At 42.6% G+C, this 106,845-nt stretch overlaps 2 protein-coding genes across 5 annotated transcripts; both read right to left on the bottom strand.

The window, feature by feature from the left end:
* Positions 1-9,783: 9,783 nt before the first annotated feature.
* KDM2A (lysine demethylase 2A) lies at positions 9,784-73,515 on the bottom strand. 4 transcript variants are annotated; one of them, XM_054970571.1, is made up of 23 exons: positions 73,445-73,515; positions 72,595-72,622; positions 70,583-70,684; positions 55,061-55,135; positions 45,178-45,316; positions 42,469-42,547; positions 40,916-40,962; positions 40,285-40,463; positions 38,359-38,465; positions 37,826-37,919; positions 33,543-33,696; positions 33,016-33,131; positions 28,248-28,374; positions 27,338-27,735; positions 22,445-22,528; positions 21,716-21,982; positions 21,335-21,466; positions 21,156-21,245; positions 17,948-18,660; positions 15,250-15,413; positions 14,649-14,807; positions 14,261-14,476; positions 9,784-13,331 (listed from the first exon to the last, which is right to left on the bottom strand). In XM_054970571.1, exons 1-23 carry the CDS (start codon positions 73,462-73,464, stop codon positions 13,150-13,152), a joined length of 3,672 nt encoding a protein of 1,223 aa, XP_054826546.1. In that variant the 5' UTR covers positions 73,465-73,515; the 3' UTR covers positions 9,784-13,149. The 4 variants fall into 4 exon arrangements, with proteins under 4 accessions (XP_054826546.1, XP_054826547.1, XP_054826548.1 ...); XM_054970572.1 differs by having other exon boundaries at positions 70,583-70,681; XM_054970573.1 differs by lacking the exon at positions 55,061-55,135.
* A 6,410-nt stretch (positions 73,516-79,925) lies between these two features.
* RHOD (ras homolog family member D) lies at positions 79,926-89,682 on the bottom strand. The gene is made up of 5 exons (XM_054970077.1): positions 89,413-89,682; positions 88,009-88,096; positions 83,720-83,829; positions 80,611-80,745; positions 79,926-80,093 (listed from the first exon to the last, which is right to left on the bottom strand). The coding sequence occupies exons 1-5, from the start codon at positions 89,557-89,559 to the stop codon at positions 79,926-79,928; spliced, it is 648 nt and encodes a 215-aa protein (XP_054826052.1). The 5' UTR covers positions 89,560-89,682.
* Positions 89,683-106,845: the final 17,163 nt, after the last annotated feature.

Genomic DNA, 106,845 nt, shown 5'->3' with positions numbered 1-106,845 from the left:
TTTGAAAGTGACATCTGGTGACCTGCTTAGCCTCCTGGCAGTGGTGGCCATGTTGTGAAGGCATCTACAATATGCACAGCTCGGGGTGTTGCCATTTTGAGTGTGGCATTTGTGAAGCCTGATTTGCCTCCTGCTTACTGGCAGTAGCATCCATTACTGTGGGGCTTTTGCAGTTTACCCTGTTTGGGGATGGCCATTTTGAGAGTGGCACCCGGTGGTCTGCTTAGCCTCCTGGCAGTAGCAGCCATCTTGTGAAGGCATCTACAATATGCACGGCTATGGAGGTGGCCATTTTGAGTGTGGGCTTTGAGTGGCCTGATTTGCCTCCTGCTTACTGGCAGTAGTGGCCATTTTGGTGGGCTTTTGCAGCTTATTCTGTCTGGGAGTGGCCATTTTGAGTGTGTCACATGGTGGCCTGCTTAGCCTCCTGGCACTAGGGGCAATTTTATACAGGCCTCTGCAGCCTACACAGTGTTTGGGCTGCCGTTTGGGGGGTGCTATGTTCCTACTGGGCTTTGAAGCTTTAAAAGCAGTCATTTTACAGGACATTACATTACATTGCTGTACATTTCCATCATGCCACCTAAAAGGGTAGTAGCCCTGCTAAGGGCAAGACTAGGGTTGCCAGCCTCCAGGTAGTGGCTGGAGATCTCCCGGAATTACAACTGGTCTCCAGGCCACAGAGATCAGTTCACCTGGAGAAAATGGCTACTTTGGGGGGTGGACTCTATGGAATTATGCCATGCCAAGGTCCTTTCTCTCCCCAAACCCCACTTTCTCCAGGTTTCTCCAGATTTCACTCCCCAGATCTCCAGGAATTTCCCAACTTGGAGCTGGCAACCCTAGGCAAGACTCATCCTTTGAGGATGATGGCCAAAGGGAGGAGGGAAATACTGGGCTATCAGTGTCTGTCAGGAGGGCTGAAGCAGGGTTAGGCCCAACCCCTGCAGGCCTCCAGTCTATCTAGCTGCTCCTCCTACTGTTTTAACTTTATTTGGAGAGAGTACTTACAGCAGCAGCAGGAGCGGCCTGGCTGAGGCCAGGAGCGGGGGCTTCCAGTCATCTGAAGGGTGGATAGCTGTACACATTATTGCTACTGGCTTAGCAAGGATCTACAGTCCCAGGGTGATTGCTGGCCTTTTCCCTGCTCAATTTTGCAGACTTTGTGGTCCTAAAGAGCTGTTTTTAGGTTTTGTCACTCACACCACTTAATGGCATGCTGTGTTATTGCATCTGCTGAAACCTGCAAAGCTGTCATTCAGGGTACAGCAGTCTAAGATATGATCTGATCTTTCTACGAGATTGGCACAGTTGATGGACAGTAGCTGATTTGGCTAGGGTGCTGTAATCTGGTTCTGTTGAGGTGACAAGGGACCTGACTGACAAGGTAGATAAGTCCACTGGCCCCTAGGGCATGGCTATGGGGGCTCCAGGGGTCCGGCGACAGTCTCCAGGCTCCCATGATTGGACTCCTGGGTTATATTGTCTTGGGTCCTGCCTTTGGGTTTTGCAGTTTGGCCATTGGGTTATTACTTGACTCAGTCCACCAGGGACAAAGTCATAAAGGGAGTAGCAGGTCGGGGGTTAACCCTCCTCTTCAGGAAGTGGAAAAGAAGGATGAGGCAGATTTGAGGAGAGAGACTAGTAAGTGAGACTTAAGGTTTACCTGGGCCAGGCGGCTGCTAGCTGGCCTCCTTTATGGGAGCTACCTCAGCTGGAGGAGCACCGAGCCTCGTCTCCAGGGTGTTGGAGCCTAGAAGTGGAGTTTCCTTGGAGCTTCTGCTGTCTTGGGGCCCAATGGCTTCTGGGTTTAGTTTAGGGCACTGGAGGGCTGACTAGTCAGAAGAGGGGTCTTACTATAGAGCATATATGCTTGGAATTTTTCCAATCCTCGTAACAGTTGGATTGTGGGGGAAGGAACTAGATAACCCCTCAGCCCACTTATGTGGACGATTAGGCAGTGGTGCACATACCTAATCCTCTTTCATCCAAGTGGCATAGGATTTTGAGACGGTTCCTGGAGACTGGTGCTGGTATTTATGTTTCAAGGCAACGCCTGGTCTCGCCAGTGGATGGAATGGTGCAGCTTGTCCCTTGGACATTCTCTGACCTATGCTTGCAGGGAGGGCTGTGGTAGCTTGGCAACCGGCCGCCATTGCCCCCAGCACGCAGTGAACCTATGACCAACTGGCTAACAGTCACTAGGCTGGGGCGCAGGTTGGTCTGTAGGAATTATGGCTGAGCTGGTGGATCTCTCCTTCAGTTATGGGGGAATGGAATGTTAGCAGGCTTGTCTCATTCAGTGGCAGCCATGAGGTGGCTTAGGCACCTTTAGGTTTACCAGTAAACCTCCCAGTTTGATATCAGCCCAGGCGATTTCCGGGATCGCATGACATTAATAGTTGGCCTGGGAATTAGATCCTGTAGGGTTAGTGCAGCGATGGCCCAAGCCCTTAAGGAAGGGTCTGGAAACTCTGCACTTAGCCACTGGGCCGATGATGGCCAGGCTGCTACTACTGTTTGATGGGAGGAGGGTTCCTTTGCCTCACTCCTGGACCTTCACCTGGGGGTAATGAGCTGGGCTTCTCAAGGGCACAGCCCTTCCGTTACAGGCCCCACAGACTTGCATGCATAGGCAAAGTGGTGTGGTGCACTTGAGGGGAGGAGTGGTCTTCCACCTCATGTTCTGGTCATTCACCTTTGCAGTAATGACCTTGGCTGCGTGGCATATCCCTTCTGATATAGGCTCATGCAGACTTGCATGCATAGGCAAGGTAGCCTTGTGAACTGGAGGGGAAGAGCGGCCTCCGCCTCACGTTCAAGTCATTCACCTGGGTGGTATGACCTTGTTTCACAGGGCATGACCCTTTCCTTACAGGCTCACACAGCCTCAACCTCACATTCCGGTAATGACCATGGCTCACAGGGCATGGCCAACTGAGCAGTCAGCTCAGCCACGGATGCTCTGCTGGGAGTTTGCCGCATTGGGGGCCTGCTCCAGGGAGACTTGCAAGTTTCGCCACATGTGCTCAGTTTGTGCAGGCCCTCACACCTTCATGGCATGTAAGCATTCAGGACAGGGCAAAAGGCACGGTACAGATGGTGCTGGGGATGCCCAGCAACAGGCAGGCAAAGGGCCTTTGCCGCAGTGATGGAGTGGACTGTTATTGTTTAAGTTTTATGGCCTTGTTGTTTAAGGCAGTCACTGGTTGTGTTTTTTCTCTTTAGGTGCAGTTGTTGGGGCTGGCGATGACCCTTGACATGGGCTGAATAGCCTATCCAGCTCTCACCGGAGACTAATGAGATTTATTGGTTTACCATTGTTGCAGGATAGGACCTACGGATTATATGCAACATGTGCTTCAGAGGCTAAGTGGTCCTATGTATTTCCATGGTATTTGGTCCAATGCTTCCCCGCTGGGTGTGTGCAAAGAAGCTTGGAATTGTTTTGTTTTGGGCCCAAGGCTCTGTGCCACGGGTGTGCTGAAATCCAAGGCTTCCCCGCCAGGTGTGTACAAGAAGCTTGGAATCTGTTTTGTGTTGGGCCCAAGGCCTTGTGCCTGGGTGTGCAAGCAGGGCCCGTGCGTCCATTGAGATGGAGCTGGCAGCCACCTCGAGCGCAGCTCTCTAAAGGAGGCACTGTGGCCCATGCCGGCCCCCAATGACCCCCCTGCCCAACCCGGCCCAAGCGCCATGGGCCGCACAGTGCAGAAGCAACCAGGCTGTGCCTGTTGCTTTGTGCGCATGCGCCCTTGGATCAACCCAGTGGCAGCGCCGAGGGACACATGGCGCAGAAGCAGTCAGGCTGTACTTATTGCTTTGTGTGCTTGGTGGGTATTGGACATTGGGAAGGTCAGTTTGTAGCCCCTCAAAGTAGCTTCCAGCAGACACTCGTTTTTGCCACTGTGAAAATGACAGGAATGGGGGGGACCCATGGATCATGCCTTTCATGGGGTACAATTTCTCAGAAACTTGGGGAGTCTTTAGAGGACAGTGAGGACTACGTCCCCTGCAAATTTGGTGGGTATTGGACATTGGGAAGGTCAGTTTGTGATTCAAGTTTTGTGATTTTCATTTTTCCTACATTTCTTCTGTTTTTTAAAATTGGTTAGTGGGGGAGGGCACAAGTAGATAACTTGCCTCAGGCGCCAGAAACCCTGGCACCGGCCCTGTGCGCAAGTCTTCCTTGCCTGTGGAGCAGGAAGTTGGAATTTGAGGCAGGGCCCAAGGCTTCCTCACCGGGTGTGTGCAAGAAGCTTGGGAGCCCCACATGTACTCACTCCAAAGCTTCCCCACCAGGTGTGTGCAAGAAGCTTGGACATTTTGTTTTGGGCCCACAGTCTGTGTGCCTGGGTGCGCAAGACTTCTCTGCCTGTGGTTACGGGAAGGTGGAGCTTTTTGTTGGGCCCAAGGCTTCCCCACCGGGTGTGTGCAAGAAGCTTGGGCCTCAGTTTGCAACTTTTAGTTTAGAGCCCTATAGTATTGGGAAAGGGAGGTCCCCCCCCCCATCTGTCAATCAGGGCTGCATTTGCTAACCTCTAGTGAGGAGACGGAAGGAACAGCATTCTGAAGGAGATGCGGCAAGGGCCTGGGTGGCTTAATGCCATCTGTGGGGTGCAAAGGCCTAAGCAGAGGCTTGGCCTTAGAGATGGCAGGTTAGAAGTTGGAGAAAATCAGTGGGCCGGTGAGCCCCCTTGGCATACCCCCATTGGTGGGGAATTGGGGTCTGTCAGGAGTGGCTGGCTGCTTTACGGCCCAGTTGCAAGGACAGATACCCTGGTGGGAAACCCCTGGACAAGTCAGTCTTGCCCACAGCTTTACGGCCAGGTGGGGAAGCTTTAAGGGGAGGAACCACTTCACCTGGCTGGGCCGGTTCCCAGCCATGTGCATAGATGGCTCGCACCCAGGGCTCACCCAGGCAGGTCAAGGCGGATGTCCAGAAGTGACCCTACCTGTACCGGTAGTTAGGCCCTTGCCATGTTGAGAGTTATGTTGTAATTTAATAAAGCGGTCCTTTAGTTCCCAACTCTTGTGTCTGCCACTTCATTCCGAATGTGGGGGCAAATAGGCATTGCCAGCATAACCACTATTCTGTTTCATAATCCAAACTTTTTCAAAGGCTCATCATTCCTTGTGTAAAAGGACTTCAAGCATACAGTCTCATCATGTCACCAAATTGGCAACGCTTCAGACGGATGATCCTCAATGATGATCTTTAAGGACATTTTTCACCAATTGGATCTTTGGACTTTGTGCCAAATAGGAACAGCATACTCTTAAGTATTAAAATATGTATTGTTATGACAGGAAGGGTTCATATATTGTATATTTATTGTAATATTTATTCATATTTATGTATCAGTATAGCACTGTGCACTTTAAGAAAAAGAAAGCTACAAAGAAAAATTATAATACAATTAGAGAATTTATACTTGTGTTTCCTCTGGATAGGGGTTTTCCTTGCATTTATAGTGGTTACAGCTCCAGAGGAGCCCTTGCGTTTAGAGCAACAGGTTAGGCAGCAGCCTCTTAGGTCCAAGTCGGACTCTAGAGACATTAGCATTTGCTCTTAATTTAATTGAGCCGGTTGGAGCTGAGGAAGCTCCCCTGAGAAAGATGAAACTGGGATCTAGAGTAAGTTTCTCCTGAAATATCCACTCTGACTTCTTGCAGAAGAAAGCTCTGTCTCCTTGTTCTCCAGTCTGTGTGACGGAAACAATGCAAGTATTGGCTGAGCACCATGAGAGAAGGTATTTGGAAGCTTCCTCAACTTGCAGTATCTTAAATCAGGGATTCCCAATCTTTTGGGAATGTGCATTTTGAGAAGGGGTGATGAGTGCCACCTGAAAATGTCTTCCATATGAGGTGGAACCAAACAGAATACCTCCCTCCTCCCCCCATCTCCTGAGAAGGAAAGTCTGAAGGGGAATGGAACTACACATTGATTAAGGAATACCCAGTTGCTTACCACTCCATCTGGTCCTCCAGTGGAAAATTGTTTCACTAGAATAAGGACAGCCAATAGCAAGCCCTGCCTTACAGTAGCCCTGCCCACTTTTTTGAAAATTTGAGAGGGTGCCAAGAGAGGTACTGGTGGGCACTATGGCACCCACAGGCACCACAGTGAGGATCCCCGGGCTTTTCTACTCAGATAGGAGGACTGTAAATTAAGGAAGCAGTCTCAAAGAGTTGCATCAGTAAAGGGCTAGGGAGTGACTACAGACTTTACTACTACTGCTGTTAAATATAATTATAGACTTTACTACTATTGCTGCAAGTATGATCCTACAGAGAAGTTCTTGTGTTTAGTATATCAATCTTAGAATTGCTTATGCTCTGTTTCAACATTTCAACCATGTATTGGATTTCTGCTGGTTTAAATCTTTGCAAATTTGCATGTATATACCGTTACATGTTTATTGAAATGTCCTTGGAATTGACTGTACTGACTTATATTGTGTAATCCATCTTGAGTCTCAGTGAGAAAGGTGGAGTATAAATAATATAAGTAAACAAACTTTGAGCTTTTCACATTTTGCTCTGGCTTTTATTAATTTGTGAGGGTGACATTTGGCATTTCCAGTTGGAACACAGTGCTTTGAATGGAAATCCTATGTAGACTATCTCTACGGTTAATGCTTAAGAGCATTTAAAGAACAAGTGTCTTCTTTCCCTATGTTAATTACATGCTTAAGATCTAAGAGTGTAAAAAGTGAGCTAAGCATTTACTCAAACTAGGTCTGGTTTTCAAGCTTAGCTCCAATACAGGAACTAGGAAGCGACAGGCTTTAAAAGCGCTAGGCCACAACCATGTTTCTTTTAATAATACAATACCCATTTAAGACTGAATGAATATTTTCATAGGTTGTTGGAAGTCAGCTGCAGGGAGAGAAATCCAGTCCTATTGCCCCAAAGCTCAAGTATAAGAACTTTTATTTGCTGCAGACCAAAACCCACATCAGCCAAATTCTGCACTGATCGTGATCAGAATTACATGGGGTTTCATCTAATCACTGAAATTTAAGTTTTTAAAATCAAAACAGCATTCAGTCTCAGAAGCGGCAAACTTGCAATTATGTCCTCCATACTGGGTTAGGTACAAGATCCTATTGTGCGTGTATGCATGCACACAAACGAACACACACACAGCAATCTTCTGAGTTTCTGGTGAAAGGCATCAACAAAATCAGTCACTCAAATCTATGCCAGGGTGGTATTCCAAAACCACATTATATGTTAACCAATGAATGTAACAAAAAAGTGCTGTTTTAAAATCTATCAATAATTGGAAAAAATAAGTTTGAATTTAGCAAACTGAACTTTAAGGGGATGTTTCAAGACTACTGAATATGGAGATTATGAATAAACTCAGCAGATAGCACTTCCTCTCCAGAAAGGAGGAATCTAATATCACCCAGAAGTTAATGCTTTTAAGTCAAATAGTGACTAACTACATACAGTGCTAAGGCTTTAAGAGGAAGGTAGGGCAACAAAAAAATAGCTTAATTACAGTTAAAAAAAGGAAGTGGGGCTTAGCTGGAATAGGAAGAGACAGAAACAGAAGTGTGATACTGAAGGCAATTTTTATACCAGAGAAATGCAAGAATGACACAGCAACCATCCATCTGACACAAGAAACTGCTTTATACCTTCAGACTACTGGTCATCACTGTTCTGATCAGCAGCTGCTGTCCAGGGTCCCAAGCAGAAAAAAAGCTCCTTCCCTATTCATGCTGAGGTCCATTAGCTGGTTTTCTTTCCCTTCTAACTCCCCAGTACATTAAGAGGAAAAAATTTTCACCTTTCTCCTTTATGATTCCATCCATGGCTCTCTCTTTACATGGGCCAATTAAGACATCTCATAAATTGCTTTGTTTGATAGAACAGTCAATAACCCAACCATGGTGCTTTCCCCTTTACATCTTCCAAGCAGAACAACCCTTCTTTACCACCGCAATGAAAATCCTGGCTCATGGTCTGGTCAGCTTTTGACTTGAATTCTGCATCTTCCTCCTCTCTGGTCTTCCATCATCATTCATCAGCCCCTCACTTCTATCCCAGCACTTTGCCACTTTGTGCATCCAGCAAACTTCTTTTTCTTATCTTCATAGCCACACTTCCGTATACAAATACATTCCTGCCCTTGATCTTTGCTTTTCAATTCTGTCTCCCTTTCTGCCCCTTTTGCATGGAACCATCTCCCAGGTGATGGATGCCATCTCCCTCCTAAATCCCTGCCTTCTTTACTGCAAGCTTTGTCACAACCCCTTTGTTCTCCTCCCTTATGAAAACCAAACTGATGTAATCCGCCCTGGGCCTGCTTTGCGGGGAGGGTGGAATAAAAATCCAAAGTAAGCAAATAAATAAATAAAGCTTATGTGAATGGAATAAATGCATATTCTTGCTTTTTGCTCTGAAATAACACCTACATTTGAAATTATGATAAATGCAAATAACTGAACTCAGGACCAGATTCTTTTGAGATGCCAGGGACTGATCTGTGACCTTAAACATGCAGAGATGCTTCATCACAAAACCACACTTTCTCCTGAAAGAAACCACTTTAGAAACCTTTGAGGCAGAGCATGTATTTTTAAACAGAACACACATTACTTCTCTTTCATTGCAATATGCCCAGTATTACTCTCAGGGCTGCAGCCTCACAAGCCTGCTTTAATGAGCCATTTTACAGTATGTCACCTGCACATTGTATGGCCAGCAGCAGCTTTCTTAAAGTATACACCCTGTAAGAGAACTTTGTAAATGATACACTGATACATGTCTTCTGCAGCTCACTCTGTAAAGCAGCTCAGCTGGCTTTGATGTTCACACACAGAGGAAGAGAAATGTAACGTTTTTTTTTCACAAATCTGAAGAGAAGGGCTCACATACTTGTGTTTCCTTATTGGCCAGTATATTTCACGCTGCATTTCATACAGCCGGGAGCTATGTCAGGACATCTTGGAAGAATGTTGGGAAGCTTCTTGTGTGCTTCTTCAATAAACCATCCCGATTAGCTATTCTCCCCTTCACTTTGGACTTTGATCTTCAGAACCTGGATTTATGTCAGCAGCTTGTGTGTGTCTTTACCAGACTACTGCCCGCTTCTAGCAGAAGCCTTGTTGTCAACACAGAGATACTGATTTACACAGGAGAAAAAACAGCAGGTATCAAAGAACAAAGATTTTCTAGTTTTTAAAGCATACTTCATCTATTGTGACCCTTTGGGTTTCAGAATGTTTTGAAAATTAGGTCCAGCAATAATGTTTGACCAGAAACAGGAATTACACCGATTTAAAAATGCTTTCTGTGATATGCGAACTCCAAAAGATTGCATTAAAATCAAGATATAAACCTGATGACCAGAAGATGAACAGATTTGTAGTAAAGGGTATATATTAATGTATCCAGCCTTATCCCATTACAAACAGGGGCCTAAGATTCAAAGAGGCAACATGTGAAAGATTTGGTTGTGCTTTAATATCGAACTAATCCATGGCTTCCAGAACAGTAACATGTTGTGAGAAAAGCAGTAATAGACTGAAAAGGAAGGATCCTTATTTGACTGGTGGCTGTGCTCCAACTTGTGAAGTTCTGCAACTACTACTGCAAAAGAAGCAAGCAAGAAAATGTAATGAAAATTAAAGCAGTACCCTTCATCTTAAACAGCCTAGGGCCAGGATACTTTAAGGTGTCAGAAGTTTGTGTCACATGATTATTAAGGCTATTTCTATGCTCCTTGCTCCTCTTTTCAGCAAAAAAGAAAAGTCAGAAAACAAAAAATAAGGTCTGTTGGTTTTAAGGCAAGTTTATAATCTGTATGGATTCAAACATGTAAACCAGAAGGGAGACTGGGTGACTAGAATGATCTCTCTCCTGCAAACACGGAAGGTGGCAACTGAATAGCATGCATCCTTTTAGTTTCTTAGAAGCTTCTCAAGACAATAAACACAACTAGGTTTCAAACCAAATTGTTCAACAAAAACTCTTATCCAAGACCAAGCAAGCTTTACAAAAAGGGCCTATAACTATGCCCCGCCCCCCCATAAGATGCACCCTATGGTTCCTCCCTTAGTTTTGATGTAGGCAGAATAGCATATATGGTACAGTTCTAGAGAAGTGCAGGATGTGGCTTTAGGTATAGAATTAAGTTTGTAATCTCTGGTCTCTTTTTGAAACAAGTCCCTAGAACTTAATACTTTCAAATACATTTTCCTGGCTATGAGAAAGTCACAGGAGATTCTGAATAGGTTTCCAGGATTTTGGAGCCATGCTTCAAGTGCTATTTTAGCTCCTCTTACACAAAAGAAAAATACAAAACAGTAAAAACTACAAAATTATGCAAGTTATACAAATTTGCATACCATACTTGTTACACAGAATCTAGCTTTTCTTGGCACACAATTTAGATTGTGTGACTGCAGAAGTTTAATGGCATCCTATCTACAAAGGCTCTGACATAGGTGGGCAATCTCAAAGTATAATCCTACATTTGAGTACTGGTCTTGTCCCCCCCACACTATTTCAGGTTGGATTGGCCCTGGATTTAAGCTCATGTAACAATTAATATGCAGATCCACACATTTTTCTTGAAATTTTTATTCCAAAATCCACCCCATGAAACAAACTTTCCCTTCAGAGGCTGGTGTCTTTGCTTCTTTCATTTCTGTGATAATATGTTTGAGGAAAGATTCTCTAAAACCATTATTGGCAAATGATTAGAAAATGAAAAAACGCAACTAGCTCCCCTCCCTTTAGCCCCAAGTATCACCCAACCCTAAACATGTCAACCGAGAGAGCGCAAGACTTGAGTTTTTTTTTTACCCTTAATGCTTACATTTAATTTTAAAGCACAACATTGGAGATTGACTCTAAGTTAGCAACAAAATATATATTTACAATTTCTTCAAAAAAACACAAAAAAAAACAACCAAATCCTTTTAAACAATAATGACTTTCTTTAGGGAGTTTTATTTAGGGAGCAGGATTTTTTTTAAAATCACTAAGTGATTTTCATATATAATTTCTCTTTCCTTTATGTCACCATTTGCCCTCTGAGGTGGTGGCCAGTTTAGGCAATGACATTTCACAATTTGCTTCTGAGTCTCTTAAGCCACAGTCATTTGAGGACCACATTTGAGAAGGCTGTAGGACAGCAAAACCTAAACCCACAATTCTACCCTCCCCAGTCTTCTGCTTGTTTCATCCCCCTTGCTGCAGGACAAGATTCCTCCTAGACTAGCGCTCATGACATGCCAACTTGCTGTAGTTCAGCACTCCTCAGGTTGACCAATGCATATGGAGAGTTGTGAAGGTGCTCCCACTTTTGGAATACGAAAAAAATGGAAAATACCCAGAGCCTAGATATCTCCAAGGTGGGAGTTATCTGGGCAGATGCACTTGAATCTCCTATTTATGGCTATTCTTACCTTCCTCCTTTGAAACAAAACAAAATTTTAAAAAACCCAAGAGATTGATTCTATAGTATTTTTTCCACAGGAGCCAATACAACAAGGCAGAAAGTTTCCACTTCTAGGAGAAGATCAGTGGGCATTTTTGCAGAAAAATTCTATTTGCAGCAAAGCTCCTGTGTACTGAGGCACTCTGGAACTTATCACACTAGCACTGTCCTCTCAGTAAAGAAGCCTGCTCCTTATGTGGAAGCGAGGGGGAACCTCTGGGTTTCGGTAGATCTAAATATACATTCCCCCACCCCATCCCCAGTAGTGCAGGGGAAGGTGCTCTTCCCTGAGGCTCAGGTGCCATAGCGTTCAATGCAATCAGGCTGAGCAATTTGGAGAGCTATAGGGTGGATATTCCTCCCCCTCCCTTATTGCTTCAGAAGCAGCAAGGGTGCATTGGGCTTCTCTGATTCTAAAATGGCTCTCCTCCTTTCCCTTGCTGCGCAGACACTGGAGAGCTCTTTTCTCCTATGTGAGGCTCAGAGGGGGAGGCAGGGGTGAAGGGCAGTCTAATTTGTGCTATCACTATGGGGAAGAGAGCAGAGTGCAAAGTGTGCATTCAAACCCTGACAAGCTCAGACAGCTGGAAGGAGTGTCCAGTCACTCAGGCAGGGGGAAATAAAATAGGGATCCAAAATATTACCTTTCTTTCTAAAGTGCAAAAAGCTCTCTGCTGCCCAAGAGAGAAGTTCTTTGGACCGGCCATTCATTGCAAAGGAAGAGAGGCAGCTAATGGGGGCATTCACCCGTCTCCCAGCTCAAGAGCCAACAGCTAAGCACCCCAAGATGTAGGCATTTCTTCTCCAGTCAGCATCTCCAAGAGCTCTTGTTTTAGCAGACTGTAGAACATGGGACAAGCAGAGACCATTTCCGCTGGTACGAGATATCCCACTAGATGCCTCTCAAGCCTTCAAGCTCTGCTGCAGCTTTCCCTCTGCAAACACTGTCACCTTTTCAAAGTAGGAAAGATAGGACATGCCTGCTTGACCACCCTCTAGGGACAGTCTGGGATAAGACCATGGCTGCCTCCATATGGAATTTCAGCCATCCCCTCACTAGCCTGAAGTTGGAAGGTGCCTGCAGGCTAACCCAAGGCCACATGGAGATCCCCTCATGACATAAAGACACTGCTATTGTGGGCATTACAGCCTCTAAGTAATCAGCACAAAGCAGTAGCTGCCCTTTCACAGTTGCTGAAGGGCAAGAAAAGGAAGCTTAGCAGAGTGTGGCAAGGCAAGAGAAGTTACTCCCAGCCTAATGACTCTTAATCTTATATGAAATTATCAGAGGAACAGGGAACAAAAGTGCACCTGTTCTACACCATCCAGGTCTGATTTCCCCATAATCTGATGAGGAAGTGAAATCTGTTTTTTTGTGGAATTTATGGAGAGGTGCAGAGTAGAGAGGAAGCAGGACCTTCCCCCTGAAAAAGCTGCTACAAAACAGAGAACGTAGCTGCCGAGCAAGTACCTCAATGAGAGCACCCATACGGCAGTATCTTGTTGCCATTCTTCAAATGCTGACCTGCCTGGTGGGATTTCTGGTCTGCATGAGTCCCAAGTGCAGTCACAAACAGGCTGGCCTCTTCCCACGCTTGTGGAGATGGGGGAAATTGGGGGAGGGTATGCTCTCCAAGAGGGGTTTGTCTGGGATCTTTCCTTCTCTTCAGTCTGTTTGCGGTAAATCTCTAGCTGATTTTCTGGATAAGCTTTTCATCAGACAGGCAGTAGAGGCTGTTGATTGACAGGTCTGAGATGAAGTGCTCACAAGCCTTGCGGGTGATCTGCTTGCAGCCTCGCAGGTCTATCAGGGTGACATTTGAGATGCGCCGCAGATACAACAGGGACTGGTCTGTGAGCTTATTGCAGCCTATGGAGAGGAAGACATTTTGATTTACATACTTCCCATTCTTCACTTTCACAAAGACATGGAGAATGCACTACAAATACTGCAGATGACAGTCAAAGAGATGCAGTTATAAATGAAGGGTTCTGTAACTTCTTGTGGAAGTCAAAAGTAAGATTTTAAACAAGCAAACTTGTACCCATTAAAGTCTCCAAGAAAAAGTTCAGCACCAGTAACAGCCCAGTGCCAGAGTTAGTTACATAGCCAGTTAATCAATTTAATTCTTCATAAGGCCTCTTCAGCCTTTCAGCTTGTACTCTAAAATAAAGCGCCCTTCAAACTGATATGAGGGAAGGAAAGCTGGCAGCATTGACAGGCTGTTTTGGAACAGAGCATGTCTGACTTTTTGAATGAGCTACACACAGGAAGCCATGAATCAGGTAACCAAGGTAGAGATCCTTCATAGCCACTTCATTTAGAAAAAGTGAGATCAAACAGACTTTCTTCCTTAAGGCTGATTTTAATTTGTGGTCATCCCATATTGAATATGGGGTGATGAAACATTCTGAATGCTTTCACCACACATCTAATAGAAATTAGGAAGCCACGCGAAATTGCTTCTGAAAAAGACAACTTGGTAATGGTATACTGGAATTTGAAAAGACAATGAGGGATCAGGAAACTTTCACTGAATACAGAGAATGTGCAAAGGTTATGCAATGCTGCCAGAGATTCTCTCAACAGTTATTTAGCTATTAGTTTTAAATCTTTCACTTATCTTTAGGGACTGTGGTGAAAGTTCAGCTGTACCTTAGCTGCAATCCTCTCTTTTCACTGGTGACAGAAATCCCAGAAAAGTAAGAGGTCATATAGCCTTTGCACTATCAGCAGTCCTTACTACATCAGGGAAGAAGGGTCACACAAGCAGCTAGAAAGCATCCAACTGCACACACCTGCCATGTTGATTTCAGTGAGCGAGTTTCGTGTGGAAGACCCCACAGCTGTTAACAGGTTTGTTGACTGGTCTGTAAGGTGATTGCAGTGACTAAGATCAAGTCGTGATAGGAGAGGCATGTGACGGATGATAAGCCGGAGTGTGGCATCAGTAATGTCCAGCCCAGCCAACCGGAAGTCTATCATATTACGGAGTTTGCTGCGATTGTCTTGACCTGTACAAACAAATGCAATGATGTTGAGCAGAAGAGCATTCTCATTACCCTGTAATGAATACACAAAAGTAACATGCTATGGAGTGCAACCTATATTCCTCACATGCCAACTTTGCTGCCCTCCCCGTGCTCAGAAAACACATATTTGGATGCATCTAGAAGGCAGACATACTTGGTTTATCTGATGGAGGTGTGAGCAAGTCCCGGATCTGAGGATCCTTGATTCCTACTGCCCACCGAAGATCGAGAGTCCTGAGTAGTGGGCACGTGGAGGTACTAAGAGCAGAGACTGCCGACCAGGAGCAGCCTGCTAAGATGAGGTCTTTGAGGCCTGTCAGTGACAGATGGAAAGGGGGAGAATGTTAGAATTTTTAAAAGTTTAGAACCGTTCGTTTCCCACGCAACTTTCTTTGGTAAATTCATGCAGATTGAACAGTACAGTTCCCACCCTGTTTTCATTGCTGATCCACTGGGAAGCAAGCACAATATTGTATTTGAGCCCTTATTTCAGGCTACAAGGATGGGAAAGCAAAATACAAGGGAGTGTTGGTTTTTCATAAATTTTGTATTCATGTCTCAACACATTTCCTATCTATTCAGTACAGTCTGACAAAAGGTCACAGAAATCCATCCATTAGTTACCTCTGCAAAAGACCTAGGAATGCAATCTTATAGAATCCACAATCCTGTATATAAGTGAACGAAAGCATTGCAGATTTAGCTTTAGACACTTAAACTGACACAAAAGGTGGAAAGATAGGGGTCTTGCATACTTGGTAGTCTAACAATGAGCCAGGTGAGCTGTTTTCTCGAAATATTGGTCCAGCTGAGGTCAAGGCTGACCGGCTGCCTCCTGATGATGCCACCTAGAGCCAAGGGTGTGATGGACTTGTACCTACTCAAGTCAATCTTCGTCCACAATCTTCTGTCACCACACCTAACAGAGACACACTGAGTTATACAGGCAATGTACCATCATACCATCACCACTTTTATATACTTGGTAATGTCTGATAAATCTCTGTGACAAAGTCTGAATAAATTTGTGGAGCAGCAGCTTGATGAGCAACTCTTGAAATGGAGGTGTGGAAAAATAAAGAATCTCCCAATCTCTACTTTGGCTCTATCACACCTACCCCTGCCACAGTATTTACCTTTCATAGACAAATCTTAAATATCTTTTTGCCCATGGGAACAAGTTCAGAGCCACAGTTCTTGCAGGCATCTAAAAATAGCTGGAATAGCAACCTATGAAGTTTGTTGCAGTAATCTTTAATGCCATCCTTTGAATTTCTGAAATTCAACTTTGACTCTGCTGACCCTCTATTATATCCCACCATCCAGCTAGAAAAAAGTACACGTTGCCTTCCATTCTATGGTATCACAAGGGTTGTAAAGAACTCATTTGAATCTCAGAAGAGTCAGGCTCATGTGAAAAGACTGGCCTAAACAGTTCCAATTTGGAAGATGACAACCTGATTACAACCGGTTCAGTATTTACAGTCCGCAATTTAAAGATGTAAATCAGGGAAGATGGAGAAGTTCCCTCAGCAATCTGAAGAACAGAGCATAACTGTGAGATATCTCTCCCCACACAAAGGTGCAGAAGGGGGCAGGCTAGCTCAACCTCTTAGGAGTAGGAGGCAAACATAAGCTGGTGGCCCTACATCCTTGAAACTATTTTTCTTCTATAGGGATAAAGTGAAGAAAATCTTAGGAAAAAGCTTAAAAGGACTAGGTTAGAAATTAACTACTAAGAATGCATTGCTTGCCTTCTCAAAACTTTTTGGGAGAAGATATTTCTACTTTTGGGAGAAATTGGTGCAGTGATTAAGAGTGAGGGACTCTAATCTAGAGAGATGGGTTTGATTCCCCACTCCTCCACTTGAAGCCAGCTGGGAGACCTTGGGCTAGTCATGGCTCTCTGGAGCTCTCTCAGCCTCACCCACCTTACAGGGTGTTTTGTTGTGGGGATAATAATGACATACTTTGTAAACTGCTCTAAGTGGGCATTAAGTTGTCCTGAAGGGCAGTATATAAATCGAATGTTGTTGTTGCTGTTATTATTATTACTTCAAGCCACTGTACACATCTGGAATTCTTGGTCTCTAGGATCAAGCTTTATCCAGCCTCTTGTGGGGAAAGCATACTGCCCATACAGAGTAATGAACCAGCAGGAGTTATAAGGATATTCAACTGCTAGAAATATCTTAATTACACCTTTCTATATCATAGTCTGTGACCTCAGATATTAGGAAAACTATCATGTCAAACCGTCATGAGGCAGATGCTTTATTTGCCTTATACACCCTACAGATCGGGATGATGCCAGGCCATTGCTGAACAAGTACCAGATATCAGCATTATTCCATCAAGCTATGATGATCCAGAGTACTGTCACTGTAAGAACTAGACATTTAAAACCTCAACTTAACCTGTTAAATTTCAGGGCACAGTAATGTTGGCAATAGCATTTGAAAGCTACCTTGGGATAGCTTCAGCTAATCACCTACAACTGCAGCATGTCAACTTAATTCTTGCTAGTGAAACAAGGGTACAGCTAACAAACCAATAATCACACTTACTAGAAAGACTTCAACATATCTGTTTATCAATAGCTTTTCTATCAATATGTGTTTTTTTAATATATTGGCAGAATAGTCAGGGAAGGTCTGTTTTACAAATTCTTCGGTCATGACCTATAATGTACATTTTGGTATAGACATCAGAATCAATGTCAAAAGCATTTCATCCATAATTTGTTCTAGCAAATACCTGAATATTTTACTTTAACCCACATCAACAGGATGAACCGGGAAACCAGTCCTGTGCTGTTTGATGTAACACTAGAAAGTTAATTACCAAAGTAATAATCTTTTTTCTGTCATGGGTTAAAACAACTTTGCAGGGGACCAGCACAGAATCCTGTTAGACCATGACCAGCCATGAAGAAACTATTTTCATCATTCTAGATCAGATTAGGATCCATTATGCCAGCATTTGGCTTCCAACAGCGACCAGACAGGTGTCTTTCAGAACCCCCAAACTGGAACTGCATGCTAATAAACATTTCCCATTTGTTTCCCAAATCTGGTAGGTATATGCAGCTCCTGAAGATGGAAGTTCCATTTGTAGCTACTGTAAACCACTTTGGGGATTTATATATTCCAGAAGGTTGATATCAGTGCATTTATTTAACCCCCTTTCAAAGTCATCTATGCTAACAGTCATTGCCACAGCCTATGGCATTAATTCCAGAAGTTATTATGCATTGTTCAAAGAGGGTTTTTTGCCCTCTGCCTACATCTCCCTCTCTTTCATTTACTTACAAATATGTATGTGGGGGTGGGGATGTGTGTGAGGTGGGTGGGACCAATTTGACCCAGGTTAAATTGGGTCTGAGAGGCTGTGAATGATAGAAACACTACATGAAATTAATTTTAGCTCTGTTAGTAACAGCCATCCACTTACCATTTATACCAGGTTTTGCATACACGCATACATTCACAGAGCTCCTTGCGACTGAGATAGCGGAAGACAGACATCCACACCTCTTTCTGCATCCAGATCTCCTCACCATCGAGTGCCCTGCCACCTTGACCATTTAGTCTAGCTATCCCACCCTCCTCTGCATTCTCATCTTCTTCATCTGCACTTTCTTCCTCATCATCTTCCTCAGCTGGCTCTTCATCTCCACCTCGCTGGGGCGTTCTGGCTGAACTTTGGCGCATGACAACACGGGGTGAGTGCCGCAGATTGGCGGAGGAGGCAGTGATTGCCTGCAGTTTGGGCACAATGGAAGTGCCATGCATGTCTTTGGTAGGTCTCTGTAACGTGACTGTAAGAAAGGAGCCATGGAGCTTGGCTTTTTCTACCTCTGAAAGCTCTTTCTTGCCACTAGGGTTGTTTTCCTTTTCCCGCACCACTGTGCGCTCTGTGCCTTGCAATCGAAGTAGTTGACGTCGCTTGAACCGCTCATCCCGGCTGGCACCATGAAGATCACTAGGCCCTGCTCCTGGAGAGGATCGTGTCACCATACCACGAGGTGATGCAGGGTCATGGATTAACTGCAGCATTGGGGTGGGTGAGTGTGGTGGTGGAGTCAGAGGCTCCTCACAGCTTCGCAGGGGGCGCAGGACTTTGGCTTGGACTGTGTCATCATCACCATCATCCATTTTCCGCTTCTGCAAAACAAGCAGCAGCAAGTTACTGAAACACATGTGAGGGTTTTAGGCTTCAGAGAGATATGGCAGTATGGGTTAGGAAGTCAAATGAGCATGTATAGGTTGAAACTATAATGCCTACTCCCTTAAATTCATGGGTAGCTAAACTTCTCTCATTATTCTAGTCACAAGAATTGGTAGCAGTCTAGAAATTTTCTTTCCCATAATACTAAAGGGAATTAAGAGTTGCAGAAACAGCACAAGTTTACCTGAGGGCAGTCTTTTAACCTACTGCCTCCCACTAAAATTCATGCAGCGGCTAGTATGGATCCTATAGACCATTTGTTCAAATTACACTGCCCCCATTAATTCCCACTAATAGTCTTCACTGCTAGTGCTCAGCAGGAGACAAACAGCACTCACATCCAATGTGCTGTGTAGCTTGTGGAAGTTACACAAAATACAACAGCACACCAGACAATGACTTAGATCCAACAAAGTGTTTCCTTAGAAGGATTTCTGCCTGCAAATTGTGACTCTTGCTGCTGCAGAAAAGGTAACTTCTGTCTGGAGAATTGCTCTGCTGGATACAATCCAATTTGTTGCGTATCAGAGTTTGGAATGCAAAATACATCCATGTTATATTAATTCTACATTTCAGCTATTCAGCATATAGCCAAATATCTAGACTGGAGACTACAGGTCTGCGTGATAATATATAGACATAAGCATTTCTATGAAAAACTTGACGTGAAGTCCTTGGGGAGGCATGTTTTGATGCCTGCTCTATGGGTTGAATCCAGCCACCTGTGGTCACAAGGACTGTGGATCTTTCCTTCCCCCCCACCCCCACAGTCCTTTCTGAACCTAAGAAACCTTATTCCTTTGGTCAAAGGACCTGTGTAGTCTCATAACTATAATGGACTCAAGGCTGCACTTGGAAGGGTGCAAAATTACCCTCTTCTTTGGTTGTTGTGGATTTTCTGGGCTGTATCGCCGTGGTCTTGGCATTGTAGTTCCTGACGTTTCGCTAGCAGCTGTGACTGGCATCTTCAGAGGTGTGGCACCAAAAGACAGAGATCTCTCAGTGTCAAACTGTGGAGAAGATGTTAGCAGGTAATGCCAAGACCACGGTGATACAGCCCGGAAAATCCACATCAACCATCATTTTCCGGCCGTGAAAGCCTTCAACAATATACCCTCTTCTTTCTCAGCACAGCTGCACTGAAAACAGGAGAGTGGGTGATTTCATCTGCTCACCAGTGCAGCCTATGACACTTTGTCTATTAGATTATGGTCTTGGGATCCTGAGGTGGGAAAGGATTGTAGGGGGGGGGGGGCGGGGCATGCAGGAAAGGCCTGCTGACAGATCATGGAATCCGCCTCTATATATGAATTCCATTCTCTCCATGCAAACAGCCCTGCGCAAAGCTTTTAAAACAGCTCTCTGCAAGTGAACTTATTAAAAATCCAATTCTTCTTTCTTGGTCATCCACTTGGAGGATATTCTAAGGCCAACCCATGTGATAGTCTGTTTCATTACAGTACTGCCTTCTGGATCACCCTCAAGTTATGAAGATCTTATGATCTACCAAAGCTAATCAAAGCTCTATGTCTATTTATATCCAAGAACAATGCTGTAAAGCTGGAAAAGTACTTTCTTGCTCCCACCCCCGCAAATTTGCGGATAACAGTGGTGGAGAACCAACAGTTGTATCAGACTGAAATCATGCACAGTTTATCTTTAGCTATATCTTACTAGGTAGGATCAGACTAACCCCTTAAATTCTCAGGTAGGCGCTGAGAAAAGGATCGGAAACAATTTCATCACGTATCTGAGCTGTAGTTTATTATAGCAGAAGAGTCCCAATGAGGTAAAATCCAAGTGGGAGAAAGAGCAGAACCAGTGCTTTTGGGGAGGAAAGAAAACTTCCCCTGCTTTTAACTTCAATAATAATTAGATCTTCCTTGTCTGCTTGTTCCTCCACCTTTGCCTTCACTGAGATGCTCTTTGCTGGAGACACAGCTCTGTGCAGGATCTTGTAACCATAGTTCTGCTTGGGCAGTGGAATCAGTCTCTAACACTGATATGCTTGCTGTTTACTAGATGGAAGTGGAAAATGCTTCCCTCTCAGGAACTGTTCTTTCTGCAAGATGCCAGAATTTATTTGCTGATAGGCTCTCTGTAGATGCCAGTAGTAAAGCTGTAAATTAGCTTAATTATGAATAGTCACTGCGTCACCAGTGGCAATTTTCATGTGGTTATTTTATTCAATAATAAAACTCCCCAGTTGCTCACCTGACAGACACTTCTGAAGGTATGCAGAAACAAGACCTTAAGACATCAGAAAAAACTTAACCTAGCAAGAGCTTATGCGCAGGTAAGACAGATGTTGGCTTCTGTGTGTGTCTAACAGCAAGTTTCTTCCCTGCATTACCCAAGAACGGTACAATGCACATGAATGTTTTTGTAAAGTAAAAGAGAAAGTGTGGTCTACAGTCTGAAATCTTCTTACCTGGCCTTTCTCCGATTCATCTCCCTTGTAGCACTTTGGACACTCCCAGCAGTTAGGCAATTCATCATTCAGTATTCCTTCCCCATCCATCTGTACAGAAAAGAGTCATTTTCAGCAAGACATTTATTCCTGATGATACTGAAATGAACCAAGTAGTTGCCCCCAAGATCAGATCTTACCTGTAGACAGCCAGGGTGAACAATCTCATTGCAGATACAGCATTCCATTAATTTCTTCTCAAAGTCTTGTGAATCCTCATTCTTATCTACTTCCCCACAAAGTGCACATGTGACAGAATGAGGCAGCCGGGGCTACAAAGTAAACAATGAAACAGGAAGTCACATCACAACATTTTTTCTAAACTTTTTTTTGCCTTGCTCTGTGCTCCACACTGAAGGATTCCAGCGTTAACTCCTTTTCAGGCAGCCACCATGAACTTTTCATCTCAATCCCACTACTTTTAAGAAGCATAGCTGGCCATCTCCTTTCCCCAAAGCAGACTGAAACCAATAATTTCAGACACAGAGGTAGTTTCCCTATCAAATACCCACACTACTCACCGCCAAGCACTGTCGTAATACACAGGACTGCTTCATACGACCAGGCCCACCAAACTTCTTCATATCTCTGCAGTAGTGGCACATGCCACATTCACCCTGCAGACAGGCCTTGCATTTACGACATCGCACCCGCCTTCTGCGAGCACCAGACACTATAGGAGAGACTGTGGGCCTCACAGTTGCAGGCCGTGGAGCTGGTTTCATGGTGTGGGGCTTGGTGATGGGGATAGTAGGTAATCTTAACTTTGGCCGAACCTGAAGTTTGAGCTGAAAAAGTAAGATGGGGAGAAGTTTAGGTGGCTCACATCTTTCACACTGGAGGAAGCACGTGTCTGTTTCAAGAGGTATAAGATGGTAATATGTGGACGTTCAATCTCAGGGACTGGAAACACAAGACATGATACATGGAATGAGTTAGGACTTTGATCCCAGTGTCAGAAATGTTGAACAGGCCAATGTTTATCATTAACTAATTTTGGTTTGGGTAAAACTTGCTCCTAGCAAATGAGGCCATGATTATGACCTTTCTGGTTTATCTTGAATTTCCAATATTCTTTAATCTTAATATCTGCAGTTTATACAAACACCCACAGCTCCTTTAAAGATGCAACGAATGGGGCAGAGACCTTTTCTCAACTAGGAGGCTATTTCTTCCAACTGTCAAAAATTTCTTGTACCCCACCTCAAGCCTCTCATTATTTTAAGCTAAGTTACAGACACATCATTTACCTTATCCCTCTTTGGCCACTGGACAATAGGGATTCCAGTAAGTGCCAGCTTGGGGTCACTGCTTGCGTATTCCTCCAGCAATAGCTATAATAAACAAGAAAATTTAAAAACTCAGTATTTTGTATACAGTTTGTGTGTTTACAGCACTTCTTCACAGCTTTCTGGTAATCTTTATAACTCTGTAAGAAAAATCAGTGTTGTTTTTGTCCCCTTGTTGCTAATGAGGGGCCACAGACTTCTAGACTTACAGTTCATATACTATTACATTTACTCTAAGGAAAAAGTATCACAAATATCTTCCTTTCAGACTGTTTGGCCTTTTCCTCACTGCTGCAATGCCCTATTATAAACCAGATACACGCATAGATCAGTTCTGTTTTACCCAAATAGCAAGCATAAACCAAAGGCGGCCTTTTTAATGATGCTATTTTAGGTGGTATCTCTTTCACAAAGGAAGCTATGTACCTTCCAAGCCATGAGCATGTGGCTGGGCATTAGCAACAAGTGGTTGCAATATCTAGGTATTTGGGATCTCTTCCTTTAATCATGCTTCCCAATGCATCTGCTGTCCACCCCACCCATCCCTGACTGCCATTTCAGAACTGCTTTATTTACTTGAGGTTACTATGGTTACATTTTCAGGAGCCTCCTGCTGGCATCCCCATGTGCAGGAAGTGCAGTGTTTCTTGCTGCCAAGACAGAAAGAACACTGCATGGGCTGGGCTAATTCTCCCTTGCACTTACCAGAGCAAGGGGATTCATATTCCCATAGGAGGCTTGTACTGGGAAACTGCTTCCCAGCAGGGTGGATTAATTTACTCGCACACGCACACGGACTGAAAACCCCAATTTAACAAAACGTCTAGCTTTCTAATGCACATTTTTCTGAACAAGTATATTAACTGGTTGTACAGCAATTAAAATACATCTGATTTCCAAACAGACAGTCTTTACATTATGCAGGAGCATATTCCAAGAGCAACATCTCTTTGGTGCTACAGAATCTTTATCTGCTTAGGTAAAGCAATTGTGAAATTAAGGTTTTCAGCTTGATTCTTTACACACATGTAAGAATACTAAGCAAAATAATTTACTTCTCTCATATTTGGCCCCCGTTTTTTTTTTACATGTAATAGTAGATCTCTCTCAGTATGGATCTGCTTTTAAGAGATGAGTGCAGTGTTTACTATGTTTGTATTACTTTAACACATTTAAACAAAGTTATTTAAAGGGACATAATATAATTAGAATTTAAGATCACTCATCCAGTACCATTCTACTTCGCAGCTGTTCCTCCACCCTTCAAGGGAAGACTGTGGGTGGAAGGAAGTGGCTGCCTTAGCTAGCCCAGCAGAACGTTGAGTCTTCAAGCCCCACCCTCTTCCCTACAGCTTATACTTGAGGAAAGGTCGGCATTTGAGGGCATGAAGACACATGCTGTACAGGGCAGAAGAGGAAACGCTCCCTTCATCAGCCTGGGGCACTTCAGGGGTGGCTGCACAGGCACGCAAGCTCTAGGATGGAAACACCCAGTTCCGCTACCTCCCACAGGGGGTACTGGGTCAGCGGCCCCCCAAAAAAGTGCATGCGCTCATCTGTAAAATACCAACCACCCGCAAAGAGCCCTGTTCAACAGCCCGGGTAAGAGGGCGCTGCATTACTCTTTCACACAATGCCCCCACCCTCGCTAATCAAGCATCAGATAAACACCTCGCCCCTCAGTTTTGGGACAGGAAAATCCCGTAGGCAAACACAGCAGCAGCAATCCTGCGAGAATTCGGGAAGCAGCTCGCTGCCTCCTCAAGAACAATCTCGCTTCCAGTTCTGAGCTGTGCCCCAAAGCGCCGTACCTGTCTGACCTTGCGTAGTTCGTTCCACTGAAGGTGCCGACTCTTAGAGGAAGTTTCCGCGAGTCCCTTTGTTTTCTATTCGGCCAAGTTACAGAGCGTTGGCTTCGATGTTTTTAATCTAGTACACAATATCCCCACAATCCTCCTTCACAAGAGACGCCCCGAAGAGCTGATCATTCCGTAACTCTGCCAGCCCCAGCAACTGCCCAACCAGCAGCATGCTCCTTCCAGAACCCTTCAGCGGAAGCTTCCTGTGCCTGCAAACAATGCTGCTGCGTCACCCACATGCAGTTCCCAGCAATGCTTTGCAACGGAAGATGGCAGAAGAGGAAAAGAGGCCGAGAAAGCAAGCGAGGCAATGTTCAGGAGGGCAGAGCTGTTCTGCTGCAGAGTTGGGAGGGGGGGGGCTGGACTAAGCTGCTAGCTGGCTGCTGATTGGTCAAAATGGCAGCCCAGACAGACTCTTCTCCCCTCCCCCAACACTACTGCAATTGGAGAATCCAGGGCCACCCCCCACGCCCGAGCGTGGCAGACTTTTAGAGAACAGCACAGAAAGCTTAACCCGTTCTGTATGCTGCAGTTTCTCGCCGCCAACCCCCTTCCCATTTGCCCTTGTCTCACTATTTTCCTCAGAAGCACTTCCTGCTTATTAACAATGTCGCCTTCTGAACACCCACTATGACATTTCTTACTCTGGTCCCTTGCCCACATCTCCATGCCCTGGAACATCTGAGAGGTGGAAATAGATTCACTTCTGTTGTAACAGTAAGTCAATGTATTTGAAATGTTGATATAAATATACAGTTTCAGTAACCTAGGAAGCAAATGCTTAATCTAACTCATCTAAGTAAAAGCTTATCAGTGCTTCTGACTCTCACACAAATCAGTTTTGGAAGTTTAAAAATTCGGTACACTAACACGCTTGTGAAACCAAGTATCAGAAAGGGCAAGCAAGAAAATATACCAGCCAAACAAGTATTACTGGGTGATGTGTTGCATTACTGGTTTAGCTGAGAACTAACTATTCTGTTATAACCTTCTACAAAACAAGTAGATAAGCAAGCATCACACCTGTTTATTTGTAAAGATGCTACTACAATGGCACAACAAAAATGCTCAGTGTTGTAACAACCCCGGGGCCTTCAAAACATCAGCTTCTGATGCTGAGTAGCCCACGAAACAATTCTGAGGCTGGCTTACAGCTTGCTAGCAATCCAGTGAATTCATGTAAACATACTGCAGAGGCTTGAGACAAAGGAACAACTTGTAAATACTACAGCTTATAGCAAACAGTAGTTTGGCTATCTTTGCCAGCTCCTCCTCTTTTATTCACACAAGCCATAGTTTGCTTGCAAATCAGAATGAGAAACCATGTTTGCGAGCTTGTGAAGACCACAATTTTCATCCAACTATAGTTTGTGTGAACAAGGAAGCGAAGGACAGGGAAGTAAATGCCTGAACCATGATTTGCTTTGTGTGACTTATTTAAAACATTTTAACCCACGGATCACGCAAAAGTTTTGGGGGCAGTCTGTGAAAGACTAAGAACATAAACCAGATGAACAGAGCAAGATCAACCATAAAACATTTTAAAACAAATCTATAAAATCAAGTTAGTGCAACTGACTTATACTTTGCTCCAGATCTTGATATAAATATGCCACAGAATTCTAATGAATGCTTAGATCACACCTAAGCAGATATTCTATATTCAGCTCTTTCTTCAGACTTCGAGGCAGAGATTCATGCTCAAGTACTACTTTTGCATAAAGCCAGCCACAATGATGAGAGATTAAACAACTGTTGCCTTTTGAGCAGCAACACTAATATTTCCAGAACTTTTAAGACTCCTGGCTAGCTCAGACACTAACTTTTCAATGGAAAACTCAGAGTAAGTCAACTTTCCTCTCTAGCCGACATCAAACGACACCACATGTAGTAAAGCACAAAGTAAGCAAATGAGGATGTTCCACATTTACAGAGGTACGAGCAGTTTGCACTATTATCCATATTCCACTAAACTGTCATTTCCAGGAAGCTTACAAAACGAACAACCTTAAATTTTTCCTTATGAGTTGGTAATTTTTTTTCCTGTTAATCCATTTAGATGAATCCAGGACATTTCATATGATATCACATGTGGTAGAGAGGAACAATGGGAAACAAAGAGCCAAACACTGGCTGTATCCAGCATTAAATTACCAAAAGTTAATGAAGCTGTGGGTATGTTGGTGCCTTCAAGTCTGAATAAGCCATTACAGATAGTTACCTATTAATTTCCACATCTTCCCATGTAAGTTTCCAGCCAAACCAACCAAGGGAACCCCAAATCCAGGGAACCCTTCTAAAGCCAAGTACAAGCAGCCCATGACTAGTTAAGGACTCCTAAGAGAGCGGCAGTAGCCAAATGATGGCAAGGTAATTGTGTAGTTTCATACAGAAGGGTTGGATATGGATACATGCTTATTTTCCTTAGTATGGAAACTCTGCAGGCAGTACCAGACACACAGTAGTATTAAAACATGCAATAGTTTGACAACTATCTTCATATTCTAAGAATACGGCAGAGCCTAACATGTCCAAACACGCTTTATAAATATGGATGAACACAAAAATGCAAACCAGTGCCATGGGTAGCCATGTTAGTATGTTACAGAAAACATGAACAGGCTTGTAACACAGAACTTTGGTTGCTGCCCAACTCCTGGCTAGCTCAGACACTAACTTTTCAATGGAAAACTCAGAGTAAGTCAACTTTCCTCTCTAGCCGACATCAAACGACACCACATGTAGTAAAGCACAAAGTAAGCAAATGAGGATGTTCCACATTTACAGAGGTACGAGCAGTTTGCTCAACTGCTGCAAATGCTGCCCAAATGCTGTCGTCATTTAACCCCAATTGACGACAAGCCAAAACATGAAGACACAATCCTTAGGTTTGCACTGGTCTAGCTCACATAAAAAAATGTCTTTGGGCTAGATAAAATCTGAAATAGCAGGCACACTATAGAAAATTAAAGGCAGCTATGCCTTCTTCTCATACCTTAACATCAGCAATCAGGGCATCTTCATCCTCAATGCCTGTCGGTACACACTTCTTATGCAGAGGCAAAGATTCCAGCTTGTCTACAAGACAGCGCAGACCCTCAAGTTCAAATTGTGTCAGATGTATCTTCTTGCCCTTATGAGGGCTGTTGCTGTGAGAGTCCCAGACTTGGCCATTGTGAGAGCCTCGGCTGGACTCAGAGTCCATGGACATAGTTCTCTTAAGACTTGGTAAATTCCGACAGCTTCTACCTAGCTCATCATAGTCTAGGTTAGCACCATTTGCCACAGGGCTAGTGAGTATTGACCGCCTGGTGACTGGGCGCCTTGATTCCTTTCCTGCTTCTGCATCATCTTCATCCATATTTCCAGACTCTGAGCTACACAGCTCCATATCTGACAGTAAAGGGCAGAACAGTGAGATTAAATGGAATGTCGACCTGTGTGATAGTTGTCAAAGCAACTAACATATTTCAGCATTTGTATTATTCACCCAGTAGATACAGCTTAAATGTATGTACGTGTCACAGTGCCTCTGGTGTTTGTCTTGGAAAAACATTTGTGTTATAGCAGCTGTGGTCCATTTGCCATTCAGCTGCCAAATGGAACAGTTTCTGTTCAACCAAGACCACTGGAAACTACATAACTATATTATCTGTTTTCCTGTGCTATCCTGATGAGCAATTGCTTCTTCAAAATAAGAATTACTCAGTGAAGCATTTAGCTAGCACATCAAAGACATCAGTGAATTCTTGGGATAACCTTTTTACTAAAATGAGGTATTTTAAAGTAAAGCAAGAAGTGATTCTTCTTATTCTAATGCTAATTTTGAAGGCATTTCAGTAGAGGACGGAAAGAATTTTAGGATTTCATAGTAGCAAATAAAGGTGAAAAATAGAAGCTCTTACCCATGTTGAGCGATTCCTTTTGAAAGTCCTTAGTCAGGTGGGAATGGCTGGTGATGCAGTACACGTAGCGTTCTAGTACATACCAGCACATTTCATAATAAAAGGGATAGCGAAACTTATTTGGGACCTGTCAAAGGGCAAGGTAAGAGGAGACCAAGTCAAAGACAGACTGTTATATACTTTCACAAATACATCTCATTGAGAGATAACAAGGGCTTGGATCCCATAGTAAATCTCTGCTAACAGAAGACATTTTTCACAGTGGAACAGGACTTTTTTGCCTTACCCCTGTTGCTGCAGACTGAAATGCTGCCCGAGGAGTTGAAAGTCTACAGTGGGAAGTCAGAATCAGCAAAAATAGCTCCCTATTCAATTAACATAAATTTATTGTGGGATCTGGGCCACTGCAAGTACACAGAAAAGTTGTGGAGCAGTTTAATCAATGAATGCTTAAGTCTCTAATATTTTATTCTGCTGTATCCTTAATTAAAACTACTTATCACTAAAATCAATCACCTTATAGAGGATTAGAAAGTAGTCAGTTTAACATCATTTTTGAAAAAAAAAGGGTTCCAAGGAGTCCAGAGAAAGTCCAGATTTGTCAGCCTATCTTCTGTCTGAGATAAACTGGTATAAAGTATTAAGATTAGAATTATTCAATACATAGAAAAACAAAATCTCACAAAGCAGTGTTTTTGCAAAGGCAAATTTCATTAACCGTTTAAATTTCTCTAATTGCCAGGTATGTAGATAGGGACCAATCTAATATGAATTATATAGTTTTGAGTTATGAAAAGGTTTTGTCAAAGTCCCTTTTAAGAAAGTTCAGCAAATCTGGAATAAGATGACAGATCCTCTTATGGTTAGTAAAAAAAGAAGCAGAGTAAAAGGAGAAACATAGTGTTCACAGTAGAGAAGTATGGTCTTCCAATAATCCATACTGGGATCAGCAGTACTGTGTATAAATGATCTAGAGTTAGGAACAGGAAGGAATTAGGCAAAGTTTAAGATGATTCCAAAAGTTTCAGCACAGTGAAATCCCAAACCAGCTGAAAAGCTCCAAGAGGATCTGTGTTCTCTGGTAAGCAGGGAACATAAGCAACACATGAGATTCAGTGTAGATTCAGCTTGGTGCATTCCAGAAATGGAAAATGCAAACCCACGTTAGTCAATATTAGGCAAGGGACTGAAAAACAATATGGCAATTGTTATGTAGTTACAGAAAACTATGGCATAGCCATATTTAGAATATGGCATTACAGTCTCTCCATGATAGCTAAGGGGAGAATTCAGCGTTTTAAGGAGCACACTGTCCCTTCTTGAGATTGCTTTTGATAACTAGCAGAGGAAAGCTGTTTTATACTGGTCACCCATCCTCAGAATTAAACCTCAGATTTCTCCTGCAGCGGCACAAAGCAAATAGGAATCCAACCTAAAATTAAGGAATTAGCTGATAGTCATCAAGCACAAGGGTTTCATTAAATTTGAGATCTGTATACCATATGCATATAAATATCTAATTCTCAAAAAAGCCAGATCTGTAAATCTTAAATCTGGAGACTGGAGCCATGAACAAGCAAGACAGATGGTTCTACAAGCCTGAGAAAAACACCAGGTGTGCAGAAAAATAAAAAATCTCCCCCCCCCTCCAAAGCACTGGGCCGGGGGAGGGGGGTGTCAAAATTCCCCAAATAATAGAAGCAGAGCTGTAGCTTTGAGAAATAAATGCCCGCTGTGGTCACTAGGGGTGTGCAGGAGGGGGTTGATTCGGGTTTCCTGCATCGGGTTTACCCAAAGTGGGAAAAAATTTCAGAAATACCTTAATTCCGAAGTGGCAAGCCGCTTCGGAATTAAGGTACTTTACTTGCTTCGATAAGCTCCATAAATATTCGGAGCATACTGAAGCGAGGGGGGCAACTCACCCCCCTACCCCCACCCCCCCTGGGGAACCCCTCCACCCCTCATCCACTTACCTTACCTGGCTGGAGGATCAGCTATGCTGCAGGCTGCTGCCGCCATGCGGATGCTGCAGCGGTGGCGGCACGAGGCTGCTGCGACGGCCTGGAACCTCCAGGCTGTCGCAGCCTCATGCTGCCACCGCTGCCTGAGCCTCCAGGGCATTGAGGAAGGCCGGAGCTGCCTCCTCCGGCCCTTCCTGCCCCTCAAATGGCCGTGGTGCCGCAGTGGCCATTTGAGGGGCAGGAGGGGCCGGAGGAGGCAGCTCCAGCCCTTCCTGCCCCTCAAATGGCCGCTGCGGTCATTTGAGGGGTAGGAAGGGCCGGAGGAGGCAGCTCCGGTCTTCCCCAATGCCCCAGAGGCTCAGGCAGCGGCAGCTACCGCCAACAAGGTGGGTGTGTGGATGTGTGATGATATTTAAGTTTAATTTAATTTAATTTCTTCAATTTATAGTCCGCCCCCCCCCCCAAGCAGCGGCCTGGCACGTTAAACTCAGCCCTGAAGCTTTCCGAAAGCTTCAGAAAGCTTTGATTCGTGATTTCCAGATCGGGGCCAGAATCTTTCCAGATTGGGTCCGATTCGGGTAATTTACCCGAATTGGAAACCTGATGCGTACAGCCCTAGTGGTCACTGTTAGGCAACTACTACAGTATTGTCAGTTCAAACCTTGGTTTCTGTCAGTAGCAAGTCCACTGAGTGACTTGCTACCATGTGATCTGCATGACTCACTCAGGCTTGGTTGTTTGCTATTGCTCACCCCAGAAAAGCCAGTTTGGTGTAGTGGATAGAGTTTTAGACTATGATTTGCGAGACCCAGTTTCAAATCACCACTCTGCCATGGAAGCTCACTGGGTGACCTTGGGCCAGCCATACATATAGAACCTAACTTACCTCTCAGTGTTGTTGTGAAAATAAAATGGAGGAGAGAAGAATGGTATATGCTGCATTGGGTTCCCCATTGGGGAGAAAGGTAGGGTATAAATGAAGGCAGTTTCATATAAATGAAAAAATAACAAATATAGCTGAAGATGGGGGACAGTTAGGTTGGTTTGTGGGTGGGAAAGAGAGAAGCAAACAGGCAAAGGATATGAGGGCTGTCAAGTGGAGGAAAAGAGGAAATAGTGTGGGGAGGGGGATACAGGGGGAAAAAAGAGGTGCCCTATGGAGGTCTTTGTGGATTTTCTGCCAGTAATGCAGAATTCAGACAGACTTTTCCCAGGGATAGGCTACCAGGTTTGGGAAAGAGGGAAAACTAAAGATGGGGTGTCCCCAGCAAGTCCTTGTGAATCCCCCACTTATACACAATATATTATTGCCTTTTCTGGTGTGCTGCTACTGTGGCATAATGCTTAGTGTGGGCCAGGAATCTATAAGATCTGCTTTCAAATCTTCACTCTGCCATGAAGTTCACTGGCTGATCTCAGGCCAGTCATACTCTTCTTTACTTCACAGGCCTGTTGGGAGGATCTAATGAGGGAGAACCATGTACTGATTGAGCTCCTTGGAGGAAAGGTAGGAGAAAAATGTATTAAGACACCTTTGAGTTTTAACTTCTTGTGGCTTGAAGGCATTAGGTGTTACTAGTGCATACATGGCAGGCAGTAGTAGATTAAAAATTAAGAACCACCAGTGTAGATGCTGGAGGGATAAATAGGAAGTGACTGTTACCATCCTGGAAACTCTGAGTTTCCAAGGGTATTAGTAGTCACTGACTGAAACATAATGTTGGCTAGATGGACCTTTGATTTATTTTATTTTATTATGTTTATAACCACTCCCCAACCCCCACAAGCAGGCTCAGAGCAGGTAACATCAATCAATAAAATCACAATAAAATATGTTAATACATAAACACATGTAAATACATTAAAAACATGAAAATCAGTGCAAGAGGCAGCAATTTGTCACAACAGTCCATAACCAAACCCAGCCTAGTACATCCCATGGGATGGGTGATGGCATACATAATAGGGGGGTTGCAGACAATGGAGAGGCTACATTCCTCACTCAGCAGGAGACAGGCAAAAGGAGACGAGCCCTGACCTCAACCATATGCCTGGTGGAACATCTCTGTCTTGCAAGCCCAGCGGAAAGATAGTAAATCCTGCCAGGCCCTGGTTTCTGTGGACAGAGAGTTTCACCAGGTGGGTGCCAGGAGTGAAAATGTCCTGGCCCTGGTTGAGGCCAGGAAAGCATCCTTGGGGCCAGGGACCACCAGCAGTTGTTTATCAGCTGATCCGAGTACCCTCCGGGGAACCTATGGTGAGAGGTGGAACATATAGCGAGAAGTGGTCCCACAGATATGCAGAAAGGTGATTCTTATTGCTACAATGAAATACACGTTGATATTTGCAAAATTCCTTCAGTAATGAACAAAACTCCCTGGGTAATGTAACAAAAGTTAAGCATCAATACATCGTTCAAAATAATTCATCTTCACTCACCCAAGCTTATTTTTTTGCTATAGTTTGAAACTGTTGAATTTTGTGTTAAATAACTAGAAGCAACTCAACTGCCTATAAGTCCAAGTGTTCTAATCAACCTCGGTCAAGGATTGTGCACAGCCCGAGTATTAAAACAGTAAACAGCATCAGGAAGTCATTCAACTCATTTTCCAAATATGAACTAGTGCACACACTTATCCCCTTAAAGCAACATATTATATAATAGCATAGCTCCCCATGTAATTTTTTAACCTCCTGTTTCCTCAGTCTAAGCAGGCAGAGAAGATGAATAGGAAATTCTATAGAAGGCTATAGTATTGTTCTTGAAATTAATGAATTCTGATTAGAAAGGCTTTGAAAGTTCTTACCCGTGTGCGGTCTTCAATGCTGTAGATCCGCAACTGCATAGGGATGTTGAAGCTATGCAGAAAGTTACCACCAAAAACCAGAGTGTCCATAGGAGTGTATACTGCATGGATCCAACCTGAAGGGGGATCACTTACAGATTAGTTCCTTTCAGCAGGAGTATATTTAAGAGTCACATACTCTTAAAAGTTGAATTCTATCATTTCTGGCTTCATTTCTAGCTTCTGAACCCAAAGTCAGCCACGGGGCAGAAAAAGAGGTTTTCCCTTAATTGTAAGTCCTCCTGATGTTATTAAAGCACTGTGAGCTTCTGTGTAAGCACAGTATATGGTTTTATTCAACAGCCATGGGTTTTGTGGTTCTTGACCTCCCATATCCCTGAATTAACACCAACATAAATAAGATGCATATGTAGCAAATGTCCTTGCCAGGACTAAGTAGTAGGGCAGCTAAGGCCATACTGCCAATGTAAATCACCAGAAACAGTTTTGTAATAGAACATTTAGAAATTCTGTTTACATCCCCATACCTGAGGGTATGACAAAGGTATAGCCTTGCTTAAGCTCAATACGCTGACAATCTGACACCCTGTCACCAAGGAAAATGTCCCCTTGTTTTCCTGAGAGTAGCCAGTTTTCATATAACTCCAGGTTCTGAGGAGTGGGTGGGATTAACCAGAAGATCTGCAAGTAGAAAGAGAAAGATTAAAGATCCTATCTAAAAACTTGTGTGCATTTTGCCCATCCTCAAAATACCTTAGAGGAGCATTTTAACTACAGAACTGATTTAAGGATAGTAACTTCAGTGAGTTTTTTCCTTAGGCACATTAACAGAACCTCTATTGTCATCATCAGTCCTTTGTCTCTAGCCTCTCACCATCTCTTCTATTAATATAGTCACTACGCTATGGAGGCTAAATGCAGAAAGGGCGTGCCTATCCCCCCTTTTTCCAAGAGGTCACTTCTGTGTTATGAACAGTGTGGGGATTACTGTTCATGAGAAATACATAATGCCTTGACTGTGGTCAATAATAATGTACAAATTGGAACCCCACATTACAAAAGCAGCACAGGACTATTCCAGTTCAGAAAAAATAAGAGTCACTGCAGCAGTAAGGTATGCCAAGAGTAGGCAGAGCACAGAGCAGAAGAGTACAAAAAACCAAGCTATCATTAAACAGACAGTGAGTGGGTGAAAACTTTATGGTCTGAATTTTGTAGCAGTCTCGGGCTATATTATCTCATTATTCTATCCAGTATTAAGAAGCAGAGTATGGCAGCTCACATGTATACAGAAATATATACATCTACACAAATTTTTCTTCAACATGTGTTTGACACACTGCCTGTTACTTGCGTTTCAGAATTCAATTCAGCATTGCCCTGATAGTGTATTCATCCAGGAGTGAAACTACTGAAGGCAATATTTACGGCAGCCAAATAGGATTATTGAAAATAACACTAAAGTAGTACATAAGCAGTTTTGCAACAACCCTGTGAATGGCAATCTCAACAATTTAGTACTGCTCTAAAAATATCATAAAGTGAAATTATATGTAATTCAACACTAGTAAAACTCAAGAACATGGAAAAGTCTTTGAAAATCCTCTGACCCAGATCAAGAAAAACTCTGGTCCACAAATCCTTTCAATCTGGTTTAAGAAATAACAATTTGTTGTTAGGCAAGAACCAATGTGGCTCCTGACTAGGGTCCAGGAGACCCAGGTTCAAATCCCCAAACAGCCATGAAGATCTGAGTGACCTTGGGCTCTCAGCTTGGCCTGTTTATTTATTTATTTATTCAATTCTTATACCACTTCAATTAAGATCTTGAAGTGGTTTGCAACAAACAGTTAAAAACGAAAATAAAATACATTCAATAAAATCTCAACAAAACAGCGTAATACAAATAATTAAGAACCACTCTAGTCCCAGCCCCAGCCTATAAAATCCTGTGAATAACATAAAATTGCAGGTAGATAAAAATGCACAGCACAGTAGAACATCAGATACCAAAAGCATGCTGAAATAGTTCTGCCTTGCAGAGTTTCCTAAATATCAACAGGTCCCGCTGAGCATAAGTGCCTTCTGAAAGTGCATTCCAAAGGGAGGGCGTTTACACCTATCTTGTAAAGGCCATCTTCCTCGTGGAAAAAAGGTGTGCCACCCCAGGACCAGGACCCACCAGCAAGCCCTGCAAAGATGAACGAAGCACACGGGGCGGGGGGTGGGGTGCTTCATAATGGGGGAGGCAGACCCGAAGGGCTTTAAAGGTGAGGACCAACACCTTGAATTGGATCCAGAGACTAATTGGTAACTTGTGCAGCTGCTTCAAAATCAGTGTTATATGAGCTGACCATGGTGACTTGCTCAGCAACCTAGCAGCCTCATTCCGTACCACCTGAAGTCTTTGGAGCATCTTCAAGGGTTGCACCACATAGAGAGAGTTGCAGTTGTGAGGGCAACATGAGGATGGGGCAAGAGACATCACATATGTCACCCTGAACTCCTTAGAGGACAGGCAGAATAAAAGTATATAAATAGGAGTAATCTTCAACGATGCCTAAGGTTTCTGATGTGAAAAAGTTAAACTATTGATAATTTATGTCTATGACACAACTATAAAAAACCCCAAGAAAATACTGCTATTTCCCTTTTCTTTTGACACCACAGAAACAAGCACCTCTAGTATACAAGAAATAAGTGTGCAAAACTATATTTCTGAAATGAGGAAAATAGGGAGAGAAAAGACAACATGGACAGTCTAGAACTGTATGCTCAAACAGTTTCAGGTAGGTAACCGTGTTGGTCTGCAGTAGACCAACACTATTTGAGTCCAATGGCACCTTAGAACCAACAAGATTTTCAGAGCATAAGGTTTCAAGAGTCAAAACTCCCTTCTTCAAATAGAAGTAAAAGTGGAGTTCCCTGATCCTTTACATTCCAGTCAGAAGGTGGGAGGGGTGAGGTAGGGAAGGGAATCAGGATGACAATTTCTGCTCAAGTTAATCTGTATTGTAACACTTTACCACTACGTACTGACTCCCCTCCTTTGCCTTACCCCACATCCTGACTGGGACATAAAAGCTCAGGGAACTCCACAACAACTTGTACCTGAAGAAAGGAATTTTGACTCTTGAAAGCTTATACTCTGAAAATCTTGTTGGTCTCTAAGGTGCCACTGGACTCAAATCTTGCTATATAACAATTGTAATATTCTGACCTGTAATACACCTATCTATACAGACTATAATGGCAAATGACTTTACAAACATTTGTTATTTAATTCCACAGGCCACACTGTATAAAGTCCTGAGACCCCAATCCACAAAACAGCAGTAAGAATGCAAGAGTGACAAGACAGGGGATCTTGAAAGCTTACTTCAAGATATTATACCACAGCAGCCCAGAAGCCCCCTCTTTCTTCATCCCATGACAACAACTCAGACTTTTAAAGCAGATCACTAGGCATGTTGAACTCTTCCTTCCCCTTTCTGTCTCATTTTAAACCATGCCCTTGAATAACTACTCCTGTTGGGAGATGTGGAAGCAACAATGATTAAAAATATCTATTTCACTAATTACTCCTGTATTTCTTTTTTTAATTGATCATATTCTATGAATTATACACTATATATGGAATCCTGTTTGAAGAAGAAGATCTCATGGTTCTACAGCTGGATGGGCTAAAGGCCAGCTAATGAGTTGCATGCTGCTCCCTAGATAATCTGATGAAAAAAAGAGTAATGAAATAGCAACTCCTCAATAGGCAGTTTGCTAAGAGCACAACAGAACCTAGTCTATGCTGCCTTCTGCCCTTCCTTCTTCCACCTATATGCTCAGACTGAGGCAACTCTGAAGAAAGCAGAAGTAACCTTATGATTCACAGGGCTAAAAATTATATAATCACAATGAAGAGAACCAGAAAAAATTACTAGCTTGGTTAACTGAGAGAGTGAAACAATGAATTGCAGCCAAACTAGGATAAGTAGCCAGATCAAAGGCACAAACTTCTGGTGAGGAACAACAACAACAACAACAACAACATTCGATTTATATACCGCCCTTCAGGACAACTTAATGTCCACTCAGAGTGGTTTACAAAGTATGTTATTATTACCCCACAACAATCACCCTGTGAGGTGGGTGGGGCAGAAAGAGCTCCAGAGAACTGTGACTCGCCCAAGGTCACCCAGCTGGCTTCAAGTGGAGGAGCGGGGAATCAAACCCAACTCTCCAGATTAGAGTCCCGTGCTCTTAACCACTACACCAAACTGGTTCTGAAAAGAAAGAACAGAGCATGAAAAATAATGGACATATTTTATGTATCATGCCCATATAAAAATAGCCAAATACAGGGTTTTTTTCCAGCGGGAACGCGGTGGAATGGAGTTCCGGCACCTCTTGGAAATGGTCACATGGCTCATGGCCCCACCCCCTGATCTCCAGACAGGGGGAAGTTTAGATTGCCCTCCACGTCACTGGAGTGGGGCGGAGGGCAATCTAAACTCCCCTCTGTCTGGAGATCAGGGGGCAAAGCCACTGGCCATGTGACCATTTTCACCAAGGGTGATTTAAACTTTTAAATGCTCCCCCCCCCCTTTGTTTCAGCTGACCCAAAGTGATGTCATTGTGCGGTCCTGAGTTCCACCACCTCTTTTCCCAGAAAAAAAGCCCTGGCCAAATATATTTAATACCCTGTATCTATGAAGTACATGGGTTCAGATTTAATTCTACTCAGTAGCATGTAATGTTTTCCTTTCTCCATAACCTCTTACACAGAACAGAGCAACTTGCTGATATGCTACTGTACCTTTCCTCCTCTGTGAATATGATACCATACTGAAGTGCCCCCAAAGTCCACATGGAAGTCAGTATAGCAGCCCCTGACACTCATCAGACAGTACCTGAAATGAAAAACACAAAGCCGTAATTCAACTCTCATCACTTTTGCTTTTCTGTACAAATGTACTTGATATTTGTGCTTGCAGACAGTGTTGTGGGTGGCTACTTTGAATGAGAGCAGTAATCATATGAGATCTATATATTTAGCATACTCACACACGCAAATTGCTGGTGGTCTAGATGGACACCCAAATTAGAACAACGGGCAGAGGAACCACTGCAGTAACACAATATTAGGAATGTACATCTCTGCAATATACCATAGCTATTCTCTCTCTATTGTCTTTCTTGTTCAGTGCTAATGTCATTGCTTGGAGCACCATCTGGGAGTACCCGAGACATGCAGTATTGAAAACCAGAGTATTTTTGTGATACACAGAGGCAGCCACAGAAAAGCCTTCTTTCTAAACAGCTGTAAGTACAAAATCTGAAGCCACTTACTTCTGCACTTTGGGATACTGCATATCCAGAATGGCATTTGTTGATTCCGTCTGGCTTTCTTTAAGATGCCTGGGCCACATGTTGTCAACCCAATCAATCAAATCCACCTGTAAGCATATAGATATTATATGACAGCTTAGACATAAAAGACAGATAGCAGAAGCTCAAGTATTAGTTGGGGCTTTGCTGCCACAAATTTTAATCCACAATCATGAAAAAACAATTCAATAAAGAACTACATTTTGATGGGGATATTGTGTGGTAAGAATGAATGCAGGATCCCTTTACTTCCAGCTTTTTACTACAAATCTGTTATTGCTGCACTCCATACAAATATGGAATAAGTGCTTGTCAGTTATGTCTCAAAAATTAACAATGAATGCCATAAAGCATACCATCAGAACCTTCTGTTGGTAGATTACAGGATCCATATAACATCCAGATGATCAACTGTGCTTACTGAAAACAATGAAGCAATTAATTTGCTGGCCCCCCTCCATTACCCTACTGCAAAGGGAAGTCTTGTCTGACCAACCTACTGGAGTTCTTTGATCAGGTTAACAAGCATGTGGATAAGGTCAAGTTGATAAGACTTCATATACCTGGAATTCCAAAAGGCTTTTGACAAGACACCTCACCAAAAATTTCTGAGTAAGCTTAGCAGCCAAGTGATAAGCGGACAGATCCTCTTATGGATTAAAAGTTGGTTAGATGAGAGGAAACAGTGGAGGAATAAATGGGTTCTTTTGGAGCTGGTGCTATTTAGTTTGTTCATAAATGATCTGAAATGGAGGTGGGGAGGTAAGCAGTGTAGTGACCAAGTGTGCAGATGGTGTGCAAATTATTCAGGATGGTGAAAGCCAAGGTGGATTGTGAAAAGCTACAGGAAGGTATCCCTAAATTGGGTGAGTGGGCAACAACGTAGAAAATGAACTGTGAGGTGAATATGCTTGGGGGGGTGGGGGGTCTGAATTAGCTGACAGATTGAAAGATCTTTAAGTTGCTGTGGAAAGTTTTGATGAAAATGTCAACCTAGTGTGCCGGAGAAAAAGGCAAACCCCATGGTACGAATTACGAAGAAAAAGACTGAAAATAAGATGACCAATATTGTATTGTCCTTGCGTAAAGCTATAGTATGACCTCATTCGCTTCTTCTTGCTGTATCTGAGCAAGGATATTGTAGAGCTGGGAAAAATACAAAGGAGGGCAAACCAGATGATTAGGGAATTTGAGCACCTTTTCTATGAGGAAAGGCTGGCAAATCTAGGACTTTTCAGTCCAGAAAAAAGACAGCTAAGAGGAGACATGATAAAGGTTTATAAAATTATGCATGAGGTGGAGAAACTGGATAGATGTAGACTTTTCTCTGTCTCCCATAATGCTAGAACTTAGAGGCAACCAGTGAAACTGATGGGATTTAGGTTCAGGACACAATTAGTTAAACTGTAGAAATCACTACCAGTGCAGGTAGTGATAGTGATGAGCATAGAAAGCTTTAAAAGTGGGTTTGACAAATTTATGGAGGAGAGGTCCGTCAATGGCTACTAGCCATGCTGACTGAGAGGAACATCCATTACAGAGACAGCAAACCTTTGAATACCAGTCACCACTATAATGTGACCTTATTAGTACCAACAACTCTCTGTTGAAACAATCCTAATCTCAAACCTATCAACAGCTCTCTCTGTAGGAGAGAAATTCATATTTAATCTACAGTGAGATCGATGTTTAAAGCCTTAAATACCATTTATTATGAAATAGGAAATAATTGTATACATTGACTAGCTACTGTGAGCTCTGTGAAATTAAGCAAATGAGAGTTACTGAAGGGGCTCTGAAAGATGAAAACATACAACTTCCCATCCATTTGAGTGAAATGGAAAGTGCAAGGTGGTATCGTCAGAGGAAGGATGATGACCCACTGACCGTCGTTGGTCTCTGTACTAGGTTCTCAAGCCGGGTATGACTAAACTCCAAGCTGATAACATTATACAGTTTCTCGCGCTCCTCCTCCGGAGTTTCATAATAACGTGCCCATTGTGCCATAGTCATCTCAATGTCTCTTTGTGTATTCACATCCATGACATCTACCATCCTCCGACTCCCTGTTGAGACAGATACATACCATATTCATTCAAAAGGAAGAAGACCCCCCCTAAAAATGTTATACCCCCGAATATTTTTATTATTGGATATCTGTAACTTGTATGTAGATATAAGACAACCCCCTCTTTTTTTGATAGCATATCTGGAGAAAAACAGATTTGCATTTGATGAGATATAGTAACTACAACTAGAAATTATAGCAGGAAAAGCAGGAAAGACAACAAGGTAGTGATAGGAGATGTGAGGACAGGCAGAAGAACCCCCAAATCAAAGCAATCTTTGGCTTCCAATACCAACACGTTTTCACTTGTTTTTGCACAATATAGATGCTTGCTTTTAATTCAGAAGTCTAAACAAAACCCAATTCAATGCCTGATTCCAGGCTATATACTGTACATATTTGACATACAGCCCGTACCATGAGGGGCCCAAAATAGGAATACATAATTACCTACATATAGCCGTACATCACTCACACTGAAATCTGGATCTGGCATTCTGCAAATTAAAAAAAAAAACTACATGAGAAGTCACACAACTTTATGCCTACCATTTTAAATATATACTGTAGACTATCCTATCAATGTGCTGCAGACTTTCAAACAGTTACAGAGTGGATGACACACTCTCTATTCACACACTCCAACTCCTTGGCCTCCTTGCCATTGACTGTGGGATTCTCTTTCTTAAAAAAACCTGTAGCCCTTGGCAGAAGGGATAGAAAGCATAATGCCTACATAATGGCATTGTGTCTGCTAGTCTAACACTACTTCTCTCAAGCAACAGGTGCAGCCATCTCAGTAGTGATTTTTAAAACATAGAGAACACATCATGTAGGCAAGAACCTTCATAAAGCCAGATACAGTTTCAATTCCACTATTCCTATTAAGAATCTTCAACCAGCACAGGTGACCATACCAATACAAGACCCAGAATATCCTATATTTAATGCTGAGCCTGACCCCCATGTGGATTGATAAACCCAGAGAACAGGGCCAGGTTCAGATAAGGGGTATTCTTCTGTAGATCTCGGAAACCCCCTGGTTTGCATAAAAATGTGACCCACTCCCAAATGAATGGGGTTTATATCTCCTCCTAAAGAGAGGAATGTTGTTTGTGCTTACACAGACAACATAATGGACCGTCCCCCTTGGGTGGCTGGAGGAGCATGAGCTGTAGCTACCACCTAAGTCAGGTGGTCAAATCAGAGAGGCACCACAGCATGTGCCAGGCAGGTGGAGGCAGCAGCACTGAGCATGAGTGGGGAGGGAGATCCCCTCCTGTTCCCATGCACACCACCTGAGTCAGGCAGCCAATGGGGGCAGCTCTACAAGTGGTGAGTGAGCTGGTCAGCTGACTAGGGGGGACAAAGAAAATAGGATCAACCTTCCCATGCAAGTTTCATGGTTCTCCTCTTGTTCATCTGTATTTGTGCTAGTATATCACCTATCCAGGAAGGAGGATTACTACTTTTATGCCACTGCAAGATAGCGAGGCACATTGGTTTGAAGAAAAAATAGTTGTGCTGTACCAACGAATCTTGAAATGAAGATGTGTAGAACAAACTACAGCTTCATTCTGCCTCATGGTCCAAGTGGTAGAAACAACCAAGAGGAATAACGTGGACCTGTAGTTTTAAGTCTTGTTGAAAGAACAGTTGGGGAAAACATTCTTTTACAGAACTCACTGTAAATAAACTTAGGACTCAAATGACCGTTATTGAACTTCTGTGACATTCAGAGGACCAGTACTATGATGGGGGATCCATCAGAGTAAGCAAGTCACCAGGATTCTTCATAACAGAACAAAGATGCTGACAAATAGGGCAAGATACAATTCCAGCTTCCAAGATTCAGCATTTAACTCACCAGGTGGGGTGGGATTAGATCCTATTGAAAAACTACATAGGGTGACCATTCTAGGACTTTGTTGCAGACTTACAGTTATTTTACCATACAAATCAGTCACAACCTAGCATAAAATTCTCATTGCTCCTTAACTCACTTTATTCCAAGTCCATCAGAATTCTGGAAGATCAAAGGGTCTCTTAAACCACCACGCTGGATATATTCCACAGTAAAATCTGTCAAGAGAGAAAAGGAAAGCACTTGTTAGAAACTAGCAACTGATAAAGTGGGCCAGAAAAAAAGGAACTGCAGAGAAAGGGGCAAGGACACACAAGGGGTGTCTCATTCACAATCCACAGCAACATATTTTCATCCACAAACACGATAGCCCTAACTTAGCAAGCTTCTCTGGGCACAGAATAAGGGAGACACACAAGTTATAACAGTCAACAGCTGGGTTAGTACAGTGGGACAAAGTACGTTTCATGAAAAAATAGTCACTCTAAATGTTGAGTAGTTTGATGCTATGCTTTCAAACAACTCAGATTTGACAGTAGGAATAGCAAAGCAGTGTACCAACTCCTCTCTGTCCTCTCATTCATTTTCTTAATTGTCTGTCAGCCTTGTTCCAAAGAGATGCACTGAAAGAGTAGATTCAAGACTATTCCAAATCTGAAGAGTGAAAAGGAAAATTCTGTACGAGGAGTTTCTTCACTGTATTGCAAGCCATCAAATATCAGGAGCAGCACCCCCCTCCTCCCAAGGTCTAGTCTTCCTACTGTCTCATCTTACCCATTCAGAATGGTTTTGGATGATGGAGACATGCCTATGACTTCTAAAGTCATAGTCTCTAAACAAGAAGGAAATTGTGCAAGAGATGTCTCACTTTCATTTTAGGGTGACAAGGGATATGTGTGCCTTTGCTGCTACTACTACAATTGGTTGTCACAATTAGGCTGCGTAAAAGCAATGAGTTTCTCCTAAGACATGCACTCAAGAATTCAGCAAAAGGACACCACCAGTTTGACCTTTATTTCCATCCTGCTACTCTGAGGACAATAATATTCACTGTGTAGCATGTCACCTCATTTCACTGGTCGCATATTGGTCGATTTCAAAATTGGTTACTTTGATTTTAAAAGTTAATTGTTTAGTTATCAGTTTTTCTACTGCTTAACCTGACTAATTTATATTGCGCAAGGATAATAATGTATTATTACAAGGGAGTGATAAAACTAATTTCAAAGATATGAAGTCACTCATGTAATATTTACAAAAAGAAAACCAATGCAAAGAACAAGAGTGATCATAGTATCCTTTTGGTAATGCTCACGAGGATGCATTCTGACCAAAGCGTGTGTGAAAGATAAGGTTCCTTCAGAGTTTGTGTTTGCCACATTTGAACTCTTTAAATAACCTGTTAACAGGAGGGAAAAAATGAGCTGGATCCCAAATACTGCCAGCAAAACTCCACTAACAGAATAAAACTTTCCCACCTCATCCCTTAGTGTGTGTCCAAATTGGATACATAGCACACAGATACTACACAAGAGCCCCATGGTGCAGAGTGGTAAGTGGCAGTACTGCAGCCCAAGCTCTTTTCACAACCTGAGTTCGATCCTGGTGGAAGCTGGCTTCAGGTAACCGGATCAAGGATGACTCAGCCTTCCATCCTTCCGAGGTCAGTAAAATGAGTACCCAGTTTCCTGGGGGTAAAGTGTAGATGACTGGGGAAGGCAATGGCAAACCACCCGGTAACAAAAGTCTGTCAAGAAAATGTTGTGATGTGATGTCCCCCTATGGGTCAGTAATGACTCGGTGCTTGCACAGGGGACTACCTTTACCTTTTACTATACTAATAATATTAAGGTTCACAGTTTAAGGAACACAAAGTATATAAAAGATAAACACTCCTCAGAAGTACATTTCCAGGTTATGGGAAAGGTCATGTTTTCAAATATACTGTTTTTTTGCAACCTAAGCTTAAATATCCAAGAGCAGGACTAAATCTTGCTGTAAATCTTTGCCTGCTGTCCCAAATCCTGAAATGATACCCTCTATGACTGCAAGTGTGATTATTTTCAGGAACACATGTTTCTGACTCCAAGAGCATTTTTTGTGTTTATATTTTCTTACAAAGGACTTTCTACTATTCGAACTAATTATGCTAGAAGTTCATGTTCTATGCTTATAAACTTTTAATTTTTGCTCTGTACATATAGCACTGGAGGAAAGGGAGCATTGTATAGTCTGATCTCATCAGATCTCAGAAGCTAAGCAGGGTCTTGGATGGGAGACCACCAAGGAAGACTCTGTAGATGAAGGCAATGCCATATCACCTCTACTGCTCACTTGCCTTGAAAGTCACTTGCATAAGTAAGTTGTGACTTGACAGCATTTTACATACACAAATATAGAATATGAAGGAGGCCAGTAGGTTCTAACTTTAAAAAAATAGATCATGCACGGTGATCTGTACACCTTTGCCATACTGCCACACTACATCCTGCATATTTCATGGGCATAGTTACTAAACAATTTTACATATTTTTAGCCAAAAATAGTTGCTCATAGACACAAATCTGAACAGCCCTCAAATATCATGTATTTTCACTTTTGTCTGCAATGCTTCAGCTTTTTCCTACCATTTCAAATGTTATCTGCAATCAAGTGGCATATCAACTTCCATTTTGAAAACACCCCCACAGGAAAAAAGAGTCCTATTACACATGGAGCAGAACATCATCCAGGACATTGAACACTTTGTACACTGTGGCAGTAATACAGGCTCACAAGTGCCTGTATTACTCAAAAATTGCTTGTTTGACAGAAATAATCTGGGAAGTATAAGGGAAAGGACACTCACCTTTGCCTTCCATAAAGACAACAAAGTTAGCATTAAATTTGTTGGTAGTAAGTTTCTCTTCAAGATCAAATGTTCGTTTGCCCTCAATTTCATCATCTGAGATACCATCATCTTCATAACGACGTCTCATAGCACCACGCTGTGGAATAGCGATAGGTTATTATAACTGCCATGAACACAGCAAACACATAGCACTAAGCATACCAGGATATGCAGTATTGTACATGCACAGCATTTGCTCAGATTTGTTTTTTCAGTACAGATGAAATAAAAGTCCAGATTTCCCCCTTTTCTTCAATAATTATATTAGTTGTGCTTCTAATGTAAATGGAATACTTCCATTTTAATTAATGTGTCATCCCTTGCCTAGATGCTCTCTCTGTGTTAATGGTGATACCATGGGGCCCTGTGGACACATATGGCTCCTAATGTTGCATCACCCATGCTTCTGATCCTTCAAGTATTCTATTCTAAAATCAGGCTTTTATTCCCATTAAGTCCCACAAACTTTCCACCAGGATACAGCAGTCTACTATACTGAAAACCATATGATGCCCAAGAATGAGAGATCCCCAAAATGGTACCAGTGTGTTTCCCAATGCCTGCTTGTTGCTCTGCTTCCTGTCCTCATCCATATCTCTTTTCAAATGCTTCTTTGTCCTCCTTTGCCGTTTACATTCCTCCTTGTTTTTCTGTCACATGCCTTCCCTTTTCTCCCCTCCCCCTTAACCTCAACTCAATGTTACTCCTATAGCTGGGTTTGAGGACTGTAAAGGTGATAGGACAATGGAAGTGTGATGGTTAAAGTATCAAGATTAGGAACTGGGAAACACAGGTCTGAACCCCTACACTACCACTGAAGCTTGCTGGGTGTCCTTGGGTCTGTCACACATGCTCAGCCTAACCTGCCTTACAGAGTTGTTGTGAGGATGACATGGAGAAGGGGAGAATGTTACAAGCCAAATTTGGGTCCCCACTAGAAAGAAAAGTAGCAAATAATTGGAATAAACAAAAACTGGGAGCAGAGAAACAGTCAAGTTCCAGCTACCACTTGTGAAGTCTAGTAAGTAGTCACAGATTAAAAAGCAATGGGGATGCAACCTGATTCTTTTCATCTGCATGAGATGTGTGTGTTTTGCTACAATAGAGCTCCATCATAGCAGAATGGGTGAGCTAAATGGTTGAGATGGGGGAAGAAGACCCTAACTCAGAGATGGAAAAATGGGAGGGGATTTTTTGCTGAGGACTTTTTGGGGTACACTAAAAGAACTCCCCCAAAATGTTCTTTTAGAATGAGTAAAGTACTTAAGATGAAGTTTTTCTCCCTCAAATGTGTAACACAAAAAAGTCTGACTTCCTAATTTTTCCACTGGCAAAATAGAGAAAATTTTGGAGAACATGGAGGGAAAACTCCTATGATTTTTTCCTGCTTTTGGAATGAGTGAAATGAGCAAGGTTCTACTAAAAATGTGTAATATGAATTACATAAGAATCTACAGCACTTATGTATACTATAAATATACTTGATTTCAAGAGGCTTTTTGTTTAAATGCTATAAGGTATTTAATACTTTATTACAACAACATGCTTATATACCACTTCTTCTAGACAGATTTGTGACCACTCAGAGCAGTGAACATGTCAGTGTTGTTATCCCCACAAAACAGCTGTGGAGATGGGGCTGAGAGGACTGGCTTACCCAAGGCCACCTGCTGAACTCATGACAGTAGAGGGACTTGAACAAGCAGAGTGCTAATTCACAACCCAACCACTTACCCACTATACTATATTATTAAAGAGTTTGGCCTTTTCAGTTTTGTGACGTTTACCTTGATATCCACATATGTCAAGAGTCGTGACTGTATGACAGTGTTTGTGCCAAAACACATTTTGTTTAATACATAATTTGTTTACTATCTTCAACTTTTATTTTTTCTTAATTCTGAGATGGCGGAAATTAAGACATGTGCTATGAACACACAGGGAACAGAAGTTTGAAAATCCTTCATAAGTATTGGGTATACTTACAGAAAATAAAGACATACTTTTAAATTCTGAAAATATGCCAACTAGTATTTTAAGTTATAACATATGTATTTTATGTTATAAAATCAGTGAAAGTAGTTTAGGTTTGATAGGAAAATAAGTATTGAATATATTTCAATTTATTCCCCAAAAAATTTTCCGTGAAAAACAAACAAAAAACTTTCAGTAGCTCCAAAATTTCTGGGAATTTTACATCTCTACCTTTCACTACAAAGAGTGAAAGTATGTACAAGAGCTAGAAGAGATAAGGAACAGAATGGAGCCCCCCCCCACAAAAAAACTCAAAACCAGGGAAATGCACCTCACCTGCTGAGACGTGCCACATCTGGAATACATTCACCTCTCCTCCCTGCAAATGAAATCTACTGCACCCTGATATACATATGACTCCACAGTATTGGGTTTAAGGGTAGTCACAATGTATTTCAACCGTTTATGTATTGGTAAGCTTAAGCAACAACTATTATCTGAAAGTTTTCTTGGTCTCCTTCAAAAGTTGATATTATATCCCCCTCTCCGCAATGGTTAATTTACCTGAAATTTTATTTTTAAATATGTATGGAGGAGAGGGGAAAACGACCTTTCTAAAATTTAAGCTCAGTTTTATTTAAATGATAGCTCTCCCACTGCCTCACATACTCCAGAGAAACAGAATACTGAAGTGCCTGCCCACAGCAGCCAATTTCTGGTGGCAGCTACTATTCCTTCCAAAATATCAAAAGTACCCACAGGCTCAACTACGCTAGGGAACTGTACCCAAGCCCACTTGCTGAACCATAGTTTACAAGGGCTTCCAGACCAGCCTCAGTAGCAAGCCGAAATCAGAAGGTGGAATTCGTGAAGAAAATAAGGGTAATCAGGAAATGACTAGATTCTGATACATCCAAACATTCAATGCTGTTCGTCCGATTGGACAATAATTTGGAGAACCCTCAACAATGGTTTCTGAAGGACTACATTTTAACATCACAAAGCAAACTTTTGACATTTTAGACAGTTCTCTTAAAAATAAATATTTTTGGATTTTTAATATAATGAATTGATATGGCTATTTGTAGCTTTCCCTACATCTTAATACATGGCCTATTCACAGCACTACCAACAGCACTTCCTTTCCCTAAACAAGTAATTTGACCTCAACTGTCAGTGGTATATCAAGAAGTGGTATATCAAAAATGACACTGAGAGATCTCTGTCTTTTGGTGCTACACCTCTGAAGATGCCAGCCACAGCTGCTGGCGAAACGTCAGGAACTACAATGCCAAGAGCACGGCAATACAGCCCGGAAAACCCACAACAACCAATGTGTGAAATTATATTAAAATGTTTCCTATGAACAGTAACATAAAAATCGCCACTTTGAGACAGTTGGTTTGAGTATTATTATACCTTATTATTAGAAACAATACATTTCTGAAAATGAAAAACTTTGCACAGAAATGTTGCACACTAAATTGATTCATCTACTAAGATGTTTACATTCCTGTTAAATCCAGACTACAGTAAACCCCTTCTTAAATAATGTCTAAGGCACTACATTTCCCAATCCTTTCCAGTAGTCCTGGAGAGTTACTTTACTCTTGTGGGTATGTTTCCTGCACTCCTGAAGGGATGCGATGACCAGGAGTTGGGGTATGATTGGAAAAAATTGGGGGAGAAAGCCCCCACCGAGACTTAAAACCATTTCTGATAGAAAACTGGAAAATCCTGGGGAATTGAAAAAACAGTTTCCCTTCTGGAATGAGTGAAATACTTTTAAGATGCCTCTCTCAAAATGAGTAAGAGGTAACTATGTAGGCTGCTCTGAGCTTCTTGGAGGAAGGGCAAGATAAAAATAACATCATGGTAAATTTATTAAACATAAGCAAAATGCTATGATTCTTTAGATTGAAATTCTAGCTAGAGAAGACATTTTTGATTATCCAAGACAATCAGGCAACCAATTGTTAGTACTTGTTTAGATATGTAAATTTTAATTTACTGTGCAAAACATGTTAGATAGCAAATAGCACTTTTCATGTACTGACAACATATTTAATATTCAGGAAAAATGTTAGTATTTCTATATATTTGGAAGTTCTCCAAAGACACTGCAACACTGGTAATTTTACAAACTGAGAGATGAGAAGGGAAAAGGTAGAAAATTCTACATTCTTGCAGCTACAAAAAACCAAATTCAATAGCTTATTTTATTTGTTTGAAAAGCTAAAAAGCCGTATCTGAAAATCCTAGTTCCTTCCAATATATTTTGCCCAAGCCAATTCACTCCACGGAACTAATAGGGTTGCCCATCTCCTGGTAGGGATGAGGGATCTCCTACTTCTCCCCACCTAGCCAGTGGAGGGGAGGTCGGGGAGCAGACCTCCTGGGGTGTGTTCCTGGCGCTGCACAACAATGCCACTTCTAGGAGTGAGGTCATCATGCAGGCCGCAGCAGTGCTCCCGAGCTCCGTGCTGGGTTGATTTGGGCCCCAAATGGGCACTCCCGCATCCTGCATGATGATGTTACTCCCAGAAGTAACATCACTGTTGTGGGGAATGTGTGTGCACAAAGAATTGCTCAAGGTGACTTCCAGGTCCATCCCCATCCCCCTGGGAGGGTAAGGGGTCCTGGCAGCAACCCAAAGAACTTTGTCATTGTACCTGTCCTGAGCACTGCTGAACTAGAAGGAAAATAGAAACACGGGTGCTAAACAGTTCAACTAGAAAGCTGCACCATCACTTAAATCAGGAGTCCCAACCTTTTTGATCCTGTGGGCACATTTGGAACTCTGACACAGTGCGGTGGCTGCCACAAAGTGGCTGCTACAGCTTACTTTCTCTCATACAGTGAAGATCCTTGTGCTGTTGAAGCAGCTTCTGCCAAAGCAATGTTTTTAAAAATCTGTACAGCCAAATGATACCCCAATGGTCAATCAGAAGCCATGCTTTACAAAAGCCTCACCTGGCCCTACCTACTTCCTAAAAACACTTGGCAGGCTCCAGAAAACATGTCAGCAGGCACAAATGTGCCCTTGGGCACCAAGTTGGGCACCCCTGACTTAAATGATGAAGAAGCTTGAAAGATCTAGGAATGGCAGGCTCCTGGTTAGCTACTAAAGTTGACTGGCCCATATTTGAAAGTTTTCTAAATATATTTGAACAATGGTCAGTTTACATGTACCTATATCACAGGGCTGGGTGACAATTATTCACCCTGAGAGAGACGTTAGCCAAATGTAGGGTTACACATGCTTGAATTTTGCTAATGCTTAATTCTTACTGGTTTTTCAGATATGAGGCATTTCTGATGGGGAGATGACTACAGAGATCTGAGAATACCAACGTACATTAATCCAACTGGCTAAGAAGCCATTTAACTAGTCACTCCCTTGCTTTAATGGCTACATAGAAAAAGATCAGAGATGTGAAGGTAAAAAAGTCATACGTTTTGGTGCTGACAATACTGTTTCATGCAACAGTGTTTTGTCTCTAAGAAAGCATGTAACCAGCTGTGCCGTATTTTAAATGAGAATGTGCAAGGCTATTTGTGATTCAGTTCAACGCTACACTACTTTTAAATAAGGCATGGGACTCTAGTTTTAGAATTACAGGTAGTATGTGAAGTTTCTTCATGAATAGGATTGTAATAGGGAAAGGTTAGTAGCAGCACTTTTTTCTATAAAGAATATGCTACAGCTTTCTGTATAAGTACAGACCTCCATGAAAGTACATTTTTGTTGTATATACCGCAATACAGTTCCCTAGCAGGAAACCCAAGAATTCGCTGTCATAGAGAAATAATTTGAACAGCCTTCTGCAGTACCCCCTCCCACCAAGTTTTGCATTTTCTATCAATGAACTCCACCATCCACATCCAACTATTAAGTAACTTTAATCATTTTGTTTTAAGAACAGGCAACAAATATAGTTAACATGGTGGCTGAGAATGCCCTCAAGTTATAGCTGACTTATGGCGACCCCTGGCAGGGTGTTCATGGCAATAAACAGAGGTGGTTTGCCATTGCCTGCCTCTGCAACCCTGTTCTTCGTTGGAGGTCTCCCATCCCATTACTAACCAAGGCTGACCTTGCTTAGTTTCTGAGATCTGACAAGAGCAGGCTCACCTAGGCTATCCAAGTCAGGGCATAGTTAATGTAGCTATGATTTAAATAGCCTCAAAACATTTCAGATTAGAATTTTGAAGACATTTTGGTTTTGGTCATAATCTTGCAGATTTCTCCAAAATGCAAAGCATCCATAGACAGAGAGCATTTCCTTCTCATGATGTAGATGTATCCTTGTTGCTTCAGAAACATAACTGAATATCAAACACATTACTTTATTTAAGTTCTCCTTAAAACCTTTTCCTCTGCATGTGTAATGCTTAAAAGAAGAGAAACTAGCTGGAATTCATTTAGTATTTTCCTCTGAGACATTTTTCAAAATTCAAAGTCACTTAAATGAAGACAAGCTTTATGAGCATTTTGTTTTTTGTATGGAGGTTTCGTATTTTAACCTGTTCCCATAATTCTGCTGCCAAGCAATTGCTAAAAGTGCATTCTTTCACCTGCATTTTATTCAAAAATTGCCATCCCTACTAACCTCAGGTACTCTAGCTACATAGACCCATGCTTCGTTCTGTAACTTCTAGAGTAGATTACTAATGTGCTATCATGAGCTGCCCTGAGAAACACCTTGGATTCTTCCAACTAGAACCAATTCTGGCAGCTCATCTGCTGCCTGTGACCAGCCATTATATCCATATCACAGCAATCCGAACAGCTGCACTAGCTACCAAGATGCTTCCAGACATAGTTAAAAGTGCTGTTTTTTATCTCTAAGGCCCTTCACAGCAAGAATCCAACATGCCTGAAGACTGCCTAACTCTACATGAACCTGTATGCCAAATCCACTCTGCTTAAAAATGCCTTTTCTTTGTTTCTTACTCAAATGGCAAGTTCCACTATTGTCCACTTGAGTTTTTCTACGTTGCTCCCCTGCTGAAATAGGCTCAATTTTTCCTGGTACTTCAAAAGACATGCAAAGCTCTTCTGAGAGATCCTTTCACCAAGGGCTAAGATTACAGCTTCTTTCCAGAGGACTGCATTTTTGGAGATAAATTATATTGATGTATTTAAAATGTGGAAGATTTTAAATCTTGCTGCACAGATTTGATTTTATGCTGTGTGCTAGAAGCTACGCTAAGGAAGTTAGCAGGGCCGGACCTAGGGTTGCCGGTGCCCAGGGCAACCCTAGTCCAACCTCACGCGCACACACAGCGTGCACGCTCCCGGCGCGGCGTGATGAAATAATTTGGGTGACATCATCATGCAGGACGGCGGAAGCAGCGTGCAGGGCTGGGAAGCCACCCACGCCTTTCGCCTGCCCCGCAGGACAGGGGGCAGCCGGCTTGCCGCGCACCCTGTCCTGCAGGGCAGGCAAAAGGCAACGCAGGGGGCTGCGAGGCCGCCCACGTCATGCACCTGCCCCGCAGGACAGGGGGAGGCTGGCTGCAGACGAATGGCGTGGGGAGCCGCGCTGCCCTTTGCCTGCCCTGCAGGACAGGGGGTGCGCGGCAAGCCGGCCACCCCCTGTCCTGCGGGGCAGGCAAAAGGCAGCGTGGGGGGCTGCAAGACTTCCCGCACTGCTGCCCGCGCGCTCCGGCAGATGGCAGCTCCTCCCGGCACCGGGGGCAGACTACCCCCTCTGCCCCCCTCGATCTGGCCCTGGAAGTTAGCAGAAATAATTTAATAGGTATACAACTTCCACAATACTAGTGGGTTTTAAGTATGTTTTGCTAAACAGAATATACTCTACATTCCCATATTTTTCTCAGAAAATACTAAAGGATGCTTTTCCCTTTAACAGCATTAGCATTTTCCCAAATTATAAAATCACAAAGATAAATGGTACTGGTCTTTCAAGTTTCTTAAGGAATCTAATTAGATGCTGCGTTATATAAAATTTAAATTAAATTGACCTGCTGCTTAAAATGTTATCTTGTTAATTTATTAATGATTTAGGATTCTAGATGAGAACTGAATGTTCCATTTCTTGTCTCCAGGGCTCCACATTCTTAAAAGAGAATTCAACATTACCGACTGTTAGCAATTTTAGCAACATTCCGGTAAGAGATGAAAGAAAAGGAATTCTAGAAATGGGATGATAGTAGCTATCTTGTGTGACTCTCAAAAACAATTTTAAAATAAAATTTCTCAATAGTTTATTCCAGCTAGAGAGATGACTCCTACGCTGTCTCATAAGAAACGTAAGTATACAGTTAATTATTGAGGTCAATTCTCTTTGCACAACATATGCCAGGGGTGGGGAAAGCACCACATTTTTAGGTAAATTGCCTTACATGGAGAATCACATTTTATAAGTGCCACAATTTTTAAATGCCAACATCACCTTTTAAGGTTCTCTGATTTTTTCCAGTAATGGTAGTTTCCCATGATGGCAAGACAGTTTCAAAAAGATGACAAGATCTATAAAACCCAACTATATGCCAAAGAGCCCCGTGGCGCAGAGTGGTAAGCTGCAGTACTGCAGCCCAAGCTCTGCTCACAACCTGAGTTCGATCCTGGTGGAAGCCAGGTTCAGATAGCCAGCTCAAGGTTGACTCAGCCTTCCATTCTTCCGAGATCGGTAAAATGAGTACCCAGTTTCCTGGGGGTAAAGTGTAGATGACTGGGGGAGGTGATGGCAAATCACCCTGTAAAAAGTCTGCCAAGAAAACGTCGTGATGCGGCGTCCCCACCTGGGTCAGTAATGACTTGGTGCTTGCACAGGGGACTACCTTTACCTTACCTATATGGCAAGACAGGAAAATCTTTGAAGCACATTTAGTCTCTTTCAGTATCTGTGCAGGCCTATACCAAGCAAGATTAAGCAGCGGCTGCTTTATCATCAATACACTAAGGTTTTATAACTGCATAAATGCCATAGCATTTACAATGTTGATGATGACCATAATTAAAGTTCAGATCTTATTTCACTATGAGAGAAAAAGCAATGCTAAGGAGCACCAAAGACTTGTACAAAGCTCAGTTTATTCTCATCATAACGGGGGGTTACATATATTCATGGAGGACAGGTCCATCCAATGGCTATTAGCCATAGTGAGTGAAGGGAATGGAATCTCCATATTCAAAGGCCTTAAGCCTCTGAAACCCAGTCATAGAAGGAAGCATCAAGGGATGGCCTCAGCCCCTATGCCCTATTTGTTGGCCCTCCTTACAAACTGGTTGGCTACTGAAACAGGATGCTGAACTAGATGGGCCACTGGTCTGATCTAGCAGGTCTCTTATGTTCTTAACATAAAAGAATCAGACCATAAAAGTTTTCTTTTCTGTGTAGAATAAAACCCACTGAGCCTAACATTGTCTAAGACAATGGCCACTCAAAGGTCCCAGGGATCCTCTGAGCAGAAGACTGTACCCTGTTCAGAGTGTTACTGTGCTTCACAGAACTGTCTTTATCGACAGACAACCCCCACCCCAAGGAGTATGCGTGAAGCTTGAATGACTTTCTGACGTAAGAAAAAAGAAAAACAGGTAAAGACCTCCAATAAACAAATACAAAAAACAAAAAACAAAATACAATTAACTGAGTCCACTATGGATACGACAAATATATACCACAGAAAACTACGTTTCAAAAAGTAAAACTGCATGCTATATATAAAATCATCTCATACAGACTATGCCATGTGCACAATCATTGATTAAGAGTATATTATACTGAGTATTACCTTGGACAACAATATATCCACACTTACATAACTTTGACAAGGAACATAATTTTGTGATAAGAGGAGAAGAATTTTTTTGTTTTTGTTAATTGGAGGTCTTTACCTGTTGGCTTCTTTTTTCCTTGTCACAAGAACCTCTCCCCTTTTTTTCCTTTTCTGAATTTTCTATCATATGAGCCTTAGGATGAAGAATTCAAGGGTGAGAATGCCCGAGCATAAATGAACAGACAGCATAGGCAGCACTGCATTATAGCACATAAGCAGAAAAACATCAAGGAAACTCTTTATACTTGGCCAAATATAACTAAGACAGCTAGCCTGTCAATACCTGCTATTTTGAGGTTGGAGCAAGCTAATAGGAAAAAAATTGTGTCACATGTTTAGACTATGAAGAAAATTTGTCTTTAGAAACAAAGGAAAATACAGCTTATAGCCAACTGCATTGCTCTGAGAAGCTGTTACAGTGCACCACTACCTCATGGCTCAACCATCAAGATACCCTGGAATGATCAGAGTGATATTTTGTAGATCAGGCAGAGCTGTCCAAGTTTTTCTAGGAAGTTCTACCTAAGAGAAATTCTTCCACTACAAAAAGAGAACAGTCACCAGAATAGAAATGGACTATGACCAAAAATGGATACTACTTCTACTTGAATTTCTCCTTGACTTCCTTTTAGTTATTTATCTGAGCTGTTTTAGCATTTTAATACTTTAATATCTATGTTATGAGCTGTATGTTATTCTGAAATTTTTTTGAAAGTGGTCCCATTAATGTTGATTTTGGTTATGCTTCAGTTTACTAGTGTTGTTTTCTTGTTTCTATGCTAATGTTCCTAGTTTTTCTGATTGAGTCCATTGTCCTTGATCTTAGATTGTTTTGTTCTCATGATTTAGTACTGGTTAATTATTTTTGCTACTGTTAAGAACTACTTCAGTGATTCTTCTGGGAGGACAGCAAAGAAGTCAATAAAAAAAAATACAAGACAATCATTCAAGGGTCTCTTGAAAGTATGGGGGTGCTCTTTTTTTAAATGGTGCCACAATAAAAACAGAAAATTTGGATAAATGAGGGCAGCTTCCATATGTTGATGACCCTTTGTGCAGCTGCAAATGTAACACAGCATCCATACTTCAGTTTTCCTTGTCCCAACCACCCATTCCCACCGCTCTAGCTTTTTTAAAATAAAGAAATACCTTCTTCTTTCATATTTTTGCATTAGAAAAGCTACAGACATGCTTATTAAAAAATAAAAACTGGAAATTCAGAGGAACTTGTAGACTGTGTCAACAACTCATTATAGAGCTTACAGTGACTGAGCAATTACCATTTTTTAAAAGGTGAGAAATAGCATTCAATGGCACAATGGAGAAAATGGCAGCTGCAAAAGGCTGAGGGAAGATCTGCAATTTTGCTTTTAGAAAACTAAGGCATTTATACTTCCAAATTTCATAAAATAAATCAAGAAATAAAATTTTATTTGTTAACTAAATTATGATGCATTTTATATAGTTAAAGGCAATAAAATAAATTCAACCACATGGCATCAGAAAAAAGTCAGGTTTATTTCCCTGGGGCTTAAATTTTCTTGGAGATTTTTCACCTTTAGCTACAAACCTATTTTCAGAACAAATATTCAAACCTAGAATACAAGAGTACACAACTCCCTTTATTACTGAACTAGCTTGATGCCCGTGCTTCACTATGGTATTAAACTACTTTAAATCCAGTTATAATACTTATGGTTATGTAACGTATTTTGGTTTGTAGGGGTTTTTTTGGAGTTGGTTTTGTAGTATAATAGGATAATAGCCGAGCTTCACAAAGGTGTTTGAATAAAGCGAAGCCTGTTGATGCCAAAAACTGATGAAGTGAATTTTGAAATGCAACATTTATAGAAGAGATTTTAAAAGGAAAAGATTATAGTGCAAGAAATAAAATGAAAAATACGTACAACCGGGTTTTTTTCCTACTCAAGGACCTCTTTGTAGACCACACTGGTGGTTTTTCCCTCAGGTGCTGGGATCACCAGGTTGCTGGGTGAGCTCACTCCGGAGCAAGCCACATAGAACTGCCCATGTGAGAAGCAATCCTCCCTCAAGTCAATTCCTGCCACCTTCAGTATCTGCCCCGGGACTTGTTGATCATCATAGCAAAGCAGGCCTTGAGGGGGAACTGCAGTCTCTTGAATGCGAAGGGGTTCTCTGATGGTATGAGTGGCATGAGTGTTATGAACACCAACTCCCCCCCCCCCCGAGCACTGCCGGTGAACAATGTGGCCTTGATGACGTTTCTGTGGAGGGCTTTCACTCACAGTCTGGTGCCATTGCTGAGTTTGGGTGGGTTGAGGTTCTGAAGCAGGATCACTGGAGCCCCCACTTTGAGGAGAAGCTTGTGGGTTGGGAAGCCAGGAAGGTTGAGCATATTAAGCAACTCCACAGGGTAGTGGAATGCATCATCCATTTGCACCACTGAGTCCACAGATCTGTACTCCATTTTGAATGAAGTTGTGTTTCATTAATGATGGCATCCTTGTCGATCTTGGATTTCAGAATGGCACGCTTGCACAGCCAGTCCATAGACTTCTCCATGATAGTGATGATATCAGGGTATATCATGGCTGTTAGGTCTGCTAGGGTCATCACTACTATGCATAGGCCTGTAGGGATGGTCACCTTTCCTTTGGACTCGGGATACGCTCCGTCCCCTATTTTTAGTAGGAGTTCAGAGAATTCCCCAGCAGACACCTCGCCTCTCAAGTAGACCCTCATGTTCTTTCTTAATGAGAGTTTCCTGATGAGGGGCCACAGATAAGATGCCTTGACACACACGGCAACCTCGTCAGCTCGAGTCCCCCTTGGGACTACAGGCAGAGTCGGTCAGAAGTCTCCAGCCGGCAGCACTGTGAGTCCCCTCATTGCTCTCTCGTTGCCCCTGACATCTTTGAGGGTTATGCTCAGTGCCTCAAAACACCCCTTAAGTGCCATAGTGCTCGCATCCCAAACAATGAGCTTACAGTTTCACAGCACTTGGGCCATGTTGCTTTGTTTTGAGATGCTGAACAGGGGTGTTTCTGCATGGATGAGGTCAAGAGGCAGCTTGAATGTAGCGAAGGATCATATGCCATGCCTGAGTGAGCCTTGACCTTCCACGGAAGTGAGCGCCTCTCTACTTGTCTTCCAGGATTGCTTTGCTCAAAGAGAGAGACTGCCGCTCTGTGCACCTTGTGGTGCTCTTGCTGATACTTGGCCACCACTGCTTGGTGCACCGCAGGAGCAGGACGTGCATATTTCCTTCTCGCACATCTAAGTTACTTGCTCTTTTTAGCATTGGTGTATCTTGCATGACATCTGCCAGAAGGCTTCTTGGCAGCAGTAAGAGATGATGGCTTTGAGAGATGTGAGGTGGAGTTGGACTGAGGGAGGGGTGGTGTGGTGGGCACTTCAGCAGGTTCATGTGAGAGGTTCACATTGAAATGATCCCTAGAAAGGTTGTGCACCATCTCCCCATGAACATTTAAAAACTCAGTTGCCATGCTGACTTTTATATAAAATCCCTATTCAGGAGTCTTGTACTGTCTTTCTTCAGTTGTCTGCAGTTTACCTCAGAACACAGAGTTCCACCAATCAGGCCGCATAGGCAAATGACCTCAGGGAAGAGTGGCTGAGTTGGCAGTTGGTGGGGGGAGGGGGATGAGCAGCCTCCCTGCCACACAGAGAAGCTGTATCCCTATGGGAAAACACATTTGACCCCCTTTTTACCCCTAGGGGGCAAATTTCTTAAAATCCCTTCTTAGTGAGCCTCTACAACATAAAGGGAACGTTCTCCCCAAATTTCACCTTTCTAGGTCCAGGGGTTTCGGCTGGGTGTTGATGAGTCAGTCGGGACACTTGTCTTTTTTTTTATATAATTTCGAAATGTAACATTTATTGAAGAGATTTTTAAAAGGAAAAGATTGTAGTGCAAGAAATAAAGTGAAAAATACGTACAACCTTTTTTTTTTCTACTGAAGGACCTCTGTAGACCTCATTGGTGGTTTCTCCCCACTCTGGAGCCCCCACATTGAGGATAAGCTTGTGGGTTGGGAAGCCAGGAGGGTTGAGCATGTTGAGGGCAGTGGACCGCATCATCCATTTGCACCTCTAAGTCCACAGATCTGTACTCCATTTCTGCCCCTTCGAGGGAGTTGGGTTTCATTAATGATGGCAGCCTTGTTGTTCTTGGGGGTCAGAATGGCACACTTGCACATCAAGTCCATGGACTTCTCCATGATAGTGGCAATATCAGGGCATATCTTGGCTATTAGGTCTGCTAGGGTCGTCACTACTGTGCCCAGACCTGCAGGGATGGTCAACTTTCCTTTGGAATCGGGACTTGCTGGCACTTGGCCACTGCTGCTCAGTGCACTGCAGGAATATGATGTGCATATTTCTTTGCCGCATCTCTAAGTTGCTTACTCTTTTTAGCATCTGTATTATCTTGCACAACATCTGCCAGGAGGCTGCTTGGGGACACTAAGAGGTGATGGCAACAAGAGGTGTGAGGTGGAGTTGGACTGAGGGAGGGATGGTGTGGTGAGTACTTCAGCAGGTTCATGTGAGAGGTTTGCATTGAAATGGCCCCTAGAAAGGTCATGCACCATCTCCCCATGAACGTTTAAGAACTCAGTTGCCGTACTGACTTTTATAATAATAATAATAATAATAATAATAATAAGTTTATTGCTTTTCCAGCCAAAGCCATAAGCCATACAAACACCAACAAAATATGAACTGTACACTTGAACATACCCAATTCACATAGACATAACTCGTCATTATCACTTTAAACTATCTAAACTCATGAAAATCTTGTTTCTTTATCACCGTGGCTAAAAAGGAAGCCACTATAGCAGAGGTTTGATTGTCAGGAAAGTTATCAGACAATAACACTGAGATTGCCCAAGGAAGGAAGGGAAGCTTTGCTTTTAACATAATAGGAATAATAAATCTCTCTCTTTCCTTACTCCACTTAGGGCAAAAAACTATTATATGATCCAAGGTCTCTAACTTTCCTTGTCCACAGTCACAAACTCGTTCAGAATAAGGGAGTCCCGAGAAATGACCAGAAAGCACTTTAGAGAATCTTTAAAGAATAGCAATAAGATGGAATAGCCTCTGGGGGTGAAAGTCCCAGGGATAAGCCCGAACAAGTACGTCTGGCTCTCTGGAGAGTACTGCTGTAATCGAGATCCTTTAGTTTTAATTTTATAACTCTTAGGGCCTCATTTGTCTGTAAAGATGTTATATCAATATCCAGAATTTTTAGTTTCTGGTTAATTAAATTAGTTCGGCTACTCTTATCGGTATCCTGCGAGATCAAATGTGCAAAACCTACTTTCCCTGAATTGTCCTTGTAAATTTCCTTGTTCAAGAACAACTTAAGGCTGTGATCCATGCTCTCTTCTCAATTGAGGGTTGGGCAAATTCCACCCTAAGTGCAGTACCCGCTACGCATCTCGGGACTGCCGCTATCTCCCTCAAAAATGTGTGTAGAGGGGTGTCAAGGTTGTCGGATACACCTTCAATCCACACTCCACGCCCATAAAGTATCTGTGGGATAACCTTAGCATTAAAAATCCTAATGGCTGCTGGTATATGTTTTGCTCCTTTGGAGTAAAAGAATTTTTTAATTGCCATTGATGAAATGTTTGCGGCCTCACTGACTTTTATATAAAATCCCTTTTCAGAAATCTTGTACTGTCTTTCTTCAACTGTCTGCAGCTTCCTTCAACAGCTGACCCATCAGGAAGGGGGAGGGTGCGAGCAGGCAGGAGCCTGCTAGCCACACAGGAAAGTCAGGCCCCACAGGTAGATTGGCAACCCTAGAGGGGAATGATAGTTGTAGTGGATTTTCCGGGCTGTATAGCCGTGGTCTTGGCATTGTAGTTCCTGACGTTTCGCCAGCAGCTGTGACTGGCATCTTCAGAGGTGTAGCACCAAAAGACAGATCTCTCAATGTCACAGTGTGGAAAAGAAGTTGGCAGGCAATTTATATCTACTCAGAAAGGTAGGGTTGGGCTGAGTCATCCTGTAAGTGTTTCTCAGGGTGTGGAATGCTAATGGAGAGAGGCTTCACTGTATCCTGAGGAGGTTCTTTTGCATATGGATTGGTGCTTGATATGCTAATCTTCTCTGCAGGGCTATTGTTGGGTATAGAGTATTTTGTTAGCCTGGTGTTTTTCAGGACTGGAAACCATGCTCTATTCATTCTTAAGGACTCTTCTTTCCTGTTGAAATCGTGCTTATGCTTATGAATTTCAATGGCTTCCCTATGCAATCTGATGAAGTAGTTGGAAGTGTTGTCCAGTATTTTAGTGTCCTGGAATAGGATACTGTGTCCTGTTTGAGTTAGGCTATGTTCAGCCACTGCTGATTTTTCCGGATGGCCAAGTCCGCAGTGTCTTTCATGTTCTTTTATTCTTGTCTGGATGCTACTCTGTGTGGTCCCGATGTAAACCTGTCCACAGCTGCAGGGTATGCGGTATACTTCTGCAGAGGTGAGGGGGTCTCTACTGTCTTTTGCTGATCGTAGCATCTGTTGTATTTTTCTGGTGGGTCTGAATACTGCTTGAAGGTTGTGCTTTTTCATAAGCTTTCATAAGAGGCATAAGCTTTCATAAGAGGCATAATAAAAACATTAGTAGACCGTGCAAGACGGATATGTGAACCGCACTTTCTCAACGAGGAAACTAATCATCTAAACCATGCACTTCAAGCAAATGGCTATTCCAGAAATGAAATCAGAAGAGCAATTAAACCAAGGACAAATCAAACTATCAAGGAAAAACAGTCTCCCACAGGAAAAGTGTTTTTGCCATATATCAAAGGAATCACTGATCAGATGGGAAAGCTTATGAAACCTTCAAGCAGTATTCAGACCCACCAATAGTCACCTGACAATTGATATCCAATTTGGAGCTAGAAGAGAGAGTGCAGCTTTGTGGAACCGCACAACCACCAGTATATAGCGCTCTTGATAAAGAAGAGACGAAACAGGAGTTCAGCTTGCGCCCTGTTGAGTGCACGGTGGCTTTCCATCCTCCCTGCAGGGTTGGTGTCCGGTTTGAGGAATCTCCCGACTGGGGCTGGTCATTGGAATGTGTTTATCATTTGACCACCGTGATTAAGTTAAAGGAGTGACTCTAGAGACAATTTTGGGACATCCTTCCCATAGGGGAGTGTGGACTTCTGTTTGTGCAATCCTTGTGTTCATTTTGTATTAAAAAGCAACAGGCTAATGGCCTTTGTGATTAATACTGTTCATAAAAGTGGTTAGTAATTTTAACCATAAGTGTGTGCTGTACTTGGTGACTGAGCCAAGGCACAGAAAATCTTTAATAATTTCTATTTCTTCATTGTTAACTTTAAAATTGTTTAATTCCTCAGTAATCATTAATTTTGCCTTCTTGATTTTCAGCTGTAATCCTGCTTTGGCATTTTCTCCTTTAACTTTTACCAGTAATTTCAAGTCTTCACACTTTCTACAAGTAATGTGGTGTCAGCTACATATCTCAAATTGTTAATGTTTCTTCCATCAGTTTTCACTCTACCATCATCTGTGTTCTATAGATTACAGCAAAGCTTCTGACTGTATAGCTCATGAAAAAGCTATGAATGGAGTAAAGAAATGAATGCACCACAACATCTGATCATGTCAATGTTCAGCCTGTACTGGACAAGAGGCTACTATTAGACCAGAACGTGCTGAAACAGAATGGTTTCCAGTTAGCAAAGGTATCAAGCAAAGATGTATATTATCTCACAATATGCAAAACATATAAAGAAAACTGGATTAGATTTAGATGGAATGAAAACTGATAGAAAGAACATTAACAATGGTAGTAAATAGGTCTAATTCTAGCCTTGTAAATTTAACAAATAATTATGATGCTTCTTTATCTAAACACCATAGTTATTCCCAATACAAGAATTCTCTGTACTGATTCTTCCTCTTCTGCATGCTGGGAATGAATACCTCAAACTTGCAGCATTAAAATCATGCAGTTTGGTAAGATATACAACGACTACTTTTTTGGGAAGACAGGAGTTACTCAGAATGCAAAAACCATTTGTACTGTACCTTTATCACAGTTTTCTTAGAATTCTCAGTTACTGCTAAACCCCACAATAGTAAATACACAATGTTTAACCCAAAACTACTATAAATATCATAAACAATGAAATAGTTTCAGCATTTATAATGATAACTTGAGTACTACTGAAAAAGCAATCCAAATACATTAGACATTTTATTAGACACACTATAATATTACAATTTAAATATCCTTTAACTGGTTTTGAATTTTTAATCCTGTCTAGCTCAGTCCATACAAAAAGGGGTAGTTTTATGTATTTATAAATATTTAATTAAAAACATATATTGGGATATGAGCATACTACTTCATGCTTGGGAAGGAGACATGGGATTGGAAGCTTGGGAGGCAATTTGAAAGAAACTTTCCATCAAGTTAATTTCAGCCACGTTAAGAGAAAACTCCTTGAAACTATTACATAGATGGTACCTTATACCAGTAAAACTTATTAGCCCACTGTTGGAGATGCCATAATAATATTGATATATATTGTCATATGTAGTAGTGCTGTAAAAATAAATATTTGTGGAAGTTCCCTCTTGGATACACATCTGAACACAGTGAGGCGTTTGAGCGTGTCAGTGAAGCTGAGAGCAACACCGTCAGGAACACAAGCTTGATCAGGAGTCTAAACTCCTGGAAGAGTCACTTAAGGCAGAATGGTCAAAGCTGAGACACCAAACTAAGATGTATCCACCCCCTTCTGGAATCCATAGTCACATCAGCAGAAGAGAATTGAATGTTCCAATGGTGATGGGAGCGAAGGAATTCTTGAAGGTCAGCTACTGGGCAGCAGCAGTAGTGGAAGGTGACATTGGTGGAGGATCTTCCACAGACAATAGCAGTGTCATTTCAACTAACCCTGGTTAGTACTGTCCAGCAGAAAGTGGCAATGGTAAACCACTTCTGCTAATCTCTTACCTTGAAAACCTTATGATGAAACAATCCAAAATGAAAAAAGATATAGTGCTGGAAGACAGGACCCCCCCAGGTCAGATGGCACCAAATTGGCTACTGGGGAAGAGCTGAGGACAAGTACAAATAGCGTTATTCTTAATGATGGGACTGGATTAAAGCCGAAAGGACGTCCAGTTGCAAACATGAATAGATGAAAAAGGAATGTCCAAAGCTGTGTGAACACGTAATAGGAACATGGAACGTGAGAAATATGAAGCCAGGTAAGTTAGAAATCGTAAAAAAAAACCTGGAACGTTTAAACATTGCAGTCCTGGGGGTGAGTGAACTAATGTGGATTGACTCAGGATATTATCTGTCAGAAAACCACACAGTGTTTTACAGTGGAAATGAACTCAAAAGAAACAGTGTTCTTCTAATAGTGAGGTGAGACATAGCACAAGCAGTCAACAGCGACAATGCAAAGCCTGACTGAGTGATATCAAACAGACTTCAGAGAAAGCCTGCTAACATAACAAATATTCAAGTTTATGCTTCAACTACAGTTGCTGAGGAAGAAATCGAAAACAGGAGAACGACTCATAGAATTTTGTGAAGCCAACAACCTGTTCATTGCTAATACATGCTTTAGGCACCCAAAAAGATGATTGTATATGTGGAAATCACCAGATGACTGATACAGGAACCAAACAGATTTTACATAATTGGAAGCAGAAGATAGAGACGCTCTATTCTCTCTGCTAAAACAAGACCAGGAGCTGATTGCAGTACAGATCATGAGTTGCTAATATCTAAAATTAGAATAAAGCTGAAGAGAAATGCTAAAAGAATCATAGTGCCAAATACAATCTAAATAATATTCCTGAAGAATTTAAAGTCCAGGTAAGGAACTGATTTGAAATTCTAAGTTTAACTGATCGTTAGCCAGAAGAACTATGGGCTGAAACCAAAGATATTATCAAAGAAGGCTATGCAAAGACGATTCCTGTAGTCAAATGAAAGGAGAAGCCTAAATGGATGACTGAGGAAACTCTTAAAATTGCTGAAGACCAACAAGAAACAAAAGGTGACAGAAATAGGGTCAAAATTCTAAATGCAGTTTTTCAGCGACTTGCACACTGAGACAAAGAAATCTATTATAACAACAAGTGCAAAGAAATAGAAGACAACAACAAAAGAGGAAGAACAAGAGATCTGTTCCAAAAGATCCAAGATATAAAAAGCAAATTCAAGCCACGGCTTGGGATGCTGAAAGATCAACATGGAAATACAGTATCTGATGAGGACAAAATAAAGGAAAGATGGAAACCTGGACTAGATGGAATACTGCTAGAGCTATTTCAAGCTACAAAAATAGAGTCCATCAGAGTCTTAACAAGAATCTGTCAACAAATACAGAAACCAAAACAATAGCCCACAGACTGGAAACGTTCAATTTACATTCCAATTCCAAAAAAAAGGGATGCCAAAGAATGCAGCAACTATCAGAGTATCGTATTAATTTCCCATGCAAGCAAAGCAATGTTCAAAATTCTACAGCAAAGGCTCTTACCATATATGAAACAAGAAATGCCAGATGTTCAAGATGGATTCCGAAAAGGAAGAATTTATATTGGCTAATACCAGGGAATTTCAGAAGAAAATCAGCCTGTGTTTTATAGATTACAGCAAAGCTTTTGACTGTGTGGCTCATGAAAAAATATGGAGAGTCTTAAAAGCAATGGGGGTGTCACAACATCTGATTTTTTTGATGCACAACCTGTACTCTGTGAAGACTTGAAACGGCTACTGAGGAAGATTTAAGGAGAAAGCACCAAAGCAGGATTACAGTTGAACATCAAGAAGACAAAAGTAATGACTACTGAAGAATTATACAATTTTAAAGTTGACAATGAGGAAACAGAATTTGCTCAAGTTTTTCTGTTCCTTGGCTCAATCATCAATCAAAAAGGAGACTGCAAAGAAGAAATTCAGAAGACTGAGACTTGGAAGAGCAGCTGTGAGGGAGCTAGATAAGATCCCTAAAAATAAAGATGTCTCTCTGGGAACCAAGATCAAGATAATCCAAACTATGGTATTCCCCATTACTATGTATGGATGTGAAAGATGGGCAGTGAAGAAAGCTGTGGTTCTTAAAAGCTTATGCTACAGTAAAGTTGGTTAGTCTTAAAGGTGCTACTGGACTCGTTACTATTTTGCTACTACAGACTAACACGGCTAACTCCTCTGGATCTACCTTCATTCATAGGGTCGCCAAAGGTCAGAGGCAACTTGACAGCACATAACAAACAAACAAACAAACACACACACACACACACACACACGGGATGTAAAAATAAATATTTATGGAAGTTAAAATGATGAGATTAGTATTCTAAAAATAAATTTAATACCTGATCCAAAAGTGGTTTTGTTAAATTTATTTACAAAAGAAAATAAGAAATTGGCACATATATCCATCTTACTTCAACACTGGAAATTCAAAACAAAAATTACAACTAGTATGTGGTAGGAGCGCCTGTAGAATATAGCTGCGTTGGACAAATTAACTGATTAGATTAGCAAAAAAATCATATAAGTGTGGTCTGGAATGCATTTATATTTTTTGCTAATCAATACACAACTTTTCATCCTCCATTCAATACTAGGGATATATGGAAAAATATAATTTGACAAATCAAGTAGGCATAAGCAGTGGAGTTATACCAAAATCTTGTTGAAGCTGTAAATCCAATTCTTTGGCAATTATATGTAAGGTTAATACAATACTGTGGCAATAATTTTAAACATTTTATTTCTCTCCCCACCCCCTTTTCTCAGTTTCTGTTTTGCACTTCCTTTTGGGTTTTTGTTCATTGTGTTTTGTTAGTGTATATCTATGTATAATAAAAATGTTAAAGAGAAAGCACTTTCAGCTATGAAAGCCAATCATAATATTTTATCCTAACCCTTAACACTACTTCCTTCAAGATCACAACTATATAACAACTAGAAGAGAGTATCCTTGGCCATTTTAAAATATCATGAGGCTAATGATTTGCAGATGCCAAAAGGCCCTGTATACCTCAGCACTCATCTTCATGTCATGCAAGAATAACCTGTCGCGGATGCTTATGTTGCACTGGCCTCAGTGGCAGGTTCAAGAGAAGACACGACACACCAAGCTTTAGTACAAATGGTGTATCAGTCATGATTTTTCAAGCAAAGGCTAATAAATAATTGTTTAAATGAGAGTGAACAAGCTGCAACTGAATGCTAACAGACAGAGGTTCTCTGGGTCTGCAGAAAGGCAGACCAGGAAAATGAGATCTCTTTTGTCTTGTACAGGGTTATACATCCTTTGAAAAGCCAGGTTTCCATCTTAGGAGTACTGCTCAACACAGCAATCAGAAAACCAGGTGGCTACAGTGGTTCAGAGTGCTTTGCACAGCTTCAGTTGGTGAGCCAGCTACAGTCATTCTTAACTAAGTCAGATCTAGCCATAGCGATCCATGAAATAGTTACATCTAGATTGGATTATTGCAAAGTGCTCTACTTGGGGCTAACCTTGAAGAGCATTTGGAAACTGGAGATGGTGCAGAATGCTGTGGCTAGACTGCTGGTTGGGGCCAGCTACCAGGAGCATGTGAGCCCCAAATTACTGCAATTATACTAGCTACCAATCTGCTCCCAAGCACAATTCAAGGTGTTGATTTTGGCCTTTAAAGCCCTAGATATCTTGGGACCAGGTTATCTAAAAGACCATTTTCTTCCACATGTTCCTGCCCAGCAATTAAGATCACAGGGAGAGGCCTGAGTGTCCTATCAGCTAAAGAAGCTTACTGGGTGAGTACATGGGGACTTTTTGCTGGCAGTCCTAAACCGTGTTTTTAAATATTGTTTTATTCACCATGCATGTGTTTTTAAACTTTGTTTTATTAATTTTATGACCTACATCACTATTTATGACAACCATATATCAACTTCTCTGATTCCCTCAAGTGCAACCATTTCTAAAGAAAATCAGACAGTAGCAAACTATGTTCAGTTATGGGCGTTCAAGCACTCTGAACCAGAATTTGCTTGCAAACTGCAATAAGCACCCTCAAAATAACGTTCCATTTTTCATATGTCTGTACTGTCTTATCATGTTTTGCAACAGGTGTTCTCCACAAAATTATTTTCTGCCCCGGGGAGGGGGGGGGACTTAAAAACAGTTACCACAACTCAGTCAAAAACCTAAGAGAGGTAGGGTGTGTGTGTGTGTGTGTGTTAGGGTTAAGAGCTAAAATCCTTCAAGCTAATAAACTAATAGCACACGTCCACACCCCTAGACTACGGAGAATGCAATTGATTAAGATCATTACTGGCTAAGAATTGATTTGGAGGAGCCACTGGTTGTCCAGGGATCTGCAATGAAACTGACCAAAACTCTCAGCAATGTGTGAGAATTTTTGGAAACTACAGAACCCAAACCTGAAGTGTTCCTGGCTGCAGAAAGTGAGGAAAGAAGTGGAAGAATGCTGCCAACTGAACAGATTCAAAAGCAATACATACGTCTAACATAGCTGTTTTTGAAAGGCATCTCATGAGGACTTGGGGCATAGTAATCAAACACGTATAACCAAAAATTACTCAGCTAGCAGTCATACTGAAGACTACCACTGCACACATAAAGAACGTGCTAATTTTGAATTGTGAACAAAACCTCTGATAAGATCAAATTTGATCTAAGAACATAAGAAGAGCCCTGCTGGATCAGATCAGTGGTCCAGTTAGTCCAGCATCCTCTCTCACAGTGGCCAACCAGTTGCTATGGAGGACCAACAACAGGGCATACAGGCTAAGTCCTTCCTCTGAAGTTTACTCCTGACACTGGTATACAGAGGTTCACTGCCTCTGAATGTGGAAGTTCCTTTAGTCATCATGGCTAGTAGCCACTGATAGACCTTTTCTCCATGACTCTGTCTAATCCCCTTTTAAAGTTGTCTGTGCCTGTGGCTATTACTACATCCTCTGGCAATGAATTCCACATCTTATTCACTCACTGTGTAAAGTATTGCCTTTTGCTTGTCCTGAATCTAATGCCCATCAGCTTCATTGGATGCCCTTGAGTTCTAGTACTATGAAAGAGGGAGAAGTTCTCTGTCCACCCTCTCTACCCTGTACATAATTTTATTAACCTCTATCATGTCCCCCCTTAGTTGACTATTTTATAAACTGAAAAGTACCAGACTTTTCAGCCATGCCTCATAGAAAAGGTGACCCAATCCTGTGATCATTTTTGTACTTCTGTACTTTTTCCAGCTCTGCAATGTCCTTTTTGAGATACGGCGACAAGAACTGCACACAATATTCAAAATGAATACTGTGAATTTATTTTGCCACAGGACACGACTGTAACTATATCAGATGCATGAAGATGCTTTCAACTAAGATTTATTTTTAAATGCTTAAGCAGTTAGGACATCATTAAAATGTGACTTTTTAATAATTCAGGTTGGTATTTACGCTGAACACAAGGAGAATCAGTGTGGTGTAGTGGTTAGAATGTTGGACTAGGATCTGGGAGACAGAGGTTTGAATCCCCGTTCTGCCAAATAAGCTGGGTGATCTTGGGCTAGTCACACATTCTCAGCTTTACCTTCCTCCAAATGGAGGAGACAAGAATGATGCAAGCCAGTTTGAGTCCCAATTGGGGAGAAAGTTGGAGCATAAATAAAAGAAAATAACACTACAACTGCAGTCCTACCACGTCCCCAAATATGACACTCCAGTTATTAAAGGCCATCAAAAATGTTTTTCAGCAGTCACGAAAACTTTTTTGGTTTGGATCCTGGAGACTGCCCATGAGAAGGGCATTTTGTGGCTGTGTGCCAGCCACTAAATTTGCTTCTGTGCATCTCTGGCTTGAATTTGGCGCAAAGATTTAGAACAGTTAAAAGTTCCATCAACCGATTTAATGGAAGTGATGGAATGTAGAGAAAAGGCTTTACAATAAAGAAAAACTAGGCCCTTTATCACTTTTGAGTTACCACCAACACCAGGTAATAGAGAAGTGGTTTAAATGTTGGAGTGCTGTGTGCAGAGTACTCTTTATAGACTTCTTCCAAATGAAACAAGTTGATGTACAGTACATAGTTCAGCAGAGTTCTCAAAGGCTGTCCCAAAAAATGAATTATAACAATCTAGCCTTAAATTCATAGACACAAATGATTTTTCCTAGGTTCCCAGTGGAGAAGAATGGTTACAGCCTTCTTATCAACTGTAACTAATGAAAACACTCAAGCCATCGCTACAATCTTGGCTTTAAATGTGAGTACAATGACAGCCTGACCACCACCTATTCTAGCTGATTCTTCTCCCCAGATTTACCAACTACCACTACCTTCATCTTTTCTGTATTCAGCACCATTTTCAGTCCCTTGTACTGTGTAAGTTATGTTAAGTGATCAGATATAGCTACTAGAGGGTAAAGATTGCAAAATTAGAAAGTGCGCCCATTAATGATCGCTGGGAGGAAGACATTTTGCAAGAATTTTTTTTAATAAACACTTCTGAAATTAAGGAGTATAAAATAGGCAAGATTGCATACTAACCAGTCTTTTGCTATAACGGATCTGCTCTTCAGGCTCCATCTCAGACTCTTCAGAGGAGAGGGAGAAGGAGATATCAGAACTGCTGTCGTCTTCTTCCTCCTCCTCGGAAATTAGAATGGAAGCAGAGCACATTAGAAAAACTTCAACTTCTATTTAGAATTTTATTCCATTTTTTCCACCATGAGGTCCTCAAAGGGCCATTTATAAAAGATAAAGTTTTTTTTTCTTTGCTCCTTCACCCTGTTCCTTACCTTATATTATTTCCTTGTTGTTTACCAGCAGCAATATGAAATGCCAATAAGAGAATGGTGACAATTTAAAAGGGATTATGAAGAAATACAGTTTTTCATTTTTAGGTGCTTGATTAAGCCATTAATGTTGTTATGGATTTGAAGCCTTTACCATTGCTTTCCAAATATAAGGAGCTCAACAAGGCAGAGTTAACAATGCAAGTAATGGCTTGGTCCTTTGAAAAATGAATTAAGCCCATGATACTCATACCTAAACACAGGATGATACTTCTTCAATTCACCTTGTGCCTATGTATAAATACAAATGTCGGGCTGTAATGCAGAATGCTCTACGTTTTAAATGAGATGGGAAGTTGAAAAACTTGCTCATATTTGTAAGTAAATATCTATTGGAATTTTCCTAGGAAGCATTTCAAAACAATTATAAATGCCATGACTGATACCATTGTGGCCAAACAGTAAGGCTCACATTTCACCATTTATCATGCTGCAGTCCCACAACAAAGTAGAGCTCTCAACATTTTATAAAGCAGTTTGGATTTGTTTGGATAAGACAAATTATGAAATCCATTGTTCATCTGTATACTTTAAGAAATATCTACCACTTTATAGCAGTAGCAGAAGCCTGTGTGATGCTTAAAAACATTGCTAATGTTTATCCCAGGCCTGCACAACTAGTGACCTACCACAGCCAATGCAGTCTGCCACCATGGCAGCCCACCAGGAGCCAAAAAACGTTCATGTTTTTGTTGCCCTTCAGGGATCACAAAAGCAAGAGGTTCTTCAAGCAGGTGGCAGACCATGATAATGCCTTATACAGACCTACTTTCCCCCAAGCCCATTCTGATAAAAACCAGCTGATAAACAGAATTATAAATCTTAAGGCTAGCATTGGCATAATATAACTGCAAGTCCATTACCACACTGTATTATCACAGACAGGGCACCTGACACATTACCACAGTTTTAGTAGATAGTTTGGCAGGGGGTGCTGAAATTAAGCATGAGAGAAAAGAGGATGCACAGAACAGTTGGGCAATTACAACTGATGAGCAATATAACATTTTAGGAATATGGTGATGGAGAAGGCACTAAGATGATGGGCAAATGGCCCAAGCAGACACTAGTCAAGGTGTGCCTAAATTACTGTAGTGGTGAATGCTGTCCCTCAAAGATTACCCAAAGTGGAACCTCAAGGTGGTTTCAGCTTCAAATGCAGGATATACAAACATTTAAGAAGTGTTTTAAGACACTACAGCTGAAGCATGTAAGTGGTCTCCATGTTTCAGGCTGTGTCAAAGAAACAATGAGTCCAGCACATTGGTATAGAACTTGTTTGGACTAAATAGCAAATGAGTACAAGACGCAGACTATTTTAGACTACAGCTTTAAAGCGAAGTCAAAATTAGCTAGAAGTTTTATGTCTGTAATTTAAATACAGAATAGCAAAAGGGGATGGGGAGGATTAAGAAAATTCAAACTTCATATCCCATTCAAAAACAAACTCCTGTTCAACTTTCTCTTTTCAAAAAAATCCCAGAAGTCCTAAAGGCCTGTAAGATGAAGAAACTCAGCACACCACATGCAAGCCTGAACCCATGCCAGCAGGAAAGGCATAAAACAGAACAAACAGAAACATTTTTAAGTGGCAGAATAGCAGTTTGTAGTTGCATAAACACAATGAAACACCCAGACTTTCGATAGAGAACAAGATAAGATATACACGTTTACAAACTGAAAGAGCATAAAGTCAAGTCTTACCAGGTCTCTGGCTTTCCTTTGCCCTTTTCTAAGGACAAAAAGTTGGAAAATAAATTAATTCCCAAGTGTGTTTGTCTTCAGCCCTGAATGCTGGAGAGCCTTAGCATCCAAAAGAGGCAATAAACAACAAAAACCCCAATCACGTCGGAGGAACGACAGGGGGAGGGGGTTGTCAGGTGGGTCCTAGGATTGCCTACAGTGTTTCAGTTCCTCTCACAGAGGCCAGACTTAAAAGGGAGTTCAGGGAAAGAGGGTGTCCTGGAAACGATTGCCGCTCTCCCTCACACTTCACCCTACCCTCTAAATAGGTAAACTCGCCACAACAACTCCTTGAAGGGAGAAACTCACTATCCGTGAAGAAACTCTAACTCACTCCGATATTTTTTTTAAATAAAGGGCTCCCATTCTAGCTCAGTAACTCCAGAACCCTCTCCCCACTTCAAACCAGCCCAACCAGCACATTTAGTCCTCACAAGACCTCAAGTTACCTTTCTAGCACACACCCCTCAGACCTTTACCTCAGCCCACTTGGTTTACCTCAAATGCCGCCACCTAGCTCGACCCAATTCCTCCCCTCACCCAGACTTACAAACGCCAGCCCCACTCTGAACTACACAACAACACACTCCAAACTCGCACCCTAGTCTGAGCCTTGGCGTCTCCAGTTCTAACACCCCCCGGGACACGAGCAGAGCCTTTCACTGCACTGGGCCAGCAAGCACCCCTCGCATCGATTCTTAGTGTCGAGGACGGAGACCCAGTACCACGCCGCTTGGATCCTTGCCCCGCCGACACCCACCCGCCACTACCACTGGTTCCCTCCCCGCCGCCCCCAGACTCTTCCCCTCACATAGAAGCAGCCGCCGCCATTTTGAACCCGTCAGACTCTCACATACACACATACTCGGCAGCCATACTGCGCCTGCGCGGCGTAATCTTCTCTCACCAACCCCCTCCCAACAGGCAAGGCCCTTTCGTGCGCAAGCGTATTTCCCCCACCCGGTCACAAACTCTCTCAAACTGCGCACGCGCACAAACGGAAGCCATTTTTGGTGGGCCTGGCGTGAAGCAGCGAAAACGCATGCGCGTTGTCAACTTTAAGCTTACACCCTAGTCTTACGTAAAACTGTAGTTCTCTTTTGCTCTGCCTGTGGAACTAGTGCAGTTTCTGACGCGTGCGCAGTGGTCGCACAGTGAAAGGACGCTGGCTGGTGTCAAGTGTCTAAACCGGGTTCGGGCTATTGATCTCAGTAGAACTAATCCGGAATAAGATGTTTAAAGATAATTTTTACTTGTATAGAAAGATAGGCGTAGTCCCTCGCAGGTTCTTTTCTGTACAGAGGCTTCACTTGCTGGATATCTGGAGGAATATGGAGCTTGATCCCCTTCAAGGCCCATTTAGCAAAATGTGGGTTTTGGACTCTGTCCTGTTCAGGATAGCCCAGTGTCTTTTTCACCTTTTTTGCTGTTTGGGATGCGTAGGTGGGATGTATTGATGTTTGCAAGACTTCATCTCACGAGAGAAATAAAAAGCTCTTTGAAAGGAAGAATATTGCTTTCCCCATTTAATATACACTATCTGCTTGGGACAAAATAGGCTACGCGCATAATTTACCAAGGGCGACACTGGATCTATACCGCAGTTTTGGACAGCAGAGGGAGCAACGAGAACCGGTCCCGGCGTTTCTGATATGGGGACTTTTTTCCCTCTCGTGGGAGTTACCGATTTTAGGAACGAACTGCAAACCCGGGTTGCTGTGTTTGTGGATGTTTAGATAAGTCAAACGCATTATGTTAACCTAATCTTTCTATCACAAAATCCGACGTGGGCTCTAATCTGCTTTTCGTTACCTTGGTGAGCTTAATTTTACACGGGTTAAAATAAATGGAAAGAATTTGAAACGGGTGCGGCCAAATTTGGAAACAATTTATACCTTACAAATGTTAATAGAGTTGGAGTTTGTTTTGTTATGCAATTAATTGTTATGCATGTTTATGCAGAAGTAAGTTCTTTTGCTGGGAGGGCTTACTCCCGAGTAAACATGCATGCGACTGCGTTTCTACTTTTTAAAAATCCCCTTTTTTTCTGGTGTTAAAACGGGTTGCTTGAGGTATGGGAGACTCGTGCAATCTACTTTTAGAGAAACCAGAGTACCTGTACTTTACTGATTGCTATCCTGATTCCAAAATCATTACCAGGAATAAAGTTATACTGCAGTCCGTGAAATTTATTTGTAAGTAGACGTTGTAATGCTCAAGGCGTTTGGTATGCGGACCGCAGCAGTGTTAACATAGTCATTTTAGTTAATCGATGTTTTAAAACTACGTTTCCAGTATAGTTATGCTACCACTGGGTATAGCCAAGTTTCATACTTTAGAAAGGTAGGGATTCCTGCTTGGTGAACTGCAAATATGTTTTCACTGTCCTTAAACTAGAAATCTAAAACCAAAACAATTCCAGTTCAGTCTCTAAAATAAGAACATTTTTATAATTTTATGTATTACTTTAGATCACCTTAAAATGTATATTGAATGTTAAGATGAATCTGGAATATGTCAGTTTAGGCAAAGGTAAAGATGTGCAAGCACGAAGTCATTACTGACCCATAGGGGGACATCGCATCACGTTTTCTTGACAGACTTTATGGGGTGGTTTGCCATTGCCTTCCCCAGTCATCTACACGTTACCCCCAGGAAACTGGGTACTCATTTTACTGACCTCCTAAGGATGGAAAGCTGAGTCAACCTTGAGTTGGCTACCTGAACCTGGCTTCCACCAGGATCAAACTCAGGTTTGCAGTACTGCAGCTTACCACTTTGTGCCTGGGGCTGTTTTTAAGTCAGTTTCAGTACATTTTATTACAGAAGCAATCCACAAAGGAATAAGAAATTATCCCCTCCCTTGGAATTTTGTTGAACTGAAATTCATATATTAGGGTGTAGTCTTCAAAGGTTCTTAGCATGATAATCTTTTATATTTAAATCAGCTCTCCTTGGAGTGTTTCACCAAACTACTACGTTGTTTTTGCTATCTCTATTGTGCCTTGGGGTCAGTGAAACCTGAAAGAAACTAGAGATAGAGAGCTGCTCAACTTCTAAAAAAATCTGAGAAAGTTTTTGTCACAATAACTGTTAGTCTTTAAGGTGTCACAAAACACTTTTTAAAAACACTTCTGAAGGGGTTGATTTTGGAAGGAGAATTCCAAGTCATTGCTCTTGGAAGAGTCAACTGAACTATTGAATCCTGACATAGCTTCTGGAGTCTATGTTCTCAAGCATTTAAGCCCTCAGTTTGTTTGCCAAGCTAAGTTAGAAATTGAATCCATTTTCCTTTTTGTTCCCAACTTTTGCTTGAAGGAAGCCACTATAAGACTTGAAAGCTGGCAGGCTGTTAGCTTGTAAACAACGTGCTTCAATAAAATACACTATTTTGACAATGTTTAGCTTTTATTTAAATGAGAGGTGCTGGGTCTTAATGCTTCCCCAGGTAGCATTAAGGTAGTTTCCTTTTATTCTGCTTTTGTTTTGTGTTGGCTGTGCTTTCTTAACATCAAAGGAAAAGACACCAATCTTTATTACATTTATGTTTCTGTGACTTCTGCTTTGAAAATAAGTTCCAGGGCTGAATTCTGCTCCCAATTAAGCTCAATAATTTTTAACAGTATTGGCATCTTTCCTCATCAGTCCCTTTAGCAGCAGTGTGTAAAGTTCTTAATGGAAAACAAGAGATACAACTTTTCCTGCCATAACAAATACAGTGATGGGAAAATCTGCATCTCTTCTCTTGACATTTTGCCCCAGCAGCTATTAAAGGCACAGAACCATCTACTCAGATCCAAAGCACAACATGCAGACTACAGCATATGGCCAGGTAACAACCTTTGGAAATATTTTCGTGTGTACTCATGAAAATGGTTTCCACTTATGCGTGTGTTGTATATGAATTTTTTTTTTTTTTAGGGGAAAGATGGCTTTTTAAGGACATAAGTTCAGAAATCAACGAGACTAATCTGTAAATATATGTTGTCAGGAGTGGGAGAAATTTATGACAAGTAATTCTCTAGAGTGTAGCAGGCTAAGTAGCCAGGACTTGCCTGAGCTTGTCAGAGCTTGGAAACTAAGTAGGGTTAGCCATGGTCAATATGTGGATGAGAGCAGGGGCGGCGGGCCTATTGAGGCCAGGTAGGCGGTGGCCGCAGGCGCGGGGTGCCGGAGGGAGCGCCGGAGGAGGTGCGGCGGGCGGGAGTGCGCGCCACAAAGCACCAGCCTCCTATCCCTCCCACCCCGCGTCGCTGCCGCCGCCAGCACAAGCCCCCGGCCAGGCACAGCCACAGCGGGCAGGCATCTGCGGCGGCGCAGGCAACCGAGCAGGAGAGCTCGGAGGCCACCTGCCGCAGCAATTGGGCCGGCGGCGGCGCATGCGCTCACGTGATAACGTCACACGTGATGTCATCACGCAGGCCAGTGCGCGCGCGCGTGGGGGCGCCCGGCCGGCCAGCCGTGAGCGAGGTAAACCCTTGCTCCACCCCTGGATGAGAGACCAACCAAGGAAGATTGGGGATAGAGATGGGCACAAACTGTAAAAAAACCCCAACCATGCGGTTCATGGTTCATTGCATTTCACGAACCACGAACTTTCACAAACCTGCCCTAGTTCGTGAACCGGTTTAGTTTGTCAAAACATCACATCTGGGTCAGCAAATGGTCACTTCCAGGTCAGCAGAAGGCCACTTCTGGGTCAGCAGAAGGTCTGTAGAAAGTCCATCCCCTGTTGCCTAGGAAACTGATTGATCAGCACCAGGCTGTCTGCAGTGATGAACCAAAAAACGAACCAAACGAACTAGCCTGAAGTTTGTGGTGGTTCGTCAGAAATGGGCTCTAACGAACCACTGGTTTGCGAACCACAAACTTGCCTGGTTCATGCCGAATTTGGTTCATATTTCGGTTCGTGCCCATCTCTAATTGGGGTTGCTATGCAGAGGAAGGCAATGGCAAACCACATGAGGAGGAAAATTGTGCGGCTGCCATAAGTTGACAGGACTTAAGTTGACAGGACTTAATTATTATTTCTCCAGGGTAACACTATGCATTCTGATTTATTCATTGATATACGTAGATGGGGGGGGGGGTTGGATAGTCTACCTTATCACTAGAACACTACCTGGTTTTTAAATGAGTAAGCAAAATGAAGGCTAGAACAACTGGAAATGCGAAAACTGAATGGCCAAGTAAAATACTCTGTAGTAAATTTGTTGTCTAAACAAGAATGACTTACAATATTACTTTTGCATTACTGTTATTACTGTAACACTGTGCTAAAAGACAGATTTAACATCTTCACTATATTTCCTTCCTTTTAGAGGACACTCAGAGCTCAGTGACGTATGCTGTGGCCAGATTCTGTTCCTTAGCCATTAGGAAATGCAGACTCCTTTTAGCTGAAAATGTGGTGTAATTGCTTTTGCCATTTTTTCTTAACTTTTTTATCTTCATTGTTTTTATTTCATTAATTCTTTCAGCACTAATGCTCTGATCTTATTGTTATGCCTGATGTAATAACTTATTTCTTATCGCAGATTTGTTTTGTTTTACTGGCTTTTGCTGTAATAATAAATGACTGACTGACTATATTTCTGGATCAGCTATAATACAAATGGATGTCTGTGCTCCTGAAACATATTACTCCCTTGCTTTCCTTCTTAGGTTAGCATGATGTTCATTCATTTTTGCATTTTTGCTACCTTCTGTATGGATTTAATTCTGGATGTTTCCATGTTTATATAGTGTCCTAATTTTGGCGGATACTAATCAGTGAAGTATCAGTTCTAAAACATTTTAACAGTATATTGCAAATAATGTAATAGGATATTTACTGGATTTTGGGAGGCAATTTATATCCTTTTTTAAAAGATCTCAGCTAAGATATCCCTTCCAATATATCCTATCTTACCCCTACAATAGATAGATGGACCAGATATGCCTGAGAAATGGTAATTTGGCAAAGATCATCCAGTGAGCTTTGTGGAAAGACAAACGTAACTGAAGAAAGGACCTCACCCCCTGTTTCAACCACGTTCTACCTCAAGAGTGCTCTCCAAATTGGTGAGGTGACATTTGTTCAGAGCCGGTCACTCTTTCTGAATATGCTGTCTAGTAGTGATGATCTGTTCTTTCGAGGGGGTGGGGGGAGAGGAGCTAAAACAATAATGCCTGAAGGTTTGTATTCATATTTATATTTTGCCCCCAACACATCTTTCTGAGGCATACAGATCCTAAATGACAAAACACAATCCTCCTTCATCATTCTCAAGAGCCAAATACAGGTTGCTTTCAGTTGCTTCTCCTGTTGTAGAGCCAAGTCTCATTAGCAACAGGTCCCAGAAAGGCTGAGAAATAATAATACGAAATGAATGACTGCATTTGTATCATTTTGGGAAATCCATTTTCTGGAAAGGTGATTGCTGTAAATAACAATAGCAAGGGGACAAAAGTGCCAGAGAGTAGGCAACAGGTTATGAATTGGCAGTGAGGTATGTTTGAGAAATGTTTGGGGCTTTTACAAACAGGTCAGAGATTCTTTTTATAGCTCAGGCCTGAATAACTTGTGACTGAAAAAAGCTAATTATGGTTGCTCAGGGTTGGGAAATTCCTGGAGATTTGGGGGTGGAGTCTTGGGCAGGGTCGGTTTTGGGGAGGAGAGGAACTTCAGCTGAGTTTAATGTTACAGAGTCTATCCACCAAAGCAGCCATTTTCTTTGGGGAAACTAATCTTTGTTGTCTGGATATGGGTTGTAATTCCAGGAAATTTCCAGGTATCACCTGGAGGTTGGCAGTCCTAAGATGAATGTAGTCCACCAGCCATGTATTGAGCTCTGCTAGGTGTTTGGCAGCCTCTCTTTCTTTTTTGTAGTCCTTGGCAGACAGCAAACATGGGAGCTTTATTGAGCACCTGGTGTGCTGCATTGAACTTGGTGTAACTTTTAAAATCTATGGTTGTCTCCCCCTATGTCTATTGGATCTTATTTCTTTTTAATTAGAAGATTTGATCATCTGCTGGAGTAAATGTGGTCTTCTCCAACTGAGCTCATGGGATTGAATCTCAACTAACCAGAAGGAGATACTGAGCAATGAGATCTGGGAGATTTTTCCAGCTGGGACATTCTATTGCCACCTATCAGCTGGTCTGTTAATGTATTCTAGATAAGGAAGTCTCTCATTGTCTTCATTTTTCTTTCTAATATGTTCAAAGAGATTTTGCTCTACTGGGTGGAGGGCAAAGAGAAATTGTGGAAATTCACTAGACTCATTCAGGAGAAAAACATTACTGATGGTTAGGAAACCAGACAAGATCTTTTTTGTTTGGTCCTGCGCTGGTTCTTCTTCATGATACTCAAGGCTGTTTTGGAGACCTCTGTAAAGATGTTAGTTATATTCTCTTGGAAATGGGCTGAGCACTCAAGGTAGGAAACTGCATGGAGTCTCCGAGCCAAGCTCTCTCCCTGTAAATGAGAATAAGATAGGGGAGAGTGGAGAAGAACAGAGTTTTCACAATCAGAGTAAAGCACTTCCTAAAAAGGCCAATAATTATTTAATATCAGAAATGGGCCAAGACATTTTGTTGTTTGAGGCAGATAATCCAAATGCTCTCTCCAGTAGGAAAACATAATAATAAATAAAATAATTGACAATTTGTTGTCCTTTATTGTTACCTTCAAAATCTATCACCTGAGGAAGTAGTTTCACCTTGCTTTCCCCCTAGGCTGGCCCTGCTTAATAGGAAGAAATTCTCTTGCCTGTGCCTGTATCTGCAATGTTCAGCTTGGTCTTCATTTCCCCTCCAGAGTACAGAGCTTTGCATCTTGGCAAGGATGCACACATGGACAGAGAGCCAAATAAAATATCTGTTGCATCATGGATGTTTAATAGTGAGATTCATTTTGACTAGTGTGAAATTCCACTAGTACTGCATCAACTTCTACAGATTTGAGGTGTCAGCCAGGGGGCTGCCTGTTATACCTTTTGGTAGGTGATAGGCTCCTGTTGGTCCTGGTGTAACCTCCTTAGCAGAACTTTGTCTTTTCTCAGGTCTGTCTTGCACCCAACAAGCAGAATTGGAATTCCCCTGCAGAAATGCATCACTTCAGGATACCACTATTCAGAGTGGGTGGGAGATTTAATAGGTTAGTAGCAGTGAGGAGAGATTTTGATATATACAGGGAGATATACAGGGAGATATATACAGGGAGATATACAGGGAGATACAGGGAGAGACTTTTTTGAAAAATCAATCAAAAGACATTTCTGAAGAACAAGGCCAATCTGTTTATTGGTTAAAGGGATAGTTTGTCTGAGTACTAGTCCTGACGAGGAAGACACCCAATAGCCGCTTATTGAAAACTGTCCTGTTCCCTTTCACAGCTTCTGTTTAGCTTCTCCACTTTTAGCTTTGGGAAGATTCTCCTCACTGAGTCAATATGTCTCTACCAGTTGGGGACATATACTATTTTTTTTTTAGTTTTTGTTTCATTTTAGTTAAAATATTATTTCTATTTTTGTTATGAATATATTTTCTTCATTATATTTACTATCCCTTTTCTTTGGCTTCACTGGGGAACATTTTGTCTGTACCTTTTGTGTTCCATCTAACAGAAGTGAAATTTTCAGGCACTGTTGTTCCTGTTACCCAAAGGATATTCCCCAACAAATTTCAGACAAGATAAAGGTCCCCATTCTACACTAATTTTTTGTACCCAATTTATAGACAGTTAAAATTTTTAATTGCAAGCAGGCAGAGGCAGACATTTTGTAACTCAAGAAGTAGGTAGTTTAGTACAAATAGTACACAACAGAGGGATTCTTATGTATTGATATATAAACTTGAGGACAGGGTCAGTTGTAAAACAAAAACAGCGCTTGCAAGCGAAGAGAATTATATGCTACCTCCTGCACCTTACCTTTCTGCATGCTGGTGCTTGAAGCATTTTTCTCTCAGCCCATCTCTGATTCCAGAAATGAGCTTGTCAAGGGAAAAAATGTGGAAAGATGGAGTGCAATGAGGCAGGGCACAGAAGAGGGCAGGATTTTTGCTCCCTTTTGTTGTGGTTCAAAACCAGACTCACCCATGTAAACAGGAGGCCACCTGTGATTTTACCTTGTGGGTGGGGGAGGGGGGGAAAGGAATGTCTTAGACGGAAACAGCTTGGAGAGGTGAACTTTTATTTATTTATTTAACATATTTATAATCCATCTTATTTCCTTAGACTCAATGTGGCTAACAAGGCAACAACACTTTATTCATTAACCCCACCTATCCCCAGTCTAGACTGACATTGTCCCTCACAGTGGCTTTTAAATGAAGTTAAAAAAAAAACCCAAATAGATCATCATCACTGATTTCTTGCATCTCTTCTGGGTTTGCCCTTAGTTTATCTGTTTCTCTGTCACACTTTCTCTCTCCCCTCCTGTAATGATTTCAAGAAATGGGTGCATGTGTCTTTAAGTGTTTGGTGAGATAGGTGAAGAGAGGGGGTGAAAGAGAGAGATGAGTGAGTGATATGATTGGTTGATGACAGAGAGTGGGCGGAGTGGAGGCAGTTTTCAGTTACTGAGGGAGAGAAAAAGATTCAGTTAGGGCAAGAGAGGCGAGCTGTGTGCAGCCTGAGTGTGTTCATGTATTTGTGAGGGAAAGGCAACCTGAGTGGAAGCCTGAACTGAGTGTGTCTGGGAGACTATATATTTATTCTATTTGAAGCAGGCAAACTGTGTGTGCGCCTGAGAGAGAAAGAATTGAGAGTGAAAAGAAAACAGGCTAGCTGTGTGCTGTCTGAGGAGTTCTCTGTGAGAGAAATATAGAGCCTAGAGAAAGAGGCTGTGTGTGAAGCCTTACAAGAGATCTGTGGGAATGAGTTTGGATGAAGCAACTAGAAGAACTAAGAACTACTTTTATGTAACCAATACACTTCTTAAAAAATAAACTTTTGTTATATCCCAGAGTAGCAGTCATTGTTATCTCCCATTCCTATCCTCAGGGCCACATAGAACCACAAAGGAGCCTGATGCATAAACACATTTCCAAAGGGATAACTTAAATAAAATATATTGGAATTTAATATTCCTGGTGGCAGCTAACTACCCAGAGGGTGTGAAGGGAAAGATTAAAGCAAAATCCACCCTAAAGAAAGTGAAGATCATAACACCTCCTTATTCAGATGTTATGGTGAATTCACATACATCCTGCCTATATGTATGTACATCAGTCTGTAAGAAAAAACAAATTTGCAATTGAAACCAGGTACTGGCACCTGGATAAAAGTGTGGTTCACATCGCATTTGAGCTGTACATGCCTTGAACGTAACATTAGAATTACTCAAAATGCGTATTAAAAAGAACCAAGTATACACTTTACATGGATTGTGCATGCGTTCACAGTAACTTTTGAACAGGGCTTCTATTAATGATTGAAGTATAAGCACATTCATTATGATGGTACAGCAGATGCTGCTTATCACTGGAGAAGGGGTAAGGTATTTGCCAGCCTTGCCAGTTTGTAGCACTGTGTGACAGTAAACGTAAGCAAAATGTTTGTCCCAGTGCCTAGCAAGTGCAGCCCCAGAGATAATAGAATAACAAATAAGAGCCACGTTACACCAGATCAAAGACCCTTCCTCCAAGCCAACGAGCCAACAAATGAGATGGGCATAAAAGCCACTTTGGAAAACCAGGCCTAGCGGTGCAGTCCTCTTTAATGGCAACAGCTTTGTTTAAGTGCATGGACTAGTACAGAACCCATTCAATTACAGAATTGTTGAATGATTCTCACTTCCCTCTTGTGCACCTTCTGACTTTCTTGAACAATCAGCCAGGGCTGCAGAATAATGTTCAGGTCTGAAAGTTTCCAAATATGTCATAGATTTTTCATTTTGGATTAGCTATAATAGTGATCTTAATGAATGGCACAATTTTTTATTTGGGTTTTAGTTAATATCTGTATGCACGTTCCTAAGTATGGGAAAAGGAGCACCGGCATTTCCCATGTTGTCTCTTTTTTAATTACTCTTATATCACACCTATTACCCAGGCTCTAGAGGCAACAATTTTCACTAAGTTGATAGATTGTCTTATTACCTTTGTGAGAATGTTGTCAAAGCTGGTCAGGTTGGTGACATCATAGCACATGATAATTGCATGAGCCCCACTATAGGAGAGGGGGCGGAGTCTGTCATAATCTTCCTGTCCTGCTTGGAGTGGAGACAAAGTTATATACATTGCTTTTACCTTCTAATGTAAGACCAGCCTTTCATTTACAAACGCAGCCTGCTATATATAAAATGCTTCTCTCCTATATAATTTTGATACTTCACTATCCAAAACATCCACAGCTGAATCAGTATCTGTCCCAGAGTGATTTTTAGGCAGTTACAAAGGATTTCCCCCCATGCTAACCATACACTGGGTAATATTCTGCCATAGGCTGGAGGAAGTTCCTCCAGCTTATGGAGCCTTCCTCTAACTTATGTGGCTATTCACTGGGAGGAAACTTCTAACTGTGCCATTGTGTATGTATGCCTCAGCAAATGTCAGGAGATACTGGGGATGGTGCCTTGGGAGGGTGGAGTTTGAGGGGCCTCCAGTCTTTATGGTCTTTTGCACAGAGACTAGGGGGAAATTTCTAGAACATCCCTATGTGGTGGCAGTTTTTTCTGTTGCTGCTCAATGCCTTGAGGTAGGAAATTGGGCCTGGGCAGGTAAATAGGAAGCCTACCAGCAGATGAAGTGACAATTGCTTTCCAATGAATTATAATACAAATGAACATATATGGTCTGATGCTATTCTTGTATTGATTAGCTGTGATCTTCAACAGGCCTTTTGCTTTCCAAGATGCTCTTTAGAGAATCTAAAATTACACAGTAGCTCAAAGTGGCCCAGGTCTCTTCCTTTTCCTCTGTTCTCTCTCTGATTGAGGGAAAGTGCAACCTCTCTGAATGCAAAATCTTTTGCTGTGTCTTTCAGTATATTGCATTAAGGAAAAATTTTCTGAGTGAGGTGCAGCAAAGACAAAAAGGAGTTTTGCATTATTTTAAACACTGTTGAAGTTATTGGCCATATGCTTCCATTGGCTTGAGCCTACTTAATAAGGTTCATGAAGTGAATCTTCAGTCAGCAGAAGACTATACATATGGAAAGAGAGGGAAATTAAATTGTGAACAATTGGGTTTAAAAGGCTATGAAATGCAAAAGATACAACCTGTGACATTTTATATGCCAAACCCAAAACTATGTAAGGTAAGTACAGTCACCATTCATAACAGGTGAAGTTGACAATAACACATTCATGTTAAGCCAATGTAGTAGGCGAGAAATGTATCTCTTAAATGAAAAAGACAAATCATGGTTGACTGGCTTTGCCTAGGTACACAACTCTTAAGCATTCTTTCCCTAATAAACACAACAACAATTATATCAGTACTTCTGTTTCCATAGGGGAATTTGTTTCATTCTATTCTGAATCAACCTTATATTTTCTCAGTTGAGCTTAAGGGCCAGTGATCATGTGCTTGAATGAGGAGAAGAAAGCTTTCAACTCTGTCTGATTGTCCTCCCTGAGAAGCTTGCATGAGATTATCCATTTATGGAAGAAACTCCAGGCCGTTTTGCATACTTGCTCTGGAAAGTGAAAATTAGAAAATTTAAAATGTATTTTCTAAGAGACCAGCAACATCTTGGTTTCCACATGGAATCACGTTCCCCTATGTGACTATTCTAAGTGTATTTGGCTGGGTTGCCACCAGCTTGCAGCAAAATTTTCCACATCCTTCTAGAGTGGTTGGAGTTAATGACCTCAGACTCAAATTGCAGTTTTGAAATTCTGGTAGGGCCTGTCCGATCTTGTTAACAAGCTTTTGCAAAGGAAAACAAGACAAAGTAAAACCTCATAATATCCAGTTTTAAGGATACATTTTATTTACAGTTTCCCAGTTTGGTATGGTGGGAATAGCCAGTGTGGTTTAGTGGTTGGAGTGTTGGCCTAAGACTGTGGAGACCAGCTCAGTCACGATGTATGCTGGGTGACCTTGGAGCAGTCATTCTCAGCTTTATCTATGTAAATGGATCCTTGAAGGGATGTCAATCTCCAGGTGGGGTCTGGGGATCTCCTGGAATTACAACAGATCTCCAGAGATCAGGAGTTTAGGACCCCTGAAGAAAATGGCTGCTTTGGAAGGTTTATGGCTTTATTCCCTGCTGAGGTCTCTCTCTTCCCCAAGTCCCACCTTCTCTAGGTTCTACTCCCAAATCTCCAAGAATGTCCCAACCTAGAGCTAGCAACCCTAGATCCTTATAAGGCAATGAGAATAATATAAACAACCAGGAGTTTCCTGGAGGAAGGGTGGGATAAAAACGTGATAGTGAGCAATATTTATTAGGACTGATTGACATTTCCTTGGATTCTGCACAACAAAGTTCTGTTTAAACTGTCTCTTTGTTCTTTGCCAAAGAAGCTGCAGTACCTGGATCTTCTCTACGTGTATGAGGATTAGAAAAGAACCATAGATAAAGAAATTCACCAGTCCCCAGGGGATGAAATAACATTTTCTGCTGTGAAGTTTTAGTATTGCCAATGGACTGATAAGCTGAAGAGGTCTTATGGTGGTGGAGACAAATTCTGAGTTCCCTTACCAAGTGGGGAAATGTACTCAACATGGTTAGTTTTGTAAGTAGGCAGCTCAGGAAGGGTAGGAAACACTCTGATTGTTGGAAGGACCTGTAGGGCAAACATTTTTCTTATCAGTACAGAGAGTCTTGTAAGGTAGCATAAAGTACACCTTGTGGTGCATCAAAAAGGCTTTTTGCTACACTGATATGTTGTAGTAAGTTATGGCCATATACTAGGGTTACCAGCTTTGTATTGGGGACATTCCTGTAGATTTTGGGGAGTGGAACCTGGAGAGGTGGGGTTTGGAGAGGGAAGGGACCTAAGCAAGATATAATGCCATAGAGGCCATCCTCCAAAGCATCTGTTTTCTCCAGGGGAACTGATCTCTGCTGTCTGGAGATAAATTGTAATTCCAGGAGATCCCCAGGCTCCACTGGAAGTTGGCATACATGGATCACGTGATTCCACATTTCTGCTTTTTATACTATGGGATCCATGTTTTGATTCACATTTCTTTCTCTGCACAAAGCTTGTATATATGTGGGGAAAGTATAACGTGAACCATTTTGTATAGGAAATATTTAATAGGGCTACAATGGAAATTACATTTTAAAGTCATGGATGAAAAGGCTTTGTCCCACCTGCATATGCAATGGTACCTCTACACATTGCAACCGTTCACACATGCCTATCTGTCTGTTTTATCCAGCTGCTCTACCATGGAGCTCAGGGCAGCATATATGGCTCTTTCCTCCTCTATTTTATCCTCTGAACTCTGTGAGACAGTTTAGGTAGAAAGAGAACGAATGACCTACAGTCACACAGATTGTCCCTACCCCAGCTGGGATGCTCACATCTGGATCAGTGACCAAAATAAGCTTAGCATGCAGGGCTGTCCACTGATGCTGCTGCCACTGATGTCAAACTGAGACGAGGGTCCAAAGTGAAACAAGGCTAGAGTATTGGTTTCATATGCAGAAAGTCCCAGTTTCAACACCCAACATCTCCAGCTAAAAGGATTAGAAGGGTGATGTGACAAACTTCCCCATGAGACTCTGAAAAGCTGCTCACTGAGTCGACAGCAGTGGCCTTTATAGACTGATGATATGACTGAGTAGTAGCCATCTGCACCTGACCCCTCCATGCATAAACAGAATGCATGGGGAATGAGGGACAGCAGGCATGAGTGTACTAGCCCTGTCCCCCACCCATACATGCTGTCCAGGTTATCTGCATGGAATTGGCTACATGAACTCTCACTCCCCATGCTGGGGATGCATGAAGAGTGTATGTATGGACACTTCCTCTGTACATATGTGCCATGCTCATGAACGGGCAGGGGCAGGATCAATACGTTTGTGCTTGCTCTCCCTCTCTGCATGTTCAGGTAACATGCATGGATAGGAGTGGAAAACTCTGCTTTGTTTGTCACTGAAAGTAGGCCCCCAGAGAAAGGTACAATGAAGAACAATCTAATACAGGCTTTCTAGTGCCAAGCTCCTATGGATAAATAGCTTTATTGCATCTAGGCCAAGAAGACTATTGGCTAGAGTCATAATGTAATTACAGAAACTAAAGCACTACCCAACTGTGTTCATGACAATATATGCAAACATTTATACCCAAATTTCTTCAGGTCTATATAACTTGAAAGTTTGTTCTTACACTAACTGGTCCAATAATAAGGCCAGTGCTTTTCTAATTGTTTGCAATGTTTTCCACATGTAGGAGAACACTTTTTCTGCTCCATGTTTAATATACCTGCTGTATCCCAGAGACTGATAAGCACTTGCTTGCCACTGAAGTGAAAGGGGGCAGAGAACTTCTCAAACACTGTTGGGATGTAGACCTGAAAGGAGGGGATGGAAAAAGACATACATATATTTGCTTTGTCAGGGTGAAATATTTAATTACAAATGGTATTTTGTATCCTTTCCTACTATTTTACATTGTCCTGTTTTCTTTCCTGATTGGGGCTTTGTTAAAGAAGTATACTGTATATTCTGAGGAGAAAGTAATTATTCTACTTTAACTTCTTTGTCGTCTACAGCAGCTCAGAAAATATTGATTGTCTAGATGCTGAAAACTAAACAAAATTGTGTTGTGTTATATGAGACTACTGATAATAATTATAAGTACAAGAGAGACAAATAAATTAACAAGAATTAAAATTCTAGGACACACTATATTTGTATAATATTTAGCACACATTTAGCATGTTTATTGAAAGACTGCATGCAGAACAGTATCATATTGAAAGCATTTTCTGTCTCGGGAATATCTACTGCATTTTCTGTTTTACAAACCAGTTTTTCCCATCAGGAGTGATTGAATGAGGCATTTTCTGATCTGCTTCAGTCCTGTCTGTAACTCTGCTACCATATGATTTCCTCCTATTTCCAGCCTGAAGTGCCATCAACCTCCTTGTCTGCCTATGTTTAATGTGGATTGTAAGACTTCCGGCTAGGGAATACTATGAATTTGTGGTCATATTCTTACATTGTAAACAAACCTCCACTTGCCTGGGATGAGCACGAACCTAGTTAATAGTCATGCTCTTGAAGTCTCTCCCTTCTTCCCCTTTCATGTGGTACACAGAGACTGAAGATGAAACTCTTTAACTTGCAAGTATCTGGAGTCATAGTAACCCCAGTTAGTCCAGGCATTGTGTTTGGGTACCATGATTAAAGACTTTTGTTTTCAATCTTAGAGCACCATACAAGTGGAGGAAGAGAGAAGTGTGAGCACAACTGTTAACTAGACCAAACCTATCTGAATGCAGAATGCAGCTTTTGTTTTGGAGATCCCAAGTGCTGGCACCAAATAAGTGCTTAGAAAAACTAAATTTAGTGATACTGGAAGTAGTCTTTGTCATAGCTGAAGTTTTTCCTGTTGAACCAGTCATTCTGAGGAACTTCAGAAGCTCTTAAGCCCTAATACCTACTGTCCCAAAGGAAGTGGAGAAGGCAGTTTAGTATACTTCTCTTACAGAAATTTAATGTTACACATATGCCATAACTTCATGGAAATAACAAGAAGCTATTCTAAAGGGAAAACAAGCAGATAATTTTCTTTAGATAGGAAACTGCATGACAAAGAACAAATAGGGTCATTTTGATGGAGTTTGGGGATGGGAAGGTGACCCTATGAACAGAAGGGGCTTACCTTGGGGAACTCTCCTTTTGCAAACACCATGAGCAGCGATGTCTTTCCACAGCCCCCATCTCCTACAACAACAACTTTGATTTCCGTGAACCCCTGGGTCTTCCCATCGGCTCCCAACTGTTCTACCATCTTTGGAGCTCCTTGCATATGTGCTAGCTTCCAGGACCCCTCCAACAGGAGTCCTTTGAAGTAATCCGAGGGACGATACAATAAGAGAATCTCTTCTTCCTGTAAACTAGACAATGGAGCTTCTCCACCTCAAGATTCCTATCTCTTCCGTTTTCTTTGCTGTGGAGTAAAAATTGTGACACACAGCACAGTGTTTGAATAGGACAGGATGGCCAAGAGCCTGTGTGGTAGGAAAGGTGTGGCTGGAATGTGAAAGGATTGGCTGGCATAGGGTGTAGAGTGTACACAGAGAAATATGCACAGAAGCATCCACCTACAGCATGGCACAGAAAAGAAAAGTAGATGATAAATGATAGACTTGGGGCAAAACTACACATTTATGTTTTTAACGAATTGGGTCCAGGTTTCCCGGCCCAAACTTGTGTTCCTTGCAGCCACATAGCAGCTGCAGGGAATGGCGTCTAAGAAAAAAGAACCAAATGGGCCTGGAATGCCACTGCAGAGGTGAGTGGGAAAGAGCTCCTGTCTCCCCTCAACCAATTTTCTTGCATAAAAGCAGTGCACGAGGGGAGTTATTTCCCCATTTTTGCAGCTTCATATAATAACAATAACAATAATAACGTTTGATATATATACCGCCATTCAGGACAACACCCACTCACAGTGGTTTACAAAGCAGTTTACAACAATCACCCTGTGAGGTGGATGGGATTAGAGAGCTCTGGAAGGGCTGTGACTGACCCAAGGTCACCCAGCTGCCTTCAAGTGGAGGAGCGGGGAATCAAACTCCCGTCGCTCTTAACCACTACACCAAAAATGCACAAATATTCCACATGGAACAGCGAAAGGGGAAATAACTGCCCCTGTGCTATTTTTGCATGGGGAAATGGCTTTCAGGGGGAGGCAGGAGCCCTCCCTCCCATGCTGCAGTGTTCTGAGCCTGTTTGGGCTCTCCTTTTTTAAAAGAAGCCATTCCCTGCAGCTGCTGTGGAATATGAGTTGGATCCAGGAAATCTGGACCTAACTTGTTAACAAGATGAATGTCTAGAGAAACCAGTAAATGAAGCTGCAAAAAAGGCCTCCTCACAACTCAGATTAGCCTGGAAGATTGCCCCTACCTTGACACAGCTGATCTGGCTACCTGGATTTACACCATGGTAATATCAAGACTAGACTACTGTAATTCACTCTACATAGGTCTCCCCGCAAAGTCACTCAGCAATTCCAGCCAGTTCAGAATGCCACAGCTCATTTACTATCAGGAGCTAGGTGAAGCATGCATATTACTCCCATTCTGCAGTCATCTCCCTGGCTACCCATCAGTTACTGGGCTCAGTTCAAGATTTTGGCCATCATATACAAAGTTCTTCATGACCTTGACTCCTAATATCTTCAAGACTTCCTCTCTTCCATGGCAACTTTGCTCATGTGAACAGGGTCTTCTGCAGATATCACCCAGTAGTTGGGCTAAATCAGCAGCTGCTTGCACATGTGCTTTCTCTTTGGTAGCCCCCAGCTTATGGAATGGCCTGCCTGAGGAGGTCAGGAAAACTCCCACTCTTCTCACTTTCCACTAACTATGCACAACTAAAATATTCAAGAGGGCTTTTAAAAACTCAGGTAATAGGATTGGGCTATAAGAAATGGCTCAGAGGGATGGCTTGGCAAAGGGATGGGAACTGTAGAGTATTCTATTGGCTCCTGCTTGTTGATGTAGATATGCTTCTGAACATGTTAAAGATGTCATGTTTAATTACTTATACTTTATTTCAGCAACATTTATGTTCAGATTTATGCCTGTTTCAATTTTTTGCAACCCATACCCTATTGTATTTGTTCATTGAATGTCTGAACTGTGGTTCATATTAAATTGTACTGTGTAATCCACCTTATGTCTCAATGAGAAAGGCGTACTAACAAACAAACAAACAAACAAACAAACAAACAAACAAACAAACAAACAAACAAACACACATGGGCACACTACGACACTTGGGCTATGTTAATAAAATCTATGTTTCTTGAGACACTTTAAGGTTACACCAAAAACAGAAAGGGTGAATAGAGAAGTGTAACAGATCTGGGTGTGCTCTGCCTAATATGTGAAATTACTTCTATACCCAAATGACATCTGGTTTAACTACTGCCCTAACTACTAACAAAAACATCCATAGCAAAAAAAACACAAGACACAGCATATACAACTATTTACATAATGTCAGACATTCATCTTAGATATTCATTGTCCATATCAATTTGATATACATCATCCAAATGTACCATTATAACAAGCAACAATGTAATAAGTAACATCCACAAAGACAGAGAGGAGCCAGAAGCACTATAGACAGAAGCACACTCTTACTTCACTTGAACCTTCTTCACATACCAGTGAACAAATTTATGTATACTCTGTCTCAGCATCATGGACACAAAACACAAAAAGTGGTGCATGTACAGATTATATATACATAGAAGTTGTGTCAGATATATCCCTTTGCATGGGATATGTATAATGTATAACTCCTTTCTTTCCTACCACAATGAGCCAAAGGCAGCTATAAAAACAATGAATCCAGGATCTCAGAGTGCTTCTATAACTTTAAAAGTTGCATAGAAAACCACATCTGAGGAAATTCTGCCTTCCCTGCAACTCTAAAACATATATAATGCAGTCCTAAGATGTGTCACGCCCTTTCAAACCCATTAAGTCAATGAGCTTAGAAGGGTGTAGCTCTCTTTAGGATTGCTATCAAGCAATCCTTTCAGGTAATACAATAATGACAGGAGTGAGTGACACCTTACTCTGTCTTCTTCAGTGTCTTTAATAGCAGCTGAGCAGGCAGAAATTTAACAGATGATGCTTACCCCACCTCTAATTCTTTAATTCCTGCTTCACCTCTGTGTGCCAGGTAGCACATGAGCAGGCCCGGTAAAAAGATTGGCAACTCTAAATAGGATAAGCAGCAGGGGCACAGCCACACAGAAAGTGGGAAAAAGATAGATGTGGTGCTTGCCGCAAGCCATTTCTTGAATGCTAAATTTGGATTCCACATGGGCCTTAGGTGCAAAACCTGTTTGTTTAGGGTTTTGATTTAAGATTTAGCAGTCCTGCCTAACTGTTCAGGTACACATGTTCTGGGAATGGATGGCACAGAACCAAGTAGGGTTTCCTTTTCTAACAGCAACCTAAAAATAAAATCCGTTAAGTGAGAATGTATACATCGGTGGCATAGGCTGTTATGGTTCTTCATTGGCCTTCTCATTTCCCCTCCTCCCTTGTCTGCTGTTGGGCAAAAATGAGTCCAGCATGTAGTCTAGTTTATCAGTCTAGTTTATCAGATACAAAAATCACACACCTCCTACATTCTCATATAATGAACCGGTGACCTCACCTTTTACCCTCCCACTAGATAAAATATAGGGTTGAACCCTCATACACCATGGAGCCCCAAATTCCGTGAAGGCACCTTCTCATTCTAATGTTGTCTCAGTTCTCTTTCTCCTTATATGAATTCAAATGCAATTTGGGCTGCCAGGTCCAGATTTTGAAAGGATATCTCTGCCTTTAAAAATGGCAGACAGCTGGGCATAATTTCACAATGCAGATTTTTCATCAGAAATCCACAGTGATGGAGCAGTTTCACTGAATGGATTTCCCCCTTTAAGCAATTCTCTCAGGGTCTGGATTCAGCAAGCTCAATAATGATGCGTTCAGTGTAGCATCAGCTTCAAATCTGGAACCAGAGTTCTATGCTGGTTTCCATATTGCCTAATGAAAAAGTTGGTTGAATAACTTAGTGCTACTTAGTGGTTGAATAACTAAGCTACTTCAGTCATAAGTAAGCTCCTCTTATAAAAATAAACAGGAGTTTTGTGGCACCTTTATAGACTAACAGCTTCCCCCGGCCTCCATCAAAAGCTTTTGAATGTGTTTGCCACCTTCAAGAAATACCTTCCATGGGACGGTGCTGCCATCATGTGGCCATTAAATCCCTTGTTTGTCTTTTCCTTTCATTTTCCAAAATAGCATTCTTTTAAAACACAAATTAATAAGTAACTATATTGAAACCTGGCTCATAAAAGAGATTATGAAAACAAAGGAAAAAATGTATCAGAGCCCTTTCCATCCTGTGGCTACTACTGTGTTGTAATACCATATGACTTTTACAGTCTACACTGATCAATTAAAAAATAAATGTTAGCAAAATATTAGCACAGTTGGGTAGTGGAATGTTATGGTGCAGCCCGATCTCATTACTTCTAGAAAGCTAAGCAGGGTCGGTACTTGGATGGGAGACGACCAAGTTGCTCTGCAGAGGAAGGCAAAGGCAAACTACCTCTGCTCATAACTTGTCTTGAAAGCCCATGCTAGGGTTGCTGCAAGTTGGTTGCAACTTCATTGTGTGCATATTTGCACACCTGTGCACGTGTGCATACACAACCACAGTTTACTTTGCCATGAACCTCATTGAGAGGGTCACTCTCTCTCCATACAATGCATCTTGCAAGATTGTTCTGAGGATGGTAAATAACAAGTATTAAGGGAAACAGCTAATGGTCTGAAATGTGAAGTAGAAATGCTAAATGCTATATTTTTCAAGATCTAGCTCAATATATCTTCAAAACGACAAACCTGACCCTAAAGAAAAGCTGCTATAAAATGATGTCTCAATAGTATCTGATTCCATATAAGTTACAACAGTATTATAAAATGGAATGTTCAAGATCTTGGAGATATAATAAGGAACTAGGCAATGTTCATGTTTGTTTATTTACTTCATTTATACTCTGCCTTCCCCCCCCCTCAAGTGGGAAGCCAAAGCAGGGTGGCTGCTGTTGAACAGTAGAATCAGCTGGGCCTGTGTGGATCATGCAAGCAGTGTGGAAGAAAGGTGGCTGTCCTCTGGACCTGCTCCCATAGCAGACGGAGGGGAAAGGCAGGGAGGAGAAACATGTGCATGCTCTTCCTTTGTGTCAGAAAATAACATCAAATTCTGGTGTGATGAGGGAGCTGCAGATCATGCTAAAGCCCAATTCATTAAAAATTGCCTCTAAACTGGGGCAGGAGTGCATCTGTATTTTGTTCGCATGTGAGAGGTGAGTACCTTGCCTCCCCAGCCCCCAGCTCCCTGCAGCTCCATTTGGGCCCCTGGGAGATCTGGCAACCCTAGTAACAAGTCACCCAGTGGTTGCTGCTGGGCCTGATCCCAATAGGGTTGCCAGGTCCCCCTACGACATGTGTGGGAGGTAGCAGGCCAGGCATCTACCTGTTCCATTTCCTTCTCGCACGTGTACTCTGTGCATGTGTGCTTCTGGCCCACGTGATGGCATCACTTCTGGGAAGTGATGTCATCCTGTGGGCCACGGGCCACCCTGTGAACACTCTGGCACTCCGTAACAGCCCGATTCAGCCCTGATTTAGCCTGAATCTGGTCCAATTTGGCACGATTTGCATCCAAATTGGACCAAATTGGACCACTGCAGTGCACGGGAGCGCTCTCATGCTCCACAGTGGCCCGAATCGGGCCCGAATTGGTGAGAGGTACTGGAGAATCAATAGAGTCACAGTTGACTCCCCTCCCCGGCAAAGGTCATCCATCAAAGTGACCAAGGCAATTTCAGTTCTGAAATTAAGCTTGGGTGTGGCCAGAGGCATGCCTACTGGGGGTGAGGTGGAGTGGAGGAAAATCATGCTGGCTTGTTGCCAGAATTTCAGCAGCAGCTGAGTTCCATTTGGGTTAAGTTTGCCTTCCTTTTCCTGAACGTACCATAAAGCTTGGATGTGGCTAGATGCATGAGCTGAAAGGCAACAGACACTCTTGGTCTTTGACTCTCAGGTGTTAGTTGTGGATGAACCAACAATAGATTCCTAACAAACAAGCCATAGTATTGTTCCATTTGCTTGGAGTTGTTGCAAGACATGTTGGTTCCTTTTGGGAAGAAAAATGGGATAAAATTCAACAAACAAACAAACACACAAACAAACAAACAAACAACATGCATTTTCAGTGCCTAGAAATGCATGACCACCATCTGCTTCAACATTTTGCTCTAAGAGAGGATATTTGATCTTGGTCAATAGTTAATAATAATAGTTGGGTCTAGGGATGGCTTATTTAATTTTACATAAAAATAGGATTTTTATCATCCCTGTATTAGGTTCCTTATTTTTATGAGCACATGCTTACTGGCATTTGCCTTTATCTTTCACAGGGATGCCAACTGGTCACATGTAGAGGGGAAAAACACTGACCACTGAAGAAGGCCAGATGGCTGAAACACGTTCGGTCAAGGTCACATAAGGCTTTTGTTTGAGTTTTTGGTATGATTTTAATCTGAATTGAGGCTATATTTGGACCTGTAATCATTTTTATATTATTCTGTAATAAATACTTGTATTTTTGTATATCAATATTGTGGCAAAACAGGGCCTTTCCTCCCACTGGTAGACCCTGCTCTGCCTACCCCTCCCGTTTTGCCTCTGGCCGGACACCTGAAGGGGCTGTCTCCCTTTCCTGTCTCCGGGTAGTTGCTGCCACCACTGTCCCTGTATGGGGACCTGGTTAGGCGGGACAGCCTCCTAACCTCCCTCCTCTGCTAGTGGGCACAAACGGTTGGGGGACTATGTGGAACAGAAGAGCTTTCATCCTTCATAAATTCCAAAACTCACTTATTTAACTTCTAACTAGGGGTGTGCAAGGCCTGCCTGTTTCATTAAACCTGATTTGGTTTTAACTGAATCAGGAAACCGTTTCGGTATTCAGGGAATACCGAAACAGCAAGCTGATTCGGTATTCGCGTTTCGGCTTGATTCGGCCATTGTTTTAAACGAGAAAACCTTCTCCCAGCTTTCCGGGAGTCTGGGGGGGGCATTTTCTGTCCAAATCACACCAAACTTGGTGGAGATCTTCTCCTAACTCTCCTCTAACTACCCTCCAAGGTTCAGAAAGATTGGACTTTGGGGGGTATGTTATGCCCCCCCAAATAAGGTGCCCCCATCCTTCTACACTCTCCATGGTTCTCTATGGAGAAAAACAAGTCCTATATCTAGGTGGCTTGGGGTGGCATTTTGCAAGCAAAATGCAACCAACTTTCAGGGGACCTGCTCCCACCTGTCCTCCCACCCTCCACCAAGTTTCAGGCAGATTCCACTTTGGGGGGCCATTTTACGGCCTCCCAAAGAAGGTGCCCCTATCCACCTCCACTCCACTATTCCGCTAAGACAGGCTTGTCTGGCTATGCCCTCAAACTTCAGGGGCCCATCTCCCACCTGTCCTCCTACCCTCTACCAAGGCCCAAGATGATCTCACTTGGGGGGGGGTATTTTATGGCCTCCCAAAGATGCTGCTCTTAGCCTCCCCTTTCTCCATTATTTCCTATGGGGGAAATAAGACAGGCTTGTCTGGCTATGGGTGGCATTTTGCATGCAAAATGCCCCCAACCTTCAGGGGCTCATCTCCTACCTGTCCTCCCACCCTCCATCAAGGCCCAAGCTAATCCCACTTCGGGGGGCCATTTTATGCCCCCCCCAAAGGTGGTTCTCCTGCCACACCACTTTGTCTTTCTACTGTGGGGAAGACTTCCACACCAGAGAAACACATGGGATTGGGGCTGCCAATGGCCACAGCCACAGTCCACCTGCACCCAAACTGCCAAATACCACACACACTGTCTTTGGTGTGAGGACAGGTAGGAGACGGGCCCCTGAAGGTTGGGGGCATTTTGCATGCAAAATGCCACCCCTAGCTAGACAAGCCTGTCTTATTTCCCCCATAGGAAATAATGGAGAAAGGGGAGGCTAAGAGCAGCATCTTTGGGAGGCCATAAAATGCCCCCCCCAAAGTGGGATCAGCTTGGGCCTTGGTAGAGAGTGGGAGGACAGGTGGGAGATGGACCCCTGAAGTTTGGGGTCATTTTGCATGCAAAATGCTACCCATAATCAGACAAGCCTGTCTTATTTCCCCCATAGGAAATAATGGAGAAAGGGAAGGCTAAGAGCAGCATTTTTGGGAGGCCATAAAATGGCCCCCCAAAGTGAGATCTGCTTGAGCCTTGGTGGAGGGAGGACAGGTAGGAGGAAGTCCTTTGAGGTTTGGGGGCATTTTGCATGCAAAATGCCACCCCTAGCCAGACAAGCCTCTCTTATTTCCCCCATAGGGAATAGTGGAGTGGAGGTGGATAGGGGCACCTTCTTTGGGAGGCTGTAAAATGGCCCCCCAAAGTGGAATCTGCCTGAAACTTGGTGGAGGGTGGGAGGACAGGTGGGAGCAGGTCCCCTGAAAGTTGGTTGTATTTTGCTTGAGAAATGCCACCCCAAGCCACCTAGGTATAGGACTTGTTTTTCCCCACAGAGAACCATGGAGAGTGTAGGAGGACAGGGGCACCTTTTTTGGGGGGCATAACATGCCCCCAAAGTCCAATCTTTCTGAACCTTGGAGGGTAGTTAGAGGAGAGTTAGGAGAAGGTCTCTACCAAGTTTGGTGTGATTTGGACAGAAATTGGCCCCCCCAGACTCCCGGAAAGCTGGGAGAAGGTTTTCTCATTGAAAACAATGGCCGAATTGTTTTGGCAATCACTGTTTCAGTATTACCAAAATTTTTCAGTATTCAGAAAAAGTTTCGGTAATACTGAAAAAAACCAAAGTGGCCCTGATTCGGTATTTTTAACCTAATCAGAATACCGAATTGCACACCCCTACTTCTAACTATACTCAGACAAATATACAGTGAACAGAAGGAATAATAAAACATAAACAGAAACCCTTACTCTATCTCCCTCGTGCCCTAATTAGATGTTGTGTAGGGCAGGCCCAATCCTTTGATACCTGGGGTTACATTAGATCTACATCTCCCCTCAGAGCCATCCTTCCCTCAACTCTCCAGCCACCAACTGTCAACTTCCAACTCCCACTGACTTGCTCTCCCTCCAATCACATTGTACTCCAGAACTGGCCCCTCCCTTCTGCAGCCCATAGAAAGTTAACTCCACAAACAGAATGGTGTTTCTCCACAGATACATATATTTATGTTCTATATTTAGTAATTTCCATATTTGGCCCTTTGACTGGGATTCCTTTAACCGTCTTGGTTCTTAATTCAATTTTGTTTGGGTTAAGTACCCCCCTTGTCCTTTTTAGAAGGGAAAAACACTTCTCCAAGCTTCCAAATGTTGAACAGACCCATTCTGCCACTGCCATGCGCATGGTGCCTATGTATGGAGGAAACTGCATGGGGCTTAAAAGAATGGTATTTTCTTTCCCCCTCACATGTGTGCAGGAGGGTGATGGAATGAGCTTTACCTAGTGTAGCACCCAGAGAGTGGAAGTGAAAAGGTTAAAATACTGCCCACAGGGAGAATGATTGACAGGTTTCTCCCCCCATCTCTGTAACAGGCTAGTGAGAAGGTAACAATTGGTGCTGACAGAATTGTTGAAGCTGTTGAAGTTTTAAGTCTGACAAGGAGGCTCAGACTAGTAACACTCTGTGTGGAAACAGGAAAAGATTGCTGTAACTGGGACAGCTTTAGATTTAAAGAAGACTTTAGTTAAAGCACTTAAGTGTGAAAGCCAGCACTAATTTACACAGACAAGATAGAACTGGGGTGTGTGTTGTTGGCAGAGGAAGTGGGTAGTGAAAGGAGACTCCCTTTCAGCCAAGTGATCAGGGTGATGTCTTTTGGAGGGGAACAATTCCTGCCCAGTGTCTAAAGAGGGGAGTTTGGCTCTGAGGAGGACCCTACGTCTGATGTAAAGGGAAAAGAGTGCTCTATTGAAGTCAGGACACCTAAGCTGTAAAGTGCAGCCAGTTTGGTGTAGTGGTTAAGAGTGCGGGACTCTAATTTGGAGAACCAGGTTTGATTCCTCACTCCTCCACTTGAAGCCAGCTGGGTGACCTTGGGTCACTCACAGCTTCTTGGAGCTCTCTCAGCTCCACCCACCTCACAGGGTGTTTTGTTGTGGGGATAATAATGACTGTAATGATTTCAAGTAAATGTGTGCATGTATCTTTAAATGCTTGGTGAGATAGGTGAAGAGTGGGGGTGAAAGAGAGGGATGAGTGAGTGATATGATGGGTTGATGACTGAAAGTGTGGGCGGAGTGGATGCAGTTTGAGACTGACAGGGCAGAGAGAAAAGTTTCAGTCAGAAGAAAGCAGGCTAGCTGTGTGCTGCCTGAGTATATTGAAGTATTTATGAGAGAAATATAACCTGTGTGGAACCTGAACTGAGCATGTTTGTGAAAGGACACTCAGTCAGGGAAAGAGAGGCCAGCTGTGTGCTGCCTGAGCAGGTTTAATATTTCTGTGAATGAGAGTCAGAGAAAGAGAGGCTAGCTGTGTGCTGCCTGAGGAGTTTAAGCATTTCTTTGAGAGAAATATTGAGTTAGAGAAAGAGGCTAACTGTGTGTGAAGCCTTAGAAGAGATCTGTGTGAATGAGTTTATAGGAAGTAACTTTAAGAACCGAGAACTACATTTATGAAACCGATACGCTTCTTGACTAAATAAAAGTTTATTTTGTTTTGTTATATCCCAGAGTAGCTGTCATTGCTTTATCCCATTCCTATCCTCAGGGCCACATAGAAGCACGAAGGAGCCTGACGCTTAGGAATGTTACCAAAGAGAAACTTAAATAAAATATATTGGAATACAATATTCCTGGTGTCAGCAAACTACCCAGAGGGTGTTAAGGGAAAGATTAAAGGCAAAATTGACCCTAGAGAAAGTAAGGGTCATAACAATGACATACTTTGTAAACCGCTCTGAGTGAGTGTTAAGTCATCCTGAAGGGCAGTATATAAATTGAATGTTATTATTATTATTATTGTTAAAGTAACCTAAGTCTGAAACAATCCACCTCTCATTTTTAAATTCTGTAACTACTGAAACTAAGCTTTAAGAAGATTACTTTGTCTAATGCTTGTGAAATGTTCTGTTTTGCAATCAAAATTTACCTCTGCTTTTCTTTCCCTGCCTACATTTTTACATGGGTTCTTGTTTCTCCACTGCCAAATATTTAGGCTGGGATTTAAGCCATAAATACATAAGTTTAAAATGTGGGACAAAAAGACTTTTAAATTATATTCAGAGACACACTACCAAAGGCTGCCCAGCCACAGCAAGCTACCTTGACTGTTTTGGACAGAAAACCTGCCTCACGGGGTGGGGGGAGTAAGTGGGGCTTACATCATAATGAACAAGGAAAACATCAAGCGAATTCTTGTCGTGGGAGATCTGTATGCCTTTCCATACCCTTATGTATGTATGTATGTATGTATGTATGTATGTATGTACGTACGTATGTATGTATGTACGTACGTACGTATGTATGTATTTCAAATTTCTATTCCGCCCTCCCTGCGAGCAGGCTCAGGACGTATAACAGCATATTAAAATATAAAATGCAATAAAAACATTAAAATACAATAAAATCCACATACGTTTAAAACAGGATGGTGGACAGCCTTCACAGGGAGGGTTAAGATTTTATACACCCCTTTTTTCAGGCCAGTGGAGGCCCAGCCTCAGCCATATGCCTGGTGGAACAACTCTGTCTTGCAGGTCCGGTGGAAGGATAGTAAGTCCTGCCGGGCCCTGATTTCAGCAGACAGAGCGTTCCACCAGGTGGGAGCCAGGACCGAAAAGGTCCTGGCTCTAGTCGAGACTAGGCGGGCCTCCTTGGGGCCAGGGACCACCCACAGCTGTTTGTTCCTTGATTGAAGGGTCCTCTGGGGAATATATGGGGAGAGACAGTCCCATAGATACGCTGGTCCCAGTCCACTCAGGGCCTTATAGGTCAATACCAGAACCTTGAATCTAATCCGGTACTCCACTGGCAACCAATGAAGCTCGCGTAAGAACGGTGTTATATGTGTGTTATATGTTCCTTATTTGGCACTCTAGTAATAACACACGCCACTGCATTTTGTACCAGCTGTAATCTCCAGCTCAGGCTCAAGGGCAGCCCTGAGTAGAGCGAGTTACAGTAATCTAGCCTAGAGATGACCATTGCTTGGATCACTGTAGTTAAGTCACGGGTTGACAGGTAAGGGACAAGTTGCCTGGTCTGCCGCAAATGGAAAAAAGAGGACCTGACAGCCGCTGTGACCTGTGCCTCCATTTTCAGGGAGGCATCCAAGATCACCCCCAGGCTCTTAACCCTTGGAACTGACACTAAAGGTGTCCCATAGAGGGCCAGGAGCCGGAGTCCCAAACCTAATCTCCTGTGGCTCAAGTACAGGACCTCTGTCTTCATCGGGTTCAGTTTCAGCCGACTCTGCCTCAACCAACCAGTCACGGCTGCAAAAGCATGTTCCAGGACAACTGGGGCTGAGCCGGGCCAGCCGTCCATCAACAGATACAACTGGGTATCATCTGCATATTGATGACACCCAAGTCTGAAATTTTGTACCAAGGGGGCGCATATAGATGTTAAACAATAAGGGGGAGAGTATTGCTCCCTGTGGGACCTCGCAAACCAAAGTGTGGTGGGATGACAATTTCTCCCCAAGTGCCACCCTCTGTCCCCGACCGTGGAGAAAAGAGACACACCACTGTAAGGCAGTCCCTCATATCCCCACATCAGCGAGGTGGTGAGTCAGAAGATCATCATCGACTGTATCGAACACTGCCAACAGATCCAATAATATCAGCAGCAATGAGCTGCCTCGATCCAGATGTCTACGAAGATCGTCTGTGAGGGTGACCAGCAACATCTCTGTCCCATGTCCCGGACAGAACCCAAACTGGAAGGGGTCTAGGGCCAAGACATCCTTCAGGAAGCCCAGCAGCTGTTCCACTACTGCCTGCTCAATCACCTTTCCCGGAAACGGGAGGTTCGAAACCGGGTGGTAATAGACTAGGTCGGTGGGGTTCAGCGATGGTTTCTTTAAAAGAGGCCTCACCACAGCTTCCTTTAATGGCCCAGGAAAAACCTTGGAGCCTAAGGATAGGTTAACAATGGCCTCCAGCAAGGACCACAGCCCCTCAGCACTGGCCTTTACCAGCCACAATGGGCATGGGTCCAAGGGACATGTGGAGGTCCTAACTGATTGCAGGGTGCTGTCAATCTCATCCCCAAAGAGTGGGCTGAAATGATCAAATATTGGCCCCGAAGACGGCCAAGGGGTCTCTAGCTCATTCCCTGAATCAACTGTGGCTGGAAAGTCGCGGTGGAGAGACAAGATTTTATCAGCAGAAAAGCTCCCAAAAGCCTCACAGCTAATATCCGAATTCAAAATTTGACGGCCTCCCTCTGGCAAGGAGACCAATGACCAAACCACATTAAACAATCTTGCTGGGTGTGAGCTAGCTGACGCGATGGAGGCTGCATAAAACTCTTCCTTCTCAGCCTTCACTGCAACCTCATAGGCTTTCATAAATGTCCTATAAGATGATCTTGCCTCTTCATCCCGAGATCGTTGCCACACTTGCTCAAGCCATCAACTCCCGCTTCTTCTGTCGGAACTCCTCTGTATACCAGGGAACCTGTCTTGCACAGGGGCAAAGAGGGAGACGGGGCAATTTTGTTGATGGCTTTGGAGAGCCAGCACTGCCATTCCTCCACCAGCTCATCTAATGAACCGCCATGGAGCACTGGATCCCGCAAAGCATTCTGGAACCCCATTGGGTCCATAAGTCTCCATGGGCGAGCATAAATCAGCTCATCACCCTTGCGAGGGGGGGAAGGTGGTATCCCCAGCCAAGCCCTCAGGACTGAGTGGTCTGACCATGGCACTGGTTCTACCACTTCCAGATCCACATTTAACCCCATCCCAAAGATCAAATCTAGCGTGTGGCCTGCTTGATGTGTAGGGGTCGATACAAATTGGGAGAGTCCCAGTGCTGCCATGGAAGACACCAAGTCTGCAGCCTGCACAGAGGAGGCATCATCGACATGGATATTGAAGTCCCTCAGCACCATCAGTCTGGAGTACCCCAAGGCCCACCCCGCTACCACCTCTAGGAGGCACGACAGGGTATATGCTGGTGCGCTAGGCGGTTGGTACGCCAGACAGATAGCCAAACTCTCCTCGGCACCCCAAACCAGGCCTACACATTCAATGCCAGAGATCTCAGAGGTGGGGAGCAGCCTGAAGGAGAAAGACTCACAGGCAAGAATTGCCACCCCTCTCCCCCGACCTCCTATTCAGGACTGGTGGAGGACCGAATATCCTGGGGGGGGTCAGTTCTCCCAGGGCAACTGTTTCACTCTCCCTCACCCAGGTTTTGGTCACGCATACCAGGTCCACATCACTCACCGCAAAGAGATCTTGCAGCGTTGCAGTCTTATTGTTTATAGACCTGGCATTGCACAACATCAGTGTCGAAGGAAGGTTGTTTTTCCTAGCTCCATCACCAGCGTTTCTCAGGATGGGATGCTGGTTAGAAGGGCACTGAGCCATTCTATATCTCCGTGCCCTTCTCAACTGAGACCAGCTCCCACCATCATACCTCCCACGTCCCCAGAGGACTGGGATCCCTGACCCCATGCTGGCCCTCCTCCCTATGTCCACCATCATCCAACTTACTCTCCTTTCCACACAACAACAACAGACGAGCACAACATTAATTCAAGCAACCGAGGCACTTCAAGATGTCCTTAAAGTACCTCAGGCACAGAGAAGGGCGGGGCTGAGAGACTGGCTTCACTCTCACAGGCAAGGCAGGTGGTTGCTCTTCTCCCTCCCTCCCTCTCTGGCAGCTCAGGCTCCTGGAGGCAACGTTGTTAAAGTACCTCAGGCACAGAGAAGGGTGGGGCTGAGAGGCTGGCTTCGCTCTCACAGGCAGGCAGGCGGTTGCTCTTCTCCCTCCCTCCCTCTCTGGCAGCTCAGGCTCCTGGAGGCAACGTTCTTAAGTACCTCAGGCACAGAGAGGGTGGGGCTGAGAGGCTGGCTTCTCTCTCACAGGCAGGCAGGCAGGCGGTTGCTCTTCTCCCTCCCTCCCTCTCTGGCAGCTCAGGCTCCTGGAGGCAACGTTGTTAAAGTACCTCAGGCACAGAGAAGGGTGGGGCTGAGATGCTGGCTTCTCTCTCACAGGCAGGCCTGCTTTGTCAAGGAATGGGATCTCCTATTCTCTATCATGGCATGATATCTGTGTGTAAGATCAATAAGAGGAGGGGGTAGGACTCTGTTGTGCTTCATGGGATCTCTCCACATTCAAGTGTTGTATCTTGGGTAGATTCAATTGAGATCTATGTGATTGATGATTATACTACAGATTTCATGTTTGATGTAAAACTTTGTTTAATTCAAAATAATCTACAATTAGAGTTGGTTCACATATTTGTTTTTAAGCCTGTTGGCTAGTCTAACATCATTCCAAGTTCACTTTTTTCAAGGTTTTTGAAATATTGGCTGGTCTTGTGAATACATTCATATGATTAAGATTATGGCCCTCACCAGAGCTTTTTTTTCTGCTGGAATGCTCCAGAATGGTGTTAAGGCACCTCTCTGTGTGTGGTGGCCCCATCTTCTGATCTCCAGATGGGGATCAGTTCCCCTGGAGCAAATGGCCGTTAAGGTAAGCCTGCTTCTGGAGGGGGGAAGCACATGTGGTGTGTGTGGGGGGAAGATTCTGGGATCACTCCCCCATGTGGCAGCGGCCCATCCAGGCCAAATCAGGCCCAATCCAGGGCATTGCAGGCTCATTTTGGCCATTTCGGGCCTATTTCAGCCCAATTTGGGCCCAAAATGGCCAGGATCGGGCTGCTGCCAGGTCGGGGAGGGGTCCCCTGCCTGGCAATGGCCCAATTCAGGGTGAATTGGGCCCAATCTGGGCTGTTTCGGGCCCATTAACTTAAGTGTAATGGTTTCAAGATCGGTACAGATTTTCAAATGTTGCTAAACTTACTCAGACAGAAGGACTTATTTTTCTCCAGTTGCCACTTAGGCTAATAATATCCACCACAAAAAAGAATACAGACTTCCCTCAGTTTACAACACCTCACTCCTCCCTTCTTCCCCAGAACAGGTCTTCACAACACTTCCAGAACACACAGAACTCTTTCCCCGAGAATCCCTCTCTAAAACTAGCAGCTCATTCTGCCCCTAGGATACAGCTACTATCCAATCACATCACACTTCACTCACCCGTCCAGCCCCCTTTCTTTCTCTCCTAAAGGTCTGCATTTTAAACCATAGCAAACATACATTCAAAGCCTCACATTAATTTTCAGAAACAAAACACAGAAAAATATTTATATGGCAAAACACTACACATTCTTTAGAAAATTCCATTTAAGTTTTAAGTCTTAGTGAAGAATTTCATGGCAAGAATGTTCACCAGCATCTTACTAAATCCAGACTTTTCACACAGTTTCCTTCTCAAATCCTTGACTCCAGCTAAAGAAATTGAATTAGAAAATCAACATGAAATTCTGAGAGAAAAATTTGATTTAAAATTTCTTCTCTCTAAATCTGTTTCAGTGCTAGGTAAAGCACAAAGTGAAAATGCGTCTCAAAATTTAAGTTATGGTGACATTGTTACTCGGAATGGGGCTCCTTGTGAGTTGGGGGAATTAGCGACAAAGAAGAAGGCTATACATGAGGGGTAACAATGGGATCTCCACCAGTATTTACATGGTCCCCTCCCCAAGGAAGCAAACAAGGCTTATGATCTTGAATAAAGGAGTATTTTTATTAAAAGGGGAAAACACACACCCATACACACAAGAGATAGCTCATCAGCACACTAAATGCCTATGAAAAGCAATGGTGATAGTGGAATAGGTTTAAGGGATTTTCAGGCGATAATTACCTCTTCGGAGAGTAGATTAGTCCATGGAGAAAGAGAGTTTTAGAATATCCCACGTTCTCAGCCAGGAGAGAGTCTTAGGGAAAGTGACCCTAAGGGTACAGCACTCAGATCCAGTGTGTACGATTTGAATGGGGCAAGAGCCCTGATTTTTATAGGGCAAAACATGTCCTGAGGCTGGGGAGTCCCCTCAGCCATTTGGACAAAGACCTTAAAGGTCATCTCCTGGGAATGACAAAGGTTTGATTATCTTTGATTACTGCTGCCAGGGTGTGTTAAAGGAAATGCAGAGTGTTCTTCTGGAGGATTGTAAAAAGGCAGTTTGCTAATGAATCTTCCTGGAGCTGAATTGATGAATTTAGAGGTTTAGATTAAGTGTTCCCAAAGGAGCAGCAAATTTACCGGGGCTGACTGATCATTCCTTGATCTTAGGGTGGGGATGCAATCATGGAAGAATGTGCTAAGTGGGGTAATTCAGGAAGACCCTTTTTTGTCATAGTCAAATGCCCACAACTGGTGGGGCAGTAAATCAATCACCTCAGTCACTCTGCA

This window comes from Eublepharis macularius, chromosome 2 (assembly GCF_028583425.1).
Source record: "Eublepharis macularius isolate TG4126 chromosome 2, MPM_Emac_v1.0, whole genome shotgun sequence".
In the NCBI taxonomy this organism is placed as follows: Eukaryota; Metazoa; Chordata; class Lepidosauria; order Squamata; family Eublepharidae; genus Eublepharis; species Eublepharis macularius.
Note: the sequence above shows the minus strand (reverse complement) of the source record. Positions and strands in the feature narration are given on the sequence as shown.

Bases quoted from the DNA above. Each gene is read 5' to 3' on its own strand.
- KDM2A (XM_054970571.1), bottom strand. From the start codon at position 73,464: ATGGCGGCGGCTGCTTCTAT. The intron at 21,983-22,444 runs GTAAATGATGTG...TTACTTTTTCAG, and splicing joins AGTGGCCAAAGAGGGATAAG to CTCAAACTTCAGGTTCGGCC. The intron at 15,414-17,947 runs GTAAGTGGATGG...TGTCTCTGTTAG, and splicing joins TGCAAAACCTGGTATAAATG to GTGTGGTGACAGAAGATTGT.
- RHOD (XM_054970077.1), bottom strand. From the start codon at position 89,559: ATGCAAGGAGCTCCAAAGATGGTAGAACAGTTGGGAGCCGATGGGAAG. The intron at 88,097-89,412 runs GTAAGCCCCTTC...CCCTCCTTTCAG, and splicing joins CAAAAGGAGAGTTCCCCAAG to GTCTACATCCCAACAGTGTT. The intron at 80,746-83,719 runs GTAATAAGACAA...CACTCTGAATAG, and splicing joins TTGACAACATTCTCACAAAG to TGGTATCCTGAAGTGATGCA.